Source organism: Clarias gariepinus, chromosome 4 (assembly GCF_024256425.1).
Source record: "Clarias gariepinus isolate MV-2021 ecotype Netherlands chromosome 4, CGAR_prim_01v2, whole genome shotgun sequence".
Classification (NCBI taxonomy): Eukaryota; Metazoa; Chordata; class Actinopteri; order Siluriformes; family Clariidae; genus Clarias; species Clarias gariepinus.
In genome coordinates this window covers 14,450,022-14,590,507 of record NC_071103.1, presented here as the reverse complement: position 1 = coordinate 14,590,507, position 140,486 = coordinate 14,450,022, and the positions used below count along the sequence as shown (strand labels likewise).

The window sequence follows — 140,486 nt, the reverse complement described above, 5'->3', positions numbered from 1 at the left end:
TGACAGGTTCAAGTAACAGCAAACACCTTTCTCATAAACCTGTAAACAATGGCGGTGAAGACGATAATAATTATTTTAAGAGACAGGAAAGATTCCTCCCTCATATTAGAGGATAGGTGGGTAAAGTTAGGAGCCAAAAGGAAAATGCCTCAGCTGGTGATGGGCTGAAAGTTTCATGCCATCTTGCCACTCAAAAGGGGAAGGAAGGAAGGGAGGGAAGATACTGTATAGAGATGAGGAAAGGGATTTTTGTGAATATAAAGAAGGCTTTTGGCACAACACAATGGTCTAAATCATCCAGTTATAAAAATGACTTTATGATCAAGCTAAGCAGGATTGCATCATGTATCAAGCTTTTAGTCATTTAGATAAGATAAGATTCAATTATTTGTCATATAACAAACACCACAGTTAAAAGTTTTTTTTCACATATCCTTCCTAAGAAGCTGAAGGTCAGAAGGCAGGCTTAGCCAGGATACAGCACACCTGAACAGACAGGGTTAAGGGCCTTGCACAAGGGCTTAACAATAGTTCTGGGGCTTGAACCGCTAACTGTTCAATCAGTAACCCATATATTTTGTCATATAATGAGTTGTTAGCATTTTATCATATTTGCCTGTGTTGAACTTTTTTTGCCTGCAAAGCATTGGCGACACATAAGGATCACTATCCACTGTCTTGCGTTGGGGTCATCCCATGTCTGTCATTGTCACACTTTTCTCCTATCTACAAATAATAAAAATATACATAATAATTTGATAAAACCTTAACAGAAACTTTATTTGGAAGCATACTGTATATACTGGACTACCTGTTTTATTTTGTAATATTTCTATTTTATATACAGTATATATATATATATATATATATATATATATATATATATATATATATATATATATATATATATATATCTGATTAGCTACCTCACTGACGTTATTCTCCTTAGGAATGGACTCTACATGGTATTATTGCTATATTCTACAGCTCATGTAAAACTAATGAATGTAGTGTCATAGACAACTCACTTGTAGAGTCGATGTTCACAATAAAAGTGCACAAGCTGTTTCATTGTTTCGTCTGCCTGTCTTCACCTGTCTGGGAATACAATCCGTCATCTAGCGTGAGCTTTCCACTTTATGGTCTATCTGCATCTCCCCATAAACCATCAATTGAACAGAACCTTAAATATAAAGCATAGATGTGCATTAGCTATTTTATTTTTTAGTGACATGTTTAGTGGGCAGGTCGAAACATATCTTTGTTGGAAGACTCAGATTTCTTTCATGTTTTATGTTTTTTTCTTTGTCCACTCAGCGAATACATATGCAACAATCCTGTTGGATGTTGATGACTTTGTGTGACTTTTTATTATTATTGGATTGGAATTTAATTGAATGTTTTATGTGCTGACAGGGACACTGGGATTTAATCAAAGTACCTACCTCATGGAGATGTCACAGATTGGGTTCTCAACACACATTCTAAATGTGAGTATTCTTGTTGTCGTTGTTTTTTTTGTTTTTTTTTTAGTGGTTTAAAAAAAAATTTTGTCAATGGTTCCTGCATACATTTTAGTTTGTTTATCAATCAAAGATATAAAGCACAACTATCCTAAATGGTGTCATTGTCTGGTCATAATTTAATGTTGTCCCAGACATGCAGTCAGATTTATTCAAAGTAGTTTCCAGGGAATTTGCCTTTGTCAGTGGCATACTCCTATATTACATTCACAAATCAATTAAGTTTAATATCTGTAAATGATGTCATCTGTTGGCTCCTGTATTCTTTTATATTTAGTACAGTATAACTATTTGTGAAGGTTACAATACAAATAGATAAATAATATATCAAATATGCCAGGATTAAGTGAACAATGTACTGTACTTGGTTGATTGTGTCAGTACTGATGTCCTTGTTATACAGTACTGAATAATCCGATGTGTTATTTTCTAGGATGGGATCTTGTTTGGCATGGTGGGAGCTTATGATTGGGAAGGAGGGGTGTTGAAGGAGGGTATTGATGGAAGAAACATGCCTCCCCGAGAAGCCTTTGAGGAAGAATTTCCCATCAAGCTAAAGAATCATGCAGCATACCTAGGTAGCTTTTGAACTAAAAAGACAAAATGACAAACCCAATGGCAAAGTAGATACTATTAGCTTCAGTTTCCGCTTTCAATTCTTTTTAGGCTACATTGTGCAAAATAATACAGCTGTATATCAAATTCTGAAAAAAAAAAAAACACTGGAGGCCCAGCTGAAATTACTTATTTTGAAACTGAATGCAGTGCTTTGTAGAAACTACTTATAGCTTAATAATTGGTGGATGTGCAATGTGCATTCTACAGCATTGTTGGGGAGGCTTGACATCAGACGCTAGACTAGCTAAGTGGGATTGGATAGTGACATACCACTCTAAGCACTCTTTCCACTTTTTTTTTATGTTAACATTTCATAAAAGCAAAAAAAAAAAAAACTTTTCCCAGTTTAGTCTTGAGCAAGTGTTAAAGATTGGCTTCATCTAGCGTGCAATATTTGAACACAAAATAGCCTTCACAGAAATTTAACCTGCTTTTTTTCCCGTCTGCCTGCATCTCTTGTTTTCCACCACTGAATAACTTAAATCAGCTCCTTCTAAATGTATTATTAAGCTATATAATCTCTAACATAGATAAAATGTACTTATGTATTTCAATAAGCCTGTTAGTAGCCTGTTAGCATGTTAGTTGGTTCTGTGTGTGTGTGTTCCAGGTTATACTGTGTCCTCGGTGACAGTAGGTGACTGGAGAAGACTCTATGTGGCTGGGGCACCCAGATTCAAACACAAAGGAAAGGTCATTCTCTTTGACCTGAGTCTAGATGGAGATGTCAACATCACACAGGCCATTGAAGGAGAGCAAGTAAAGAATATTAATTAATCAATCCATCGATTAATTTATCTTTAGCCTCACTGGGACATCCCCACTTCGAATACTTATTTTCATCTCTGGTATTCTTTGTTTCCAGATTGGCTCCTATTTTGGCAGTGAGGTTTGTGTGGTGGATGTAGATCATGATGGTATAACCGATATCCTCCTGATTGCTGCTCCCATGTTTCTGGGAGCAGGAAACAAAGAGACAGGGAAAGTCTATGTATACTGTCTAGATGGGGTAAGAAACATAAATGGAACAGGAAGGCATTCACTATTTGAATAGTGAACTCTTAATATTAATTTCTCAGAATGTGCCAATTTTTTAAGGTAATTAAATTCCCTCCCTAGAATGATTTTGCTCCGAACGGGACCCTGCATGCTCAAAAGAAAGCCCAGGATGCACGGTTTGGTTACGCCATGGCCGTGGCTCCAGACCTCAACCATGATGGCTATTCTGACCTTCTAGTGGGAGCACCGCTGGAGGATGATCACCAGGGTGCACTTTACATCTACCATGGCGATGAATTCTATATAAAACCCCATTACAAGCAGGTAAAATAATAAGTGTGTGCCATATACTGTATTGGTGTGCACAGTTAACACATACACTAAATTAGTGATGATGGTGTGAAAAAAATACATTCTGTGAAAAATGTGCCTTTAACATATGTCCACGAGCTCATCACTATTTTCTATTCTGCTTCTGTCATCTATATCTGACATTTCCCTTTCTTACCCTCTTATGCTATCTTGTTTGATATTTCTTCCTGTCTCTTTGCTTCCTCCTGTAGCGTATCTCTGCCTCCTCTTTCTCTGCAGGCCTGCAGTATTTTGGCCGCAGTTTGAGCGCTTTGTTGGATATGGATGGAGACAAGTTACTGGATCTGGCAGTCGGAGCCCATGGCAGTGCCGTTCTCCTGAGGTGATTTACATCACCAGCACATGGCACAGTTTTTTTCATAGTGTTTCCTGCTGCTTATGTTCACTGTTGTGTTCAGGTCTCGCAGCATAGTTCAGATCAACGTAAGCCTGTTCTTTCATCCTCACTCCATCAACGTCATACAGAAGAACTGCCACAAGGGCGGCCGTGATTCAGCATGCCTTACTGCCACCGCCTGCTTCCTGGCTGTGTCCCGTTCCCCAGGCTCAAATGGCACAACCTTTGGTAAAGTTTCATACATTTAGTTTGTTTTACTGATCTTTATGTATTGTTTATTTATTTTATTAACATACTTAAATAACCATGCATTAACTCTCAGTTGTGAATCAATTCTCTCCTTGGTCATTTTTCAGATCTGCAAGTGGGGGCCATGTTGGATGACAGGAAGTTGTCTGCACGTGCTTTGTTTGATGCTAACTCTCAAAGGCAGATACTGACTCGGGTCAGAGCTGAAATAGGAAAGTCTGTGTGCCACACACTCCCCTTCCATGTGTTTGTAAGTCCACACACAACAGGCAGACAGACGGATTATTGTTGTTTCCTTACTGTTTCTGTATCTCTGCTTGTTTAATCAACAGGACACAGCAGATTACATCCGACCCATCAGTTTCTCTCTAAACTTCAAAATCAATGACACAGATAGTGGCCCAGTGCTCGATGAAGGCTGGCCAACCACACTTAAGAAAACTGTAAGTGTCTACAGTCTTTGCTCAAACCAAATAAGAGGACACCATGGAGTTAAAGTATTTGCCCCATTTATTTATTGAAAAATGTATTCATTCATTTTCTGTAACCACTTTATTCTGGTTGCCATCAGGGTGGATCTGAACCAGTAAATGATACTTCTAGTGCTGCTTGTTAGCAGTATCTATATGGAAGGGTGCTTTTGTTGGGCTAATAAAAATATTTTTAAGTTAAAAACTGATTTGTGAATAAATCGGAAGCTTTGCATACATTCTATAGCTGTTGTAAGAGGGGCATTCAAGTCAACCGTGGATTTGTGAATGAAGGCATAAAAACAATCAACATTTACAGAAGACTTTAAGCAAGGTACGGTGATGACCTGCAGTAAAACATCTGAATGGTGCAAACACTTTATAGAAGGCCTTATGTCTGTGTATGACGATCCTGGCCAAGGTGGCTCAAAACCCACCCCACTTTCCATTGACATTCAGGGAGTGGAACACCTGATCAAGGAAATTGATGGATAACTTGACAGATAACATTTATTTTTGCATCATACTCATACTGCCCACTGTACTACATTATGGTAACTCAGCTGGAAGTTATTGGAGCTATCGCTAATAAAGTCCTGCCCTCACTTCAAGTGATTTCCACATTTCCACATTACAGGAGTTCCTGTGAGGCCAGCGTTTCAGATGTGATGCAGACAGTATGATCATGGCTCTAGCATTTTAAGAAAAAATTTATAGCTTGGTGCTATCCAAGCACATAAGTGCATTAGTGTAGCAGGGGATTATATAGAGAAATAAAGGTAGTGTTCATTCTCATAACTGTGTTCTGTTTTTTTACACAAACAAAAAGTCCTGTTTTGACTTGAATGCAACTCATATAATCCAGGGTGCCATTGTGAATGGGGGTAACATAATACTGCAAATAGTAGAGAAGGTCATCGAAATTGTACTCATGTCTGGTAATGTGTATTTGATAGATTTCGTTTTATAAAGACTGTGGCGAAGATGATGTGTGTGTGACAAATCTGGTTTTGCAAGCCCACATGGACATCAAAGGAACAAGGTACTACTAAGAGCATCTTAATGTAGCCTGAGCAAGGCTTAATGAGCAAATATAATTGTTTAAACTGCAAATATAATTGTTTAAACTGTAGAAACTGGTTTTGTAATTTTGTGTCAGTGTTATATTAAGGATAATATTCTGTGTGCTGGCAGGCAGCAGCCTTACGTGATTCAAAGTCCTCGAAGACGCCTGGCTGTTGAGGTTCAGCTCCAGAACCAGTTAGAGAATGCTTATAACACGAGCCTCATCCTTTATTACTCCAAAAACCTACATTTCAGCAGCTTGAGTATACGGGTAATCACACTCCTGTTTCCAAGGACATGTTTGTTTCTTATCCACTGTAATAGCTGACTGCAGTTGACAAAATGAAGCTACAATCAAAATGCTCTCTTTCTTTTAGGAGGATGGCCAATTTAAGATCGAGTGTACTGGACTGAGTGCCAACATTCACTCTTGCAATGTCAGCTATCCAGTGTTTCGCTCAGGGACCAAGGTGCAGTCTCCATTCCCGCTGCTCAATTACTCCTTATTACAGCTGTTAAATACCTTCTCATCTCGTCCCAACCCCAGCCTCTTATCTCTCTCTGTCTGTTATTTTTTCTGTTAGGTGAACTTTATGTTGGAGTTTGAATTTAGTTGCACATCTCTTATCAATAAAGTTCAAATGAAGCTGGTTGCAGCAAGGTAGCAGCACACACACACACACACGCACATATAAGCACACTCGGACAGTAATGTGCAATTGTCTTAGTTAAGAAATGTTATAAAGCAAATATCCAATTAATTAAAATGATAAAAATAGAAAAAGTAATACTTAAGTCAATAGATGTTCTATTAACTATAAACAAATTTGACTGGGGTACATTTAACAAGTATTTGAGTCAATCTGCGACAGGTTGCACTTGCTTTAATTTATTGCATGCAAACAACAGCAGCTTAAACTCTTTTTTTAAAGGGAAAAAAAACAGCAGCTTTTATAAGATTTTCTGGTCTGGTAAATAATATGTTGCATTCTTTACTGAAATACAAACTTTTTGTTGTCGTCATTGTTGGAAAATAAATTGTGTTTGTCCTATTCTCTATTTGGCACCTGATACAGTATGAAATTAATCTATGTATTTAATTAGGAAGAAGTTTGGCAAAACAGTGTTCATCATTTGAGGATTGTACCAGTGTATATAGACAACGAGCTAAAGTTCCCGTCGTTAATGGGAAAGGAGTTTAAAAGAGTCCAATATCGTTAAAAGGTTAAAAGTATTATTGTTAATCAGTGATATTATTGTTTCAGGTTGAAGGTCACGTATATGTCTGCCTGTCTTTCAGTTTGGTAGAACTCTTTGATAAATTTAGTTCTACTCAACATTTTGATGTTGAATTAACCCTTATTGAATTAATGGTGCAGGTTTAACTGCAGGCAAACACATAAGGACTGGTGAAGTTTCATTAAATTCTGTTCAGCCAGTTGTGTCTGATGCTGTAACAAAATCTGAGCGGGCAGACATACAGACATGTAGACAGACAGAAGGAGACTGGTTTCTGGTCCTCCAATATATTAAACTTAAAGATATAATTGAAAGAGCGAGTTCTGAGCAATGTACAGACAAAACCATTATTTTATATACTGTATATAAGTGTAGTTGGGAGCAAATGTCATGTCCTCATATGACAAGAGGTCAATAATACAGAAATAATAAAACCTTTAGCAAAGCCTCTATTAAAATATGGTGCCGAGGACTTTTGCACAATACTGTATACTGTACTGTATATACTCGTGTACAGTTGAGGCTACATAAAATCATCTATACTGAGGTAAATAAAGTAATTAATGTGTTTGTTTGCAGTGACAGTGTTGAGCAAGAAAACACTCTGTCAGACAACACCGTTCATTTACAGAGTATAGTACAGTACGAGCCTGATCTCTTCATCACCAGGTCAGTGACTTCTTCTCCTAACCAGACTCAAACTGGTTGACTTTTTTATGGATTTCATTGTACTGTATATACATTACTTATGATAATACTTGTGTTGCATTAGCTGTTCATATAAGAGTGTGATGTCGGATTTCCTCACTGCTCAGAACACGTGAATTGTGTTATTGTAATTGTATGAACCATTAATAAAACTTTTTGTTTTTGATCCTGTGCAGTGATTCCAATCTAAACCGCTATGAGGTCCATCCCACCAGGACAGTATCAGAAGGAACAGGACCTGAATTCTTCACAAATTTCAGGGTGTGTGTTATTTGTATTTCTTATTTGTATCTGTATTTGTTTTCTATGTTTGATGATGTAATTTTTTACAAACTGATGAATATCAGGGAGGGTGTGCTCATATGAATATTTGTGCATTTGTGTGTTTAGGTACAGAATCTAGGTTGTTATGCGGTCAGCAATCTGGAGCTGAGGGTCAATTTACCCTCTGTAGCTGCCACAGACAAAGCTTTCGCTTCTGCAGTGGATGCTTACTCACGCAATGTAAGTGTGAACCTTGTGTGACTGGTGGCAAGATATTTTGTCTAAATCACCAAGAAAAGAACATTGCATAAATACAGTTTTTGTGTTTGTTTGTAGACCTCTGGTGTGAACTGCAGTATTAGAAGTGAATTAGCCCAGCTGAAAGCTACTCAGAGAGACGTGCGTCCATTGCATCCTGAAGACATGAAGAAAAATGAATTTTTAGTAAGAAAAACATTCCTAAAAGCATTTCACCTAATACCGTCAAAATCACAAATGTGTTGTTTTGACATGGATATTAAAAATGTGCCTGCAGAACTGCAGCTCCTCTTGGTGTGTGGAGGTCGTGTGTCAAATCCAGCAACTACTGAAGGGGCAGACAGCCGTTATTCGCGTTACTAGAAGGGTGCATGACAACTTCTTCAGACAGGTAAGGAACACAACGGCACGCACAAACTTTCCTGTAATATAATAAAGGCTTCCAGTGAAGAGATGTGTCATGTTGTTTATACTAAAGAATATCCAGTTAATTCTTCTTTTTATACTCATCTCACTAGTGTGCAAAGGAACAACCAAAATATGTTACCTACCTAACTCCCTACTGTAAAGGTCATGGTTTTCCACTAGTGGGAAAAGAATACTTTGTAGTTTTTGGTTTCTCTCTCTTTTGCTTTGTTTTATTAACTTCAAAAGAAATTAAAAAGAGACGATGGTGAGGGAACCATTTATAGCTGCTATAACGTAAACAATAAAAGGGATTTGTTTTTTTTAAATGTTCCACAGATTTTCCCAGCTGGAATCTTTGGTTGGCACAGCATTGTGATGATGTTAATTTGGCCAAGTTTATGGATGCTAGGAGAACATTGGTATTAGGTTGTTTTTAAAATCTAGAAAGGCTTGATGAAATGACAAAGGAGCAATGTGGACTATGTGATGATAGGATAATGTTAAATGCATGCCCACAATGTTGCAAACACAATTTTAAAACAATATCAATACAAAAACAACAGCCTGATCAGGACTTGAACTGTGGTTGCTGTGTAGAGAGCCTTGCATGCTTACAACTGGACCACTAGGGAACATGCTGTTTATGCAACTCCAGTAAATGCGTCACAAAAAATACTGAACAACAAAGACTTAAGATTAAGATTAAATTATTTACCAAATGTACCCTCTTTTTTTCACATATACCAGTTAGGGGGCTGGAATCGGACCACCAGGATACCGACCAAATCAGTAACCCAGGACCATTTGAGCCACTGCGTCTGCTTTACTGAAGAATTCAATTGTAAAGCAGCTAAAAGTGTAAAAAAAAAAAAAAAAAAAAAGCTTAACATTTGAGATCTGTTTAGTGCTTGGGTGCTGTGTTTGGGAAGCTGTTGTGTCTGCTCTGATCTCCGATCAAAATTTTAAACCCTGCTAGAAATGTAAGGGACCATGGATGTGGTTGGACGTGGTGAGACTGGGTGTTAATTATCAGTGCTCCAAAAAGGGGAAAAACTGTTTTAAGGTTATATTTGCAACATTGGTTTGGGTCATTCATTTAATGTATCTTAATTTCACAAGTCATTCTAACTTTCAAAAATGTCCTTGTTATAGCTATATTATAACGTTTATCCAACATTAGGGTTCCTGTCGGGTTGCATGTAGCTAAGGTGATTAAAACGTGCCATGTCTTGTCATCCTTTAATTAACAATAAAATGTAATTGCTGGTCTAATGCCAAAATCTTAAAGCAATGAAACAAGTGGTAATGCATAACACCATTCAGATGTTTACAAAATAAAACGTTACAAACCCTATGTAAATTAATGATTTTATTTGTACTTTCTTTGTCTCTGTATTAGGCTAAGTTTAAAGCTGTGATGATAGTTGGCTCCTACCACCTGTCTGCTCAAGAGTCTAATCTGATCACACTGGGTAATGCTGGTCTTTGGAGGGAGGTGAGAAAACTGCAGGAACTCAATCACAACCAATATTACTAATATACACTGATCAATGAGAACCGTGTGGTTTACAGCATTATTGTGTCATACGTGTAGACCGTGCTGGAGGTACTCAAGGGTCGCTCGATTCCTATTTCTTTGTGGATCCTCATCGGCAGCATCATCGGAGGCCTGTTGCTGCTTGCACTTATCATTTTCATCCTTTGGAAGGTACGAGCATCAGACTATTTCTTTTTTTTTTTTTTTTTGAGTTACTGATTTTCTCGTGTGGGGATTATTGCCTAATGTTCAATACTGGTCAGACTTTAAGTCATCTCTAACACACTAAGGTTTTTTTTATCCAAAGCACAGTTTACATACCCCTCAGGCATTGTTGATTCACTCGCACACATAAAAATAAACTTTATACATGAGGAACTTTTTTGGTTCACACCACAGAATCCACACACAATCAGAGGCAAATGTTTCAGTGACCTGGCAACTTTAAACAATGGCTTTTCTTTTTCCGCAGCTCTTGGTTTGCCTTCCAAATTACATATCTATCTCCCAAGCCCAAAAATTTTTTTTTACAGTGGAAGTGTAGGCTAAAACTGGCAAATAAAACAAACAAATGCAGTATTGCAGATTGATCTTGTTTAGTACCATGTAATGTATTAAAGGAAACCTATTATGAAGAAGTTACTTTTTGATCACATGGATCTCTCAAAAAAAAAATATGAGAAAAATCCTATACATCTTAGGCACCATACTATATGCTGTACCAATTGTGTTATATATGTTTATCATGTCTTTATAATTATGTAATAATGACTGAAATCATTCAGTATTTCCATATATAACTTAAAAATTAATAAATAAATAACATTACAGGAGAATATACGCATGGCTGTAAAGAAAGAAATATACTACAAGACAGACCAGTTTTCGGATGGAAACAAAAAACCTAATGTACGCTCCTGGGATTTGCATAAAAATAGAAATAGCGAGTGTGACAAAGTTACAAGAAGAACTCATAATCTCCAGCAATTTCAGGCATGCCAGAAAACATCATCTGAGCTGTGATTTGGCTGGAACAATAACACATTTTGGAGACCCTGTTACTTTTAATAACTTGTAAAGGAGTAGTTTGCCTTTAAATGAAGATTTTATTTCACAGTGGTGTACTGATATATAAGACATCTTAAGGTTACTTACTTTTCCTTTTTTTTTTTTTTTTTTTTTTTTACAGCTGGGCTTTTTCACAAGAAAACAGATAAAAGAGGATGAGGATGACAAGGACTGAGTTCGACCGCCCTCGAAGCACTGAGCTGATATGTCTCCCATGGTGATCTACAAGTGCACATCCATTTTTTTGTTTGTTTTATGTAAAATTGACTCCTTCCCTTCCTCTGGGAGAGGAACACATAGCTATTGTACCTGCTCCACGTCCCCGAGAGAAGTAAGTGCTAGCAACAGTCTTGGGTTATAGAAAGCAGAAATGCCTTTTGAGCGTAAGCACCATGTGAATAAAACAGCAGTGAACTGAGGCTTGGTCTGGACAGAATTTCAGCTCTGTTGAGAAGTGAAATGAAATATCTCTTGCAGGCTTCGCAGGGCGCTGTAATGAATGACCTTAATATAGCTACGGCGAGGCACTGCTAATGTCAGGTTGTATTTGGATTGCAGACTTGAAGAGGGTGGAGAAAAGGACTGAGTGCAAAGAAATGCACCATTCAGGCATAAGGTTAAGAGGTGTAGTTTAAATCAAATTCAGTTTATTTATCTTTATACAAATACCAGTTTTATTCTGTTTCCTTTTGTTTCTCAGGTTTGTATTTCTCATGTTTTGGAAAAAAAAAATTATGGTGAATAAAATTTTGTAAATCATTTAAGCTGGTGTTGTTTGTGAAGTGAGACAGCAAATAGACATCCAGACAGGGATTCATGAACTCAAGATCTTTTATTAATACACAATCCAACAACATGGCAGAAGTTGCTATTTTTCCTTCTTTATACCTTAAATAATCAACTAAACAAGTAGCAAAAATACAAAGCAACCCACCAAATGTTACATATTTGTGAGTCTCCTACTCCACAGACACAAACCCAACAATTTCAGGAACTACATCTAATTAAACACCCACTGTCGTGTCAGCGTGAGGATGCAGCTGAAGTTACATAAGACTCTAGAAGGAATATGGTCTCATCCACCTGGTTTTCACTCGAATCCAACCTGTCAGAAAAAAAAAAGTTTTTTTTAAACTCTGACTTAAACTCAGGATTCACTTTATTAAGAACACCAGATTAATGCAGTTCTATAAATCAGGCAATCATGTAGCAGCAGCTCAATACATCAGCTCACATAGCTACAGGTCAAAAGCTTCTCATATAAAATATCAGAATAAGGAAAAGTGTGATGTCTGTGACTGAATTTCTTTTAAGCTGCTGCAGTATTTAAGCTACTAATCTTCTGGAAAGGAAGTATAAGGGTTTACAGGTGTTCCTAATAAAGGGGACAATGAGGGTTAATACAAATCATATAGAATAAAAATTTTTTATCTAATTTTCTCCCTTATTTAGTCCCGTCTGATCCCATCCATATGCTTAGGGCACTCCCGCATCAGTGACAGATACCAACCAGGGAGGGCGTAGGCTAATATGCTTCCACTGACGTACTGTACGTGAACCCGCTGCCCCTATCTTTTCAGACTGTTGCTGACACAGCATTAGGGAGCGGCATAACACACAAGGAGGAAAGCGCTATCTGATCCCTTACAGTTGTGTAAGCTCACAGACCCTCTTTAATTGGCTTGTGTAGCTATGATTGACGTGGGAGTAAGCGTGTGCCTCCATCTCCTTAAAAGAGCCTCCCATCTGTAGGCTTTCTGCTACGAATGGCTGTAGCATCACCTGGAAATCAAACTTGTGATCTCTGGATGATCGTGCTGAGCTCTTTACTGCTGCTCTACTGCTTTTCTGGATGGATATGTATTATATGTTGTATGTACATACAACACATTTGGCCGATGTGTGTTTAACTCACTGGATAAGAGACGTGGAATAATGATTGCTAAAATGTGATTTAATGAATAATAAAATGTGTACTGCCTGTCAAAAAACAGACTGAATATAAAGAAGTGCTACAGTACTTGTTGATATGATGGCGGAGAGCCTCTAGCTGCTGTCTCTCAGGTGCAGTGATCATCTCTTCCACCTCGGCCAGCTGAGCCGCCTCTGCCCCGGTGGCCTGCAGGGAAGCCAGGATTGCTTCTATACGCTGGGACTTCTCCAAGTGGCGTCTGTCAATCAAGCAAACAGTTGCACATCAAGTCACAGAGGGTCACAGCATTGCACAGTTGATTTCCAACTGTATTTAATATTGAGCAATTAAAGGCAGGGAGAATCTCACTTGTTTTCTTTGGTCTCAAATAGTCTCCTCTCTATCAGGTTCCCCACCGTCTTAGGGCACACACACATGAACACAATCTCATATTAATTCTTTTCACACAAAAGCTCAAATAGCTTGTATTATTTCATTTTTTCATACAAATTCAGTAATTAATTTATACTTGGGCACTTTTATGATAATGATAACACAGGGGGCGTTCAAGTCAAACCAGGACCTTTGATTCCACAGAATAATCGAACACAGTTTTAACCTTCTCTGTATTGTACCAATTTTAGTGTATGCACTTACTATTAGTGCAGAGTAATGGGAGTGAAACCTACCTTTATTTCTCTATATAATTCCCTGCGACATTAATGCACTTTTTCCAGATTTGCACTCGTGCATGGATACCATGAACTTGGATACCAAGAACGTTAATGGCCCCAAACATGTGGCAAGGTCAGGGCTGTACAGGGGGACGTGACAATAACTACCAGCCGAATTCCTGTATTTTACATTTAGGCATTTGGCAGACCCTTATCCAGAGCGACTTACATTTTTATCTTATTATACATCTGAGCAGTTGAGGGTTAAGGGCCTTGCTTAAGGGCCCAACAGAATGATTGTGGGATTTGAACCTGCCACTGTAGTCCAATGCCTTAACCACTGAGCAATGCCTGACATGTAATGTGCAAGCGGTGTTCGTGAATGACTGTGTGCACAGTTGGCGTCAAGAGGGCTCTGATCTGAGATTTACATATGTATGGACTCCTTACAGACATTTCTACAATTTAATTCTTTTTTAGGGTTGACAGTGTCATCATAATACTGTGCCAAAGTCTTTTCTAAATATCAATAAGTTTTACACTTTCATTACAATCTCAGTTTAACTTGAACAGCTATCGTATATTAGACAAGCATAATGCTGTTTTGTGTTTGTGTGGCTCACACCTTGTAGCAGTTCTGCAGAAGGAGCCTGGCGGTGGGCAGCTGGTTAACAGTGTAGAGGTAAAACGTACGGGAAGGAGCGTGGTCTGGGGTCTTTGGGATTTCCTAGTGAAAACAAAATGAAAGATCAGTTGGACTTGATTTGATCTTGTTTACCTTTCTAAACTCCTCAAATTCATCATGTTGCTGAGCATTTGCACTGTTTGACCTGTGTGTCAAGGATAACAAAAAGTTATGGACATATCAGGACCTTTCATAAACTGTAACTTTAACCTTACTGAAAGATTACAGTGAGTATGGGGTGTGGTCAAGCAGTAAATAGAAGGTAGAGTCTTGGAGAACTTTGTGATTAATGATTGATGATTAATGAGGCCCTTTTTATACGCCTCAACTTGAGAGGCTCTCCGAGCACAAAGAGCCATTGTTGCAGAATTAAATAGTTAATATGTATGTAAGAAGTCTTTTTTAGTATTATGTAATGGTTTGTTACCTGGAGTTGGACCAGGTTCTCAGACAGCAGCGTGTACAGCATGTCTTTAGCCTCCTTCGCTGGAATCATGGCGAAATCCTCCACCTGCTTCTGCTCTAAGTGCTTCTTCCGTAACAACAGGCGGAAAATCCGAGCTGATCGTGAACCGAATCTGAGTCCAGCATAAAGGGAACAAGATGCAATTTACTCACCAAAAACAGTAATGTGTGAACTTTAACTAAAGCAGAAGAGAATCAAGCTCACCTCTCCTGGACTACAGACTCCAGGGTAGCTCTGGCCAGGTTAGCCAACGCTCGATGTAGATCTGAACACAAGCTTAGGCTCAACACTTATTTACTCTTGTAAAGCTAATTTTATTAACACAACATCAATGATTAGCCATGACACATTCTTGCATATTCAGTTTAAGCACAGAGGATACTGACGACATACATTCCTCCTCCGCTGTCACCCGCCTTACCCACAAACTCCATCTGAGAGAAACATCAGCGAGACATAGAAACAGAGCGTGACATAGGGATAAGAAATTTTGCTGAGGTTACTTTATGTATATAATCATGCATGTGAAAAAAACAAATTTTTACCGGATCATCCACCAATAGAGTCAGGTACTGGTCCAGGATGGGTCTGCCGATGTTGTAACTGGTAGGGAGCGCTCGGAAAATCTTACAAAAAAAATTTTAAACACGGTTTTAAAAAAACTTTCAAAAGACATTAAAAGGAAAATCAATCTGATCCCAGTAGAGTTTTACCTCGTTAGCTGAAATGGCTTGCGTGTAGGCAGCATTAGCTGGTGTTGTCACTTCACTCATTCTCAGCATTGTCCTAACAATCTCACTGCTGGTCTAAAGTGCAAGAGAGTGAGGAACAAGATTTACTGATGCTGGCACTGAGGCAGGCGTTTAATAAGCTACAAGAGGATGTGGATTATAGTGATTTAGTATTTTATCATTGCTTAGCACAATGAGAGGCAGAGGGCCTAAAACCTCCCTATCCAATATATAGTCCCTGTACTGACCAGCTATTTATGACTTTTCTAAAACAGCGACAACAACAATATGATAAAATCCAGTGGACAATGAATAACTGAATTTATTATAAATAGTACTGCTCTTTTTCTTTTTATCTTTCCTGACACAACATTAATCAAATAATAGTAAGTACCGGTTGCTAAGCAACGTGTCAGGCTTTAGAGAGGGCAACATATGAGGCTTTAGGTTTAAGCAACACCTGAAACAAAGCTGAACATTAATCTAGAATTTAATTAATGTGAATGATTAATCAAGGACTCAAACGTGACTCAGCTGATTAGATTTTATAACAGAAAATATCAGTTCTATAAAATAGTCTTCTTGATTGGACTCTACCTGGTCCAGCTTGGAGGCTACAGCGCCGATGATGGCCTGATGTCTAAAATGTAAGTGAAATCTCTCGAAATTCACCTGCCAGTAAATTCCCTCATCACCCGACACCTGACCAAAAAATAAATTCATTAAAATAAAAAAGCAAAGAGTAAGTCGTTAGGTAGAACTCATTAAGTATACTGATACTGTAATGAATACATTTACACACATGATCTGGTTCTTACCTCTGTGTTGTCCAGTTTGGCTCTCTTCGCTCGTCTATCATTTGCTTCTGCATCTCCACTTGATCGCCTACGTTTCCCCCGACCTGAGAGACACAGAGACACAACAGAGACACATCCATTATACATCCTTACACCTTCATGGACACTACAGGATCTCAGTGATGGCTTAGTGAACTATACTAGTTAGTGTAAGCTTGCGAGACTTAAAATCCCAGAAGCAATACTGCTCTGGGAACACCCGATACGATATTAACACAATACCCAGGTGCAGATTTGATTTGTATTTCTATGATGATTTTATAAATCTTCTGATTTGATATTATAATTATTATTTTAAATTTTGTTACAATTCTGAACAGACTATAATAATTGCGCTGCCCCCATGAGTGAATAGTTTGGAGCTCACAACCTGGAACATTGTAGAGGAACCGCAACATGTTACCATTCCAAATACAAACATATACAGTACTGTGCAAAAGCACCATATTATATGCTGTACCAATTTTGTTATACATGTTTATCATGTCTGCATAATTATGTACAAAATCATTTAGTATTTCCATATATAACTTAAAAATTAATAAATAAATAACATTACATGGGGAATATATGCATGGCTGTAAAGAAAAAAAATACAAGACAACCAGTTTTTAGATGGATACAAAAAAACCTAATGTACGCTCCTGGGATTTGCATAAAAATAGAAAGGAGGGAGTGTGACAAAGTTACCAGAAGAACTCATATTCTCCAGCAAGCTCAGTAAAACCTAACAGCTGAAAACTGGTATGGTGCCTAAGACTTTTGCACAGTACTGTATAAATAAAACAATACGTTTTTTTAATATTTATAATTTATCCATGCTGTGGATTTTACTATGCAGCCTGGTAAAATGGTTTAGAACAACCCACACAGTAGTAGCAACACTACAAAAAATATTTTCATGCTCTACACTGCAGTCCAGTAGGGGGCAGTATTACGCCAATCATGCATATACTGAAGGATGGACACATTACTGTTGCAAAATGCCAAATATAGAAGTGGTCTGTGTTTTACGCAAAAGCTGTGGTGTTTTTCTTACAAATCTTATACATTTTAGAGCATTAAATGTTTACAATTTGACAAAAATAATTTAAAAAATCTTGATTGAATCACATAGTTCTACTGGCTTCCCAAAAAAATTTAAGAGTTCAATTCAGTAAATTTTTACCTGCATCATTCCTGGTCCTTTTTCTCACCATTTTTTTCTATTGTTATTCAATTGTAGCGGATCATTCCACTACCTTCTGCCTTGTTTACTCTCTCATGTGCTCACGTTTACTCTTCCCGACTGGCTGCAGAACATTATGTATGATGTGCACAAACAAGCAACCTGACACAACTCGGACTATAATTTAGGATTAGTGGACTGTCAGAGCAACTCACCTCAGCACAAGAACAGTTTATCATAGGGTATTTTTCCTGTTCTAACTAAATGATGGATTCTAAACCACTAAGACTTAAGACTTAGACTTAAGGATCTGCAGAACACATGTAGTCAATATTTAACTGCAGTTTACTGTGTGTTAGAATTTTCAAAGACAAAAAAAAAAAGTGTATGGACAAGTGGGAGACTCTCACCAGAGAGATGGATCTGGGGAAGTTTATAACAGTCTGGGTGGCTCTCTGGCTGAGCAGACTGAGGTGTTGCATTAGCAGTAGAATCTGAAGTTTCTGAGGATGATGTTCCCGAACTATCCACTGGAGGGCAGCGCTGAAGGAAATGAGTCTCCACCAACCGAGAGAATGCAGTCATCACCTCGTTGTAGTCCATACTCTGGCCATCTGTGTGCACAAAATCATCAACAATACTTTACTTTAAATGATACTTTCAGTATACTATCACTAATGGTAACTCTGACACAGTACACTTTTTACAGCTTTTTTTTCCCTGTACACAAGTGTTTCTCCTACAAAGACATTTCTCATCACTGCAAACGTCTCAGTAACTTTTTAGGTTATTATGTAGGTACTTTTGTCTGAAGAAAGTTTTTACAGTTGAGCCCAGGTTAGGAATTATTGGAACAGGATTTATGAAAACAAACAAAAAAAAAAAAAAAACTGAGACACCTTGCCAAATCGCACCAATAACATTTATAATGCATTTGCAGTAGTCTTCACCTATCTACACCCATGGCATGAAAATGACGCATTCCAACTGACAAGTTTTAGTTTAGTCACCTAGAAAAGTAAGTTAAGAGCAGCATCCTAACCTAAAGGATAAAGCCTCTATTTATTTCATATTTGCATATAACACAATAATTGGATCACCATGTGTGACAAAAACATCTGGATTCACAAGAAAGGAAAGTAGAGCTGTAGAGCATTGGAAAAAGTCATGTGGTCTGATGGTGACCTGAATATACTGAATGAACCAGGTTTTTTCCATCAATGAATTTTTTTTCTTCTGAGATGACACAAGAATATTCCCAAATAACAATAGAAGGATTCATCGGGCTCAGGAGAAGGCTTTAGGCAGCAGACTTTACCATAATCAATACAAGATCTTGGAAAGAAATTAGTGTAAAATAAATGTTTTGACATTGCATAAGATTTTTGAAACTCTGCCATGGTCATAATCAAAGCATAAGGCGGTTCAACGAAATATTAGCGTGACTTTTTTTTGTCTAGGCCATGTATCCCTCAGTACAAATTATTATTACACAGTGTAAATTATATGCAGTAGGGTTCTACGCAAGTCTGCTCTCAGTTTCCTGCTATTTGGACGTCTCTGAAACTATTGGAATTTTTTACTATTTCCTCAAGCAAAAACTTTCAACACTCCTTATTAGCTTACTAGATATACGTAATGTTACATCCTAGCCACACTCCTTTTTATGTTATCAGGATATAATGACAAATTGCTATGTTTTTTATATTTCCCATAACCATAGGTTAATTAAAATGGGCCACAAGTTAAGGTTCTATTTATTTAATTGTGAAACAGTTCTTAACCCATGGAAAAGATTTTGTCCCAAAATGAGTTGCACACACAGTTCGCGTGAATTAAGCCCCTGTGGTGCCAAAACCACAGCATAAAAAGGGCTGATGATACAAAATCACTCACCCTCCATGTTCTGTGTCAATCTATCTGCTACAGTCCTGACCACACTGCTCATGGTCATCTGACCTCGCTGCAGTATCTCCTCTATAACCAGCTCTCCCGTGTCTCCGTACAGACTCTTAGCCGTGTAGATGTAGCGCGGGTACCGGAGCATGTAGAGAACCCGCTCATTATTTAACTGGTACTCCACAGGACCAGCAGGACCCCGGCGGCCTGGACCAAACTTAGCCATACCATGCTGCACCAGAACACACAGACACTTTTTTACCTAGTAAAGAACAAGCACAGAGAGAACAGGATAGATAGATTTGTTTCTGATCATCCATGCTGTGCATGCTTAATCAGTCAAATGTGCAAGCCTATTTCATAGGAAGCCCATGTAAAAAAAAAAAAATAGAGCAAATCCACATTCGCAAACAAAAGAAGCATATCCTAAGGTTACCAGGTCGAGAGAAGTGCTGGTTTCATGAGCCAGAGCACGCAGATTGAGAGTGCCACTGCGCAGGAGGTGAACGCCGACTTTCTCCACCACTTCACCAAAGTGCTCTCTCAAGAGGAGACCGCACAGACGCATCTCCTGAGCGGTCATCTGTAAGTCGCAAAGGGATATGAATAGAACCTCTGTAACACTGTGTGACTGTGTGCAAATGTGTGTAACTGCGTGCAAATGTGTGTTACTGTGTAATACTGTGTTACTGCATGGGGCTGTGTGTGACCCTGTAATGCTAATGTAATTTCTTGTAACCCTGTAATACAGTGCTATTGGGTGCAACTGTGTGTAACACACCTGTTACTGTGTCCAAATTTGTGTTACTGCATAACACACCTGTTACTGTGTACAATGTTCTGCAACCGTGTAACATAGTGTGTAACTCTGAAACTGTTTCCAACTCCTAGTAACACGGTGCGAACGCGTACAGTGGTATAAACATTGTGAAATCGCGCGCAACACTGTAACTCTGTAACTTAGCAACGGTGTAACAAAGTGTAACTGGGTGAAACTTTGTGAATCTGCCGCTGTCATCACAATTAATCAATAAGATACTTGGTGGACTATTTTAACGCAATTTCTTTGCCTAAGTGTAAAATCTGAAATAGTGGAAATACAGAGATTAGGCAGGAAAATATCAAACCGGTAGTTGGCTGTTGTCTAATGATTGTTAGCCACATTTAATGCTAGCTTTCTACTTGGACAGGAAAAAAAGGATACAGTAAATATTACGCACCTTCAGAAGAATACCGACTTCGCTTCCTCCTTTACTAAACGTTACCGTCGTACCTCAGCTCTCACATGGCTTTTCCCATAGACAGCCCATCAAGCAGTCTCGGCACTTCCGGGTAGACAGCGCCGGCCTTCTCCTATAGGCCAGTACTTGGGAACGCATTCTTTTTTCCTTTTATCGTAAGCTAAAGAGGCGTAGGAGGCCTACGTTCTGATTGGCTCGACGTTTAGCAACACAACCAATTCCCTTCAACGCACTGCACGCCATTCCAACTGTTTAGCCAATCCGCATACATGAGGCGGGACTTACCAGAAAACGGGTAGGAAAAGTATAACGCCTGGGGGAACGACGTCAGTGTTTGTGTGCGGTTATTGGAAAGATGGCGGAGGCTGCGGCAGTTCCTCCGCATCGGTTTTTCTGTCACTGTTGTAAAGGCGAAGTGAGACCAAAACTCCCGGTAAGGTTGGATTTTAGATTCTATTTACTGTCGCGGTCTACAACAGACGTGTGTCCGTCTGGTTCAGGCGGTTTGATACGTTTTTTTAGGCTTGCTAAGGAGGCTAGCTTGTCTGCTAACAGTTAACGTCTGCTAGGTGTTATGGTTGCGAGCTAACTTCGCTAGCCTGTTCCTGGGCCTCGACACCAACTGAAACAAACACAAAAACACACGCACACACACAGTTGGGGTTTTTAGTTTTTTCCTTTGCTGTTTGTTTGACTTTATGTCCTGGTGTGTTTTGCTTTTGCTTTGCACTGACACAGGCAGCTGTCTGTAGAAGGTCAGACCCACACCAACAGCTAGTCAGTGTTTCCATTTTGGTTTGATTCTGAAGCCTCCCTGACTGTGAGGGTTTATTTATTTTTAGTATAATAATCACTGTTTTAAACGACGCGCTGAGACAGGATCCAAAAGCTAAGCATAACCTAACTGAGGTAACTTCGACTTAGTTAAACCGAAAGTAAAAATGGTTTTGTTGAGTTGTTTGTAGACTGAGAGTTTAGCTTTATTTAAGCCTGCGATTAAAAGCAGGTAATTTCCTAATAAGGTCACTCTTCTGTCTGTCTGTCTGTCTGTCTTTCTCGCGTGTGTGTATTACATAAATATAATATGTGTATGTATGTCTGTGTTGGGGACTGTCTCATTAAGCTTAGAGGCTGACTCATGACTCGGGTATCTTTTGGGGTAAATTAAGAAGCTTTGCATCATGGTGTCCTGACTTGGTCTGTGATGTGACGGCACTTAAATGCAAACCTTTATATCATGTCCCACCTGCCAGTGTTTAACTCACAGGAATAGGGAAGTATTGTGTACTCTACCAACATCTCACATGATTTGTCTTTATCTCCAATGCAAAAAAAAAAATACTCATATAATTCCTGTCTTTAGGAGTATATCTGCCCCAGATGTGACTCTGGATTTATTGAGGAGGTGACAGAAGACTCCAGGTGAGGATATTTTTATTATTATTATTATTATTATTATTATTATTATTATTTATAAGGAAATTTCTTTTTCTTAAGTTTGTATGTGGTGGCATAGTGGTTAGCACTGGGGTCAAGGGTTCAATTCCCACTGTTAGGACTGTGTGTGTGTGTAGTTTTCATGTTCTCCCCGTGCTTGGTTGGTTTTCTCCCAGATATGCGGGCGAGACTAATTGGAGTTTCTGAATTATTCATATTGTGTGAGTGTGTAAATGTGTCTACTTGTACAGTGCAATGCACTGGCACCCTGTCCAGGGTGTGCCCCGAGTCCCCTGGCATGGGCTCCTAGCCTCCTGTGACCCTGCACAGGATGAACATTATGAAGAGTGAGTTAGAGTGAGTTGTTAACATGTCAAACGAGGCCATGACTGTAACCCTCCTACGTATGCTAGAAAATATAATGTACAATCATCATTTAAGGTATAGTAGCACTCAAATAATACCATTGTGATGATCATGTTTATTGTTTTATTTTAGTCTTTTGGACAGTAGTACCAATGGCCTTGATGACACAGCTTCACAGTTTGCAGAGGTAAGTTGTTGTCTTAATAGGAAAAATATGATGTCACTTTTTAATGGCGATTTAATTATTAGGGCCATTAACTTCTTTCCTTATACAAATGAGAGTTGTTAGTCAAAAATTCTTGCCATTTGAAATTTACAGAAGACTTTTAGCTGGAGTAAAGTATTTCAGTGGTGCAGATTTTATAAAGAAGACCGTATATCAATGAATGACGATCCTGGCCTCACAATCGCTCGAGTGGAATGCCTAAACCTTGAAAATCAACAATAGCTTTTTTGCCAACTTGTAGAGGAGACGCATCTGTCTGAAGGAACTGATCATCATCGTTCACCAATGCCACTTGCATGCTACAGGAATTTGGCTGGAAGTCATCACTACGTCCCCGTACAGTCTTGACCTTGCTTTAAGCCATTTTCACATGTATGGGCCTTAAAGGAATTCCTGTGAGGCCAGAGCTTCAGACCTGAAGCAAGCAGTTCAATCAGGTCTCAGGCTCACTGAGAGAACTTTTTACCATCACAATATGCAAGCACTAGTGAAACGCTGGGATAAGTGAATTAGTGTAGCTGATAATTATATAGAGAAATAAAGTTAGACTTTACTCTCTTACTCTGTTATTCTGCATCAAAAGTCCTGGTTTGACTTGAACACAGTACTTGCACGTCGTGTTTATTGTACTGTATAAGAGAAGATACACTAAAGATACCTACCTCGAGCACATTGATTTAACATTAAATCAGTATGTTGAATAATGTGTGTTGTTGCATAATCAACTGCGTCCCATGTGCAGGCTGGCTGACAATGTTAGCATTTTACCTTGATCTGTGCTTTAGTACTCTGTCTAGCAAATGCTGGACAGCCGAGTTGTAACATTATTAACACAAAATTTTCATTATGTTAATGTGATCCAGATTGCTTTTGTCATCCAGTCTTTATATATATATTTTTAAAACAAGTTTTGCGGGTGACTGTACCTACTCGTTTTAGCATCGCTGCATGCACAGTAGCATACTGCGAAAAATATATGGACACCTGTAAATTCCTAAACTGCCACACATTTTGGAAGCACATAATTGTGTAGAATATCTTTGTACTCTGTAGCAATACAGTGTTCTTTATTGGAACTATTAGGCCGAAACCTGTTCCAGCATGACAATACCACGATGTACAAATTGAGCTACATCATTACATGGTTTGCTGAGGTTTTGTGTAGAAGAACTTAAGTGTCCTGCAAAGCATCAATCCCAATGAGCACTATTGGGATGAACTACAGTGTCAAGGCCTCGTCAGCTGACATCAGTGCCTGACCTCTTTAATGCTCTTTTGGCTGATTGAATGCAAATCCCCGCAGCCACGCACCAAAATCTGGAGCAAATCCTTTCTACATTAGAGGAGGATAATATAGGAGTAAAGTGGGCAGACACGGAGAGGTGATGGTCAGGTGTCCGCATGTTATTGGCCGCATAGAGTAGGCAGCATCTGGCACTAAACACATTTCTGTGGAGTTTGTTTTTTTTATTGCCTTGCTCTCAAAGTGCTAAAAATATATTACTTGATTTGTTATGTAAAACTGGCGATTTTGAAGCTTCAAAGAGATTGTACTTAAATACCTTTTCAGGAGCATCATCCCTAATTCAGTTTCCACCAGTAGTAAATTCCTCTTTTTTCTGTGCTTTTAGTGAAGGAAGGTATATTTTATCCCCATCATCATTTTTACAGTCTTATATAGCATATGTCTCATAGCGCAATGCGTATTTTAAATGTTAAAGCATCATCTTTTGACGCATCTCCTTGCTGTAGCTCTGGCAGCTCCTGTTCGTAGAGCGGCCGTTCACAGTGGACTTGGACAGCCCTGACTCGGAGCCACGGGTTCCAGGAGGTGCAGGAGGACTAGGTCTTGGAGGAGGATCGTTTGGTGGCTCTGTCCCTGGAGGCCTCAGTGGAAACCTTGGTGGCCCTTTAGGAGGAGGGGGAGGAGGAGAGCACTGGGGCCCGAGCCGCCCCCCTCGCCTGCACACTCAGAGAAGATACAGATCCAGAGGGAGCAGTCGGCCCGATCGTTCTCCTGCTGTAGAAGGGTAGGTCCTGTTTTGCTGTGTTTCACACATTTCACCTTTTGGGCTATGTGGGACTATTTTTGTTCATTATTTTTTTTCCACTCTACACCCTAATATGCGTTCAACAGTTTACCAACAAAGCAAGACGATAGACACAGCCTGTTTGTCCTTCATTGCATTACTCTTACTCGGTATTGCCTTAATTCATTTTTATGCATTCCGTAGATGCCTCCTACGTGAATGCTGGCAAGTTTGCCTGCTTAGTTTTCTGTTTCCAAGTAGTTTCACTTTCTCCCATATGGTAAAATTTAATCTGTCTTGCGATTGGATTACTTATTGGCCTTTTAAATTTAAGGGATATTTACTGGAGTCTCTAAGAGGGGGAACACAGTGAACCAGAGCGGAATGTGACATAGTTAGATTCCAGAACTAGACAAAATAAAAAAGTGCAGAGTATCTTGTATTAAGTACGTCACAGAATATTATGAATGTGTGAAGTTATTTGTCACTGTAAACATTTCAAGGTTAAGTTTTTTAGAGAAATATAGGGCATGTATATGGATACTATAATGGATATTTCTAACATAAACAGAGACAAGTGACAGACTAAAAGAAAAGGGTCTCAAGTTATGCAAGTTTCCTGAATACAGTGGCCGAATAGTTTGGTCTCCATATGCAAAAGAATAAACTCTACAGCAAATACACAGATTTAAGGCCCCTGAATTTTACTAGACTATGTAGAAAAACAGTTAACACTTGTTGATATACAGTATCAGGACTGCAGCTTTTTGGCAGCTATTGTTCTGGGCTGATGCCAGTAGACTCCTGTCTGTTGTTGGTTTGGAGTGATTTTCAAATTTCATACAAAGCAAATTGCCTATGAGTTCAGACTTTTGGGACACCCTGTATAATCCCCTTAACTGGTGCTGTGATGGTGGTGTAGAGTGCTTGTCTTATACATTAGTCCAAAAAGTTGGACTTTTAAAGTGGTTGTGGGCACGATGGTGCAGCCCAGGTGTCAAAGATATCACAGCCATGCTGATATTCAGTACTAAAGCACCGTTCCATAAATGGCATTTATTTGGCATAATATTTGTTTATTTTACCAGTTATTTCGTTCCCCACATCCTTCCGTGACTGGCAGAGCTGGTGGCTGACAGTTTTAATTAATTATTTTATAAATTTTATATTATTGAAAAAAAAATTAACTGTTTTGAAAGTTAACTGTTTTGCGATCTCTAAATGATAGGACAAGTACTTTATTACTGCGCCACTTGGAGGCCTGAAAGTAGTTTTAAAATTTTTACGAGTACCGTGTAGCTAACAGGTCAGGAGAATAATCCATGGAGGTGGTGGACAGTACTGAGAAACTTATGAGATTTCCACTTATTCTACTTTAGAATGTCAGCTTACTTTTTACCAGTACCGTGTAGCCAACAGGTCAGGAGAATAATCCATGGAGGTGGTGGCAGTACTGAGAAACTTATGAGATTTCCACTAATTCTACTTTGACTTTATGTCAGCTTTGGGTTTCCAGACTTAAATCCCAACCAGCATAAAATAAATTTAGTTAGTGCGTAACTAGGGTGTAAGTCAGAATCTTTTGTTCCAAACATTAAGTAGTGTTCTTAAGTAAGATTTATAGAGATTTGGGATTCAGCCTAGTTTGCTTTGTACCTCATGTTAGCCATGAACCAAGCAACATGGACAGTTCAGCAGCAATATGAAACAATTCGGAAGGAGTTAACAGTTAATACAAAGTGTTGTTTAATGTAATATACTCACTTATGTGACTTGTTTTAAATATGGGTTTTTCGCTACTCTTCCATCTTTCCAGTACTGTGGACCGCACTGACCTACTTTCACCGATGCTAGTGAACGACAGTTAGTGTAACGCCTGTGACACAGAGTGATGCATAAAGTTAATAGGCCAAGTGCTGTTATGCTGTATCTCGCCACACATGGGATGCATTCCGTCCAATCGAATTACTTTGTTGAAACTGTTATGTAACAGTAATTATAATAATAGTAGTTTGTTACTATTATTGCTATCACAGGTGGTAAAACAACCTGCGCATTTTTTGTTTAACTCGCTTTTCTTTTTACTCAAACACTAATTGTAATAATTCTAATACTTTTTAGTTTTAGGGAGCAGCTGTTTTACTTGGCAAGTGAGCAAGGTGGAAAAACCTTGTGTATCGCAGTGCTTGCAGAACTTTTACAGCTCCATGCTCACAAATGTCTTTGTGTGTGTGTAGTTCATGGCACCTTGCACTTCTTTTTAATGAGCACTCACTGTTAATCCTAAGTGTACTCAGGTTGGCTGTTCTTACTGCCTCTATTAAAGAAACTCCAAGATGAATGCTGCTGTTTTTGTTTGTCTGCGGACCGGCCCATACTGTATGTTAACACAAAGTTAAAAGCTCACAATTGTATAGGATGTCCTTTGTGTGCTGTAGTTGTATATTTTCTTTTAACTGGAATCAAGAGTCCCAAACCTGTTCTAGTATGACCATGCCTCTGTGCACAAAGTGAGCAAGTGGCAAAGAGCCTTGATCTTAACCCCTTGACGTATCAGCACCAGGTTTCAGTACCCAACCTTGTATTGTTGCGTTACCCAATGTATGGATAATTGAAATAATTGTGAGGAAATATTTCTGCAATCATTGCTCTCTTAAAGAAGGTCATTCTTATCAGGATAAAAAAAACTTTTGGATGATATTTTGTTTTGCAATTCAAGTTTCTGACTAATATACATTTTTGTTATTGTAGAAATTTCTCTCTTCTCCAGAGAGCTTGTAACCCACAGTACTTGGATTTTTTATTTTATTAATTTATTTATTTTTATATGTATGTATAATATTTATTTTATATATATATATCCATGTTTTAGTATCATGTATAGAAAAAAACTTGGTGCCTCTTCTCAATAGAAGTAGTTGTCAGGACAAATTGGAAAAGTTTTTTTTTTTTTTTTACCATATATTGATGTTTGTTTTTGTATTTGTGTTTAGGATAGTGCAACAATTTCTTGCTGGCCTTTTTGCCAATTCAGGTGCTCCGGGTTCTCCTCCACTGTCATGGTAAATGCAAACACCTTTTTATAACATCATGTATGTCATTGGCACAGTATCATGTCAGTCTGAGCCTGGTTTATCGTCTTATCTTTTTTCATGGAGGAATTTTGAGATTGTGAGATATGGTGTGTGTATATATGTAGATCTGTAGATGTGTTTGTGTGTAATATTAGGACAGGCATGCTGCATTCAAATCCCGGTGACTATGCCTGGGGGCAGGGGGGTCTGGATGCAGTCATTACACAGGTACTTACAAATAAGGGAATATGATTTACAAACCGGTTAAAGTGTAAGTGGATTTTGAATGATAACTGCTCTCTTTTTCTCATGCACAGTTACTGGGTCAGTTTGAGAACACAGGTCCTCCTCCTGCAGAGAAAGAGAAAATCTCCTCCCTCCCCACAGTCATTGTTTCTCAGGAACAGGCTGGTCAGTCTTTTTTTTTTTTTTTTTCTTTTTCTTTTTTTTTTCTCCCCTCTGTCATATCCTTCCTTTCCTTATACCACATGTAGCTTTTTTAACTTTTTTTTTTTTTTTTTTTTACTAAATCAGAACACATACTATGGACGGGCCCCCCACAACTCCAAATTAACATATCTCCTTCCTCTTGTCCCCACACAGACTGCAGTTTGGAGTGTCCGGTGTGTAAGGAGGACTACACAGTTGGGGAGCCAGTCAGGCAGCTGCCCTGCAACCACTTCTTCCACAGTGACTGCATTGTGCCCTGGCTAGAACTGGTAAGAGTGGGTCAGGATGGGGAGACAGCATGTCTTTAGCAACAAATAACCTTTTATTGCAGTGAAAAATATTGCCATGTGTATATACATAAAAAATATGTTTAGAAAGTACACATTCAAGACATTCTGCTTACTATTTATTAGCAATTTTACATTAATAAGGAAAATGTTAGTGCTGTAAAATGATTCTTGCAGACCAACAAGAGTGGTTGCGAATTTTAAATGTCTCGTAGTGTTCCTGGTGAAAATGTGCCACACAAGACTTATTAATTCCTGAACATATACCTACTGCCACACTATCTGGAATAATCTGCTAATAATAATTTTTAATTATTTAAGTGTATGCACCATTTTATATTTACCTTTTTATAAAGGGACTAGTTTCTTTGTTGTAAAAGATACGTCTGAAGCAGCATTTATCATTTTCATTAGCTCACCACCAAAGATCTAAACAAGTCAGCTCTGAAATTTGATTGAATGTTTTCAAATTATGTAATTTAAATACTGCTCAGTACAACTAAGGAAAGCGATCGGCTAATTCAATGGAACTTGTAGATATATGTCTCTAGAAAATGTTTATTAGCATGAATACCCTGTAATATAAAACAATACTATATACTATTTTTAATTACTTTTGATTAAATTAATGCTGAAAGATGCAAATCAGTCTTAGTGAAGACAAATGAACTTTTTAGTCATTTTAAGTAATTCAGATGGTTGTCCAGTTTGGCAGGGTGTGGCTTAGCAGTAGCTCATTGACAAAGAGTAGGGAAGTTTAAGGTTTAAAAATGCATTATCTGTGGGGTATTTCACCACGAGCATTAACACACACAGGTGTAAACTTGTTAAAGAAAAAACAATATATATAACCTTTTAAAGGGGTCATAAAGGCCTACATGCACTTTTTTAAGCTGTTTGGACTGAACTGTGTGTTAGGAGAGTGTGTACACAACCACTCTACGATGATAAAGAGCCGCCCAGTGGTTTTCTTTTCATTTATTACAATAACATGCCCCTTCTGAAATCAGGCCAATCGCAAATGCCTGTCGATGTGACGCCACACCACAAGAGGCCGCTCCTAAACTAGTTGATTGACACTGGTGTTTTAGCAAAGACCCGCCCTAAGTGAGAAGAAGCTGTCGGCCATTGTTTTTCGCCGCTGGAGCAAAATGGCGCCTAAGCAAGTGGTGTGTACAGTTGTTGGGTGTAATAGCGAACACAGCGGTCGTCATTCACTACCGATATCTGAGCCACTGAGGACGCAGTGGCTGAATTTAGTTTTTGAAGCTAACGTCCCCGCTGATTTACCTAAATGCGTTCATGTTTGCGATAATCATTTTTCACCAGACTGCTTTATAAACGCGGGTCAATATAAAGCAGGTTTTACTAGGAAGCTGCTCCTAAAAAATGGATCTGTACTAACGCTTCGTGTTCCTGCTTCATCTTCACCAGGCTCAGTGAGTAATTAATTTTTCTATGACTCTTTGCAGATCCCCTTTTCTAATAATCACGATGAATGCGGAGTGTAAGTTAACTTATACTCTCATAGAACATAGGTATGGCTTCTTTTCTATGTACATCCGTCTCTATATAATCCCTAATCGCCCGTTTATAATAAACAATGAATTAAGGTGATTGTCTAGTTGCAAACTGTGTACGTAGTCGGAAAACTATATTATGCTTACCTTTGTAATGTTAGATGGTTTATAACGATGTCATGTAAACCATCAGTAAACACATCGTGTCCGTATCTCTCTCGGTAAGTTTCTCCGCTTTATGTTGTTGTTGCTCGCGGCAGCATAACAGCCCGTTAATTCATGCCCATGCAGTGATGAGAGAGACAAATCGAGTCGATGCATGTCCATTCTTTTAATTTCTGCGTTGTCAGGCGATATTACAAACTTCCGCGTAGGTTCCGTACCTAAATCAAACCAAAAACGACTGAAGAAAACAGGCTCAGGCTCTATATTCCAGCGTTTTCCAGTTTGGACTGCATTACCCACAAAGCACTGCGTTGTGGGCAATGCTTTGTGGGTAATGCAGTCCAAAGCATTGCCCGCACTGGACTACACTCCCGTGGCTATACCCCACATGTGTTGTGAAGACACGCCCCACAGAACTGGGGGGGCAGGCTCAGCAGAGGTCATGAGCATTTAAATTAGCATGTACTGAAACAGGTTGCTGAGAACAGAGCTAGTTTTTACCAGGTAAAAGTAGTGTTTTTTTTACACAATCCTTTTGAATTATTAATTAACGTATAATACAAACTTTTCATTAGGACCCTAAAGATCATATTAACATTTAATGAAAAATGGGATGTGTGGGACCTTTAAAGCTTATGATTGAAAACCCCATTGCTGTACCCACAGTACTTGTTTGGCGATTTTTGGTTCCATATGAGTTGCCTATTAGTAGTGTTGCTATATGGTTTGTTATAAATGCTTTTTTTCAGAGATCCTGCAGGTCATTGGCATAACACAAGCTGCCACTTTTTTTGTGAAATACACTTTTCCCCTAATAAAATGTTTTTTGTTGTTGTTTGCTATTTTTACAGCATGACACATGTCCGGTATGCAGGAAGAGTTTGAGTGGAGAGGACAGTGGCAATCAGCCCCCATCAGAGCCCTCCTCCGTCAACACCGAGCCCCGCACACCGGAAAGATGGTCCTACTGAGAGACACACAAACACACACACATGCTTTGTTTCATTTCTGTGCTATCTCTGTCTAACTCTTATAACACACAACGCATGAGGATTTGGCATTCCTTGTCTTAACGCCAGCCTCTCTCTCTCTCCCCCACCTCATTTTTGATCATACACCTATTGTATGGTTTACTATGGCTTGTTTACTGTTTTACTTTTTATCTATCATGCTTCATCTGTCGTGGCCTCTCTAGTCTTGTTTCCATTTCTGCATTGACACTTTTACATTAACTCAGAGTTGTTTGCATTTTATTACGCCTCTTGTCCTGGTGTCTGCTTTCCCAGGCTACTGACTCTGAAGGACGCATACGCTCACCACCATATCTTAAGCATAACACTACATGAGCCATCCTTCTTTTAGAACGTGCAGTGTTATGCACTTCCCATGAAGCTGAACTGCACGTGCTACACAGAACCAGCCCCTGTTCAGTCTAATGGTCATGGGGTTTAATGTGTTCTACTGGGATCAGTTGAGTGTTTAGCTCACCTATTCATTGGGTCACCTCATCCTGTCTTGGTGGTCTATACCAGTCTCAGAGTGCTCCTCTTTTCTCTCCCTTTTCTCCTCATCTGTGCACTTTTCCCAGGTGTATATATCACAGGCACATATGGTGTCCTTCTCATCTTCCCCACTGGCATCACTCCTTTTCTTTTTCTTTTTTTTGTTTTGTAAATAATTTTAGTTTAAAATCTCATTCAAAGAAAAACAAAAGGAAAGGAATACTGCATATAAAATGCTGAATCCCTAAATATTAAAATATATATTATATAAACAATGTGTTGTCAGTTATGTATTAATAATAAAACTGAATAAAATCAGTTAATTGTTGATCTTCATAAGACAGGTTTACATAAATTTTTACATTAATGATATTTACAAGAGCCAAGGACACCATTTGGTTTCATTTTGTTTAATTGAAATGCTTTGTAGGTCAGTTTACAGCATCCAGTTAACATCAGATTTTGTTAAACTTGTTCATCCTATTCTCAACTCATTCATTTAATAGTGATCAGTTTGATACATAAACAACTTTTTTTCCACATTTTCAGGCTGTTAAATTTCCAGTGGTTTCTAGACAAGGCCATGGCGCTTGTGCATAATCGAAAAGCAAGACTGATTAGCTATACTGAAGTCGTTAATGAAATTCATGTAATGAAAGTCAGACGTGGATCACATAGGTTACTGTTGTTTGTTTCTGAACTGTAACCTATTACATTCCTCTGACCGAGCTGTCTGTCACTGCGTATGCATATTAAGAGGCCTCAAAAAAATCAACGCTGTCTTCTCAAGATAATAGCAGCCTTTACTGTCAAAACCTGCTGGAAGTGTTTCCATACAATTATGTACACATTGCTTCAATCTGTCTACCAAATTATCACATTAAAAGCAGGTCAAGCACATGTTGAAGTTTCAAGTCACTGTAAATCATTTGCAGTTTCTCAGTGTTAATTACAAATTATGCTTATTACAGCTTTCTTTTTCACACATATGCACACTTTTTTAGAGTGAAAATATAGTCTCTCAGCTCCAGAATCACTATCTTGAAACAAAACAGACTAAATCAATCACTGCAAACTGTTCCAAACAGTCCAGTGTGTCCAAAGTAAATTATTCTTAATTTAATTATGAATTAAAAAAAAAAAAAAAAAACTGAATTTGGTCAAGACTCATTTTATTTCACTTCAAGTAAACCTTACACTCAGACTACTTGTAATGGTCTGAATTCCTGACAGCTAGCCCACATGCAGTCTGGCTAGATGGTAATTTGATTAGAATTAGAAATGATGTGAATCAGATAGTAGCTTAAGGCTGTATTTGAATCCTGGTGATTAGGATGTTGCCCACAGTAGTGTGATGATGGATTGAGGAGGAGCACTTGCAGGCAGAAAGCCCAGGGTCTGATCCCAGACTTCGAAGCGCACCTCAGCATTAGACCTGTAGGATCACATGTATAAAGCATTTTATTAGGTTAACTAACAGCAGAATACACAAAAATATAAAAGCACGGAAATCACACCCGGACTACCCAGGGTATCACATCACTGGATATTTTTTTATTCTGTGGTGGTACAGGTATGAGTGGTTCTGGGAGCATGAGGAATCATTTTCACACCACAGTCTTGATCACAACCCCCCTGAAAGCTTTCGGTGCAGTAAAGAGTATTTTACAGTGGTTTGAGTCTTCTGTCATTAGTACAAGATTTGTGCCAAAAATAAAAGTTAATCTGAATGGAAATTATATTTTGTGACATTGCATAAGGTTCTTGAAGCAATGCCGTGGCAAATATATGCCATGATTAAAGCTAAAATCAGTAGATCAAATTTATGTTCATTCTTTTTTCCAAAACAGTTCTGTTTTGAAAGTAAAATTTAAAGCATACAGGATGCATAATTTGACTGCATCCTGTCAAATGTGCAAAGTAATAGAAAATGTGTTAAACATTATGTTCATATAGACCGCACATTGTTGCTACTACTGCTTGGAGTCATTCTCTTTTTTTTACACACTTACCTGTTTAAAATAATCAACACTACAGAACCATCAGGTCTGATGAAGGCAGAACTTTCCAGTGAGGTGTGGTCAGAAACAGACACACCTATTCTCTGAGACCCCTCCCACAGGAACTTGCTGTAAAATGTTAAGATAAAGTCCAAATAAAATTTTAAACAGGTCAAATTTAATTACTTTTCTGTAAAAGAAGTCATTGAGTGCCTATTTAGTTAGAACTTAAAGCACTGCAGCTCATGAAATCATCTAAACTTACACAGCTGTGTTTATGAGAACTCTCATGTGACTCTCACCTGAAGTGAGCCATGATGTAGAAAGTCGGCTGCTTGTAGAAGGCGTCTTTGCTGTGGTCTACAATAATAGGACTGTCCACAAAATTCTTGGCCCAGTTTGGTCCACCACTTAAATCTAGTGCTAAGTTCCAGTCTGTCCATCCGGTCACATAGTTATTTAGGTCCTGTAGGCAAGTGTAAAGGGACAGAAGACAAAAGCTTTAAAAAGATAATACTGCCAAATATGAGCAACAGCAGTTACATAAATTTTTACATTAAATTCTGCTTCAACTCATATTTTACAATGTGAATGTACAAGGGGTGTTCAGGTCAAACCAGGACTTTTGATTGTGAAGAATAACTGAACACAGTTATGAGCATAAAAACAACCTTAACTTTCCTATATAGTCACCTGCTACACTATTGCAATTATCCCAGCATTTCACAAATGCTGGATAATATTAAGGTAGAAAGTGTTCTCTCAGAGTGCAGGGGCCACAATGGGGCTGCCTGCTTCACGTCTGAAACACTGGCCTCCCAGGGACTCCTTTAATGGGCTGAACAACTGAAAATGGTTTGGATGAAATGATCATGTGTACAACTTATTTGTCGTTTTTTCAGCATTAGGCGATCCATTTGCTGGCTTTTTTTTAAGGGAACGACTGCAGTGGGTTACAAGCCAAATCAGCCAGGATCATCATTCGCTGACGTACTGCCTTCTTTAAAATGTTTGCACGTTTTGTTTGCGGTCAAGAGTCTAATCACCTTATTTAGCTTGAAGTCTGCAGTAAATGTCAACCGGTTTTATACCGTCAAGTCCCAGCTGAATTTGAACAACCCTTGTACAAGAAAAATGCAGCATTAAAAAAAAAAGCTCAATAATTAATGAAGTTTTGAGACGGTTTTTACACATGATACTTTGGGGTTTTAATAAATTCTACAAATAAGATAACAGAAGAATAGGTAAATGAAGGCATAATTTAAACAATGCTTGAAGAGGAACAATCAACAAATCTAGTTCACAACATAAATAGCTCATAAAGAAAAAAACATGGCAGGAATTGATCAGGGATACCTCTATAATGTCATGGGCATATTCTTCAGCTCTTTCCCAACTGCCTAAACGCACACCACGGTCAATACTGTTCCAACCAGGACATGCCTCTGTGCCCAGAATAAAATACTCTGGGTAGAGGTCGTGCGTGGCCGTCAGTGTGATCTTGGCAGGAAATAATTGATCCAAGTACCAATGAACGCCGATGCCATGGACATACTGAGCAGCATGAATGTCACTTAGAACCTACAGCAGAAAAGAGTCCTTGTAAAGTAAAAATCAATGATTCCCTGTGAACCTCCTAGGTGTTTGAACGAACATGTTTGAACTGACGAGTCGCAGTTATTATCTCAGCCCTCTTACTTTCCTCGCTTACCACTTTGGCCCAGTAAGGAAGCAGGAGTCTGTTGTCATCCAGGATCATAAGGCGGGTTTTGGCATACGGAGATGAACGGAGGGCAGGACCAAGGTCTGTAGCAATCCAATCACGCTGGAGCTTAGGCGTGAATCCCAAAGCCTGAAAGCTGTAATTAGTCATTTCGCCCGCAGTGGGTTCATTTCCTGTGGTCAACCCCCAGAATGAAAGATTGTGCTTCTCATACTCTTCCAGAAATCTGATAAAAGAAAAGCATATATAATAATGCACGAAAATTTATAAAAAAGTATTTAGTATTTGCTTCAAGAAACAGTTAAAATACGTCCATGTCTTTATTGTGTCCAAAACCACTATTTAAACAACACACTGCATACTGGGTACCATAATCTGCTACCTTAAGAACACTACAATATTCACATACAGTCCTGGATACACTTTACTCCTTTATTGGACATAAAAAGGTGAAAGGTTATAATAATCTTGACCAAGTGCTAGTTTGTAGCTAGCATGTACCTGATATAGTACTGTGCCCACGTTTTATGCTCTTTGCCCCCAGGTTTTCCTTTAAGTGAGCCTTTCCCTACGAGTTCACCATTAGTCTTCAGCCAAGCCGGGGCGCTCCAGGCAGAAGCAAATAGGGAGAGAGGACGAGCAGACAGGGTTTGTGCCCGCTGCAGCAGGGGAATCTGTAAAGGACTAAATTATGATTATGACTATATTATAAAAAAGCACAAAGTCAGCATAATTAGATATGCATTGGCAAACTGTAATCATTCGCGCCTGTATAGACCTTCATGCGTGTGTCTTCTTCAGGCAGGCTAAAGTTGAGCAAGCTGTAGTCTTCAGGGGAGTCGGCGTACGTATAGAGACGAGTTGAAAAATCACAACTGGCCATCGGGACCCGGACCACGTTGTACTCTATGCCTGTAAACATAACGAAGGCAGAAGCTGATTGTTTTATGGTGTATAAAATGCATGATTTCTGACTTAAGATTTAAATCAAAGGGGAACTTGGGAACTTTCTGTAGTGGAGGTTTTTTTTCTTTTTAATATTGTCCATGTAAAACACTGTGAGGTTTTTATAAAAAAAAAATTATATATATATATATATATATATATATATATATATATATATAATTATTAGCAAATTATTAAATATATAAACATTATTTAGAGTTCTATATAGTTTTATAATTTAAAAAAATGTTCTACCCAATTTAATCCCCAGATTATTCTGTAAAACTTATATAAAAGTATCTCCCCCTGCTAGCATCATCTCTCACACACTCTCACCCTCTGGGGAGAAGTACTGTCTGAGCAGCTGGTCCTGGGCTCTGGTCGACAGAGAGAGGATGTTCATGGCAGCCGCATCCGTCATGGCTCCTCCAAAGCCCTTAACGTGCTGGTACTTTTCTGTGGGGACCAGAGTGATCCGGAGAGCTGCGGGAGACAAGCAGGCAAGAGAGAAACTGGGTCAGCGCTGGGAATAGTGACTATAGGTTTATTCTTAGCAAGTCTAATGATGCCCTAATAAATGAATAATATTACATTTCACAATCTTTCTGGAGCACAATTACATTATGGAATCATTCACCCTGGATACGTTAATCTTTAGTGCATGTACTATATTTGAAACTGAAAACAGCTAATCTTATTGGTGGCTTACATCAGGTATAAAGAAGAAAGGAAGCTGTACACTAAGGATAAAAAAAAACTGTTCTTGTTTTTTTTTTTTTTTTTTTACCAGAGTTGGTTATGAATCTGCACTCTGAGTGGTTGCAACACTTCCTAGCCACTCTTACATCTAATAAACATGCTATTTTGTTTCGTCACAATGTTGTAGTGCACTTCCTCTCATGCTGGATTGCCTGAATATCGCAATCTCTCCTATTTGTTATCTGAAGCCTGGAAATCAAAGCTAACATTTTTCAAAAGATTTATTCATAAATACCAGGGTGAGTCAAAAATTATTCACACTTGGCTGTAATTTTTTTTTTAAATGTTTTAGGCTGAGGTGCGAGACACGAATGGGCTGCTATATTCAGAGGACCAAACAGCTTAAAAACCATTGCAGCAAGATCAGGCCCACAGGGAGGATGCTTTTATACCTCTAAAAGAAAGTTTTTGCAGAGTATGACAAAGATGTTAAGAAAGTGTAAAGATGTTTGTTTTCATACAAGATGACAGTGCCCTTGAATAGCAGTTATTCGCGTTTAATTCGAAGAGACTTCAGCTCTACAATAAGCATCTTGCTGGAACTTTAACAAGCTTTTTCCTGATATTGTTCCAATACTGGCCTTTGAGATTTTCAGAAAACTGTAAGCATCATTTTTCCGCTGATGGTTGACTTTGTTGGCGATTGAGGATGTTTCCATTCCATACTCTGCTGTTTACTTTCAGGCTCGTAGTGATGAATCCATATCTAATTACCAGTAATAATTCTCTTTAAAAAACTTTCACTTTTCTTAGAGTACAGGTGCAAAATTAGTTTGCAGAAAACCAAACACTTCTGTTTTTGGTCTTCAGTGTGTTGTTTCGGCACCCTTAAAAACAAATCACTGTACATGACATCACTCTTTCATGCAAATTACAAATGGGGCACTGATTTTTGCTCTCACTGCAGTAACTGGGGAGACAGTGGCCTTGAACTTAAATCACTTATGAGACAGGGCCAGCAACACATGTTTTAATATAACCTGAGTGTAGATAATTTTTTAATGAATTTTATTTAATTTTTTTTTTTTTATAAGTTGGAGAAAAACTAGATTATGACACGAATCAATACTCCACTTACTAACAGCTACAGTGCCGTATACCTGCTCCAGTGCTGGTCTTCTGCACTTGATCCTGTTTCCTCTGAAGTCTCGCACCCGCTCTGCTGCTCAGGAATGATAGGAAGTTACCCACAGGAGGCACGATGACATGACCAACTGAGTCACAGTAGGTAGCATTACATTGACACACTACTGAGCTCTGGCCAAAGGACCTCGCCTGACACTCATCACTGCCTCCTGTGACAAATTCAACACACATAAACGCCCAGTTTAACATCATAAGGAAACATTTTGAATTTTTGTTTGTTTGTTTGTTGTCTAAAGCAGCACAGTGGCTTAGTGGTTAGCACTGTTGCTTCTTACTTCCAGGGTCGGGGTTTCGATTCCCACCGTGGGTCCACGTGCTTGGTGGGTTTCCTCCAGGTACTCTGGTTTCCTCCCACAGTTCAAAGACATGAGGATTAGTCTAACTGGCTTTCCCAAATTGTGTGAATGAGCATGTTCTTGTGTGTGCCCTATGATGGATTGGTACCCTGGCTCATGTCTTAAGGCTCCGCGCCCCATGACCCTGTATACATGTTAAAGCGGTGTAGGTGATGAGTGAGTGTGTTTGTCTTCTACGTGGTCAAAACTATCATAAATAGGGATACACATTTTTTATATATATTTTACAGTTACTAGGAAATATTCACAAAGGAATTACATTAAAATTAATTAAGTACATTTAATAGAAGTGTATTAAGGTTTTTTTCAGTGGATGAACCAACCTCTGATGTGTGTGACTGTTCCCATTAACAGAACAGTCATTATAAGCAGAACTTCTCCTCTCATCCTGACTCTGCACCTGCCTGAATAAGAAACACACAAGAAAAAAGTCCTGATTCTGTAGTGACACACAGATAAAACGCAACACGGTGACCAAACAGAAGTGGTTATCACTCACCTGTAGTTAGAGGTACAGTAGTTTTCCACTCTGGGCCATTTGAGGGCTAACCGCTAACCTGAGGGCATCAGCAACATTTTGTAAACAAACCGTTTCACTTCCTGATCATCCGCCTGGCTGCAGTCACATGACAATCACATGACCGTCACGTGACGGATCTCGCGCTTACTGTCGTCCCCTAGGTGTCGCAAGCATTGAGCGTTTAAAGCAATCTGAGTGCTGTAATACTTAACATTATGTGTTTTGAACAGAAAGCTTCAATCCTGTTCTACATATCCAGCCCAGTGGTGTAACAGGATGCTGCCCCACATGTGTCTAATGAGGGCTAGTGACAAATGAGAAGTGTCTCTGTATGTGAATTATAGTCCCCCACTTTTACCCTCTTGCCTTTCAGAATAGAGGACTAAACAAACTAAAGGGTAGGAAAAGTTGAGATGGACTTAAATATCACAGACAGTCTTTGCAATTATTGGAACTTTGAACCATGCATGAAGATAAAATAAAATTTCAAATAAAGAAAGCTTTAACAATTGGTTTTTCTTTATTCTTGATACGATGGAGCCTAACCCAGGAGACTTAGGGCACTATGTGGAATACACCCTGGACAGGGCGCCAATCCATTGTAGAACACACACACTACGGGCAATTTTGGGAACACCCAATCTGCATGTTTTGGACTGTGGGAGGAAACCGCAGTACTCAGAGGAAACCCACCAAGTCAACCCCACCCTCACAGACCCTAGGCGGGAATCAAACCCTCAACAATTGAGGTGAGAGGCCACAGTGCCAACCACTACTCCACCATGCCAACAATTGCAATTTAAAAAACAGTAGCTGTTAGGTTAAGAAGAAGAAGTGTTCAAATAGTTTGGTTTCAAGATTATTTAAAAGAAAAATAATTATTTCTTGTTGTGCCCACCGCACTTTGATACACATAGCCCCAACCAGGAGAGACAGACAAATGCATATGCATGCATGATGTCTGAAGATCTCTGACAGATAATAGAAAATGCATTTTCCGCTTAAACAACTGGGTTCTACAAGCTGTTTGGATGTGTATTTATCTGGATACAGGTTACAAGAAGTGTTTCCACATAAATAGTCAGGAATGGCAATTAGATGGCTCTCATTGTTTTACAAAACCTTTCAATAGCTTTTTACTAATTGGTTAGTATGTATAATGTACATACCAATTTTATTTACACTAAATAATATGTAATTTTAAATATGCCTAATATTGTGTAAGTCCCTTTGTGTTGCCAAAAAAACAGCGCCAACCTGTTGAGGCATAGACTCCACAAGACCTCATCCCAGTGGCATGCTTTCCCCAGGTATGCAATACACATGCATATGCATCTGATCATCTACATAATTAAAATATAGAGAGATCAGGCCAGGGTTTCTTCCACTGCTCCATTGTCTAAATCAGATGCTCACTTGTCCAACATAGGCACTTTGGCCTTTTTTTTTTTTTTTTAGGACACATGCATTATGTGTTTTGACATCTTTCTATCATAGCCAGCCAAAAAAATACATTTCAGCAATTTGTGCTTAAGTAATGCTTCTCTGGAGTCAGAGTGGACGGGCTAGCTTTCACTCCTCATGTGCATCAGAGAGTTCTGGGCACCTCTGACCCTGTAGGCAGTTTGTTTTCCTTCCTTGGCACACTCCAAGATTTTATTTAGTCACATTGAACTTTGATTATAGCACACAATATGGTGACCAGTTCATGTGTGAAAATTATTCCTCAAGCTCCCAGAACCACTCTTTTACAATTTATGCCTGTTTCAACAGAAAGGAAAAACTCCTAGACCTTACTTGAGACTAGTCCTGCTCACCAACTTAAACAACCCAAGATCACAACAGTGCCTCCAGACGGTAGTACAGTTGACACTATGCATGATTGGTGCATCACTTCATGTGCTTCCCTTCTTACCCTGATGCACTCATCGCTCCACATAACCAATTTGCATTGCTTTAAAGTCCACTGTTTATGCTTAACAAATTTCCTTTTTTTATTCTGTCTAACTAGTGTTATTCTTATGGTCACACAGCCATTTAGTTACAATCCTCAGAGTTGTGTGTAGGTAAATGTTCTTACTTTTACTATTGAACAAAGATGTTTTTTCCCCAACATTTTTGACCCAAGTTGACGGTTTTACACTATCCTTCCATGTTGTTTTCGTTCCTTGATGCACCCTAATAACTTGATCCTATTTTTTTTTTTTTTTGCAGATTCCTGAACCATCCATCAACAGGACAGATTAGTCCAAGGATGAAAATATTTATATATCTTCTTGTTTTTGAGGTTTGGATTAAACCCATTTAAGTGACCAGGGTCTTAGATAATGGTGGGGTAGGGTTTCCAACCTTTTTGAGAACCGATCTAGACATTTACATTCCTAAAACTCCAAAGGAAATGCCAATGCAAATGCTTTCAATAGTTTTTCTCAAATTATAATAGTGATGTAAGAAATAAAATTTTAAATATCCAAGAGTATGCTTACCATACACACACAAAAAACCTCCAACCGTTGAATTATAAAGCATCTTTTGTACAACATTTAAACACTGCCTGCTTAATGCTTGGGTGTGAGAAGAGGGAGTCTAATGTGATGAGCCAACTTTTCCTTCAAAGGCTTTTTATTATTAAAGACATCAGTGACATATGCTAAATGTATCATGGATCATTTTACACAGACAGAGGCAGGGAAAGAGAACACGAAAGGAAGGTAACATTTATCACAGGAAGGCGCTCAGTCTTTCAAAGATGGACGGATTCCTGTTGCTGAGAAAAATAAGTTCTTTCTTTCCTTCTTCTGTTCGACCTGCAAGAAGAAAAAAAAAACAAAGTTTTCCATTAACTGCTGCTCATTTGTAATGTGAGAGCATTTTTGCAACCGACAGCCACTTACTGTGTGGATGCTGCAGCCAGTTACGATCCATGTAATACAGATAGCAGCTTTCAAACTCCTGATCATTGTACTTTGAAACTGGGATTGGCACAAATGGGTCCATCTTATCAAATCCCACCTAAAATACAACGTAAAAACATTGTTCATTTGTTCTACAGCATATTACAATAATTTAAACAGTTTCTTATCAGTTGACAAAACCAAAGAAAGTATTTATAGCATGGAGGTATTCTTGGGTCTTCTTAAATAACTGATTATTAATGATTCATTAATTTACAAACCTCTCCCAGGAGCTCTGTTGGAAGGTAAGCTGAGCGAGATGTGTACAGAGACCCTGTCTGAGACAGCGTTGTGAGAATGGCTCCCCCACTCTAAGGAAGAAGAAATAAGCTCAGCATGAATAAACACTGCCATTGATTTTACACAAAATATTGATTTTAATAGTATAATTATGATGAATAATGGTACAGTATATAACATTTACCCAGTCGTTTCTTAGCATTTTCCTCAGGTTGTGAATAAGTGTTAGCTCTTCTGCAGCAACCTGAGATGTGAATGGATGTAGAGAATTAACATTAAATGTTAATGGCTACTTACAGTATTATCATCACTTGAAAGGTCATACATGACAGCATGTGTGGGAAAAGTGCAGCACCTCGCTTTTGTCCTCCTTCTTCAGAGTTGTTCTGCCCCACAGAGCATTGACTCCATCTACAGCCACAGCCATTCTGAAAGCTCCCTTTGTAGCACTTTCAGCCTGCAGCCTCAGCTCACGCAGTAACGCACCTACCACATCACTGCTGCTCTTGACGCGAGTCACACCCTGAAATCCAGAAGACAGACATAGATTTAAAAAAGCCGTATTGTTCTAGAATGTAAAAATAAACCACTAAACAAAAAATAAATCAGTGTGTCCAAAATTAGTTGTATCCAAACTTTTGACTGGTACCTGTAAATTAACCACATCAGATTCAGTATAACTGAAAACTCCTATGCAGTATTTTTTTTTTCCAGTGATTACACAATATCAGACCAGTCAAGCTTAGTTTAGCAGAAAAATTGGATAAGGCAACAAGGACTGATAATTAATAAGACAAATAAAAAGCTGACCTGATTAACTAGTTCTGCTAAAGGCCGTCCTTCCTCTGTGCTCTCTCGCTTGGTCCACATATACCGCTTTGTTGTCTTTATCTGTCAACAGTAGGCAATAAGTCGTTACTAAAATGCATACATTTCACAGCGTGATTAAATTATTGAATCTGATTGGTCGGAAGGAATGTTTAATAACTACACACCTTCCATATATTGTTTCTATAGTAACAGATCATACACAAAATCTAAAACTAATAGATACATTTGAATATCTGTTGCTTAATGAAGGACATTTGATCATTGTTGATGTGGTGCAAATTTCCCCCGGTGAGGGAATGACTATACCATGAACTATAAAAATAATACCATCAAAAGGCATCATTCATTTATAAACAGGACAGTCCAGATGTTGGCAAATCTATGTACTATAAATGCAACAGTATAATCTAGACCATGCAGTTATAAGAAAATACTACATTGTGGATTTTATTACCACATGGATCTAGTCACCACAGATATAGTAACCGCTTACTTCATAAAGTAAAATTGAAACATTTTATTATTGTTATTATTACAAATCAATGACCTTCCTTTAATTACCTAGTTAGCTAGTTAATTACCTTTGACAGAAATTGTTCATTAGTGATTTTAAAATTCTTCAACCATTGGGAGGCCTGGATTGGCTGATCAAAGCGACCTGGGCGGGATGACGAGGGTAGCAGCTCGCTACAGTTTTTAACCCACAAGTGAGCTGTACAAAGAAATTGAAGATAAATGTTAAAATTATTTGCATATATATATAAATATATAGTGTTTGACATGACAACTGTTCCCAAATAAACTTAACCTGCTTAACTACACTATTCAATTCAATTAGAGCTTTTAACAGTGGTTATTGTCACAAAGCTGCTTTAGAACTAAATTTGAAATGTTCAAGAAAAATAATAGACTATTGTATAACTATCGGTTTGTTTTCTGAACAAGCCGAGGGACACGGCGTCAAGTAGAAGTGCCATGGTAGCATCTCCTTGAGATGACAACAGGAAGAAACCTTGAGAAGAACCAGACACAACAGGGAACCATTCCGCATTTAGGAAATATCAGATAGTATGACCATACATCAGCCCCAGGTATATCTGTGTGCTATAAGGCTGAAAATTCACTATAATGGAAAAGGTGTTTAGGTTAATATAGGCCACTTTTATTGTTGAAGACAAAAATGGAGTTTTAGTCCTTAATGACTGAGTGACTCACGCCATTTGCCATCACAGAAAAACTGCCTAATTACCATGTATAAGAGAATCCTTGGAAGCATTCAGCTACTAATACATAAAAGAACACTGGATCGATCTATTTACCTTACACTTTTTTCCCCCATCAGATGACTGATTATATGAGTTCCTTACCATCTGGTATGTGCAGAACCAACCAGCCTTGAGTGAAGCAGAAATGCAGTGCATGGCACAGAGACATTGTTTTTCCACAGCCGGTCTCCCCATCTAATATATCGTCAAGGAGTATGCATAACATATAGGAGAATAAGCAGGAAAGACCAAGACTACACAAGCTTCAACAGCACTGACATATACATCTGCCTAGAAACATTCTGCTTAGAAATGGTGCATGTAAGAGGATACAGAGCAGGTAGCGCAGGGCAGGTTTGCTATAGTCAGCTCGTTTCAAATAAGAGATAAGCTCCAGTGCTGGCTGTCTCACCATAACACCAGCTTCATTGAACGTCTTTATCTGCAAACAGAGCAGACACAAATAAGATTTTGTGTAAATAATGTCAAAATCATCATTAAATCATTGAAACTTTCTAAAGATGAACAAAAAAGCTGGTTACCTGCATCTGGAAGCGAGAGGGCAACCCATGAGGAAACAATGTGCGGCCCTGCGCAGAAGGAAGAGTGTAGTACTGACCAGCATGATGCTCTGTATGGCAGGCCTTTTGGAGTAGATTAGAGTGAGAAACCGGTATAAAGGACAATTCACATCTTCATACACTGCTTGCAAAAAAAAAAACACTATTTCAGAAGGATTAGATTAAATTGCATCAAGCAAAGAAAACAACAAAAGATTTAAAATTAGTGGAACTGGTATAAGAATCCTTCAACACAATCACAACCTAGAAGCATAGTGCATAACCGTCACGTTTATGGAAGAAATGGTCAGTGGTCATGAATGGAAATCAGCAACACTTGAAGTTGCATGATTAAAAATGAAAAAGAAAAATTCAACAGTAAAAATCGATAGAGCATTTCCATATGTATACAATGTGATGAGAATAGCTGGCCATAAGAAAAACAGTGTTAGTGATATTAATTAGAAAAACAAGCAATGGAAAAGGGTCATGTGGTCTGTGAAGCACATGAAGTGATGCATAGTGCACAATGTACAACCATCTGAAGGCAGCATTGTGATCTGGGGTTAATTCAGTTGGTCAGGTGAACTAAATGACCAGGTTATCACATTAGTAGATTTTTTTCTTCTTGACAGCACAAGCATATTCTAGAGCTAAAATTGTGAAAGCTTGGTTCTGAGGAATCATTTTCACACATGAACTGCCCACCACATTGTGTGCTGTAATCAAAGCTAAAGATGACTGAACAAAATCTTAGAGTGTGCGACTTTGTTTTGGCCAGGCAGTGTATTTCATATAAGTGACAAATTAAAGCATGTGTAAGAAACATTGGGTATTTTTCAGGCTGTTTTTACACACCGGATCATTCTCTGAGGTCCTGAATATGGAGAAGTGATGTGACGCATCAGAATCTACAGCCACCGCTGTCTTATCCAGCTGCTGCCCTGCACCACTTATGTGAAGTGGACGTGTCTGAGACACCTAAAAATGACACCATAGGTCAGCATTTAATAAAAGAAGAAGAAAAAGGAAGTGCACACAATTATATTTATATCTATAATTTTTACACTGAGTAAAAAGAATTTCATTGCGTATCATACACTATACATTATATGGACAAATGTATTTGGCCAAACTCGCAATGTCACTGCATCCAAATACGTACACTTGAAGTTATATGGAGTTGGTCCCCCATTTGCAGCCATAACACTGTTCATGGAAGCCTGTCCACAAGATTGGAGTGTAGAGCATTTATGATGTCAGGAACTGATGTTGGACAAGAAGGCCTGGCTCTCCTTCTCTATTCCTGTTCATCAAAAAGGTGCTCGATGGGGTTGAGGTCAGGGTTGCCTTTTTGATCCTTGCTTTGTGCACTGGGCCATAATCAATTTGGAATAAAAAAAGGGCCTTTCCCAAACTGTTGCCACAAAGTTGGAAACATAAGAATTGTCCGAGATGTCTCAGTATGCTGAAGCATTAAGATTGCCCTTCACTGGGGATAATTAAAAATACCTCAATTTAATAATTAACAGGTTTGGCCAAATACTTCTGTCCCCATAGTGCATTTATGCACGTAACAATAATGTAAAAATGATGATGAACAAGGGGGCGCTTTTAAATGAGAACAAAATACAGTGTAAAATAAGAGCAAAAAACAAAAGCACTTACAGTTAGACATAATCTGTTACAGAGTCTTGGGAGATTCAGGTTCTGTATGAAATACACATTCAAGTTTAAGTCAGTGCATTTAACACATTCAGTCTTATCACAATTCTAAAGTAAAAGTAGAACTCTTGCAGTTCAATTGCTCATAGGTTAAAATGCTGGGTATAAACATCAGTCCTAATATTTATTATTTTAGATTAATGTAATCAAACTGACAACATTATTCAATTATCCTAAGCACTAGACCCCTGGGGAACAAGTCAGACTGTCTCTCTGTGTCTCTTTCATATGCAATCTTTATCTCAGCACCCTTACCTCAAATTTGAAACAGGAAAAGTAAACAATTTCTCCGACCTCTATCTGTTTTTGTGCAAAATGCACACTTAACCTTGACTGGGTTCAGGCAGCTCGGTAACTAGCTATCGCATTAATCCCAACGCATGTTAGCTTAGCACGACAAATCCACATATAAATATAATAATGACGTTACAGCTGCTTACCATGTTTCACAAAAAAACTGCTCACATCCACAAAGATACTAATACATCAAATACTGACTGTCAACAACGACCACAAGTGGCTGAACTAAAGCTTCGTCCTGTCACATACACACGCTGATGGGCGCCGCCATGTTTGTTTGACCGCCTATGGAGGAGTGGAGGGGGAGGGAGGGGTGTATGACGTCACGAATCACCAGGCAAGAGAGTGGTTCTGGAGAGCGACCTAAAAATTCAGCTGCGCATTATAACGAGGCGTCGTCATGTGTTCGGATTAAATGAGCCAAATGTATTATTTTCATTTCCTTGAAGTATATATATATATATATATATATATATATATATATATATATATATATATATATATGGAATAATCATAGCAGATAATAACCAATGAGCATGTTATTTTTTGACATGTCTTATCCACTAAATAATATTTGCAAAGTTATACTGTGCATTACTACTGTATACAGTATGTACTATATCTTTATTACCTACTGCACCATCTGTGCATTAATCACTCTCACTTCTTATATACAACATTGCTATTTATTGTAAATAGGCCATCTTTGCACTGTTTTTGGCTTAGTGTTTAGCACCGTCGCCTCGCACCTCCAGGGTGCGATTTCCGCTTCAGGTCTGTGTGCGTGGAGTTTGCATGTTCTCCCCGTGCTTGGTGGGTTTCCTCTGAGTACTCTGGTTTCCTCTCACAGTCCGAAGACATGTACATAGGGTTAATTAGTGTGAATGAGCATGTGAGTGTGTGTGTATGTGTGTGCACTGCGATGGATTGGCACCCCATGCAGAGTGTCCCCTACCACATGCCCTTGGTCTCCTGGCATAGGCTCCATGCTCACCGCAATCTTGCACACAGGTTAGAGCAGTATAGATGATGCGTGAGTGAGTGAGTAAGTCAGGCCACTTATGCACTTCTGGTTAGATGCTAACTACATTTCATTGGCTCTGTACATGTACTTCGTACAATGACAATAAAGTTAAATCTGATCCAATCTAATCTAATCTAATAACATCACATAAATGGGTGGGTCAGACTGTATTCATATATGGATTAAAAATTCTCTCTCACTCTCTCTCTTTCTATTTATTTACTCTTTGACACTGTTGTTAATTTTTCCTCTATAATATAAGTGAGTGTGTGCAAAGCAAATAAAATGTTTTGTTTTTTTAGGTCACTGTTCATTTTATCTTTTTCCCTTAATAGGGATCCTGGCAGTGGAGCTGCAGAAACTCCATTTGTTTGCTTAGATTATTATTATTTCCAGCCTTTAGTGTATATGGGAAGAAAAGACTGTAAAAACTAGAGCTCAAATATTTGGCACACTGATGCCCCCCACCCCAGATGAGTGCGCTGGCAGTGGTTTTAGATCATAACTTGTAAACCTCACTCACTCACTCTCATCCATTGTCTATACCGCTTAATCCTGTATACAGGGTCGCAGGGGGCCTGGAGCCTATCCCAAGAGACTTGGGGTATGAGGGAGGGTCCACCCTGGACAGGGTGCCAATCTATCGAAAGAGAACACACATATAAACACACTGACACAGTCATTCACACACTTATGTCAAATCTGCATGTCTTTGGACTGTGGGAGAAAACTGGAGTACTGAGAGGAAATCCACCATGCATGGGGAGCACATGCAAACTCCATGCACACAGAGGTGGGAATCAAACCTGTCCAGGAATCGAACCCGGATCCTGAAGGTGCAAGGCGACAGTGTCCACCCATGAACCAATTAAAAAATAAATAAAACATTCATCTATAAACATTCCTTGTCTTTAGACAAATGAGTTGGTGTAGGTCCATCCATGTCTACCTAAGTTAATTTCCACCATAATTAGGACTATTTTTTTCCAAATCTACTTTTTCAAATTCCTCCTAGCAGGTTGTTCCAATTCACATGAAATTCAGTCTACATGATCATTAGACCTTCCTTGCAAAAGGTTATCAAAAAATATTTATTATACAAACCATTTGCCTTATATGGTAGATGAACGGAGAGGGGATGCACCATATGCATTACATTAGCTGTATTTTTTTAATGCAAAGTCAAATTTGAACAAAACCTGGTACACATGTTCGTGAGGAAGGTCTAAAGGCACACGCCAAGTCTCATTTAATTTGGACTTTAAGCGGTGCTATAACTAAAAACTGCACATAGATTTAACCCATTTGGGCTAGGAAGTGCGGTCAGAATTAGCAGCTTGACTGTAAACAATTAACATCGGGGAGACTATACGGGCATGGCATCGTCAGGAAAATGTTATCAAGTTTCAGTACAATCGGCCACAAGGGGGTGCTATAAAAGACATTTACGTTTGGGTTCACTATTCATGAACGCTATGGGCAAGAATAAATATATTGTACATACAGAGTCAGCCAACAAATATATACACACTTCAGAAAAAGACAAATAGTATGATGTAAATTATATATATATATATATAAATATATATATATATATATATATATATATTTATATATGAATAATATTATCATAAAATAAATATAATTTTTTTTTCTTTTCCTATAAATCTATAAATTTATAGTGTAAAAAATGTGTATACATTTTTTTACTGTCTCTTTCTCTCTCTCTCTTTCTCTCTCTCTCTCTCTCTCTCATATACACTCAAGAAAAATTACACCTTTGTTTCACCTTTGTATATATATATATATATATATATATATATATATATACTGTATATGTGTGTGTGTGTGTGTGTGTGTGTGTATTTAAATATTTTTTCTTTACATTTTTGAAAGCTTGTGCATCTGCTGATATAATTAGTTGGATGTTTTTTGTTTGTTTGTTGTTGTTTGACAATGAAAATGCTATAACATGCAAGTTTCTAAAAAATCTTCTTTTTTAACTCCTTCTACACTATAAATTTAATCTTTATGAAATTTGGTGGGACAAATGAATGCTATCATTTTAAATTATAATAAATGATTAATTATGACATATACTGTAAGAGTGGAGGCAGAAGCACACAGGTGCACTACATCTTGTGTCGACGTTGTAATCTGAAAGAGATCAGTGACTGCAAAGTGTTGGTAGGGCAGAGTGTAGCCAGACAACACAGAATGGTGGTGTGTAAAATAACCCTGGTGGTGAGGAAGGTGAAGAGGACAAAGGCAGAGCAGAGGACAAAGTGGTGGAAGCTGAGAAAGGAAGAATGTTGTGTAGTCTTTAGGGAGGAGTTGAGACAGGCTATGGGTGGTCAGGAGGTGCTTTCGGTTGACTGGACAACTACAGCCAATGTGATCAGGGAGACAGGTAGGAGGGTACTTGGTGTATCATCAGGTAAGGGGAAAGTGGACAAGGAGACTTGGTGGTGGAAGTACAGAAGTGTATACAGAGGAAGAGGTTAGAAAAGAAGAAGTGGGACACTGAGAGGACTGAAGAGAGTAGACATGAGTACAGGGAGATGTAGAGGTGGCGAAGGCCAAACAAAGAGCATAGGAAAACTTGTATGCTAGGCTAGACAGTAAGGAGCGAGAGGTGGATCTGTACAGGTTGGCGAGGCAGTGAGATAGAGATTGGAAGGATGTGCAGCGGGTTAGAGTGATTAAAGATAGAGATGGAAATGTACTGACAGATGCCAGGAGGGTAATGGGAAGATGGAAGGAGTACTTTAAAGAGTTGAAAAATAAGAAAAATAAAAAAAGAACAAAGAGTAGGAGAGGTGACTGTTGTGGAGCAGGAAGTAGCAAATATTAGTAAAAGTGTAGTGAGAAGGGCGTTGAAGAAGATGAAGAGTGAAAAGGCTGTTGGTCCTGATGACATACCTGTGGAGGTTTGGAAGTGCTTAGGAGAGGTGGCAGTAGAGTTTCTGACTAGTTTGTTTAAGTGAGAGGTTTTCAAAGGAATGGAGGAGAAGTGTATTGGTGCCGATTTTTAAAAACACAGGAGATGTGCAGAGCTGTGGCAATTACAGAGGCATAAAGCTAATGAGCCAGACAATGAAGCTGTGGGAAAGAATAGTGGAAGCTAGGTTAAGGGCAGAGGTGAGCATTTGTGAGCAGCAATATGGTTTCATACCTAGAAAGAGTACATCAGATGCAGTATTTGCTTTGAAGATGCTGATGGAGAAGTACAGAGAAAGTAATAAAGAGTTGCATTGTGTCTTTGTAGATTTAGAGAAGGCGTACGATAGGGTGCTGAGAGAGGAGCTGTGGTGTTGTATGAGGAAGTCTGGAGTGGCAGAGAAGTATGTTAGAGTGGTGCAGGACATTTATGAGAGCTGTAAGACAGTGGTGAGATGTGCTGTAGGTGTGACAGAAGAGTTCAAGGTGGTATTTAAGGGCAACATTCCAGAGCAATGGAGAGTGTGGAAAGAAGGTGAAGAGGTGGGTACAGGCAGGTTGGAATGGGTGGAGAAAAGTGTCAGGTGTGTTGTGCGATAAAAGAGTATCAGAGAGAATGAAAGGAAAGGTGTACAGGACAGTGGTGAGACCAGCAATGCTCTATGGCTTAGAGACAGTGGCACTGAAGAAAAGACAGGAGGCAGAGTTGGAGGTTGCAGAGCTGAAGATGTTGAGGTTCTCTTTGGGAGTGACAAGGATGGATAGGATCAAGGATGAGTTCATCAGAGGGACAACCCATGTTAGATGTTTTGGAGATAAAGTCAGAGAGGCCAGATTGAGGTGGTTTGGAGGAGAGATTGTTAATATATCGGTTGAAGGATGCTGAGGTTGGAACTGCCAGGCAGGAGGTCTAGAGGAAGACCAAAGAGGAGATTTATGGATGTAATGGGACATGAACTTACAGTAGTTGGTGTGAGAGAAGAGGATGCAGAGAATAGGGTTAGATGGAGGCAGATGATTCGCTGTGGCGACCCCTGAAAGGGAACAGCCGAAAGACAAAGAAGAAGTAATAAATGATTAATTTAATTTTATACACATTGTCAAACTTGCACAAAAGTTACTTCTGTTGTTGATAATACTATCTTATGACATATTAAGGATTTAGGATGTTTCATGTATGTCAGTTTTAGGACACAAAAGAAATCTTTACATAAACGATACGTGATCAGTGAATATACGTTTATTTGGATGTATCTTGTCTTCTGTTTCAGCACACATTTAATATTCAATTTGATTTAATTGCTCAGAAAATCCACATGTAATTTACATGTAGAATTTTGCGCCTTCCGATATGATTAAAATTTCTGACACATTCAATACAGTTGAAAATGTATTTATCTGTAAAAAACCTACTAAATTTTACATTTGTACATGGTGATTCTTACTGTTATCCCCATGTGCTTAATGAGCTTTATGTTTGGTGTACAATGATTTAAGCTGTTTAATTTGCAGGCAGTATGTCTCATTAAGTACACTATTCATATTTCAGGAAATTAGTGCATAGGCATTATGATCACCCTTAAAAGTTGTTTTTATGTCTTATAAACTGTGTTCCTAATTTTAAATAAAATGAAGTGTGACATCTCCAAGGCATTCTAAGAAGAAGTTGTCAGCCTGTGAAAAACAACCAAACCTTGCGAAAATATGTGGCAAAGGATGTTACATGCCTTTGCTGTTAGGATCCTGATAATCACAGCCTGCAGCTATGTAAAAATTTTTAACGCTTCAAAAGGAAGTCTCTTGGATAAACATTGATGTAGCAGTTCAAGCCATCAGTCTCTGATAATCACTTACAGTAGCAAGGATTTTTACTAGTCTCTAATGTACATTATTATGCCTACTTTACTTTTTTAATTACATTTTTTATACTTTTATGTGAGGTTTTATTCATTGTAAATTCCAAAGATGGTCAAAATGACATAAGTTTCTATGAAATGATAGAAAAGAGGAACATCTAGCATGGATGTAGTATAAATCAATATTTTTATTATTGAAAATAATAAAAAAAAAAATTGACATTTTGGGTTCATCTATAAAATAAATGTTTTTTTTACATAACACGTTTTGTTTCATTGTGAAGCATTGTGAGGGATAACAAAGCACCTACACTGAAACAGAACAGACATAATGATGTTTACATCATAATAATAGATATTTTAGTCACCACTCCACACTCCAGATCAGTAGCTGGCATAATACTGTACATCTAAAGCTAGTTTGCCTGCTGCCATAACACCCTACCAATAAAGGATTCTTCAATTTGGGATTTAATTTTAACCCTTTGATGTATTATACTCGGATCATCCTGCATTTTTTTTTTTTTTTAAGAATTAGCTCTTTGTTTGAATAATACAGATATGTCCGCACACTTGATGTTTCAAGAATATTGATGGTTTATTGAGTTTTTAGGACCTGTCATTCCTAAAAAAAAAAAAAAAAAGAAAAAAAAAAGACAGTGAGTTGTGAAATTCAGTGAAATTCTAGAGGAATGCTAAGGATACATGAAACCATAAAACATAGAATAAGCACACTTTTAAAATCCTAAAAGAGAAATAGGACATTCTACAGCCTTGAAGGCACATGCAAACAATGACCACAATACCACAAATGGGTTATTTGGGAAATTACATATAATTTAAGGATACATACTCAAGAATAAATGTTTTGTTATAAGCCTGAAAGAATTTTCTGACACATTTTTGTGTAATTTCCTCCTTTACATACACATGATACATTTTATCTTCTCCCGCCTGTTGGGCCCTTGAGCAAGGCCCTCAGATTAGATAAAATGTAAGTCCCTTTGGATAAGGGTGTCTGCCAAATATTTGAAAGTAATAAATTTAACTTAGGCTGATTTGTTTTTCTTAGCAATATTTGTGATAAGATTCCCAGCCATTGCCCTAACCACGGCCACTGCATGCAGTGATCCCAAGCCCGAATAAAATGGGAGGGTTGTGTCAGAAAGGGTATCAGTCATTAAATCCTACGACAATATGTGTGTAAATCTGTTGGACCGCTATGGCAACAACTGGCCGAGATCAGACGAAAGACCAACAACAATACTGTTACTTATTTATTAAAAAGATTTATTGTAACACCATTCTGCATACAATTCCTTTACAGTATGTCTTGTTCTTACAGATAATTTAATGTATCATGACAATTAATGGATTAAATAAACTATTAAAAATTGTGGTGAATTGTATGGTACACTACTGGGAAAATGAAGAAAATCCAGTCCAAAACCCAATTTTTTATTTAATTGCTGTCAATAGGTAATATATTATTCATTATTAAGATCAAATGCTGATATTGTTCTCCACTGGGAATAAGAATGACTTGATGTCCTGAAACTGAACTCACCTCAGAGCACACAGGCTGCATTGATGCAGCGTTCAGACTGTACTATCTCACAGATGTTCCTGTCGATGCTTCCCGACTATCCACTTTCATGCAACAATAGATAGGTTGATAGATTTATAAATATACTCTGGTTAAGATGGTTGACATTTTGGGTTCATCTATAAAATGAAATGCTTGAATGCATGGATCTGCTGACTCAAAAAGCTGATGTCATCAAAAGCCAATTTATATTCATATACACCTTTCACATATTGTTAGAGTAAAACTAAAAAAAGTTGCTTTTACTTCTGACTCAGCAAAAACTCAAAACTTAATTTCTGTAGCAAGATAAGGGGTTTTGCACAGTGCAGTAAGAAAATGTCCATGTGTATGACCCTTTACAAAACTGCCAGTGTGTCGGAGTGATTTCCAGTGCCCATACCCATAATGTTAAAAGCTCTGGTCTGTTGTGCCACACTAACTTTTTCATCAGGCATCACAGGTCAGGTCTAATGGTAGTGTGATTCGAGAGCTCATTAGCTGCATGGTGAAGATGCAGTATCATGATCTGTCTGGCCAGATAAGGTCTTCCACTTTTCTGCTGGTTTTCCATGTTAGCTAAACTACTATCTTGTAAATATGCCAATCCCACAGAACTTCTGCAAAACAGCCTGTCCACAACCTGGGAACACTGGACTCAATAGCCAGGCAGGAGATAAACCATAAAACGTGTATCTGTCCACTTCTAGCATGTGCTTGCCTAAACATCAACATTGCTTGCAATTTTGTGTACAGCTATTAGTCAAGGTGTGCCTCAACGTAAACCTATTTCACATATTTAACAATAACCAGTTGAGCAAGAAAGAATGAACGGATCATTATATTTAACATTTGGGCAAGAACAACTTAATGGAGACTTTTTATAGGCAGTGTATAGGCTTTTACAGATTAGTGCTAATCAATTACCTGAAAACTTTTAATTGATGAAGCAGTAAAGTAAATGAGTAATAATCATATGCTAATTAGTTTACTACTAAACTAAACAATTAGTCAATTATTAGTTGATTTGTGTATCATTATAAGTATGCTAACAAGCTAAGCAATGCTTCTTGATTAGTTCACAAACCTGCTAAAGTCATAAGTTTGTGCAAATTTATTAACCTATAGTTAGCAGACTAGTTGTTAAATAAGCTAATTGTGAACTAATGGAACTAGGTTAGAGAGGGGATATTTAAAGCCTACATTAAAGCAACAGTATGTATTTTTTTTTGCCAATTTGTTTTAGTATAAATATTCCCCAAAACCTAATGTGGAGAGGTGCTGTCAAAGCCTTCTGTGACCCTGACTTATCAAGCAGCCTGGCAGCAGTGCAGCGATACCGCTATAGGTTTGTCCTTCTAGGCAATTAAGGAAGGCCATACTCAGGGGTGAGAGCACACATTTGCTGATCAACACATGAACACACTTCAGCTCGACTGCTCTCTTTGCAGCAAGGTTTCAGATGACACTATGGCTGACTTACAGGCTAGCTCGGTTCTGTATTCTAGTATCACCTGAGTCAGTGCACACAAAAAGAAGTGCGTGATAAGAAACATTTTTAAAGAAAATAAAAATTAAAAATTAACCATAAAAATGTGATTTAGATCAAGAATCTGTGCCACCTTCTGGAGCGAGTTGAGAGAAAATTTCCAAGGGGACGATGATTTGGCATTATTCCTGCTTGAGTGGTAAGTTGTGAATTTATTGTTTATTGTAATTTGATTATGATTCATACCATTATCCTTTGTGATTGTAAGTCATGCCAAACATTTTCAAAACTTTTCTGTTGAAGTGAAGGGCCCACTTGTTATTATTGTGCCAATGCTTACAAACTGTGTTTGCTGTACCAAAAACGTGTAGTGTCTGCCTGTCTTTTAGTGAATTTTTTTATGCGGCTGAGCTGTACTGCTTTTACAATATAAAAAAAAATCAGGATAGTCAGGTCTTGCATGGCCCTATGCATATTCAATATAAGGTGTTTTTTGACATATGAGAAAAAGGCAGTATTGTTATATTATATGTGCATTTAAGATAAGCTTGGAGCATATTGGAGCATGTGGGAGGGTTGAGTGAAGTGGATGTACTTGAGAGTCTCATGCTAATTCTCACAAGTCACATGTTGTAGCTTTAACAAGATAGTTTGGGATCTAGTTTTGTAAAGTGTAATAGATTAGATTAGATTATATTGCTAAGGTAACCTGACTGTGATACAATCAATAAGATGACTTACTGCACTAATAACATTATTCATTCATCTAGTAACCGCTGTAGTCCAAGAACTGTGGAGGCCAATAGGGACCATTGTATTTATTTGCTTTTTTATGACCATTGTAGGACCTCTGGTCAACATCCACACACATTTTCACACACTAGGGCATTGGAAAGGGCACCTAGACTAATTTGCATGTCTTTGGACTGTGGGAAGAATCCGGAGTTCCAGAGGACACCCAACAAGCATGAAGAGAACATGCAAACTCCATGCATACAGACCCGAGGTGAGAATCAAACTCGGACCCTAGAGGTGCAAGGTAGCAATGCTAATCACTAAACCGTCATGCCGCCAATATCATTCACTTATTCCCTTACTCATCATCTATACTGCTTTATCCTGTATACAGGTTCGCAGGAGGGCCTGGAGTCCATCCCAGGAGCTTAGGGCACAAGGCCAGGTACACCCTGGATGGGGTGCCAACCCATCACAGGGCACACACACGCACACACACTCATACACAGGTAATCACATATATACACACTCACACACTAAGGACAATTTGGAAATGTCAATTAGCCTGATCTGCATGCCTTTGGACTATGGGAGCAAACTGGAGTACCTGGAGGAAACACACCAGGCACAAGGAGAAAATGCTAACTCCTTGTACACAGACCCAAGGTGAACCCAAACCCTCATGTTGCAAGGAAACAATATTAACCACTAAGCTGTTGTGTTGCCAATATCATATTAATAATAAAACATATTATTAATCAGTCACCAGAATAAATAAACGAACTGATTGACTTATAATTGAGTAAATTATTTTGAAAACTGGTTAGGTAAATTATCAACTGCGTGGTTTCGTGTATTTGTTTTCTGTTATGGAGTCTTCCCTCCATATAAAGAAGAAGTTGAGGCAGATTTGTAAGTGGGTGTGTTGGATCGAACTCGGGGTGGAATGCCACCTCTGGTGACTTACAGTAGTGCACTTATTTTTGGATGACACCACGTTAAAGTAAACGAAGCAGAAATCAAGCAGCCATGGTGATTTTGTAATCTTCTAGGCTGTGCATTGATCCAGTCCAACTTGGTGCAATATCAACGCATCTGAAGTCTCTACATCAATATATGCATAAATAGATCTCAAAATCAAGCCTTAAACAATTTTGAGGAAGTGCCCGGTGATGGGAAGTAGCTTAACTCTACCGGTCAGGAATTAAATCCATGTTCATTTTCATTTTTTTTTTTTTTAGAGGTTAACGAGTTTGTTTTCTTCCCCAGTCATGGACGCTAGGCTGTGCTCGGTGTCTTTAGTTGAATGGGTCGCAGAGCACTGTAGCGCTCGCTTGAGCCGTTACCTACTAGTAGTGGATATGTGGGTACACAATGTACGAGTGTGCTTTTGATGTAAAACAACTGCGCAAGAGACGGATTAGCGGGCGGGAGAGAAGAGGAGAGAGGGAGAGGAGGGGAGAGCAGAAGAGAGGAGAGAAGAGAAGAGGAGAGGAGGGGGCACAGGAGAAGGGGGAACTTGAGTGTCGTACGCAGTTGCACAATGTTCATCTTTACGGCTCCATCAGTGCACGCGAAGCTCACGCAACATCCCTGCGTTCAGCGTTTCGCCTCACTCGTCAATTAGCTGGAGGATATATACTGGCGTGATAGAAAATATCTCGGTAAGTCCTGCGTCGTTTTATCGTATTTTATAAACCGACTTGGAAATGGTTATTCTAGCTCCTTCTCCGACTTTTTTTTTTTTTTTTTTTTTAAACCACCGCGTTGTTTTATTGAAATAATTTTAATACGTTCACATTTAGGCCAGGGTGAACAGTTACACCGCGGTTAGTTTGGTTTAAAACAATTCGACAGGAAATTCTAAACAGTTTGGCTGTTTCATTTCAGCACAGTGTATCTCCTGGAAGCTGAATAATTACAGTAGAGGCGTCCCATCCGTGCATGCCTAGGTAACTTCGGCATTTTTTTTTTTAATGTTGTGAACACTCACAAGCGTAGTGTTTTGCATGACCTAATGCTAAAGTCAGCAGCACCGTTATGGTCAGATAATATCGCTTATTTACTCACTAACACGAACAAACTGCACACGTTATTATATAGACTATACGCTGAGCCGAGTAGCGCGGCTCGACTCTCGTGCACAAGTAGCTCGCGCTGCGTGTTCTTCTCCACCGAGGTGGCGGAAACGCCATTGTAACGTTTGCTGCTAATTAATTACCCCGCGTTTCTCTGGCCCTTCTTCCTCCTCGCCGTGTTGTGTTCTAGTTTATTCTATTTTCGGAACACCAGTTTATATCTAGGTCAGAGAAATAGTGCAGAAACGCCAGTGGTTTTAAGTTCCTCAGACGAGTCGATGGCAATCTCAGTCCCTTTTCAGGAGCAGTTCATGGAGAACTCAATTCACTCAGAGGGAAAAAAAGCAGACAAGTCTATCACCCTATCTATATATCTGTCCATGTTGCTATTCTTGCATACAGGACGACTCAATTTAAAAATGATGTACACTTATGTCAGCTTTCAGCACTGTGCTCCTTGGCAGAGTGATGGTGCCAGAATGAATGTCTATAATTTAGTATCATTTGATATATATATATATAAATATATATATATATATTGGCCAAGGTATGTATGTGTTCTGAGAAACTATTTCGGGAGTCTAATAAAGCCTGCTTTTTATGGCACTGCTATCCTACTGAGGTAATATCTGAAATGTAGTATCTTGCCAAAGGCTGTATGCACTTGACGAAGGAAGGACATAAGTGTCTCCTTCATGCAAATGAGGACTACTGAAATAGACCTGAAGAGACAAAGTGTGAAAGTGAGTTAAAGAGGACGAGAAAGGCGAAGAGGTGATCGCTTGTTAAGTAAATGCGTGCGCTGGTAGAGATCAGACCAGACGAGAGGGGGAGAAGGGAGGGGAGCGCAACATAGTGGCTTCGAATGACTTCAAGAATGTCTGAGGTCATTTATGTATTTGCCAAAAAACATTAGCAAAGATGTCAGCATCACTGCCATTAAACGAAGGTCTTCTGTCTTTTCTAAAAAAAAGGGATGGGTGTCTGCCAGGGGCCGTACCTTATTCCACTTCTTTAATCAGTTGATCTTGGTCATCAAATGAATATTACATTTGAATCGTATTTATCTGGAAATGAGCCCCTGTGTTTTTCAAATAACTTTGAAAACCCCTTTATTAGCGAGCTTATAAATACTAAATGGTGCAAATAGTGACTTTTACTAAATATTTCAATGTTACTAGTCAGTTTATCATTATTAGGTTTCAGTTTACAGTTTGCAATGAAGGGAACTGTTTTCGCTATTATGGATAGTAATAAAATGGATAGAGAGAGAGAAAGAGAGAGAGAGAGAGAAAGAAAAAAGCATTTGGACTCTTAGAAGGGTTAGCACGCCTGTGGCAAAACCTTGAGAGGAAGGAGGTACAAATAAGATGAACGATTGTGGTAAACTTTGAAAAGCAGGCATAGTTCCCAGTGAGAAAAAAGAAAACCCCTAAAATACCTCTTTTCACTTTGCTCTACAGCGTACGTATGTACACACTGGCTCACGCTGCTCTGTGCTGTCTCTGTTTTCCTCAGGCCATTTTTCTTTTTATCATTCCATTGGGATTATTTTCCTGGCAGAAAAGTATACTCTGATATTCTCAATAAATCAAACACATCTGAATCTTTTCTGCAATGAATTAATATAATGCTCATATATTTTCACTATGGGGAGGTCCTGGATGGGTTAGCTATTAACCAGGTGCTGTTTTATTTATTTAAATGCGCACAGTGTTTGTTGTTATTTAGTGACTGTGCCTCAGAGTGATTCAAAACGTACCATGTCAACTTTGTCGTTCGACACCTCTAGCGCAGATCTAGATTCCATGTCCTGGGTTGTATTAATGTGTTCTTTACCTCAGGCAATAGGCTGAGCTGTGGATTTTATGCTTCCCCTGTGGAAGCTAATGCACTGAGGTCATCATTCAGGATTGTTCTTAGAAATTAGCTCACACAGTGCAGTAAAGCACCTGCCTTTTGGAGAACTAACAACATAGTTTCAGCGGACTTTTCTATGAAGTAGTCAGGGAGAATTTTAGTGATGACTCGGTCGCTGGAATCACTATGGGAATGTAGTTTAATGAGACATAAAGTATAGTGCTATTGTCTAATATGTTTTATACAACCATTAGTTCCCACCGAGCAATCTGATTAGACGAGAGACATTTCATGAGTTGTGAAAATGGACAGTAACACTATTGGCACATTTAACTATATGTATTACTCCACATCACAGAGTGTTCCAATAACCGTTAATTACACCCATTGTCGGTCGCAGCATGGACGAAAGTAAGAGAGAGCATACTGAGGAGAGAGCAGCTGGCTGCCGAAAACCACATTTAAAACCAGTCACAAAACCAGGCACTTTCAGGAAGAAAACATAGCTGATAATGCCATATCATCTTAAACAACACTTTGACTCCTTAATAATTGCTTATAAGGGCGTTTTCACATTGGGGATCTGGGATCGTTTCTAATTACATTTGACCCCAAAGTCTTCTTCATTTTGATCAGGGGGAACACTATCGTGCTAGACTCGGGAACCGTGCCCAAATCCGCTTGAAGAAATGGTGTTGGGCACAGTACAGCGTACTCGGGCACAGATCTATAGTAGTAGATCGCTGTTTAGACACGACATCCTCAGTGCCATCGGTCTCCTCCGAAATCTCAGTGTGCATGTAGCAATGTGATCGCTGGCTAGCGAGGGAATAGAGAGAGGGATAGCAATCATTCATGTGCACGGAATCGCATCTGAAACATCGGTGGTCTTTTATGACAACTACAAAGTTAACTAGCATCTAACACAATGGCAAATTCCAAATTGCTCTTTAAGTGATTGTACTGTACATCTTTTGGAATTCAAGCCCGGAACCCGTAATTTAACGCAATAGATATTTTAAAGCGAAATAAGTGGAAATATAAAGGGAAAGTGACTCAGGCTCCACCCTCATGCCTAGCATGTTTGCTCTTGTGTGATAAAAAAGGTGATAAAGTTTTCTTTAATTCTATAATAGTGATTAGTATTCCTAATAATTTTGTTTTCTTTACTTCTCTATTCCAGTAGGCCAGGAATATAATGAAAGAAGACAGCACTGAGTTGGAGCTTTTACATTTTTGTTTAATAAGCACTTATCTTCATACTTGGACCTGGCATCATCTTAATTAAGTAGCTCAATATCTCTGCCCCCCCCCTGCCAGTTTGTTTCTGCACCGAACATCCAAATGGATAAAAGACGGAAGAATGATTTATCTACGCCAGCACCAGAGAGAGAAAAAGCATGTGAGGAGACAGAGGGTAGAAAAAAAACGAAAAAGACCAAATCAGAAGAACTGGATTTCCTCTCCGAAGGAACTGATGGCCAAGATAAGCAGCTGCAAGATTTAACGATTAGAGAGGCTGACCATTCAGAAGATAGTCTGAAAGCAAAGATCACACCTGGAGCAAAACGAACCAAGAAACCCCCGAAGAGCCTTGAGAACTTCATATGCCGACCTTCTGTTCGGGTGTTTCAGAGGCCTGAATCTATAGGGCAAAGTGTCTGCAAACGAAGAGATGGTATAAGTGCTAAAACTAGACTCTACAGTCAGTTATGTCATCCTGTTCAAAAGAAATGTAACACTGACTCAGTGGTAACAAAAGACAATTCAGTGGTGACAAATACTGATCCATCAGCACTTTCTCCCTCCTCTCACATTCCTTCTAGTATCATGAGTCTTGCTTCAGACACTGCGAGTACAAGGTCATCTAAAAAGGTTGGAGTCATTTTATATTTGATTTATGTCTGAAAAAAACTGGTAAAGACTAGAATGAAACAAAAATTGCTTTTTCAGGGTAGAGTAGGAAATGTAATGTAATGAACAGCACCATGAAAATTATGACATGAAATTATGCACTCGATAGTCTTTTGAAAAAGTGAAATTATCCAGTGTAATCTACATTACAAATGTTTTGTGACTTTGGAACTAAGAGTTAATCTATTTTTGCCTCACCTACTTTCTCTGCCTGTTGTAACTTGACACTGTTTCATTTTTCTTTCCCTGTCTGTAAACTCTCTTTCACTCCCCACCTTCTACTGTACTGTATGTCACATTTAGTCATTTTTTTGTCAGTATTTGATCAATTGATATACTGATACTAATACTCATCCTTCAGTCTTGCCCTGTGGTCAGGCATGTTTGTTTTTTCTTCTATATGCCACACTGAAAATTAGTAATTTAATGGATAATAGAAGAAACCTAGAAAGAAAAAGGAAATTTGGATTTTAGGTATGCGCAAGAGTAGTCGTGTATAGTGATCTTCTACTTATCATGCATCGTCTGTTTTGACAGGTTCTCCCAAAACAAACTAAGAAGACAGATTTAAAATCAGATATAACACTACAGGAAACCCCACAGTCAACCAACAAACTGTCAGTTTCTCACAAGATAACTCATAATACTCAAATAAAGCAGACATACTCCTCCAAAAATTCTTCTGATTCAAATTCCACTTCTCAACAGGACTCTAACCCACAAGAGTGCATTAACGTTTTTAATGAGGACAAGACACAGCAAGGTCAAGCCAGTCCAAACTCCAGTTATGGAAATCCAAGTGGAGCTAGTTTACATACTGTGCCATCCAAACTAACATCCTGCTTTCAGAAAAATGCCACAAAATGCAACGAAAGCAATTCAGAATTGGCTTCACATTGCAGTATCCGTTTGAATCCAAAGAAGGGTGAGAGCTGTGTGGATGATTCCGACAATGCTGATATCAGAGGAGTGACTAATGAAAAGAATAAACACCAAAAATCCTCCATGCAAGAGGCAAGTCCTTGTACAAATGACCTGTCGGAACACCCTATGTCTTTCCAGGTAGCTGATTCCCCATGTTCCAGGAAGTGCATTGACACCACATCAGACCTGTCAGAGGACAGCAGAGGAAGTAATGGACAGAATGAAAATAAAGATCTAAATTGGACTTCAGATACGACCATGAAATCCCCCCAAAATCCTGCTTTTGAGCATAAAACTTATGGCAGTGCAAGTGGATCGGCTAACGATGAGCATGGAAAGCAAGTCAAGTTTGGTACAAGTCAAGAGCAAATTAAAGTACATCGTTTGACTGACACTAACAACTCTGTAGGGTCTACAGTAAATCCCCAAGTATCTCCTGCTCCAGTAAAATCTCTGACAGATGACTTATCCTCAAACAGCAAGCAGGACAAAAAAATGTCAAAGAAACAACCCATAAGAAATCTTCGTAGCAATAGGTTTGCAAACATGACCAGTGAATTTAATCACAGCTCTGTTTCCTGCAGAGTACCACACAGTGCTTTACAAAATGAATCTCAGTTTAATAGTTTTTCAAAATCATTGTCCTCACCTCAGTGTGAACAAAATTCAGATGAACAACCTTCCAAATCAAAACCCTCTCAAAGCTCAAAGAATCGCTATTCAGAGATTTCATCTCTAAATAATCCACCATCTCGGAAAAGGGGTAGACCAAAAACACACAAATCAGCAGTCCCGTTTCAGGCAAACAGTTCTCAAGTGTCAGTTGTTAATCCTCCAAATGATCAAAATACGGAAGATATAGAGCCGGAACATGATACGAAGCAGACAAGGCCTATGGCAAAAAAACGTGGGCGCCCTAAACAGTCTTTTTCTATCCAAACACAGGAAAGTCTGCCAGAATTAATCTCTAAGAAACAGGGCTCTGGGGACCTTAATATTACTCCCAAAGACAAAGCAAGAAACATTCAAAAGTGCAAGAAAAGCAAAAGGGTAATAATGAAGACAATCATTGGAAAGATCAATAAGATGAAAGTGAAAAGGAAAGATCAAGTGCTCACACAGATTCTGCTGGGACAGAAGCAATGTGACGATAAAGAAATGTCTCACGAAGGCACAGAAAGAGATGCATGCAGTTCAGAGTCTACTGCAACACACTCCTTATCTTCTCTTGTATCATCTTTCGGGGGTAAGCTTGGTTCTCAAATTAACGTCAGCAAACGAGGAACTATCTACATGGGAAAGAGGAGAGGTCGCAAACCAAAATGTTACACGACCTCCAATGTTTCTTCCCAGAAATCTCCGCAGGTGTTTTCAGACAATCCACAGTTTTCTCCCACGTCTACTTTTGCACAGCCACCATCAGGTACACAAAACGTTTCTGTATCAGGCTCCTCTAGCACACTTAAAAACATTGCAGCAACTTCATTATCTGGGAGAAGCTCACAGCTACGTTTTAGTACCCCTAAAATCAAAGCAACTTCTTTTAAACAACTCAGTGAAAATTCTCAGGCTCAGTGTGAAATAACATTGACGTGTAACAGTGGGGATGGAGTTAATGATAACGCCATATCAGACAGGGGTGAAAGGAATAACAGGCTGGATGAAGGCATGGGATTTTGCTCAGCACCAGCCACAGGCTCTGTATTCACAATGTCTGGTGTTTCTGGGAGTAATTCCTTTCATAGTAGGCCAAAGCCTTTTTCTTCCTTGCCTTCAGAGCACTTTTTTTCTCCACATTTGCCATTAGGCTCTGGTAGGCCACAAGATTCCAGTCCCTCGTTAGCATTCACAGACCAAGAGGCACACAAGTTTAAATGCCATCGGAAGGGCCATCACTGCCTAAGTCGAGAAAAGCTTAGAAGACATAAATATAAATGCAAGAAGAAGTATATACAACTCAAGGCCAAATGCCAAGACCCTGACTTTCTCGCGGATATTGATGACTTAGTTGTCAGACTGAGCAAGATCCGTATTGTGCAACGCATCCCCCGGACAAAGCTTGGAGATGACGTTAATGCATCAGGAAGAAAGACTGTAAAGGGCAAATGTCAATCCTATGATCTTCAACAGTGCCTACAAGAAAAAGTTCATCCCCCTGCCATGTTTCAAATTAACCTTAGTGGGTACTATTCACCACATTCTGCTCTGTCCTGTGAACCTCTTCATTATGTCAGAATGGCAAATATGAGAAGAAAGCACGGGTGCTCCACTGAACCGAGTGAACAGATTGTTTCACACTTCCCTATGATGCACAAACTTGGATACCCGTACCCAGGTGGTGGATTTATCCACCCATCCTACAAAGTACCATTTACAACCGCCTCGCTTGGGTTCGGCCTCTGTCGAGGATACCCATCCGGTGCAACGTTATATCCACTCCCTTTTCCACCATCATATCTGCATCACTATCCTAAGAACCCCATTATAAGCCCGTCTAAGTTCCACAAGAAGAGGACCAAGTTCCCAAGGCAAGACTCTGCAATTTGGGGACAGAACACATTTGGGGCATATCCTAGGATGTCCCCGCACTCCTCCTGTGACTGCTTCAATCCAGAGGGTGAGCAAAGGCAGAAACAGAAAGAGAAAGGCAAAGGAAGGCGGGATAAACATAGCATGATGACAGAAAGACAGCATGGAAATGATGCATGTTTTCGGCTTAATAATTTCACAAAAGACAATGAAAATTCAGGAAGCTGTTCATTTAACTTGCCTTCCCCCTCTTCGATTTTCTCACAAGTCCAACAGAAAGAAAAAACCTTTCCTTTTACACATTTAACTACATCAAGCCCGGTACAAGGAGGAGAAATGAGATGGTCAGACCATCAGCCAGCGTTTGGCCTTGGCAGCAAAAACCCAAACCAGCCCTCTGAAACACTTGAAACTAATTCCGTGGGCTTTGAGAATACCTCAAAAGGTCCAGAGACTGATGGGAACCCAGTATCAGCTCAGCAGTTACACAGAAGAGTGCAGCCTTTCTTAAAACATCCTATGCTTATTGGTGGGACACAAAGCCACAAAAGGATCACTAAGTCAAGAAGGAGTGAAGAAGTGACTCGGCTCTCAGATGTTCTGAAGGAACAAGCTAAGACATCTGTGCAAGAGTTATCTTTGGGGAATAAGAGAGCACCAGGTAAGAAGGTGGACATATCTGATTGTCATTATTAAAAAAAAAAAAATCTTTGTGAATTAAATATATATTTTTGTTTTTGTCTTTATTACACATTGTTACACAGGAAAGTACTTTGTGCAGTTAAATCAGAGCAGCTTGTATTATATTTAGGTGTCTTTCTGCTCATTTACCACCCACTGTTTAACTGGTGGCATAAGAAATGAGAGCACAGACTGCTTTTTTTCCTGTCTGTGTAGTTACTACTACAGATTTTAGCTGGCAGGCAAAGTGCTTTCAGACGTGTAAGCTCTTACGTATGTTTATCCAAGCTACAGATATGCTATGATATGTGGTGTCCTGGCACTCATTTATATTGTTAACTCTATACAGACCTGCTGAGTGCAGCATTCAATCCTTTTGTTTTTGTAATTATTTTGCAGTGATAGTGCTGTGTAAATGCAGTGCTGGATTGTTATGAATTCCTGCCTTTTGTAGCACTTCAATAAATCAAACAGCTTGCACACAGTAGCATGTAGTCAATTCCAAATCCTCCTCCGAACCCGCCTTAGTACTGGAACTGCGCTTTGGTTCTTTTTATTTTTCAGAAGACTCTTTTACTGCTGTTAATTATTTAATGAGTCCCTCTGAGACACCAGTGGAACGGAAGTACTATTTAGCTCATTGTTGTTTAAAGGTTTGGCAAGAAACAAACCTCAGCATGTGAGTAATGTATCTGAAAGCACTGGGTGGTGGATCATATTTGTGGCATTCTTTGGGTATTTCTGAGTGGAAAAACAGACTTGCCAGCCTTTATTATACACCTATGTTGTACCCACACCCACAGGGCATTTTATCAGGTTCATGCACCATGAACATGCACTGGAAAGCCCCATCTAAGAAACAACCACAAGCCTCCCTGCTGATCTTATTTGGGTGGAAGACCTTCCTCAGTACAGTATTTGTACTAACTATAGCACTGTGGCTTTTTTTAACATGATGTACAATTAATTGGACTTTATATTAAATATTCTCTCCATGTGGGTGTACTTTACTTTGTGTGTTACTTGCCCATGCTTAGTAGCTACAATTATATGAACAATATTTCTTCAATCTGATTGTAATTATTCTGCTCCAAGGATTCAATCAGACTACTGTATAACTTATTTGACACGCGCAAAGTGGTTCTGCCCATGGTAAACTGTTAACTGTACCAAAAATAATCAAAATAAGATTTTTTTTCTAACTTAAAGGTTAGAGTAGGCTTCCCATATATATATTTTTTATACCTTCTGTGTTATGATTGGTTGCAAGAATTCAGGCTCATTATGATTGGTTTGATGTTTTATTACGTATGAAGTGCAAGCCAATCAGTGCCGTTCCTAAGCCAGAGACCCAGTAGATAAAAATCTGAAACTAAGACATGTAGATGTTCTAATGGTGTTTACTAATTAAATAATGGAAGTAGATTTTCCTTTTTTGAAACTTATATTCAATTCACCTAATATTCCCCTTACGTTGGGCAAAGATACACAAAAAAAAAAAAATAAAAAAAAAAAAAAATATATATATATATATATATATATATATATATTCCAACAAGCAAGAAATTGTAAGTTATTTACATGATTAATTTTTGCCTGTTGGACGGGTTATCAAAGGCCTACACCACCCCTCTCATTCTGATCAGGTCAGTCTGTTCCTATTATTATGATTATTAATGGAATATTAGGGTCATTGTAAATGAACCTAGCATCAGTTTCCGATCATTGGACTGCTGTTGACTGAGTATTTTGCAGTGACATAAAGGTGATACCAGGGCCATTGCTGCTCTGAGAAAAAGTCTCCCACTTGACTCTGCACAGCGGTGGTCCTGTTGTGGTCTCTTTCCACTGAAAGATAGGCTAAAGAAAAGCTGAATGAAAAATTGACCTATATGATGACTTTCCCATATAAAATGACAACTCATAGAAAAATATGCCCATAGAGATAGAGGCCATATAGGAGATAGAAAGTATAGGAGTGGTGCCAGATTTTATACAGCCCGTTCTTCATGAGTGAGTTACTGTAGGTGACTCTTTTTTACTTTATGAGATACTTGAGGCCAGCCCTGCTGTGCCTTTTAAATGCTGCAACCTATAACTTACATTGAGTAAGATTTTTTTTGCTGAGCTCAAAATATCGTCAAACTATATAGATATATTTCAAAAGAATTCCTCTGCAAAAAAATATGAATGTTTTGTTTTTATAGTTCCAAAAATACTGGTTTTCCTATTAATATTTGATGAAGCTTTCCTTTGGAGACTATAAAAGCACTGAAACTTTGACATTAATGTCAAAAAAGCTAGAACATCTATAGGTAAATGTACTACTTAGAACCATTTGAACTTTTTTGTATATTGGCTTTAGGTTTGTGTAAAGGATAGATTTGGAAGTACCTTTGGGGCTGTTATCATGATAAAAGACCCTCCTATGAACAAGACTTGTGGCAGAGGTAATGTAGCAGTACATGCTTGTGACCTCTTTTTGAGAAATTTAGTTGTTTCAGAAACAACTAAATAAATAAATGTATAGATTATAAAAATAAAAGTATTAGGTAAATACTCTTGGTTGGTTTAAATAGTAGACCAAGTCTGTTTAAAAAGTCTGTAACGAAAGTAATGCAAATAAGATCGTAACTTTTTTATTAACTGACACAGGGTGTTCGATTTGCACGTTGGTAGAGTAACACTTCCTCTATATGAAGGCAATACCCAACATAATTTTAAGCAAGCAATTCATTTGCACCATCGCTGAACCCAAATCACGAATCCTCTGTGGCAATGTTTGCACTACAAACCACATTGCTCAGTTCAGATTTTTTGGGCAGGTCGATTTACATGCCATGATGGTTCACATTCAAAATTATAAGGGACTTTTATTTGGCTCTAATATGGACTCATCAGTCCTCTGTAACAGCCTGCATGTGCACATCAATACGTCTTTGCTTACACCATCTGTGCTAAAACCTGTCATGAGTTTGTGAAAACACTCATTCAAAAAATGAATGCAATTTCAGCAAAAAATGTGATTGAGATTTGAGTTCGTTGGCTATATTTGTTGAGGTTCTGATGATGGGAGAAAGCCAGATGCATCGTTTTAGCGGTGCTAACTGACATCAATGAGCGCCACATGTATGCGCAGAGGGAAAATTTCAATCTGCCCGTTCTCAATCAAGTCGCATGACAGTGTATCGGAAATGTATCAGATCCAATCTAAAAAAAAAAAAACCTTAGATACAGTATGTCCTAAAATTAGCTGTGTCACATTAGGGTAAAAAAACTGGAATTGAGTCACTTTAGGCTGGTATTGTGAATGTAGCCTTTGAAATGTCACATTTGATGGTCTTTCATTGTTTGTTTTCAATGCCAACTTCATAACATTTTTTAATCCATTTGTACACAATGCTGTTGTCAGTGGTGTCACCTCTGAAAACATTTTGTAGTGTAGTGGGATCATCAGCTATGACAGAGGGGATTTTTAAAGAGGATGCAAGAGTTGAGTTCAATGATGACGCAAATGGTGATAGAGATTATGTTGATTAATACCTTCGCATAGAAGAAGAGTTACTCCAACATGCACGGTTTTAACGACCTGTGTCAGTTACTAAAAAAAAACGTTATGCCCATAAAAAAGATACTTTATTTGAATGTCATTGGCTTAATTTGCTCTTCTTCTGTGATTGGTCCTTGGATGGTAACTGTAAATTGCTTGGATGGGCCTTTGCCAAAAGGCAAAGTATGTGCAAAAAGAGGACACTTGTGAGAACTTTTTAAAGCCTTGAAAGAAAAATGGGACACTAGCAGCATGCACACACAAGGACTGCAAATGCACTAGTTGGGGTAGAGCCAAAGGGAATTTATGAGGGTGTGCCAGTGGGAAATAGGAAATGGCCATATATTTTGCCCTAAAAGTTGCAATAACTCTGAATTTGACTGTATTTGGTTAATCAAGTGGCAGTGCACTTGATTATGATTTATTATTCTTTTTAATGATTTTGTTCATGATCTGAGTTACTCTGGGACGGTACTCTAAGTTGTCTTCTTTTAATTTTAGAAGGACCTTTTAATGAACGTAACTGATATTTGATTAAATGTTAAAACCAGAGTATTGAGTTGCATATCGGCTACTCATGCATTTTACTGGGAAGGAACGAGCTTGGGGTTATTTGCGGTCAACTCTATTCATGCACACAACCATTCTGACATTTATTTATTTGTAGACTTAGACATGACAGAGACGTAACAAGTCCCTCAGAACCGCTCGGAGTCGTGCTATACAATTCATCATTATAAATTATGTGCTTACTCTGTTATCTGCCTGCCAAGGAATGTCCATTTAGAGTCCTGCTATAGAGCTCCTGTCTGCCAGTGGCCAATATACACCATTCTGTTTGCCTTGGAAAGGTAGAAAGAGAAAAGTGCAGGCATTCAGCAGTGGTAAGGAAATGTGGTTGTGTGGGTGGGGGTTAGCCTGGAAATCTCCAAGTGAACTTTTACAAATGGCTGAGAGGGAAGAGCGAAGGGAAGCTTTTTTTTTGTGGAAGCCAAAGAATATATATGGCCAGAGTACATCTTCTAACTAGTTTCATATGTGCCTTAACACTTTCCACCCCGACATCTTTGGTCAGACCTCATTCTCTTTATCTCATCCCTTGTTGCTTACTTAACCTACTGCTGCATGCTTGTTTGTCCAGTCTAAAAATATACCTTTGCTATGATGCCTTGGCTGTTGATGTATTTACACGTACATGATGATGTGACAGAGGTAGATTTAAAGTGATCTCGGTTTGGCTTTTATCCAACCTAGGAATAGCTCCACCATAGATGTACAAAGAAACAACACGCAAGTCACATTACAGCACTATTGCCAGGTTGTTTTTCCTCACCATCTCATATGTTGTCTGTCTGTCTGTCTTTATTTGTCTTAGAAGCTTATCCTTCTGTCTTCTTGGAATGCTCTTAAGCAGAACTGAAATGTTACTCCCCACTATATTCCCTGATGTACGATTGTTTTGTGCTGTAAAAGAGGTATTTGATGGTGTGATTTCACAATTCTGAATCCTGATTTCACAATCCTTGTCCTAAAGATACAGGGTTTGCTGTGGAATGCATTTTAGTGCTGCTCTGTGAAATTGATTATGATTGTATCTAACCAGTAGCAAAGCCTAACTGGAGTGCATTAAATGCTTGTTAAAAATATAACTCTGGTCGCAATAACTTCACATATTACTTAAAAGCTGCATGTTGTGCAACTTTATTTTAGCGCTCATTTCTACCTAACACATTTGTGTGTTAAAGTATACAGAAAAGTATAGCACTTTTAAATGTAAATCTGTGTAAAATTTACAAGTTAATTCTGCAATTTTAAAAGTATAAATATGGTGATGCCAACCAATACCATAATGTGTTTGAACTGTTTTTAAATCAGGATCTCAAGATTCATTATTGCCAAGCAACCATGTTGTTTAAGACCAGCTTCAGACCAGCTTTGACTGTGCAAAATTGGCAATAAGTACAAAAAAAATAAGGACAGTAAGTTGCAGGAAGGACTCTAAATATCAAAAATGTTTTAGTTATATCTTGATGTATAAAGCTTAAGAGAGATGAGTTAGTGTAACATTGCAGAAGTTGCTCATATGGTTAAAACTCTGGGTTACTGATCGGATGGTTTGGGGTTCTATGCCCAGCACCATCATGGTGTCACTGTTAGAAACTTAACCCTGTTTGTCCCAGGGGTGCTGTAACATGGCTGACCCTATACCCTAAACCAGAAATATGTGGGGGAAAAAACAGGAAAATGTGGAAAAAAGAATTTAACTCTGCTGTAATGAGACTACGACAGAATATGACAGGGAATAGGACAGTTAAGCATTCCAGTGGCTGAGGGAAAGAAATTTTTCTAAAGCAGCATGTTTTAGTAATTGTTTTCCAGAAGGAAATGGTTGAAATATGATGTATGCCCTGTGGGAGTTGTTACTTGTGATTTCTGCAGGTCTTTTCCTGGTATGCCTGATATTCAGAGAAACAGCAGAAGAGGATTTTTTTTTTTAATATGGAAAATGTGAAATGTTGTGGGAATATGAAGGTTTTTATAAAACAGTTATAATAGTTGTTGGATATTGTTCGTTACTTAATCTCAATATATACTTGATACTTGATGTTTAGGAACAATCACTAAGTTTAACTAGGGCTTTTGCTGTCTGTTTTTTAGGTATTAACCAAGCAGGTGGTTTATCAAAAAAGCATCGCTGCAGTGATTCTTCGTCATCCAGAGAACGGGAAAAAGTTGTTTCAAAGGAGCCAAGGGGTTTTAAAGCCAAAAGGAGGCCCCTGATTAAGAATAAGTCAAACCATGTTCCCCAATCCTCATCACCTTTAAGAGATGAGCATGCACAGCCGGCAGCCAGAAATGTTCCTTCTACAAGTGCTAAGGTACTACAACAATTCAAGTCAGTAAAGCATCAGAATTCAGAGGGACTGGATGTCACAGATGTCAGCGGAGTAAAGAGAAGAGGACCGGGACGACCAAGGAAGAGTCCTAAACCCTCTTCTCCACCATCTTTGCTTTCTGGTCCTGAACTAGCTTCATCTTTGACTATAGAAAAGGCAGGAGAAGACGACAAAGATAACAGTGACACAGTGTTGGAGGTCATTGAGCTTGTCATTCACGGAGAGCAGAGGAGTGGGAAAAAAAGAAAAATTTCTGAAAGTGTGGAAAATGGAGTTCAGAATCAGAATGAAGAAACAGATGAGACAGAGACATCTTCCACTCACTGCCACATGTGCTCAGCACCCATTGGCCTGTCACCTAACCAAGTTGAAGACAGTCAACCGGAGCAGGCCACTGCCTTCTTACCAAATAAGAAGTATTTATGGGCAGGGCTTTATTCAGATGATTTTAAAACCGAAGAGTAAGTTCCCACACACATGTGCTCACCAGCCACTTTATTAGGAACACCTGTACACTTGCTCATTCAAGCAGTCACCCAAATACCTTTCATGTGGCAGCAATTCAGTGCATAGAGCCATGCACTTAAAGGTCAAGAATTAAATAACCGCTCTTTATAATGATGGAAACTATATTTTTCTAATCCTGGCTTTAGTGAGTCTGTGACACTATATAGCGTTACATTCCTGTTTTTGGCTGACAGGAGTGAAAATTGGTTTGGTGTTCTGATGTATGATCTAAGAAGCTTTTCTGTAAAGCGTGGTTATTTAAGTTACTCTGGACTAGTCTGTCCATTCGTCTCTGACCAGTTTATTTAGCAAGGCATTCGTGCATACTTAGTAGTCAATATTTTTTTTTTGGATGTTTAAATCATTCTGTGTTGTGAACTGGTGCAAGAAGGTGGTTTATGAAATATTTAAACCAGCGTTATGGCACCAAAACACCCATGCCATTGTTAGGGTCACTGAGATCACTTCGCCCCGCTCCCCCCATTGTGATGTGTTTGATGTAAACATTGAAGCTCTTGGCCTGTACCTGCATGATTTTATGTATTGTGCGTTTGCCATGTAATTTCCTCCCATAATAATTTCTTAAGTGTATGCAAGCATTCCTAATAAAGTGGTCAGTGAGGCAACATAAATTATCTAACACTTCAATCGCTCATCTTGCCTCACAGTAATTCACCTTAAACAATATATTTCAATAACTACTATGAATTATTTAGCTTCACAAGGTCCGCCAGCAGGTCTTAGATGTTTTTGTAGGGTTAGATAATATTTACACTGCATACAATTGTATCTAGTTTTGAGATAAAATTGGTTAAGATCATTATCAGTGAGACATTTATATTTTTTCTGTGGTTTTCTGGCTTTGTCAGCATTCCTGATCAGCCTCATCAGCTAAACATAGAGAATCTAGAGTACAATCCAGAGGACCATGAATATGGCCTCCTTCCTGCACCTTTACACGTGGGTGAGTCTTAGTGTATGTTTTCAGTATCAGAGTCATAATGAATCGCAAATGATTGGTTTTGTATAAATAGTATAAGTTCATAAGAACTTGAAAATAAAGTTTTTGTAATATGTTTTTTAGAACTTATTCATATGGGTAAAACCTTTCATTTAGACTTGTGCTTCCCTATATGTATGTTTGCTTATGTGTATCTGTGACAGGAAAGTACCTAAGAGTGAAACGGATCAACTTTCAGTTGCCCTATGACATCCACTGGCAATGTGCACGCAACAAGGTGCTTTGAGAAAAAAAAAAAACATTTCCAGGAACTTGACCCCTGCTGTATAGCATTCATAATATGTACATTTCCCCCCTCTCCAGGTATTTGAAAAACCTGTTACTCTACCAGAGGCATCACCATCAAGTAAGTGCGTGTGTGTGTGTGTGTGTGTCTAAAAATAACTCTGAGTAATATGGAGGACAAAGACACCGTTGTTCTTTGGCTGTAATGCAACAGTAAATCTGTGTTCTCTGTCATTATGGCTGCTTGATTACTTCTAGTGTGTGCATTTATTTATCCTGCCGTATCACAAGTGTGTTCTTAAATTTTTTTTTTTTTTTGAGCAACAGGCTTCATGAAGATTTTATTTTATTATTATTTCTTTTTTTAGAACCAATGACCGTGTCTCTGACTTCAGACAGTTCCTGTAACCCCCCAAACAGCAGTGTACCTCAGTCATGCTCTGATGATTGCCTCGACACGACGTAAGAACGTACATGCACTTTTACATAGTGTTTAAGACTTGCATGAACTCAGTTTTCAGGTCCTCCTTATCCACAGGTATTAGGAAACGTCTTGTGAAGAAAAAAAACAAGAAGCGGTGCACTTAAAAAAGGGGTGTTTTTTTCATTCCTGAATGAAGGGAGCGGAGGAAGTCAGCAGAGCCTTGTTTTTTCTTTTGACTGGAACAAGGCCGTTAGTACACTCTCACAGAGGAACACGCTGACTGTGCCAGATATTGATGAAACTTTTTTTGCTTTCACTTATATTTGTAAAAATGTAGAGTAATTGGAAAGTAGTTACTTCAAGAGCAGCTATCAAAGGGCGCAAGATCCACTTTTTGTTTTTTTGCATTTTTGGACATTCACATGGGTCCCCTGTGTTTGTTTACACTGAAAAAATACAAGGATCTTCTTTTTTTTCCTATTTTTATTTCATAAACATGCTAAATTTCCCAGGCATATCAAGATGATAAAGAGTAGTGGATCAAATTGTATACAGTAGCCCCTCCTTTGGCTTGACTCCTGGGCACGATTTTCAGGGAAATTTGGTTTCCTGTATTTTGTTTGGCTAGAAAAATGCACTTTCACAAAGAAGAAGTAGCTAATTTACATTTTAAGCTAAAAAGAGGGAAGAAGTACATTTAAACATTTTAAACATAAGTGAAATTGAATGAATTTTAGCGAGGCCAGAATGCATGGTTTTAGTTGGAGTTCAGTTAGAACATTAACAAACACACTTTGCAGACCTTTGAGGCTCATGTTAAAGTGTTAAAAAAATAAATATAAAATGGCATCTTCAAGTGATGGCTTTATTGCTTTAGTTCTACTTCTAACACTTTTATTGCTATTATATAATCTAAATCAAAGCATGATTTTTAGGCTCAGTGATGATGAGACTGAGTCCTGTGATATGGGCAGTCACATACATGTGTGTGAGGAACACCATCAGTGCCATCATCACCTCAAACATCAGGTGACATATCACCACATCACATTGTACATACTGTATTGTCAATGTTAAAATTATACTTATTCTGCTATTTATCCTTTTTTTTCAGTTACAGGACGAATCCAGTGACAATGAGAATTTTCCCTCAACCTTATCTAATGAAGAGAGGTACCAGACGAATAGATTTTCGCAGACTCATAGTTCATGTGTATTTCCGCAGTTTAAACTAAAAACCAAATCGCTTTCAAGAGCAGAGGACTCAAGACATGTTTTGACTCAAGACCACCAAATACTATACCAACACTGAATGTGTACTGTAATTTGGTGACACGTCTACAAGAAATATATGACAGCTTCAGAGTGCTTACGTATGTGGCACAGTATATAGAGTGCTCACGGTTAGGAAAGTCCCATTCAGTGTCTGCTATATACAGTACAGTATGTACAACCACTACCGTTAACTTTCTGTAGCGAAAATAGATTCAGGTTGTAATCAGAACTTTAACGATATGTTTGGCTGATATCCCTGTTATAGTATAAAACTGTAGTTAAAAATGTAGTGTATAAACAAATTTTATACTTCATTTGGGGGCCTGGGGTGATTTTTTGAGATTAAAAATGACTTTCGTTTTTATAAAATGAAAGCCAAATACTTTAAGGAACAGGATATTTTCAGTAAATGAATTATGGGTTAATAGATGCATTTCATTAAATGTTTTATACTAAAAGAGTTAAAGCTCTATTTTCTCATTCTGTGTCTCTTGTCCCTGCTGTATTGTCATTTCAGGACCTTTGTAATGAAACACGGCATCTTCCTGGTGAGAAATTACGAGAAGATGAAGGCAAGACAGGCGTATCTTCTGAGAGAGGGCGCAAGGCAGCAGGAAAATGAAAAGGAGGAGGACAAAGTGAGCAGCCAGAGTGAGGGTAGAGACCTTGGAGAGGATCCAACCATCAAGTCAGGTCTAGGAGTGTGTGTAGTTGTTGGCGACGTGTGCATGTGTGTATGTATTTGTTATTTATTTGGCTTGCATCATATTCATCATGCTGTAAAACATTTCTGTGTTACAATAAGCAAGCATCCTTAGTTACCCACATGCTGAGAATGCTTATCAGGAGTGGAAAAATCCAGGAATACAGTGTTTGTTTAGCTTGTTTGCGTTCTTGTATGTTGATTTTGATACTCATGGTGGTCACAGCTTCTCAATACAGATGTGGTTGCATAGTGTGATTACACTCCTCTCGGCTGTACCTGCCATTTTGTATGTCCCTCATCTGTCTTTTGCATGTTGTAGGTCATAGCATTGGATGTTGTGTATGTAGACATTGGACATTGATTGTCTTGCATGTTCAGTCAGTTTTAGTGGAGTGTATTTTGGCCATACACTACAGGTCACAAGTTTGGACACAACTTCTAATTTCATGATCTTTCCTGAGTTTTATTTCTTTCTACATTGTAAAACAATACTGAAGGCATGCAAAATGCAATATGCAATAATCTCTTTTAAACAGTTGATATTAAGATGTGTCTGCTGCTTATGCTCTGTAAAACCTTAACGGCTCTAATCTGAGGTTTTGTTGTTAATTAATAATTTTTGAGGTTGTTAACTCTAAATGAACTTCTCCCATGCAGCAGAGGTAAGTTTAGGTCTTGCTTTCCTGTGACGGTCTTGTTGACAGTTAGTTTCATTATTGTGCTTGATGGGTTTTGCAAATGCACTTGACAATACTATTCTTGTAAGAACAATTCCGAAAGATCTTAAAATAATGATTGACTGTTGTTGTTATTACTTAATTTCCTAATGGTATGTGTTTTATTTCACAGTTTTTGAAAAAACTGAAAAAAAGAAAAAAAAACAGTATTGTTCTAGAATGTAGAATATATGCTTGACTGGTGTGTCCAAAGTTTTGACTGGTTTTGTTTACCTTTTTCAAATTGTGTGTGTTGTTCTACATGCCGCAGACAGGTGCCCTATCGAGCGGAGGTCATGTTCTGAAGAAGGGGTGCGCGTAACATTCCAAAGCAGAAATCTCTCACAGACACTCCAAGAAATCTGGGACGGGATTGTTAGTTGCAAGGGTATGTTTGCTGACTGAAATGAGCTAAGAACTTGGATAATAACATTGATAATAAGTGAAAGAAATTTAAAAAGATCTTTAACCCTTTCCTTTTCTTTGCCTATATCTGGCATTGTCTTCTGCATTTTTTCTACCTGTCTCTCTGTTTTCCTCTTTGTCTTTTTCTCCTTCTCTATCTGTCTTCCTAACTCTCTCTCTGTCTCTTTGTGCTTCTCTCTGGCTTTGTCTGTCTCTGACCACCAGGATCATCTGGACAAAACCTCAGTGATCCTCTGCTAAACCTCTGCTCTAGAAAAAGGTGTGCTTGTAAACACACTATTGTTACGCTCCACTAGATGGAGTAGTTTCGACCTTTCTTTTTTGGCATGACAACATCTGTGTGCGTGTGTGTGTGTGCATGTGTGTGTTAATACTTTAGGTCCGACTCTGCTCTAGTGGACCTCAGCATGGTACAAAAGCAGCTCCAGTCAGGACACTATGAGAGCCTGGCGGCCTTCCACTCGGACATGCTGACTGTGTTTCACTGCGCAGAGGTCAGTGTGTCCTGTGCCTTTCTCCTCCTGCATTTATCCTCTACACAGAAATGTGCCATTTTAGGGTCCTGAGAACTCACTGACTCTTTTAGGGCTGCCTCTATGTTGTGGGTGTTGATAGTTTATAATTTTTAGGAACACATATTTCTCTCTTTTTTTGACTCTCGCTCTTTGATGTTGTGATAGCTTTGAGAAGAACTAAATTTAATATGCAACATTAGGTTTATATATAGGTTTATATATAGGGCTGTGATTATATACCAGGCTATACCCGTACACTGTGATAAAGGCTAAGATATTGTAGATACTGTACACAGATACTTTTATATACACCATTCGGCCGTAACACTAACATCACTGCAAGGTCAATTGAATAACAATGTGTGTCATTTAAACCGACCGTTTATTAGATTGGCAATAAACCGGTGACATTGGCACCCAAGGACCATCCGCGCCCACAGAAACCAAGGGCCAGCCTGTTTGGTCCGATCCTACAGAAAAGCCAATGCGGTGCATACCACGGATAAAAGTCACGCTGATCACGATAGAAAGGCACCAGAACTGTCAGCGCACCACAACCTGGGGCTTAGCAGGCAAAAAGTTAAATTTTATTTATTTTTTTTTTCACTGATTTTCTCCATATTTTTAGTCATGTCCAATTCCTCCCCGTCAATAGGAGGCTCCCACATCAAGCTACTACTACCACGCAGTCGGGAGGGCCGAAGACTATCACGTGTTTTCACCGAACCACGTGACTTTACTGACCCCTTTTTATTTCGAACCCATCTCTCACGGTTGGGAGCGCCGTAACTCTTGCTGGACAGTGCTATCCGCTCCGTTCGCTTGCATGAGCTCACAGACGCCCCTGGTTGGTCTCGCGCACTAATGCTAACAGAGTTCGGCGCCTCATAGACAGAGTGAAGCAAAATTTTTTTTTTTTTTTAAATGAGGGGAGGTAGAGGAAAGATACATGGCGGAGGCAGAGAAATCCGTAATCGGGTAATCAGCTCCCCTGCTGTGTCACAGTGTGCGTCTCTTACTGGTATAATCAACATCCGTGCACGTGTGTACTATTTACTATAACACTGTGTCCACGTGTGTGTGCGTGAGACATATTTTATTTTGTGTCGGTATGCATGTGTGTACAGCGCGCATGTAAAGCAAAAACAAGTCTTATTAGAGAGGTTAAAGATCTATTTTCTCTCTCTACTCAAGGCTTAGTCTGCTCTTTGCCTGCTGTGTGTGTGTGCGAGTGTCTGTGTGCGCGTGTCATTGCCACATGCCACACACACACACACACAGACACACAAACCCCTTCCTCTTTACCTTCACAGACACACACACTTTCTCTCTGTTCTACACAGAAACACTGCTTTGTCACAATTCTTTTTAAAGGTAAAGTGCAGGTTAATTTTATTATTTTATAATTTTATTTTTTATTTATTTACTTTACAGCAGTGATTCCATTAGTGTGTTTTTAAAAATTTTATTTGGTTTACGAGTGTTTTGGAATACAAGCTCGCTTATAATCCAGGGTTCGCTGTATATATTTGGCAGATGTAAAGCATACATGTCTATGTTTTTTGTGTTAGACCATTTTAATTTTATTATTTTTATAACAGCTTAAGGAGCAACATGTTTGTGCACTGTTTTTATTCGATTCATTGATTAATAAGGCGATTAATAAAATAATCGTTAGTTGCAGCCCTACTTTACAGCAGTGATTCCGTTGGTATGTGCTATTCATTATATTCATATATCATTAGCAATGTTCTTTGCTAATTTTTTTTTAAATAAGAAAGAGAGAAGAAAGGTTTATTATATAAGATGAGAAGGAGCAGATGGGAGTAGCTGATTTTTCCTGTTCTCTTACTTTAGATTCATACACACACATATACCAGTGGCGGCTGGTGAAAATTTTTCCTGGTGGGGCTGATGTGACAAAATATTTCTTTGCTTATTCCAATATAAGAATTAAAATCAACAGTCAGACGATGATTACAATTAACAGTAATGATTTAATCTCCTCCTCAAAATCACCAGTTTCACAGATAAAGTAAATGAACAAATTTCCATTGTATAATACGCCATGCATGCTTAAGAGTGTATCAAATACAATAATCAACATCAAAAGGTATGATCAGCTGGATCACCTTTCAAGCAAAGTTGCATCTCAAAGTGGTTCACACAAAGAAAAACAGTTTTAAAAATGCAGTTTAACACAACAGTCTAAAACGGGTATATTAATAAGGATCTCACCGAATTTGGTGGAAACTGCTCTTCGTTCGTTAAGTTCGCCATCATTACTCTGATTGACCGCGCCTCTCTCTGATTAGCCGCGCCTCAAAAGAAAAAAAACTTAAATCTCGCGGTATTTTCTGCGGCTTGGGGCAGAATTTCCAGCGCCCCAAGACCATAAAATTCTGAGAACCTGATTGGCCGCATATTTATTAATTTACCCTAGCAACAGCTACATGACTAGCTATTTGGCTGCACTCAGGGGCGCTTTTTCTCAGCGCCCCATGACAGAAACGATACAAGTCTGTCTGTGGAAATTCACTGGTGAATGAATGTCACTAGGTGGGAAATGTTGTATATGTTATTCATATCGCATGTAGGCACATACTGGTGGGTAAACCGAATTTAAAAACTTAATTTTTAAAAATATATTTTACATTTTTAGCCCCTCTTATCAGGGAGGGCGGTGCCCCAGCGCCCCCTATGGGCCGGCCGCCACTGACATACACACACAGCGCCTGCACGCATAAACCGAAACACTTATCTGTCTGGATTTATTTAGACTTTTTTTAAAGGTAAAGTGCATGTTAATTTGGTTTATTTTTACTTTTTATAATTATTAATAATAATGAATTTGAGTTTACGTTATTTCTTATGGAAAAATTTGCTTTGGTTTTGGAATACAAGCCCACCTCTGGAATGAATTATGCCCATAATTTAGTGGAATCCGTAAGGTTCCACTGTATTTTCTATTTACACTAACTTCTAAGTGATACCAAAAGTGATCCCAAACTTTTGTGTGGTAGTGTGTGTGTGTGTGTGTGTGTATATATATATATATATATATATATATATAAATATACAAACAGACAATTGAAGTATATTTAATCAGTTTAAAAAATATATATATATATTTTGCCCATTATGTAATAGTCAGTCTACCCTACTACAGTACTATGTGCTGCTTAATGTCGTCAGTTTTGAAAAAGTCCTTTGGTAAATTTGAGTTAAATAATGGCCAGTGCAAAGACATTATTATTTTGGTTTGTTACTTTACATTTAAAGATATGAGAATCAAAGAGATGATAGCCGGTCACATACTATTTATCTGTTTGTGTGTTTAAAGAAGCAAAAGAACTCAACAGCTTCTAGTCAAAATGTTGGCTAGTTGAATTTTTTTAAAGGACAAAACTCCTTGTGTGAAGAAGATAATGACTACAGCTAATTTAAGTCATGCTCTGAAGTTGGGTGCCCCATCTAGCCTTACATGAAACAGTGTGCACTTAATGAATAGTACAGTTGCGTCTGTTTATCAAAAGGTTTGATCAATCTTATCTTGCATTGTCAGAAATACTACGGCTCCGAGTCTGCAGTCGGGCGTGATGTGAGTCAGCTGAGGGCCATATACCACAGAGCTCACCAGGAAGCTTCAGCCCACATCAGCAGCTTCCTGTAAGAGATTAGAAGCCACGCCCACACACCTACCTTCCAGGGCATATTGTGGTTGTGGTTGTGACCATGGTAACACAAAGGCATGATGGGGCCTTCAAGAACAGGCAGACTATGCCCTTCAATACCAAAGACCCGTTGTGTGGTGCGCTTACACAGGCACTGAGCGTTAAACAGGTAAGAGCCACAAATAAAGGGAAATGCACAGTCCCAAGTATTTGTGAGGAATACAAAGTATATTTACTGCATGTGTAAGCAAACTTTTTTCAAGGGTTTGTTTGTACCTGTTAGGATATTTAGCGCGGTTATGTGAAGCATGAACTGATCTGCTGTGGTGCAAACAGTAAAAAGGACATACATACAACAGTACAAAGGACACTTCATGGATCAGAGACTTTTATTTCGCTTGCTAATAGAGGCTCACGATGGAACCATTACTCAAGCTTTCTTAAAGTCCTTCATACCTGAGCTGTTGAGTTTCGGAAATATGTGGTGTGATGGCAATATGTGTAAGCATTTCATTAATGTTTATGAAGACATTGTGCGATGATAGCTCTCACATTTCTTTTTTTTTTTTTTTTAACAGAGCCCTGCTGGATGGGATGCTTGCTGAGAAAACAATTAAGACTCACAGATCCATAATAATTCAAAAAGGGTGGACATTTCACAGAGGAGGAACAGACTGCTGATCTAAAAAAAAAAAAAAAAAGACAAACACTTCTCCATTCCATTTTTCTTCCACTTTTATATCCTGTCTGTTGCCTTGTTCAGATACGTCTTCAGTATTAAATCACAAAAATAAAAGAGCATGGGGTGCATGAAGCTGTGGGAAGGGGAAATGCTGAGGTTGTTAGTTCACCCTTGGCCAAGGACATGAACAATCATTATATATATATTTTAAAAATTGTATATAATTTTTAGTTTTATTATTTATAATGTGTTTTCTTTACATTTGTATTTACATCATTTGCCTTGCCAATGACTGCACATAGTACCAGTGATATAATTTAATGTGAGATGTGCCTAGTAATAAGCAATAATTAGAAAGCAATAAGCTAATTCTTTTGATTGTCACTATAGTACTTTTTAAACTCCTTTTATGCTGCCCTCTAATTTTACACACCAGCCTGAGAGGTGTTGTTGGGCATTTTCCTACGTACATCAAACTTGAATGAGGTGGAATTCTTTAGTAGGGAGAAATAAAGTATGCATTGGCAGGGGTTGGGACCCTTATCACCCTGAGAGCCAAACAAAAACAAAGAAGCATACAGTCCTGGAATAACATACAGTTTCAAACACACTCCCAAGAAAACATTTCCCTTTTTTGTACAGTCTTCACAGTACTGGCAGAGCAAAAGAATTTCTATTCCCAGCTTTGTTCATCCATGCTAGCACTTATTGCTGGCTGGCTTCCAGTTTCCACCAGGACTTGGCGCAAGCTACAGTATTTTTCCCCCTGCTGTGGCAAAATCATTGCTTCTCAAAACGTGTCTTTACATTTGATATTTTCAGTGAAGCATTTTCAGTCGTTAGAACAGAGACACTGCAGACACAAAGTTCTCACCAGATATATACTTGTTCAATTTTCTTTTTCCAGGTTTGCTGTGTTAGACAAATGTGAACCTGTCCCATAAAAATAAAGCTTTTAAAATGTGAAAGCCTTAAGGTACAGATGAAAACGGATCAGTATTTGAGTTTAGCTATATATATATATCAATTAAATAGGAGTGGAGGTTAAAGGGGAGTGAGATAGAAATAATGCACAGCTCTTTAGCTTCCTCGGCTAAATGAATATTTTTCTCAAATGTACAAATGCATCTTTTAATTAAGAGCTTTCAGTCTTTATTTCGTGTACAGTGCCGTTTAAAAAGATTTTACCTTAATGTAAATCTATGCTCAACAAGTAAAATGGTTGCGATTAGGGTCCAAATCTGTGTAATAAAATAAGTCAGCAACCAGTTTATGTATAAAATTTGGTTCCTGCACAAGTGGCCCATTGTGACTTTCAACTCAGAACAACAAAAAGTGTCATAAATGTGTAGTGGTTCGGTGAAAAAAACTGCTGAAGCTGAATTTTGGCAAAGAGCCAAAACAATTAACTGTTGAGTTTCAGTTAAACTTTTTTCAATGTTTTTCTCTGCCTATAATCAACATTCCTCATATTTAAGCATTCATAAATATACATTACTGTGCAATAGTCTTGAACCCCCATTTTGCATATTTTGCTTTTGGAAAGTTAGACTTTCTCATATTTTTAAGCAGTCTTGAGGAATAGTTCTCCAGGCTTCCTAAAGCACTTTTTAAATTTTTGTCCAGTCCCTGTACCTGACTAGTTGTGGAGGGATGTTTTTTGTTTGTTAAGCCACACGGTGACCTACAGTATGAATCATTTAAGCATAAAAAAAACATCTAACATTAGGCGTGACTGTGATAAACAGGTGATTAGAACAGTTATACTGGTGATGCCGGAATTTAAGGGTTGGAACAGACGAGAGGGGAAATGAGGGCTGCTGCTGAGGTGGTTACATAAACAACCAATTTTTAAATTGTATCTTTAGGCATTTTGCAGTCTGCTGCGGTGAAACATTGTTCCAATTTCTTTAATCTGTATCACTTAATATGACTAAATATGGGGTGGCTTTTGCACAGTACTGTATATCACCAAAACAGGTAATGTTAAAATGTGGTTTGTATTGTATCTTCCTGCCAAATCAATTTGTGTAGGCAGCCAATTTAACAAATGCTAGTAGTGTACCTAAAGACGTTTAAAACCTTGTGAATGTCAGGCTTTAATCTATTTTTTGAGCTATGTCCCACAGTGAAATGAACCTAAACCTAATCAATTCAGTTTCTTATCAGCTACTGGTAAAAAATGTTTACTGTTGCTATTAAAACGTAAAGGTTGTTTTTTTTTTTTCATTCATAGAAGTAAAATAAGAAATTCACTTGTGGTTGGGGGAAAGGTTAAAGTTTCACCATGTGTTTGGTTTTCTTAAGCCACCACATATACAGTACATGGCTCAAGCTCTTGGGTTCCCTACCCCTGATCTATGATATAGTGGCTGCTCAGAAGCTTTTTATTGAACTGTTTAGGGTTTGTGTTTGGTCTTAATAAATGCCTCATTTATTCCTGTGTCCTGTGTGTGTCTTTGACTGATTTTACCCACCTTACTACCCCAATCCAATCAATGATGAAGAACACAGTGAGACTGCTTAGCTGTCGATCAGGTTTCTTGTAGAATAGCAAAACATTTTTAGGAGAATTTTTTTTCATGTTATTTTGCTCAATTCGACTAATATGACACTTAGAAAAAATCCATATATACAGTCTAAGTGGACTCAGAACCCTGGATATTGTATCCAACAAATTTCCATTGCAGCAAAAAAAAGGAAAAAATGTTTGTGTTTCACTACTGGTGCAGAGGACTAAACTAATACGTCACCTTTCATTTCTGGGGGTCTGAATAATAGAAGCGTGGGCATGGACTACAGTTTCTTTAGTTGAGTTTGAAAAAGAGGGTGGCATGGTGGTGTAGTGGTTAGCACTGTCGCCTTGCACCTCCAGGGTCTGGGTTTGATTCCTGGCCAGGCTTGAATCCCGTCTCTGTGTGCATGGAGTTTGCATGTTCTCCTCGTGCTTGATGGGTTTCCTCCGGGTACTCTGGTTTTCTCCACAGTCCAAAGATATGCAGGTTAAGCCAATTGGCGTTCCCTAATTTCCCGTAGTGTGTGTATGTGTGTGTCCTGTCCAGGGTGTACCCTGCCTTGTGCCCTGAGCCTACTGGGATAGGCTTCAGGTACCCGCGACCCTGAATACAGAATAAAGGGGTATAGAAGGTGAGTGAGATGAGAGTGTGTTTGAGAAAGACCTGTGACTCATTGGTGCAAAAGCAATACTTTTCTCAGAATTCTTCAAGAAACAAGCTCCTTATCAGTGCTATAAATACTTCAAGTGTACATAAAGCATAATTCATTAATTTCTTTGTTAAAGCACCAAGTAGTATAATGCTGAACATCAGGTTTTATTGTCATAACTTGTTAGAATAGAACAGATTATACAGTAATAGTAGTTTATTTAAAAGCCAAAACAACCATGCCAAGTCAACCACCACCCAGTAAGTCTCAGCACATGATCGCAACATCGCTTTTGTTCCTTTTCCATTTTACACCTTGGTTCCTCATTCCAACAAAATTCCTTATGTTGGCCCAATATGCACAGGCTGACCTGCTTAACAACTTGTGTAACTGTTTCTACAGAAGGAAATGTATAACGCCTAACACATGCATGTGCCTGCAATGGACTGTAAGGTGAAACAATCAATCTGTCACACATCTTATTTTCCTGTCAGAAGCCTACTATGTGTTATATTAGGCCTTTAAATAGCCAGGGCTGTGCTGTGAGCTGGGAAACTGTCTTGGTAAAAAGGTTCACATTAGCCTAAATCTGGCTCTGTATGCTCTTAATAAAGATATTAGAGATCAGGATAAAGATATATAAAACGGCAGTAGATACATTAAGTAGTTTTTCAGAGTCTCTGCATAAAAACAAATTCCCCAATATAATGACATAAATGCACTGTACCTATACTTAAATATGCAATACAGAAGCACTGATATAAAGTGAGTCAACCAGCACCTCATGCCTCCCATTGTATTGTACTGTGCTGGTCATTATTATTGGCACCCCTGGTTAAGATGTGTGAAGATTTTTTTTAATTGCAGAAGCATTATCTCAAACTGAAAATTTAAGATAAATCTAACCTTTACCTTAAAAATATTTTTTTTTTTATATAAAATCACCTAAACACAATAATTGGCACCCCTAACAATTTGAAAAAATAATACAGTAATTGGAGCATTTTTTTATAAAGTTGATCAGAGTATCTAGAAATTTTAAATTAATAATTCATGACTTCCTGTTTGCCTGTGGTATAAATATGACATGACAAATTGGCCTATTTCTCTTATCCACTCTTTAAATAGGACAGATAGGAGATCCCTCGTATAAGTAAGGCAGATGTGTGCCGACCTTCATAAGTCATGCAATGGCTACACGAAAATAGCCACTCGTTGCCCATATCTGCAGTCAGAGGAATCATTAAGAAGTTTAAAACAACTGGAACAGCGACAAACAAGGCTGGACGAGGAGCCGAGTTTATCTTGCAAATGCCAACAATCTGTTTGGGAGCCATGAAAGGAAAAAGACTTTTCTCTGGAGTTCAACAGAGACTGTGTGCTTTGTCAGATGAGACTAAGATAGAGCTTTTTGGCAACAAACACTGTCTGGTCAGGTATAAAACAAAAGATAAGTGTGCGGAAAACCACCCCATGCCCACTGTGAAGTATAGTGGGGGATCTGTGATGCTGTGGGCCTGTTTCACAAGGCCCTGGGAATCTTGTGCGGGTGCATGGCAGCATGAACATTCTGAAATACAGTACCAGGACATATAAACCAAAACCTGATGGCCTTTGTCAGAAAGATACAGATGGGATGTCACTGGGTCTTTCAGCAGGATAATGACCCAAAACGTGAGGCCAAATCTACACAAAAATGACACAAAATCATGCTCCTCTCATGCCCATCTACTGTAGGTCCCCAGACCTCAACCCAATTGAAAACCTGTGGGGTCAGCTGAAGAGGAGAGTGCATAAGAGAGAACCCAGGACCCAGGATGATCTAGAAAGATTGTGCAAAGAGAAATTATCAAATATCCGTCTATGTGTATTCTCCAATCTCGTGAAATGTTATAGAAGGAGATTAAGTGCTGTCTTGGAGTTGTACGAAGTATTAACAGCAGGGATGGCAATAATTGTGGCAACCATGATTTCATGTAAAAAAGAAATTATTTAATGTGTTTTTTTTTTGTTTTTGTTTTTTTGGTCCACTGAATAATTGTACTTGAGTTAAAGGTTGGATTTCTCTCTCTTTTTGTATCTATAATAAAAAATAATTTATTAAAAGCCTAAGAACACATTTTAACTAGGGGGTGCCAATAATAGTGACGAGCACTGTATATCTTGTATATCATTATGGTACACACCCTTTTTTAAGCTATGCAAGGAAACAATGAAGGAAATGCAATAGAGCAAAACAAAACAAAAAATCTAGTAATGCAGGAACAAAATTAATTATTCCACTATGCGCTTTGAGGAACATACTGTAGAGCCAAGCAATACTGTAGAGTCATTGGTGTCTAAGGCTCATTAGTCTGCCTAGGAAGCAATGGCTAGACTGTTTTGGCCAATCCTACAAAAGATGAACAAGGTGAACATCTGACCTGAACCATGCATCAGGGGAAGAAGGTCCCTTGGTTTGATGGATCAAATTTTTTTTTACATCATGGGGATGGCTGGGTGCGTGTGTGTTACACGTACCTGGGCAATAAGTGGCACCAGGATGCACTTTGGGAAAAAGGCATGCTGACAAAGACAGTGTGATGCCCTTTCATGTTTTGATGAAATAACCTAGGTGTGTTTAAGGTGTTGACTTGGCCTCCAAATTCCCCAGATCCCAATCTGATTGAGCGTAAATACTCACATTGCAACTTACAGTACAATATGATCTTCCATGTGCCAGTTACCACAGCACATCTTCATCTTTCGAGGTCTTGTGTAGTCCAATTCTTTGTGATTCAGAGTTGTTTTTGTCACACAAGAGAGACCAACACACTATTATCCAGGTCATCCAGATTTTAATGTTATGGCCTATCAATGTATGTTCTATACATTTATTAATTTGTGTCCATAGAAACTGCAACATTCCTTACATAGCACACATTCTGAAACACATGACATTAAATTGACTCAAGGAAGTTCTCTGTTGGTGTTTCCAGTAAGTCAAGTTTAAATAATTTAAGACCAGGTCTACCGTTTTCAATTTCAGTTGCTTCTGCTGTTTTGTGCCGAGAGGAAACCTGTCTTCAAAGTTCATCAACAACTTTTGAATAAAAGGGATTTGAGTCGAGGAACCAAAGAATCAGCTCAACAATGGCTTCTGGTTTGTCTCAGGAGATCCGCTGTCCTGTGTGTTTGAATGATTTAAGAGATCCAGTATGTCTTCCATGTGAGCACTTCTACTGTAGAGTATGTATTACTGAGCATATGAACAAAACTTCTGATGATGCAAGATGTCCAGAATGCCGAACGCCTTTTTTTTGGAATGATATAAGAGTAAGTCGTGTTTTAAAAAACTTGGTGAATGCGGCCAAAGATCACCTGAGGGAACATCAAGCCCTGAGAGAGCGAGTGTTGTCTGCCTCCAGAGGGACCACGAGACAAAACTGGGACTTTACAGAGCAATGTTTGCACCATAATGAGCAATTTAAGCTTCTCTGTGTAACAGATCGAGAACTCATTTGTGTTATCTGCAAAGAAGAAGCGAAACACCGGGGACACATTTTTAAAACTCTAAATGATTCATTCCATAGCAAGAAGGTAAACTAAATGAATTTAGTTGAAAAAACTACAAGTGATGTTTAATAACATTATTTTAAACTGTTGTCTGATAAACTTTTTAGAAGAGGACATGTGAGGCTCTGGAAACTTTCCTTGGCAGAGAAGACACACTGATTGGTTTGATTGAAGAGCAGGCGGAAGAAGTTCTGAAAACAATGGTAGGTGACATAGTGTAACACAATCCAGAGTGAGATGTTGCACCCAGTGAGAGCTGTTTTTGGATTTTATCTCTTTCTAGCAGGAAAAGCATTTATAAAGAGGACAATTAAAATTATTAACCGGTTCTATTGATGAAAAAAGAACTATTTTAAAGAACAAATCTAATAGATAACTTTTTTTCCTTAAGGAGAAATCCAGATCTCTATCAGTTCAGATCTCTGCCCAGTTTGAGAAGTTGCACCAGTTTCTGAACGACAAAGAAATGGAGTTGAAAAGACACCTAGAGGAAGAGGAAAAGCAAACTCTGAACATAATGGGAGTAAACATGTTTACAATGGAAGAAATGTTGTCAGATGGGAGAGAAAAAATAGGCGTGTTTAAGTCAGCTTTGGAGATTAACCGCCCTATTAAGTTCTTACAGGTTAGGAATGTATTTTTCTTCTCAATAAAACGTTCAAGTTGAAGCATTAAGACATATAGTACATCAAAATATGCTTGTATGCCTACAGTGGTGGAATGAGAGTGGACACTTTATAACTAGGGAGATACTCTTGCACGAATCAACGTGAGTATTTTATGGAGAGAAAAAATGCAGCGCCCAATTTCAGCAATAGCTCTCTAATCATAATAATGTGTTATGATTTTAGGTCTCTGAACATAGAAGATCTTAGGGTTACACCGGACACTTTGTCTCTTGGTCCCCTTGAGACTTACCTGCAGTTTTTTGTGTGGAAAGAGATGTTGAGAATCATCCAGATGGGTGAGTGGACAGTCGAGCTGACTGCCTATGTGTATGGCATACCTTATGTAATGCAGTATTTGTGCTCACAAGGTAATCATAACCACTTCTATTTTTCTCCCCTTAAGTCCCTCATCACCATACTGTGGAGGACCAAGATTATCCAAGCATAAGCATTTCTCCCAGTAAACTCTGTATCCAGCCTAAGAAGCCTTTAAAAAGGGAAAAAAACCTCAAATCACAGTGGCTTAAGACAGTGTCATCATGTAACACAGGAAAACACTTCTGGGAGATGGATGTGGGGAAAAAAATGGACTGGGGTGTTGGAGTTTGTAGCCTCGAATCAGGTAAAGTTGTCAATGACACGGTGCTTTGTTTCAACTCAGAATCTGGCTACGACATCCAACAGACTCATAATATGGACCAAAGCACAGTGGATGTTACACCAAGGCCTAGGAAGATAGGCGTGTACCTGGACTGTGAAAAAAAACAGGTCTCATTCTATAACTCTGACAAAATGACTCTTATTGATACCAGAGTTTTGTCAAAATCACCACCATATTCCCTCTGTCTCTCCCCTGGGCTTTACTTAGACGGAAGGAACAGCGATCCGCTCACCCTTTGTTGGTATTAAAACAACATAACGCGTACTTGCAATTTTTGCTAATAATTCAAATCCATGTTTTAAATAAAGGTAATAGCTATTCAACCTACTTCATTACAATGCTCCTGAATGTTTAAATCTGATTGGTTAAGCATTTAAATTATTCCACTATTAGATTCTAATACATGATTGTTTATATACTAACAACTCTTTAACTGGGACATACAGTCTGGAAATTACTCATATGGTTAAGTACAATACAAAATTAACAATATCTTAAATACTCGCAAATATATCTAATATTTCCTTTTATGACTTTGGCATAAGTCAAATACTTATACTTAATATAATATAATAATAGAATAATATAATATAATACTTTATAACTTATATATTTTTTTAGATTCTTCTATTAATTTTAAGCTTTCTTTTTTTCTCCTTCACTAAAATAAATTCTAATAAATTCATCAAATATAACTTTAATAAATTTAATGTAAGATGTTATCATTTCTATATAAAAAAATAAAAAGTTGCAATAACATATGCACATTTTCCTCATTTTAAAAGTATATTATTATGTAGACTATGTATTTAAATGTATTATATTATATTATATTATATTATATTATATTATATTATATTATATTATATTTAAAATGTCCTAGTATAAAATATTGTACAGTAAAGTTCATTAAAACATACCATTTTAGAATTTCTATCCATAGTAGATTCAGCTAAACCTGAAAGAGACACTTGCTAATTATAGACTACAGACAGGACAACAGAGCTTTAGACAGACCAGTGGCTCATCAGTGTTAACATTTTATGCTCACATGACAGTCCAATCCCCTGTTGAATTTCTGGATCATGGATAAAACTTAAATCAGTTTTTCTTATTAATATTAGACATTAAGGCAATACCAGGGTGGATTTATAAATATATTTTCTTGGACATTATACATATCAATATACAACGTACATGTCTTAGTAGTTATTAGGAATTTGAGTTTGTATTTATTGATTTTTTTGTAATTGTAATAACAAAGAAAGCTATAATGTAACACACTATGTGCAAGTCAATAGTACAGTAATTTGACTACTGTCCCAGATTTATTACTGCTCAGAGTGTATAATGAGTGGATGCAGGTCGATGTCTGAAACATGTGCTTCCACCCAAATATAGAATCCTGGGGAAAGCATGTAGGGGTGGAAAGGTGCCAAGTACATGCCCAGAAAATCCCCCCAGTCTCTGCTGAAGTCCAGTGTGGTGGACATATGCTGTCAGACATCTGATAGTCAGCAGCTGCTATTAGGACTTTTGAGTCTGTTTGAAAAAGGCTTGTGGCTTTTAGAGGACACAAAAGCTAATGTTTTGGTCAATACTTTGCTGAAGAGTTAGCCAGAGATCGATAAACCATAAACGGAAGTCACAATGGATTCTCGGCTCTTCAAGCAGATTCAGTGTTCTGTGTGTTTGGGGGAATTTACAGACCCGGTGAGTCTGCTGTGTGACCACACGTTCTGCAGGCAGTGTATCAACAACCACTCGCAGACAAGCAGCCGTTTACGCTTATGTCCCGAATGCCGTCGACCGTATACTATGTGGGATCTACGATCCAATCGTGTCCTGAGGAACATGGTGGATGCTGTGAGGGAGCACCTCACAGAACAACAAGCCATCAAGGACAGGACGGGCGACGGAGCCATTGGCCCTAGAGCAGGGCTGTTCATGGAGCCAGAGAAGCTAGTGTGCCCCGACCATGATGAGAGGCTAAAACTGTTCTGTGAGACGGATCAAAAATTGCTGTGCTTAATTTGTAGAGATGGCGATAAACACCAAGGGCACAAGTTCAAACCAGTGGATGATGCAGCACCACCAAAAAAGGTCAGCGAAAGACAATTGTGATCAATATGTAAACAATTGAAGCTACTGTGACACATTATGTCAGAATATAATATATATATAAAAAATATATATAAAAAACAAGACAAAATGCATGCAATTTTTTTTGCAAAGAGCATCTAAGAAACCCTTCTGCATTATGACTGAGGAAATGCATTAGTTTCGACAGCTTTATCAAAACTATTAATCACTGTATGTACTGTATTAATCTGTATTATCTGCACTTTAGGGGATGCTAAAGGAACCACTAGATTTCATATCAAAGGAGAACAAAGAGCTGGAAGAGCTGATTAAGAACCAGACCAATGAAATCACAAAAACTCAGGTGAAATAAGCAACCACTTGAGACGTCTAGCTGACATGCACCATCTGGCCAGTATTTGATATTTAGCAGGCATTAATGTCACTGAAGACACTCATTAATGGATCTTTCTTAGGTTGTGGAGTCTGTAGTAAACAAAAATGATGCAACATGCTTTAACATCATGAAATAGTAACATTTTGCTTTCTCTAAAGGAGCGGTCTAAACAGCTTTCAGCCCAAATCGCAGCTCAGTTCCAGGAGATGTACCAGTTCCTGAGAGAGAAGGAGCAGGAGGTGAAGGAACTGCTTGAAAAAGAAGAAAAGGTTGTAGTGGAAAAGATGCAGAAGAACAGACATGACATAGAGGAGAAACTAAACACTGGAAAAGAGCATGAAGAATTACTAAAGTCAGTCATTGAAACTGATCGGCCTGATGCTTTTCTGCAGGTTCTACGAATATGTATTAGTTTTAGTTTTCCTTTTTGTGTCTTTTATTACATCTGCTGAAGTAGATCTACAACACATGCATCTTCTATTCTGTGTCTTGTGCAGTGGTGGACTGAGCATGGCCTGGGATTTGTTGAAGGAATGAGGGAAGTTGATGGTTGGTTTAAAAGGAATGAACATGCTACTCAGTCACCACAGTGAGTACTGGAAGTGATATGCATGAGAACATGCTTTGGACATTGATTCTGATTACTGTATTCATTTAAGGTATAAGTCAAGTGTGAAGGGCCTCAGTGTGACCTCTGACACCCTATTTCTTGGACCCTATGAAACTCATCTGAAGTTCTTTGTGTGGAAGAAGATGCTTGGCTCCATTAAACCAGGTAAGTTTTTAAACACCTCATTCCAGATTAAGTCCACCTTTACTGTCATAGTAATGTCCACACCTAATGAAAAGGATCTCAGCTAGATTTTCATGCATGGCTGGGGATTTTTTTGTATTGGGCCACAGGAGCATTAGTGAGTGACAAGGCCTGGGGTGCAGCCTGCATTCCAGTTCAAAGGGAAAAAAAAAAACTTTGAGACATTGTCATGTGGGGGAAAATTGTAATCATACATCATTCAAAGGCAGCCTACACAAGCGTGTGCTTTTAAATTTGTGGCAACCACATGTGGGTGTGATGGCTAGGTGTTAAAAAGCTTTTGACCATATAGTATATAAGTAGACATAACAGATTTCCTGCAGCTTTACAGTGTATAGTGTACTGTGGTGGCCAAAAAGTATTACGACAATATATGCCATGCATTAGTTATGCCTGTGCACAAAAAAAAGATCATTTCACTTATTAGTTCTAACGTACAGTTTCTGACTGAAGAGTTGTGCAAATTAACCAATAATCTAGTGAAGAACTTGGTATGTGACAAATTCAGCTTCCGGAGCCATGGCCTGGGTCAGTGTCACAGTCCGGAATTAAATCGAATAGAAACCTGTTGGACAATGGTGAAGAAGGCAGTAACAGTCCACGAACCGTCTTATGTACTTAATATTTAGGAAGCAATCAATTAGTCACGGACTGAGCAAGTAACACCAGAATACTCCAGACATTGTTTTCACTTTTGTCTTAATACTTTTGGTCACCAGTGTATATTAACTCAAAACATTGTGTAGAGAAGATTATGTTCACAGCACAACCCCAGGCTGTAATTTATTCCACAGTTCCGGATCGTAATGCAATATCTGACTGCCATGACCCATATTTGAGGGTTTCCTCCGATGGCCGCAGTGTGACTCGCGCAGACAAGAAGGGAATTTTTTATCGCCAGAAAGACTACAGACCACTGGCCAGAACTCACAAGTCTTTTCAGTCTGGGCAGCATTACTGGGAAGTGGACGTGGGGGAAAAGACTGACTGGAGTGTTGGCATCGATGGCGGATGTATAAGCAGCTTAAACAAGAGCATCAGGCTTCAGCTGAAACATAACCAAGGTTACTCAGTAAATGAGAATAGCACGGAGACTGAGAAGGAGCTGGCTGTGAAGCCACAGAGAATAGGGCTGTACTTGGATTGTGACCGGCATCAGGTTTGCTTTTACAATGCTGATGATATGACTCTCCTCCATACCTCATCTTATTTGTCATTCACTCCTTGTTGTCTGAGTCTATCACCTGGGGCCTACCTACAGGGCAGGAACATGGACCCATTGACAGTATGCTGGAACTAATCTATCTAATCTACAGAGTGGGTGAAAAGTAACTAGGTATTAAGATTTGTTAATAAAGTCCATATTTTTAATACATATTAATTGGAACAAATTGTACATATACTTTATTACATAGGAAAATGAAAGCAAATATTGGAATTTTAACGTAGGCACCGATGGCGTCAACTAATTTCCTAAAACGGCCGGGATGGAATGCAGAGTCTTCTGAAAAAAAGTGGATTGGTATATTCCTGAGAACCTCCCGAATCTCCGTGCCTCCAGGTCCTCCAGTGTTCTTGGCTTTGTCCAGTTCACCCCCTCTTTTGCATAGCCCCTCAAGAAAAAATCACATGGCGTGAGATCTGGACTTCTTGGAGGACAACGGCCTGGAAAATACTGGTCTAACGAGGCACGCACAGTAAGAGCAAAATGGGGAGAGACTGTTTTTATCATGACTCTACAAGTCTCCGATACTAAAAGTCCTACAACCATTAAATATTGCCAAGTTAATTTTCATCCACTCTGTACAATACATGGTATACAGTATGCTTCTAGCAATGGCATTTATGGAGGCTGTTATAAAGAACCATTAAGATGCTCGCTATCCAAATTCAGTTTACTGATTTCTATCTTTATATTATGGAAGAAACAGAATGCCATATAATGCTTAAAAGTATCTGGACCTTAATAAAGTGAAGTATTTTTAGGTGAGGCTTAAAAATGACTTGCTAAGATTACAGTAGTATAAGCTTTGTGTATGACAAACCTTATCCTGTAAGCTTGATATCCTATATGCTAAAATCTAAACCAACAATGCTGTTTTGTAACCCTTTGATTGCTTGTACCCTCTTCTAATAATTAAAGAAAGTAAAAAACTGTGCCTCATGTGCATAAGTCTGATACATTTCACAGAGTAAATGTGAGGCAACGCGGCGGGATGGTTTTGATGCGTCACTGAGCTCCAGGGTTTAAAGTTCAATCCCGACCTCAGGTCTGTGCACAATGTGTACGTCAGATGGGTTTCCATCTGAATCTGGATTTTCCTTCCAATTCCCTAAAACATGTTCGTACGTAGACTTCTCTAAATTGTTCCCAGGTGTGTATGAAGCGTCAATTTCACTTTCTTGCAACATATTGTCTTCCACAGACATCTTTAGACAGCCCATACTTTCACACTCTACCAGCTCCCAAGACACCTGCAGCAGCCATTTAGTGTTTATGGTTTCATGATTCTACCATCTTGGCAACTGGAGCACATAAAACACGAGAAAAAATACTGACTATCCAGGAGACCCTTTTTATGGGCTGTGCTGTCTTGTTTTGTGTTACTATACAACAAATGGTGATATCATAATGATATCTATTGAAAAGATGTGAAATATAATTTAAATGTTGGATTACACAGCACTGCATCAAATTTAATTCCCTGTTTTTTTTAAGGTCATGATCCGTGATTGAGTATTTCCACAGCCACTCCTGAGTAAAAGCTTTCAGAGGTGGGAAGAAAGCCAAGAACATGTGGAGCTTTAAAGTGACCTTAACTCATAATACTCAGCAGGGCTCCAGCAGTAAAGAATGGAAGATCTGCAAACACACTGCCCTCTCATGGTTAGAACTGAATAGAGCAGAAACAAAAAGAGAATTGCAGGCAAACATGGTCATGAGCTAAATTTATCATATATAGTGGTGAATAAATTTGCATTTACAGAGTGCAGTTACTTATATCTGCATTAGAAAAGCAATACTCACATGTATTATATACAGTACAAAAAATTGCATCTTCATAAGAGAAAATATCGTGAATATAGACAGATCTATCCATCCATTTTCTGTAGTTCTTATCCTGTTTAAGGCAGTGGGCATGGGACATCCTATGTAGGATGCCAACCAGGGCACAAATGCACACAAACACATCTAATGACACATTATGGTTGATTTGGTACAATTGGCCAATCAGCCTACAATATATGTCCTTCAACTGGGGGAGAACAAAGTTTGCTTACATGCAAACTGTAAGTACAGAGACTGCATCAAGATTTGACCCCCCTACCCAATCCTGGAGTTTTGATGGTGATGGTGCTAGCTACTAGGCCTATTTATCTCAAGTATTTCCTTATGTAAAATTTACAATATGGCAAATTTAAAATAATTAAACCTATTTCTAGATAATTTTAAGCTTCACATTTTCTTGTACAGTAGTATGATGTAGTATGGTGCCTGTGATGGTGCCCATAATTGCTAGTGTATAGTTGGCAATCAGTGCTGTGTACCTGCCAGTGGTGTTAAAGATATGGCTGATCAGTATAAATGGTTGGTTTAGCTTATTATAGGAAATACTAAATACTAGTTATTTTGACTATATTTAAGATATATTTTTATTTGCAGTGCATATTCATTTTTAGTGCAGTATGGTGGTTGGTAGCCCAATGTTCCTCCGTCAGTTCCCTCTCTTTGATCACTAATCAATTTGAGATTTATGTTTTAGCCTTGTCTGGCTGTCTGGCTATCTAAGCTGTGCTGCTTTCTCATTATTTACTGCATGAATTGCACCTGGTTTACCTTGAAGTGTTTGTGTCCTCATTTATACTTGTAGAATATAAAAAGTGTGATTCATTGTTCCTTTCCCATCATGGTCACTTTGTCATGAGGAATGACTCATTTCTGCTCCCATAAAACTCCAAAATGCTCCAAAGGACTACCTTAATAACAAATCACAACTTGAGGCACAATTATTGGTTTTTTAATCATTTATTTGGGTATATTTACAAACACCCACATGCAAGCAGTTGGTTGACTACTGAATGACATTATTCGAACAGGGTACAGGGTACAGGCTACTATGTATCTGAAGTATGCTACCAGCGGCGGGCTATACCACACACAGCTATGCAACCCACTGCCACACTAAGGCATACACACGCATACAGTATATACGCACTTACACACCACGGTAGATAGATAGATAGATAGATAGATAGACAAAAAAAAAGATACAGCAGCCAAATCATCAAGAATAAAAACAATACCACAATACTATCCAGTACATCTAGTTTTTCCACCAAACCAAGGTGTCATCACATAATGTTAAATATACTACTTAAAAAAAAAATTAAATAAGTTAAAAAACAACAATTCCTGAAATTCCTGAAACGTTCCATACATCACTGAAAGCTTGCCTTTGAGGTAAGAATGAAATAAAATATGGATTTTCACTAAACAAAATCTAGGCTTGAATTGATTGATCATAAGCGGTAACAACACAACATCAATGATACTCACGTCTAAGCTGTTATTCTGTATAGCTTAACCTATTAAACTGCATATTTAACCCTAAGACGTTAAATGTAATCAAGTGCAGAAATGCAAAGGGACCTTTTCTGAAATAAATCAATCATATTTTGTTGATGAGATGAGCTGGTCTGCTGAAAAGCGTACATAATGGAGGCTTGGCAAAAGGTGGAACAAGTTTACGTTACACATTCACACAGGTGTCTGGCGGTGGTGTAAATACTCTGCGGTTTTCTATGAGGTTGGTGATGCGTGTAGCCCATGGCTTTGCTGCTTTAAACTGGCACAGTGATAGTGAGCATTTGTTGGTGTGGGTTAAAGAGATGAAGCTGCGATCCATGCAAACTGGCATGTCAGTGCAGGCACAGATGGCGAGGGAACGCCATCAATCAGCAGTGCTCAATGCATCAGCCAGTGTGGAAGCAACTCATTTTCACTGGGGTCCCTCTGCTCGCCTCATCACCATGCTTGCTGTACTCAGCTCATCTGATATGCTTACCTTTACACTTAATCTCTACTTACAGGTAAGCAGTTTATCTCAGACTCTAACGCAGAACACTCTAATACCTAAGAGCCGCCAACTTACGTACAACAACGCCATCTTGCTTCTGAGACTGATAAATATGCTATTTACTTCGATATATGTTCATGCAACTCCATTCAAGGCATTCGCACATGGATTACCAATTTGAAATAATCAGCAATGCTATCAAACATATACTGCAGAATTAACTTCAGTGATGGGTTTCGTGAATAGTACAGTACGATATATGCATAGTCTGTGATAAAACTTTCTAATCACACTAGTTAGCAAATTGTAGGAATATAAATAAGAACTTAAAATGATCAGTGTACTACCACGCTAAAGTACTTGACAGTCACTAGTGAGGGCGGCGACATCAATTGTAGTAGTAGTAGTTTTATATTGTCAGGCTTTTATATAGTGACAGGTTGATAAGACATCATTGCAAAAATATGAATACATACATCTGTTTTCCAGGCACAGATTAAAATCTAGCCTATTAAATAGTGTGATTACTGACTAAAAATCTATTTTGGTCTAGACTTAACCCATGTCTGAAAATCCGTACAGTAACCACTTTTAGCCTGTTTGGTATTCAATGATGAATTGCCTGAAGAACTTGAAATCTACATGATTAACAGTGGTGCAAAAACAAATACTCAGGTAGCGTGCAAGGAGATCATTTACTGATATACATCTGAAATGCAAAAGCAGCTGTAATTCTGGTTAACCACACAAATTGATACATATACAGTATAGATGCTTTCTTCTCTGTTGAAATGGATTAGCAAGCTTGTTATTTGAAATAAGCTGTATACTATGGATATGAAATTTCATAACTTAAGATGAAGATCTATTTTATCATGGACATGGATGACATGTTCATGTCTATCTGCCTATCTATCATGGTTAAATTTATGATTTGAATTTGATTAATTAGATATTTGTGTAAATGTAGCATTTATACAATATTATATATGTTTAGATGAATGCTAGAGAAAAACACGAAACAAGTAACACATCCAGGCAACAGAGCTGAGCATTTCTGCACAGCCCCTTATAAATATATTATAGGACTTAGGATATGAACTAAATATCAATGTTTACACCTTTCTATTTTTAACATTATAATCCATGATACATATTCACTTCACTTCAACTCACACGATCATCCAAGGAGGAATCACATGATAAGTGATGCATAACCAATAGGAACAAGGCCTTCCTTGTCTCCTTGGCGACAACGGATCCAGTCTTGGTCCACTCCTCCAAGGAGAAAGAGCTCCTCCCCCTTCCGGAAGCTCAGCTCTGCTCCAGTCCCTTTGTGATCACACAGAGTTCGGACCGCCCTGCAGACACAGTCATAAGTCACTTTTTTTTTTTGATCTTGAGCTTCAAGTGGCTTTTAACAGAAACTAATTAGGAAGGAGTCATTCCTAAATGCCACCCAGCATTTAAATCCCATTACCTACAGTATAGCACTATCTAGTACAATTCTCCTTGAATGATCAAAATGGCTTAGGTGTTCATGTAACATTATAGACAATATTCTTTACATTTTATTGCTAATAAATGCATGTTTTTTCAGTTAAATATCAGAAGACTGAAGGTGCGAATGACAAAAAGCATAAAGATTACCAAGAAAAGACATTATAATTATGATGCAGTGTCAGGTTTGCTTTAATCTGAGGGATATCATCTGTCCAGTGAGATTCTGAGTTGAAGTACCACAAGGCAAGTTCTATCCTTAAAAGATCTCTACTTGAATGAGGGGATTATGACACTCTAAGGCACTTGACATAAAAATAGTTCAAAGGTTAAAGCTAAAAAAAAAAGGCCTGATTAGCTTTAATGTAGTCAGTGATACCATTATTATTTCAGGTTGAATCCCACCTACATGTCTGTCTTTCGGCACAACAGAATTCTCTGCATTATTATTTAGATTTTATTGAGATTTTAGTCAGTAACACTGGATGCTCAGTTTGGGTATTTTACATGCCCTCAAGAGAAAAAGTGCTATATTCGTCCCAAAAAACTATAACGTATTCTTGCACATTACTGTTCATACCTTCCCTTTTACTCAACATTTTAATTTCATTTATGGCGCAGGGTTAAATTCAGGCCAATACCAGCAGTTTTGTGTGATGCTGTGACAAAATCTGGCTGGACAGACAGACAGAAATTTTTCTGAGATTTTTCCTTCTCCAATGTATGAAACGTAAAGATATTACTGAAAGAGCGAGTTCTGACCAATGTACAGATAAAACCTTTCTTTTATTTATACAGATGATGAAACATCATCTTAAAACTTTACCTTAAAGGTTTAGGCTGATCACCACTTCCTTTACTTTCATCATTTTTGCTGTTCTCCCTCTCTCCAGTCCTTTCAGGCTCAATCTTCTCAGGCAAAAAGGCCTGGCCTGTGCTTGATATGCGGGAAAGAACTGTTATACCAGGGTGCAGCCAGTGAGACGGACGACTGAAATATAAAGAAAAAGAAATGGATAAAAAAAAAAGATTTCATATTTACTTTATAAACAGTACACCAATCAGCCAAATATGACAATGTAAAAGATTATGCCCGGGATTGTGTAGGTTCCTCTCGTGCCGCATGGGCAGCTCTGGTCCCTTGTGGGTCCACAAGACCTCTGGGGGTGTAAATTATCAATTTATAGTTATACTTTATATTGCATAAACAATAAACATGATAGTTCCCATTATCACTTGTATTCTAGCAGCTATGATGAAAAGAGAAACTATTGACATTAAATGTAACTACATATAAGGAAAAAAAGGAACTGTTTGAGTTTATTTATCTTCTACCAAGTTACCCAGTTTATCATTCAGTTGATGAATACAGTTGCACAACGATTTGTCATACATGTAATTTTTATATTAATATATATGGACTCTAGATTATTAGTCTAATATTCCCAAGCAGGCATTGGTGGCTCGGTAGTTTTTTTGCCTTCATGTGGTTTGTCTCCGAGCCAATAGCCCAAACCTACCCACCAGGGTTGTAGGGCACCCCAAGAGCCAGACCCAAGCCTGGATAAAAATGTGTGAGTTCTGACTGGAGACAACAATTCTGCATTCCTTTAACTGCTCTAACTTACTGTTTGGTTGGTGGGTTGTTGGGGCTTTTAGATGCTCCAAAGAGTCTGCCTAAACCCCAAGAAACTGTTCCACCATCAGGTGTCAGAAGCTCCTGGCCCGGGCTTCTTGGACAATCAGAACTGGAGTGTGCATTCAGATCTGATATGGGTTGACCTTTTGCCTCCTCTGACAAACCTGTGGAGGTCAAACCACTCAGGTTCTGCCCTAAACGCTCACCCCAACGTATTACAGCTCCCCAGCCTTGCTGAAGAGCCTGACCTGCCTGCTGGCTGAAGCCATTCCCACTCCAGATACTGGGTGGTGCTATTATCTCCTTCTCCTGCAGCCATTGCAGTTGTGGACTTGTCTGTCCTTTACCGAGCCCTGATATTGGCCTGCAGTAAGTGGGGCCCGAATCCAATGTGCTTGTGGGACTTGAACTGTGGCTTGCTGCTTTGGGTTCAGTAACACCTTGTTTGGAAACATTTCTCAGTTGTTGGTCATTGCTCTGAGGCTGGTCTGGACTGGATGACTGGGAGCTACGACTGGGAGGGCTGAGTGCAGGGGACAATGGGTCAAAGTGGTGGTGCTGGAACAGCAGGTCGAGGTTGAAGGTCAGGAGTGAGAGCGGCTGCAGCATTAGGAGAAGCTCTTCAAAGAGATGCTGGCAAAATGTGCCTGAAAGGCGCATAAAGGATGTTGGCCAGTAATATGTTTCCAGGACATCTGAAAGCACAAGAGAAATTAAGGATGCATGCCAGAATATGAACTCAATACAGACAATACAAAAGACAGGAGCAGGAGACTAGTGTGACTAATGGCTAGTTGGTTACCAATCACACTCACCGTGGCAGGTTTGTAAGTGGGAAAGCCAGTAATCAAGGCGCTTGATACTGCAAGAGGGAGACGAGAATAGATATAATGAAAGAAGATACAAAGCAGCCTGTATGCTGACAACAAAAATAGCAACATAGAGAAAGCAGCTAAAAATAACTGGAAGCGTTCTGGTGCTTACTTGAGAAGGCCGAGCAGAAAGGCATTAAACCTGTGCCGGCTTTGCTTGAGCTGTGGAAGGGCAGCTACTTTAGCCTGTAAGCTGTACAAAGCCTGGGTGTTTGGGCCTGGAGGACCACCAGGGAAACAAGACAGTTAACTCTAGGAGTTGTGAAAGCATTTAACATCTGTCTTATATAACTGTGGCTAAATAAACTCAGTTTACTTTATTATTCCTGAATACGCCTGCTTAAGAGTAACATAACACAACAAGATATTATACGAAAGAAGAAATGTGAGCAGAACAGGGAGGGGATACTGGATGATGCAGGATGAAAAATAAGGGGGGATGACAGATGGGTGATTCAACACTGCAGGGAGTCTGAATGCCAGGAAAACAACGATGTGTGCTCAGGGAAACAGAGAAATAGAGCAGCGCAGAAATAAAATCTTATTCATACCTGGTTTGGTGGAGGCCTGAACTAATCCCCAGGGTGAATTTGGCCTCCTGCCTGTGATGAGATCACTCTGATGGGGCTTGAGTCCGTCACAGAGGAGGCTGTGCAAGGCCGGGCAAAGGCACTGCAACACCAGCCGGCCTAGAGCAGGGTTTACACTGCTGTCTCCAGACAGGGCCTGGTTAGAAAGAAAAGGAGAAAACAAAAGCAGGCGAGGCAGTAGTGGAGAGTCAAAGAGAAAGTAAAAACATAGGGAAGGAGGCAGATAGAATGAAAATGAGGAGGAAATGGGGAAAAGAAGCAGGGACGAGAGAACAAAGGAATGGTGCGTGGAGTTAGTGAAATCACCCATAAGCTAAGATGAACATTTAAAAACCTTGTCTACTGAGTGAGTCTGGATAAAGAAAAAGAATTGATATTGAGCATGTGCAAGCCATATGGAAAGAAAGAGCAAAAGGAATAAAGGAAGGTATAAAAGCATAATTTATAAAAGAGACCATATGTTTTGTAATTTTACCCTTCGTATACGTGTTACAGGTACAGGGTGCAACCAACCTTCTGCACAAGAGTCCTAGAAGAGCTGAACTGGGCCAGAATGGCCTCCACCGCCACATTGACTGCACTGATGAGAGCTGGGAGACAAAAACACCCAATATTTTTGAGTTCACCCATAGGCACTGAATTATCATTTGTCATAGATGACAAATAACTTGTATGGGAATGTTCATTTTTGGATAGAGGTATGTTTTATATACCTCGTTTTTCCTGCAGGCAAAGAGGGGACAGTCCACCACCTATAAGTGGGGGCTTCTCATCGTCGCCCATCCAGGCTTCTGCTTTTGTAGCAGAACCAGCATAGGACAGGCTGCGCGGAGCTAGAACGTTTAGAGACAAAATAATGAAGTCGTCTCTTGAAATAGTACACTTTAATCCACAGTTTATGGAGGTATATACACAGGTACTGTAGTTAACTGTTAATATTTCTGTCAAATTTAGCTTTATACAGAAATTAGTGTTGTCATGGATTTAAGATGTAGAAGAAAGGTATTTGTTTTACCTGAACACACACTGATTTAAATGCATGCATTCAAAGTTAAGAGCGTTATCATCATCATGCTTAAAAATGACAAAAAGAAATCTGGATTTTTTTTTGGAACAAAGAGAAATGATGGGTATGTTCAAGATAAAAAACAAAACGAAAATAATATATTCAAAATATTAGAGAAGTTACATAATTATGACAGTTTTAAAAATAAAGGAGTAATAGTGAAATAATGGAGCAGACATTAAGAAAGTCCATGCATGCTATCCATGCAATTAATACGTCACATAAAGACAGTGACAGCACTGACAAGACACACACACACACACACATCCAAAGATACAAAAACACAGCAAAGTGCTGAGAGGAGAAATACATTTTGAGAAATGCAAAATAAAAAAAATAGGCGATAAAGAAAAGAGAGGAATGAGAAAGATGTAGTGATCTCTTACTCAGCGAGAGCGATGATGCATTCAGCTTAGATTGGAGTTTTGGGGCCAGTGGCTCCCTGAGAGGAGCCGGAGCTTGGGGGGCGTACAGGTAGGGGTAATAGAGCGGGGCAGCAAGAGCAGGTAGCGTGTGACTGCGAGGGAATAGGGGCGAACAGAGACGTGACATGCTGGCGCCTGGAGACGGAGGCCCAGCCCTATAAGGGGGAGAAATTGCTCCTACAGGGGACAAGCGTGGGGGAGCCCCTTTATGCATAGGACAATTTTTGGGATGATAGAGGTACAGGGTAGGGAAGTGCGAGACATGGGATTTGTCTTCCAAGATTTTCTGTTCATTAAATGTATTTACTGAACCTGGGACACTGCTCTCCTCCTCAAACTTGAACATGGAATCAACATCTTTCTCGGTGTCTTTGGTACCATCATTCAGTTTGTTGAGCTTTTGAGCATTAACATAGTGTATCATTTCAATATTTTTGTATGGTGTTGTATTGCCTTCAGCGTATGAGTTTGTAGAAGGCTTGTCAGTCAAGTTTTTTATCCTGTATTTGTCACCGTAGTAGAGTGAATCTACATTACTGCTTGAATCCAAATGGTTATCATACAATGACCCATAGTTGCTAACAGACTCTCTTTGATAGTAGGACCTCTTGTTTTCCTTGGTATCAGAATTCTGATATAAAGAATCCATAAGGCTATCTGAGTTGCTATAACCAAAGCCCCTGGAAGAATTTTCATGATTACAGAAATGATCTGAATGTTTTTTTGATTCGGGGCAAAAGAGAGAGTCAATGCAATCCTTAACAGAGACAGAAGTTGGATTTAAATGACACAAACGGTCTCTGGGATGCTCCTGATGAGGCTGAACTTTTGACTGATTCCTATAAAAGTCTGAACGATAAAACAGAGGTGCTTGGGATGGAGAGCTGGAGTGCAGATAATAGGGTGAGGCCAAAGTGCTAGGCAAGGCTAAAGACAAGGGAGGTGAGGATACTTTTTAGGAAAAGCATTCAGCAAAAAGCAATTATAAATATATATATTAAAAAAAACAGCAGGACAAGCAATGACGGAATGGTCCAGGAATTTTAGAAGCAAAGATGTTAACAAAGGAGGGTGAAGTAGTAAAAGAATGATGATTACATAGGCAAATAGCAAAGAAACAGGGAGAAAGAGAGAGAATGGAGAGAATGTTAATAAAGTCATTCCTGAAGAACAATAAATGCTAATGTCAAATATGAAAGCAGCCTGGAGAAGATTTACACAGTTACAGCATGCTCACATTATACGTGAGAAGTTCATATTCATTACATGAAACAAAGATTAGAGCACTGCAAATCAGATCACACACCACTGACCATGGAGAAAGAGACAGAAATAGCTAGATGTGAAAGACTGTAACATGTGAACATTTTAAAAGATCTTCATGTACTGTACCAAATGCATATAGAAAACCCGGAATGTCTTTTAGTGGTAATTACCAATTTACCTGGCATAGCTCTAAAAAGAAAGTCATACATCATTTTAACCAAATGATCAAAGTGTCAATTTTCCATTTAAGGAAACTTTCCTGTAAAAATACAGTAAGTGTCCTAAATGTCTAGGTCAACTCACTTATTTTTTCTTTCTTATTATCTACTGCTGCAATATAATGGCACAGTTACTGTATGAGGGCTGATAAGTAGATGTTCTGTCTGTAAGTGCTAACGGTACTGCGCTGCTTAAGTCTTCTAATGTAGCATGTGTGTGAGGGGGAAAATGTCTTTAATATCAGATTTCACCAGCTTTAGAAGCACTTACTTAAATTGGTGGAAACCATAACTGATCATAGATAAGCATTTTCAAAAATATACTAGTAGTATGTACTATACATACAGTATCATACAGGTAAATTAGCGCTAATCATTCAGGAAACTTGAATAATTTAACTTGCTGCTGGTCACCAAAGAAATGTTTACTATGATGAAGTTTACTATGATGAATAACAGTACATGGAGGGTATGTAGTGTGTATTAATGCCTGAAATTGTGTCTCATGGACAGAGCAAAAACCTACCCTGAATCGTTGCCAGTTTCACTTCTTACTTCCTGTTTTGCTTTATTCTACTCTGTCATTGGTGGAGAAATCTGAGGCCTGCCCTCCTACCTCTTAAAGGTACATAACCAAATATCTCTCTCTTACATTACCTATAACACAAATGAACTGTACTCTTTTACTTATTAATTAATTGGCATACATTATTAAAAACAGATCTAGAGTAGTTACCAAGTACTCCATTGTGGTCTCTGTATTAAATCCCATATAATATGCAATATTCCTTAAATCACATTCTAGATGTTACCCGCGGCTCCGCTCTGCGTTCATCCGCCTAATGATGATCAGGTAATCAAATGAAGACATATTATTACCTCACAGTATGACATAAAATTTGATGATGACGTTGCCTACTGTTACATTCATGGGGGAACGTCTGAGAAAAACCCCTGTGACACACACACACATCGGCCACAAAAATTGGCGACGGGCGAAATTAAATTTCTGTTCTATATTTTAAAAATCAGCCAACTGAACACATTCGTATATAAAATGTAAAATGAAAAAGCAAGAACCATGGCAGATTGCCTTATAATATTCACTTTTTTATAAGCCATCTTCTGTGTAGCAATGTTCAATGCGTCAGCCATCTTGAAACTGTGGTGGCTTGGTATGTAATTTTCAGTTCCTCTATTTTACTACACAATTCATATCAATGTTTCAAAGAACAGTGAAGAAACTATTCATGTATAACATACAGTAGGTGCAGAAGCTACAATTAAAGAGAGAGAGGGAAGAGAGAGAGAGAGAGAGAGAGAGAGAGGACATTAGCTTACGACCTGCAGAGCGAATTAATAATTTAATCACCTGAAATGACATCATAAGAAGCAACAGATCACAGTGGAGATTTCTGCAGAGATGTTATCATCTATCCTTTATAGCTAGATTTAACTGACCTGTCCATCATGTTGTGACTCAGTGATTTATTCTTATCCTGACTCATCATCTTCCTTGCTATAAGATCATGTTCCTGTATACAATTAATCATTAAATAAGAACGCTGATGATTTTTGTCAATTGTGGCAGTAAGAAAGAAGCTGTATGAAAGTAAATTGATATCTAAACTTGTGTATGGCTGCTCATGTATAAGTGTTATACTCTTTGCACCACACAAAAAAACTAAAGCTAAAAGTGTAAAAACTCACGTCTTGTTCTTGCTTCCCATGTTTGTCCTCCATCTGCCAGTCCTCTGACCTCTGTCTTCACCATGTCTCCATCCTTTGTCTTGTAATGCTCTTTGTGTCTATCATCAATAAATTTATACTGATCGCTTTTATTGACTAAGCCACTATTTGGTTGCATGGGGTCAGACTCCAGAGTGGTGTCTGCCTGAACATTCACGTGGCGCATCTCCCTAAATAGAGACAATGAGGCAGGTGTGGGTGGCGGCTGGAGAAAGGTGGCCTGTGCTTGGGACGTGTACTCCCACTGGGTGCCATCCCCATCAGCCTTCTCTCTCCTCCACTTAAGATTATACAAGATATCAGGATCGGGAGTAATGACACTTGGTTCAGGTTCAGCTTGGATTTGAGTTAGTAAGGAAGCCTGCTTGCCTCTGTTACGCAGTTCTTTAAATGTAGTGACTCTTGAAACAGAGCTGGACTTTTGGGTCGCTGCATTTATAGATGCTTTTCTCATTTCTAGGGGTGGCGTCTCTGTGTCTGGTGTAAAGGCAATCAACCAATCAAATCTATCTGGACGAGATGAATTGGCAGGTATAGCACATGGCTTTACAGGAGGAAGTTCTGGTGGTTTAGGCAATATTTTTGGACGTGGAGGTAAAGGTCGTGGAGGTGGAGGGGGAGGAGGGGAATCAGGAATCACTGAGGCATAATCAAAATTGCCAAAACTAGAATTAGTGTACTGTTTGTTGCTAAAGGATGTGCTGTAATATGAGTCAGTCGTCACGGAGGCATTATCGCTGAAACCACAACTGCAGCTAGAGTTACTATTAACTTCATTCTGCTTGCGCCGCCTGGCCATCTCTGTGAATGATGTTGTCCTAAAAGTGTCCTTGCATTCTTCTTTCTGTTCATCTATGAATGGTTCTTCGTTGCCAGGCATACTGTCCTCTCTCAGGTCCCTCCAAGTACATTTTCCAGCCCTTTTCACATCCTCTCCTTTTTCTTTGCATGTCTCACCAACACTAGCATCTTTGCTGGTCAAAGTGTCAGGTGCCTGTTCTTCTTCCAATACCCCATCAACACAAACCCCCAACTCAGGGCTAAGCCTTAGTAACTCAGCCTGGGTGATCCCTGCCAGTGCCAGCAGCTTACGTATCTCCACATCCAGGGCATGAAATGATGGAGGAGGTGGAAGTAACGGAGGTGGTGGAATGGCAGGAGGAGATGGCAAAGCTGGTGGAGGTGGGAGAGGTGGAGGTCTGGAGGTTGGAGCAGGAAGAGACTGAGGTGTTTTCTGCCTCTCAAGCTCAGCTAGCCTTAGAGCTTCTAGACGGGCTTTATGTCGCCTTCTGGGCGGTGGAATGGGTGGAGTGGGTGAAGAGAGTGAAGGTGAATCAGTATAAAGTGTGAAATATGGTACTGGCTGTGATGGTGGTGGAGGCAACACTGGGGGTTTTGACAGTGAAGATGAAATCTGTGATGAAGATTGGGAAACTGAGAGACTGAAGGTTTTAACTGGGGAGGAGGCAGAGGAAACTGAAGGTGTACTCCCACTGATGTTCATGTATGTGTGCATTTCTGGTCGGGCACTGACATGTCTTGCTGGAGGCTTGGGTGGACGGGGAGGAGGATTCACAGGTGATGGTGCAAGGGAATCTGGTATTGGAGGTTCATCCAGGTCAGATGGGGCTGTCATGTCTACTCCTGCATCACTGTATTCATGGGAATCACACGATCTATCACTTTTATAAAGTTTCCAAGAAATATCAATATTTCCCATTTCATCAAGAACACCAGAAATATCCTCATCAGAAAAGTCTAATCCACCTTCCTGCAGTCTTTCCAGGTGCAGAAGTCTCACCTGCTTGTTGACTTTTTCAAGCCTTTCCTGGTGCACAAGTCTAAATCTTAAATCCAAGTCATCCTTGAGCTCCCATTGTGCGATCTGAACAATTCGATAAAAATGATCAACTTTGCCTAATTCATCAACAGAGTCCAAAAAGTTCAAAACATCTACTTTAACGCCTTTTTCCTTTTTAGATGACTTGGCCTCTGTCAATCCTGAAGAAGGGGATGGTGGAGCTGAAGGATATCCCTCATCAGGGGAGCATGGAGATGGTGATCTTACGGAGGTGCTGAGGTCCAGTGAAGCAGGTAGAGAACAGTAAGGAAAAACAGTAGAGTGGGATGCTGGGGGATGAGAAGAAGAATAATGCTCACTGGGTTCTTCTTCTTCTTCATCTTCCTGCAGAGACACTGAAAATGTATCAGGGCAATCAGAATCCAAATCTGAGCAGCTGCTGTTAGAGGTGGATGAAGATGAGGTAGAAGATGTGAGAGAGAAGTCCAACATTGATGCTGGGCAATCGCAGCAAGTAGGTACAAGTGTGTTGTCATCTTCTTCATCATCATCATCGTCGTCATCATCATCATTGTCATCATCATTATCGACATTTACATCTTGATGATTCCCATTTCCATTCTCATCTACTTTTACACCCACATTAGCCACAATGTCATCATCCTTGTGAACAGCTTCTTTAATTTCATCCATATTTCCATTTTCCTCTTCCTTTTTCTCCTCTATGTGTTTATCTACAGGACTAGCCACAGGCTGCACCTCTTCTGGCTTACATTCAGCTTTCTCAATATCTGGTTTCTCAGATTCCTTGTTCTCCAGAGGTGGTGGAAGAAGCTTGAGCTGCTGCCTGATATTCACAGTGTTATTATTGTTATGGTTGTGATTAAATAAGCTGTTGCTGTCCTGAGTTGGGTGGTCATCACAACACAGGCAAGGCAGGCTTGGTTCATTGCAGTTTGGATCCACAATAGCAGGGCCCAATTTTGATGCCACATGTCCACCCTTAGATCCACCCTTAAAGTTTCTTTGTACGGTGGGGGTAGACGTCTTCTGCTGTCGAAGTGTTTTGTTCTGAGTCACTGTGGATCGTGCACTCAGACCTATGCTCTTTAACCTAGAAGACTCAGGGGGCGGTCTTGTGGTACGACGAGGGGATGCAGAAATGCTTCTCACATTTTTGTCATCCTTCCTGACTGGATGGCTGGGTGGTTTCACTTCTGGACGTCTTCCACTGTCAAATCGACGTGTCCGTGGGGGAATGGAGGGCCGTGAGGAGTGCATTCTGGGTCTGTATTCTAGTACAAAAATGATGTACAAATTTTGCAATTTTTAGAAACAGATATTTGGGAAGATTTTCTGAGATCCCACTCAAGTTTGAGCCACATATTGATCACATCTTGCCTCAGTGTACGTCCTGAAATATCAAGGAAGACATTGTTAAATAACCCAACCATGCTTGTCAAGCATAGCTAAAATCGCTGCCAAATGAATGTAATAAAATGAATGTAACATATTATTATTATTATTATTATTATTATCCATTCATTTATTAATTTTTTATAGCACTTATTATGTACAAGGTCACAGGGACCTGGAGCCCATCTCAGAAGACTTGGGGCACAAGGCACAGTACACTTTGAACAGGGTGCCAACCAATCACAGGGCACACTCACTCTTTCACACACACTTATTCACAGGCAATTTGGCTAATTTGAGAACGTCAATTAGACTAAGGTGCATGACTGAGGTGCAATATTCAGAGAAAGGATGGGGAGATCATGCACACTCCACGAGACCCCAGCACTAACCACTATGCCACTGTGCCACCCTATTCTTCTTCCTTTTCTTCTTCTTCTTATTATTATACGGGACATATAATTAAAAAAGTCTTAGGGACATGCAAATAAATGCTGTAAAACAAGGGTGTGTTCCAAATAAATGAAAAAAAAAACAAAAAAAACTACTGTATAAATCCCAGGAAACAGTAATGAATTAAACAAAGTCAGTACTTCGTGTAATGATGCTTTGAGGACCCTTTATGGGTTTTTATAAGGACTTTAGCTACTAAGTTTTACTAAGCATCCTGCAGAATCACCCACAGTTCTTCAAATCCCAGCAGCTTCCATTTTGCTTTATTACCGTAGTTTATATTATTTTCTGTAACTTCCAGTTTTGTTGTGGAATAGTGATATTTAAAAATTAGAAATGTATTGTTTTTTTCAATAATAAAATAAAAATCTATAACAGAGTTGGTACTAAAAACAGAGGGTGCCTAAGACATAGTCCTGGACTTTTGCATAGTACTGGACATATTTTGCTGATTCTAACACAATTTAAGTATATTGACCAATATCCAATATGATTATATACATGATACAATATATATTTGTTGAAATATTCCCAAATATTTGAATGATTTAAATGAATAGTGATTAAATAACACAATACTATAAGCAGCATTGGTGAGCAATTAAAGACATAAATGTAGGCCTAAAGAGTAGACATTCAGTATGCTGTATTTACAAAATATAAGCATGATCCACTTAATATCCCACATCACAACAGACTTGATATGGGACGTAAAAACAATGATGGAAAAAAAGATGATCTGCTTTGCACACTGGTGCACACAAACAGCAGGCTGTGCGCTGCTCGCATCCACCCAGTGTCCTTGGATCCTGTAAAGCTCCTCATCAGGCCTCAGGCACTGAATCAGATGCAGATATGAGAATAGAAAAGATGCGATGAATGTGTGTGACAAAATGAGATCACAAAACCTCAGTCTATTTATGTATACATCTCGAAATCATTCAACAAAATTATTCTATAAAAATATGAAGAAGAAGAAGAATGGTGGAGGTGGGGGGGGGTCGGGGGTGTAGCGGTTACATCCTCCGCTGTGAAGATGCTGACACAGATGCTGCGCTCATGTCACTTTTTTAATATTACTGATCAACATAGACTATTAGAGGCACTCTACAGATCAAACACTTTTACATTAACATTCGAAACAAACAAACAGATGAAGAAAAATGAGATTAATCACGAAACCATATATCCCTGCAACGTACGGTTATGGGCTTGCGGGAAATAACAATGTATCTAAACGAGCTACTTTACCTTAATTCTGCAAGAAACAGAGTTTCAAAATCGTACTCCACAGGATGTACACGGGGTGGTAAATACCAGCAAAATTCTTGCTTCTTCCGACCTTCCTGCCTATTCCTCCGTCATCCCAGCCCTCCCCGCTGTCCTCCATGTAACCACACCCCTCAGCATCTCCATCATGTGTCTCTGTAGGCGCACGACTGCTTGAGATGCGAGGTTGCCAGGTGTTTCCACTGCAAGCCTGAAGAAGATTAAACCAGTTACTGAATGAACATTTTGATCTATCCATCCATCCATCCATCTATCTATCTATCTATCTATCTATCTATCTATCTATCTATCTATCTATCTATCTAATTGAAAAATAAATGATATTGACAATAGGCCATGGGCTCTTAAAACATTTGGTTCCAAGGACCTTTTAACTCCAAACTAAAAAGTCCATTAACCTGCACAGTACCAAGTAACTCGTTATTTGAACATAGTGTGTATGTTTATTAAGGCTATATAGCATTTCTGTGCTTTTTGGGACTTTTCATTAGGTGTGTGTGTGTGTGAGAGAGAGAGAGAGAGAGAGAGAGAGAGAGTGATTGAGATTGAGCAGCATGGTGGCTTGGTGGTTAGCCCTGTCATTTTGCACCTCCAGGGTCCAGGTTTGATTCCTGCTTTAGGTATGTGTGCACTTAGTTTACATGTTCTCCTTGTGCTTAGTGGGCTTCCTCTGAGTACTCCGATCTCCTCCTACCAAAGACTACCAAAGTCCAAAGACATGCAAAGTAGGTTAATTACTGTTCTCAAATTGCCTGTAGTGTGTCACTGTGATGGATTGTCACCTTGTCCAGGGTGTACCCTGCCTTGGGCAATAAGCCTCCTGCTAAAATGGCCGGGCCCACTGCGACGCTGTATACAGGATAAAGTGGTATAGACGTTGAGTCAATGAGTAAGATTTACATTTGAATTAATCCCACTCATTGTATGTGACCTGTCAATCACTATAAGAAGTCATAATACTGATGATAAGGTTTATAACAATAAATTTATTATTATTATTATTATTATTATTATTACAGAAAAAGGCCCAGTTCTGTTCCTGAACTACCTATTGTCATGTATAATTTGTTTTCTGCTGTAACACACACAGTTTTCAGGAAGGGGGTACTCCAGGACCAGTGTTGGAACTAAGTAAATGTACATGGCCATAAAACCATTGATCAAAAATAAAAGTAAAAAACACATCGTATGATAATGGTACAGCCACACGATTTGAAAGAATTTACATTATGAGTATATTCTAATCGCATTTTAAAAAGCAATTGGATTGCTTTTGTTATGCAGACCTGGCAACCCTGATCTTAACGTACTTATTGCAGCATCCGAAAGCGGGTGCTGGAGGAGAGGAAGGAAAATCCAAACGGGATGATGAAACTTATTTACTGCTACTCGAAATGTTTTAAGTGACTCTGGTTACGACTGGACTGTGCAACTGTAACTGCAATGTAACTGCAAGGTTTTCAATTATTAGTGATATTTATTATATTAAATACTTTTTGAACGATGTTTATAAGCAACAGCCACTGGAGCAATGCGGAAGTTGGCCGGACCAATCAGATTGCACTATTATATCCGGGCCTCAGGCTAACATGCAGTGAATTTAGGAGTATTTATGTAATAATACACAGGATACTGACATGTATTTCTCAGGGGGGTAAAAAAAAAAAAAAAAATCCAGAGACGTGTCTTGTAATACAGAACTAGACTCATATTCTCAATATCTTTTAATATCCACTTCTCAATAACTTGTACAGTTTTCAGTTCAATATTGCACATTCTTTAATATTCAAACACTGCTTTGGCTATAAAAGCACATTGCACCTATAGGCCTAACTCATTATAGGTTATTAGAAGTAATTACAGAACCAGGAGTTACAAGGCCACAGTGTTAAATAATATGCCACGTGCTGCCTTTTTTATTTAAAGGGAGACACAATCTATGAATATCATGTAATGTTTTTTTTTTTACAGCACTCAGGCTGACAGGAAGTGACTGGTATTTAAAACAGCATCAATTCATTTTTACACACACACACACACACACACACACACAAACATCACTGCTTTTAAATGGCTTTCATCATTATTCATTTCTGCTTCACTTAGTTTCAGCAGTTCCCAACAGAAAGATCTATTTATCCTATCACTGACATTTCCTTTGGCAGAAAAACAGGTTGGTAAACAGATGAAAAGTTTGAATGTTAGATTTCTAGTTTCGAGTTTCAGAAAGTGAACAACAGTTGTTTAGTCTTTAAACAATGCACACAGCCAAATAATGAACCCATTGAGGAGAAGAGACTGACGGATACGATTGGTACCGCTCACCGCCTGATGACCAGCAATTTGTTGCCCTCTGTGGTAAAGTGAAATTTAATGCCTATATTTCATTAACTCTATTAGCACAGGACTACTGATCTTCCAACTTTATCAATATAAAAATACAATTAAATAAAATTGGTTTGGACAATGTACCAAAATTCAGAGTATTCAACAGTCAGAGTTGGCTCGAAAATTTATTATTAGAGAATATTAGAATATGGAGAAATCTCTCAAAAAAAGAAGCTTATTTTGGTCAGTCAAAAAGTCCAAGACATGTGTAAAAAAATAACATATTTTCAAAGTTCTTACAATTTATTTGTCTATATTCTTGAGAAGATATATTTACACCACTGTTCAAATGCATTGCTTTTCTTTTTTTGTGTTATATTGCAATAAACATTCACATACTTTTCCATTCTCATGTAAAAATAAAATCATTTCTCATTTGTTTCTTTTATAGATTTTCTTTGCAAAGTTTAGAAAAACTGCATGGGGAAGGTTTTGAGCATAACACTGGATGAGGTTTTGCAGTCGCAGGTAGCTTTCTTCCTCGTACTGGTGGTATCGGACAGGCATTTCCAAAGTGTCGTACAGTGCCTTCACTCGCTCTACACTCTCCACATCACTCCGCCCATAACATGTCTGAGAGAGACAGAAAAAACACAGTTAGGCAATGTTAAATCAAACAAGGCTTATGTTTCCCATTATTACTGAATCTCTTTAGTAAAGTGTAGCAGTTTAAGGTCCTGCACTCAGATATCAGCCTAACACCAGAAGTGATAATCACCTGACTTAGTGAACTGTGAACACGAGATTTTTATAGTACCTGTTTGTCAATGATGAATGTATTTTGAAACAAATGCTGAATTTATTGATAAAACCTTTATAAGGAACATTCAGTTTATTTCTTACCTCTAGCTCCACTCTCTGCTCAGGGGTCATCACCTTTAGTGCTGTCACCACAAGCCAGCTGCACTTATTGTCCTGGATATCAGTGCCAATCTTTCCTGTTACTGCAGGGTCTCCATAGCAATCCAAATAATCATCCTAACAACAGTAAATAAGCATACAATGCTAGATTAAAGACAAGTTAATAAACTGCCAATATATTCTATTAAATTTGCAGATATGAGGACAATGTATTTTGGTACTGTACCTGTATCTGAAAGAACTCCCCCATTTCGAGCAAAATGTGTTTAGCATTGAGATGTTCCACTTCGCTGTCGATTCCTGCCTGTGGTAAAGATAAAGGATAAAATCAACAACCAGCTTTCTAATAAAAGTTGTCAACTTAATTACACTGCATTCCAAGTAACTGATCCAGGAGGAAATACTAACTCAACATAGTTTAAATATATGATTTTTTTTTTTTTAAAGAATCTCAGAATGCACAACAAATAGAAGGACATTAAACTGGATGGGCTACAAAAGCAAAAGATCACATTGGGTTGTGATCCAACAACAGAAATGTAAGCCTAGCAATGGGCACGGGCTCACTCAAATTGGAAGACTACAAAAAAATAGCCTGGTTTAAATAATCTCAATTTTTCTATTTGGCACCAACAGCATGCATCCATGGACCCAACCTGCCTTGTGTCAACAGTACAGGCTGGTGGAGGTATTGTTACTAATCATGTGCATCCCTTCATGATTAAAATGTATCATTCTGTAATAGTGGCTACTTTCAGCATAATAATGCACCGTCACAAAGCAAACGTGGCCTTTCACTGGTTTCGTAAACATTACAATTAGTTGTTGTTCTTTGGTGGCCAGTCAGCGGACTTGGGATGTGGTAGAATGGAAGATTCACAGACTTAAAGATAGTCCATGATGTAATATAGCAAGAAAAGACAAATTGTGACAAAAAACATAAAAAAATCCTTTTTTTAAATAAAGTGTTAAATGAAGCTCAGACTCACCATGTACATGGCTGCAGCCACTGGAAGATAAAAAGAGTAGAATGCAGTTTTGTATTTCACTATGGCTTTATACCTGGCAAAAAAAAACAACAAAAAAAAAACAAACAAAAAACAATCCATTATGCCTACTATATTAATTATTATGCATGATGCCACATTTCTCCCTTCTCAGTTACATTTTCCCTTCTACCAAGCATACACAATATACCATTCTGTCTCGCTGTCTCACCTGTCCATGGAAAAGCGGTTTAAGTCGATCTTGTGTGGGGGGGCAGTCATCAGATCGAGAGCTTGCCCCAGCTCTGTCTGGAATGATGTCTGCAGCAAATAAAATACTGCAATTGAGAACAAGACTAAGCATATCATATCATACACATTGTCTTATTAATCTTTTTTTTTTTACCTCAGTAAAAAGCTCCAACAAATGGACGTAGTAAGGCTGCTGTCTGCAATGCCTGCGCAGAAGGCGATAGATGGAACCCTCCAGCAGAAAAGCATCATTAATAGCATCCAGGCCAATGCCTTCCTGACAGACAGAAATTGACATACATCAGTAATCTAATATTGCACTCTGCATTAAGAGCACTTAGTAACCTGATCCCAGAATCCCTAACCAGGTAATCTCCTGAAGTTCTGTTACACAGCATCAAAGAAATAATTTTTTGAAAGGAAAATGTGTTTAATGACAGCAGTAAATCAGAAACTACTTTAAAAAAGCTGTTGTAGATATCCCTCCATATTAGCCATGTAGTTAGTGTTCAGTGCTCAGCTCTACTCTTTACCTCAGGGCAAAATTAGAACGGCCTTAATTTTCACATGCTAAGCTAACTCATCCAAAAAACGAAAGAAAAAAAAAAACACACTGAGCACTTTATTAGAAACACCATATCAATCCTGGGTAGACCCTCCTTTAGCTCTCAAAACAGCCTCCACTCTTCACGGCATAAATTCCATAAAATTCTTCATGGAGATTCATGTTGACACGATTTCATCAAACAATTCCTAAATTACTAATTCCGAAAGCAATTTTTCAGGTGTACTTTCATGGTTTTCTATTTTTACCACATCCAAAAGGTCCTTCACCAGCCTGGACTGTTCACACCAGGCAGGTTGCGTTCATTGATTCATCCTGTTGGCACCAAATGCTGACACTACCATCTGTGAGCTTCAGCAGAAATTAAAATTCATCAGACAAGGCTATGTTCTTCCAGTCTTTGTCAGTCCAGTTTTGGTAAGCATGTGAGTACTGCAGCCTCTGTTTTCTGTTCTTGGCTGACAGAAGTGGAATATGATACGTTCTGCTGTCGTACTGTAGCTTATCTGCATCAAGGTTCAACGAGTTGTACATTTGGAGATGCTTTTCTGCCCTAACTTAATGTATCCTTTCTGTCAGCGAGAACTAGTTTGATCATTCTCCATTGACATTTCTAATCAACAAAGCTTTTCTATTTCCATAACTGTGGCTCACTGGATAGTTTTTTCTTTATTGCATCATTCTGAGTAAACATTAGAGACTTCTTGTTGTTGGTCTTTCGGCTGCTCCTGGCAAGGGGTCGCCACATCGGAATATCCGGTTCGCACAACAACTTGGCACAGGTTTTACGCCGGATGCCCTTCCTGACGCAACCCTCCCATCCAGTGGCTGGGGGGTTTAGGAACTGGCTGGGAATCGAACCCAGACCTTCCGCATGGCAGACAAAACACATACAACTGAGCCACCAGTGCCCCTAGTAAACATTAGAGACTGCTGTGCAAAAATCTCAGGGGATTATCAGTTATAGAAAACCTCAAACCGGCTGGTTTGAGGTTTTCTATAACTCGTATGATGCCATCTGGCATCAACAATCATGTCATGGTCAAAATCACTGAGATCACATTTTCACCATTCCATTCTAATGATTGATGTACACATTACCTAGCTGTATAAAGAGCTCAGTATGTGTTCATTACGCAAAAAATATATAATACGAAAAAAAAAAGAAAAATTATATACACATATCTATCTATCTCTCTCTCTCTCTCTCTCTCTATATATATATATATATATATATATATATATATATATGACTTTTTTCATTATATTAGAATAGCATTAATTAAAAGGGTATTGCAGTGTGTACAGTAATGCAGTGGGTAGTTCCATGGGTTCTTGTTTTCATCCTAAGTTTGGGGTACTGTCTATACAATTTTGTGTGTTCTTGCGTGTTTTCACTGAGTTCATCCTGGGTTCAATCGTGTTGCATTTAATTTGTCATTTCTTTAGTTAAAACGTACACCCCAATTACATAAAACACCATGCTGGAAAAAAATATGTAAATCTTTATACATCAATCAGCCATAACAATAAAACTGTCAAACATTAAGCCCAATATTGTGCCACAAAAACAGCTCTAACACCTCAATAAAAGATCTCTGAAAGTGTGCTATGGTGTCTGGCAGCAGGATGTTACTGTAGTATTAGATCCTTTTAAGTGCTGTAAGAAGGGGCTTTTACAGACTGCACTTGTTTGTCAAACAGAGCTCATGAGTGCTTGATCGGATTGAAATCAGGAGAATTTTGAGGCCAGATCAACAACCTTTAACTCTTGAGCAGTACGGTACCTACATTATTTTGAATTCAGAATACTGCCAGTTGTCACATATTCTAATTAAAAGTAATGCTTGCTTACCTTTTTATACCAGCATGGCTGACCTCTCCGTGTTACTGATGCATCCATTATATCATCGGCTACCAAGAAGAAAGCTTGCAGCTAAAGAAGGAAAAGAAATAAAAGACAAAAGGAAATTGATGTTCGGAACATGTACATCACAGTTCAACACAAAATTAAAACATCTGGGAGGGAAATATCCAAATTCACCAAATTACCAATTCAATGCACCATCCGACCAACAAGGCACGCTCCACTTCTTCAGGTGCCAGCTTGGAGGGCGGGACCAACTCTCGTAATGAGCCAATCACAGACAAGCCACGGTTCCTCTTGCCTCCTGTGGCATTGTACTGCAGCACCTGAAGGCCAGAGCGTGTGATAAACAACAAAGTGTCAAAAACTCCCCAGATTCAAAAGTAAGAATGTGACAATGACTTACATCTATTAAACATTGCATGGATTAACAAATTCTAGTTCAACTCCTATTCTGAGTCTGATATTGATTTGTTTAATAGTCAGGTCCTTGAATCTGAACTTTGACTCGTCTTTATTGACTCATCAGAGGACACGTTACTATATTTTTTGGTATATAATCATTGCCAGATTAAAAAAATAATTATTCTTTAAAGACAACAGGCTTAAAAACACTGTGGTACTTTGAAAGTGGAATATTTATACTGTTTCCATAAAATTTTCTGAATGTTCATATTTTTCAGTGCAAGAAATGTGTGCCTTAAAAATTAAAGCTTGGTACAGAGTTCATATTTTGAAAGCTAGGGTAACCAAATTTGACCCCAGTATTAGGTTTAATACGAGTATATGGCAGGATCCATATACAGGCCTCATTTCCACCTTTTTCCATAATTGCCCATTTTACTGCATATACAGAAAATGAATGGGGGGCCAGGGGTAGCACTACGCATTAAGGCATTGCACTACGGTTCGGAAGATCCCAGGTTCAAACCCCACAACCACCAAGTTGCCACTGTTGGGCCCTTGAGCAAGGCCCTTAAACCTCAACTGCTTAGATGTGTAATGAGATAAAAATGTAAGTCGCTCTAGATAAGAGCGTCTGCCAAATGACTAAATGTAAATTAACAAATCAATGGGTTATAGGATTTAAAATGAAATTCGATTGCAATTTGACTAAATCTCAGTGACCGGCTCTACAACCTGGTGCACAACTGGAAGAAAGCAACAGATCGGCCGTTCAGAATGCCAGAAAATATAAGAAGGAGAAGAAACAGCGTTGGTCAAGACATCACTCAATGGATGAATAAGTCAACTGTAGAACTTACCTCTCTCAGTCTTTTGAGAGCATCAGCAAGCACCGGGTCTGTGAAGTCCTGCTCTGTCAACTCACACAGCAGCTTCTCAAAGTATCTGTCAAAATGCTGTGGGTCTGACAAGTGGGCAGCTTTACCGCAACTGATGTCTCCCTAAACACAGAGCATGCAGAACACAGTGAGGTGAGGATTTCTGCCATACATCCATCATCATAGCCAGTTGCTTTATTTAATGAGACAGTCATAAATGTGAACTTTATAATACAGTATGTTTAGTGTAAATTAAATAACTAGCTGAATAGGAAGACTATTACAAGGAATTAAAGTTAAATCTTAGGTTACTTTACATGTTGACAGCAATGGCTAATCAAGGATTATCTCCTGAAGCAAAACCTGACTTGGAGAGAAATTAAGCAAGTTAAAGTATACTTTCCAATCTTACCATGGTGTCCTCGTCCTTGTCTGGAGCTAATGACAGTGCCAAAACATTACTCTGCCAGTTGCGGGTGCAGTTTTATTTTACCTTCCGAGTGCCATAAGAAAAGCCCAAACAGCCCACATTCAGGAGAGGCTTTTGGGTATTGTAGTTTTTAATTTCTTTGACGCCGGTTTAATACGAATATCTGTAAACATCAAATCCCGAAAGCCTTTGCGACTTCTCGGTCGAGCAGCGTATGTCAGAAAGCTTCATATGACGTAGGAGAATTTCATTGGCTGGGGGTATCGGACGAGGATGGGCTTCAGAGCAAAGAGCCACTGGGAACATTGGATGGGCGGGGCGAATATCAGCGGATCCCACACTGTCCATCTGATGTTAGCAAATGATTCATTTCAGTGATTTGAATGAATTAGTTCAAATAATTCGATTCTTCAACTCATTGATTCAATATGATCAATATGATTTATTTTACTGTTATTTAATATAATGTAATTTATTTAGCATCTTTATAAAAAGGTTTACTTTAGAGCGACACACATGAAATACATCCCTGATTAATTAATTATGGTTTATTATTTAAAACAGAGCATATTGTTTGGATTATTATTTTATTAGAATAATATAATAATGGGCAGCATGGTGGCTTAGTTTTCAGCACTGTTGCCTTGCTCCTCTACGATCCGAGTTTGATTCCCGCCTATGTGCATGGAGTTTGCATGTTCTTCCCATGCTTGGTGGGATTACTCCGGGTACTCCGGTTTTCTCCCACAGTCCAAAGACATGTTTAGACTAATTGTCATTTCCAATTTGTCCGTAGTGTGTGAATGAGTTTGTGAGTGTGTGTGTGTGTGTGTGTGTGTTTGTGTGTGCCCTGCAATGGATTAGCGCACTGTCCAGGGTGTACCCCATCTCGTGACCTAAGTCTCCCTCTGCGACCCTATACTGTATACAATACAAGATAAAGTGGCATAGGCGATGAATGAGTAAGAATATTATATTATAATATTTCATCATGAGGTGGCATGGTAGCTTAATGGTTAGCACTGTGGCCTTGCACCTCCAGGATCAAGGGTTTGATTTCTGTCTTGGGTCTATGCATGTGGAGTTTGCATGTTTTCCCTGTGCTGGTGGGTTTCCTTTTATTGATCTTTGATTCTAACAGAATATGCAACCAAGTCCATATCACAAAGATAAACAGATAAAGAATAAGAGCTTTACTGCACTCATAGGACACCTGTACACAGTCATATTTATATTATTACCCAATCATCGAGAACTTCAGTTAATTTTTGTGTTAAAAATCAGAATAGGGAAGTATGCTCATGTATTTATGCTTAGTCATTTTGACCACAGGTACTTTTATGACTTTGGATTATGTGAACTGCAAGTTAAGATAAGCTACAGAGACATCATTTAATGGAAATGGAAATGGCATAATGACACAATAATATTAATAATAGTAACATAACACATTGTTTTAAAGATTTGTTAATTGCAATATTATTGCTTTCGAATAATTGGATATTGTCTTAGCATTTGTATGCTGCCAGATGATTGCAATACTGAAAATGTTAATTGCAATTAGTGTAAATAAGTTGTAGAGAGAAAGTGAAAATAAAACAATATTAATGTTGAAAATTTAATTTGCTCACAGCTGAACCCTACTGTTAAGTGGGCCTCCTCACTTCCTAAAATTTATTATAAGAATTTTAGTAGGGGACGATTAAAGATGTAATGTTAAGGGTCATAAATAAATATTCCCTTATTCATCAAACTGTATGGGAAACAAAATGGGAAGCAAAATATCCAAGACTTTAGTAGATGCCTATGATCCACAAGAGGGAGACATCATAACTCAGTGGCTTCTTGCAGGATACAATAGGCATTCAAGGCAAAACGGGGCTTTTGATTTCTCTATATAATCCCCTAATACTGGAACACACTTTTCCCAGTGTTTCATTAGAGCTTGTATATCATAAAGGTAGAAAGTTTTCACAGTATGCCGGAGGCATGATCAGACTACCTGCTTCATGTCTGAAACACTGGCCTGACACGAACTCCTTTAATAGCCCAAGTGTGTGGAAATTGCATGTTGCATGAGTGGGGTCAGGAGTGTACAGGGAATGCGGCAATAACTCCCAACTGAGTTCAGGTGTTCATGGTTGTATGTACAGTTCCAACAGACAAAAGGTCAGGTGTTCCGCATGCTGAGTGTTTCACTTGCTGAATGGCCTTCTTTAAAACATTTGCATTACTTAACTGTTATATTTATGCGATATTTACATTTACATTTACATTTAGGCATTTGGCAGACGCTCTTATCCAGAGCGACTTACAAAAAGTGCTTTAATGTTTACAACATTGGATACATACTTACACTGGGTTAACTAGGTTAATAACTAAGTACCATTTTTTTTTTTTTTTTTTTTTTCGGGGGGAGGGGGTTAGTCCAAGTACTGGAGAAACAGATGCGTCTTGAGTCGTCGTTTAAAGATAGTCAAAGTCTCTGATGTACGGACATCTAGAGGAAGTTCATTCCACCATCTAGGTGCCAGAACAGAAAAGAGCCTGGATGAATGCCGCCCTCGATCCCTGAGAGATGGTGGGATGAGGCGAGCAGTGCTGGAGGATCGGAGGCAACGTGGTGCAGTGCGTGGTGTAATAAGCGCAGAGAGATAAGTGGGTGCTGGGCCATTTTTGGCTTTGTAGGCAAGCATCAGTGTTTTGAATTTGATGCGGGCAGCTACAGGAAGCCAGTGCAGGGAGTGGAGGAGTGGGGTGGTGTGGGAGAACTTGGGAAGGTTAAAAACGAGTCGTGCTGCTGCATTCTGGATCAGTTGCAGAGGACGAATCGTGGACAGAGGCAGGCCTGCCAGGAGTGAGTTGCAGTAGTCCAGTCTTGAAATAACAAGGGACTGAACAAGCACCTGAGTAGCCTGTGAAGAAAGAAATGGGCGAATTCTTCTGATATTGTAAAGAAGAAATCGACAAGAGCGAGTAAGGTTAGCGATGTGTGGGGAAAATGACAGATGATTGTCCACGGTTACCCCAAGATTGCGGGCGGTGGTTGAGGGAGTGATTTGGTTGTTGTCCATGGATATCACAAGGTCTTGACCTGGAGATGAGTCACAAGGGATAAACAACAGTTCGGTTTTACTGAGATTGAGCTTCAGCTGATGAGCAGCCATCCAAAATGAGATGTCTGCCAGACATGCTGAGATCCGGGTGGAAACCTGAGTGTCAGAGGGAGGAAAGGAGAGGACAAGTTGGGTGTCGTCTGCATAACAGTGGTATGAGAATCCATGCGATGATATGACCTTACCAAGAGACCGGGTATAGAGGGAGAACAGAAGAGGACCAAGTACTGAGCCCTGCGGGACACCAGTAGAGAGTCTACGTGGGGCAGATGTAGATCCCCTCCATGTTACCTCATATGACCTATCTTTAAGGTAAGAAGCAAACCATTGCCACGCTGTTCCACAAATTCCAAGGCTTGTAAGAATAGATAATAGAATCTTGTGGTTCACGGTGTCAAATGCAGCTGACAGGTCCAGGAGGATGAGGACAGATGAAAGTTTAGCAGATCTAGCAGCATGGAGCTTCTCAGTGACTGACAGAAGGGCAGTCTCTGTGGAATGTGCCACTTTGAATCCAGATTGGTTTGGGTCATTAAGGTTGTTCTGTGAGAGATAAAGAGACATTTGATTATAAACCGTTCTTTCAAGAATTTTGGAAATAAAAGAGAGCAGTGATACCGGGCGATAGTTGTTAACTTCTGATGGGTCCAGGCAGGGTTTCTTGAGGATGGGAATAACCCTCGCCTTCTTAAAAGCGGCAGGAACATGACCAGATGATATGGATTGGTTGATGATGGCTGTGGTGAAGGGAAGGAGGTCTCGTGAGATGGCCTGGAGCATTGTGGAAGGGATTGGGTCTAATGAACAGGTGGTGGGGTTAGATGACGAGATGATCTGTTGAATCTCGTCAGATGACAAGTTGGAAAATTCTGCTAAAGGAGGGAAGGAAAGGTCCTGAGGTTCTGCCGTAGGACTTTGGTCGATATGATGTGCAAAATGTACAAAATATAATAAAATATGAGAAATATATTTTTATTGTTACATATAATGAAAATATTAATATATATTAAAATATTTTTTTGATTACACAAATGTAGTTATGCAAATCAGAAAGTTACAGTATGGGTTGCAAAATGTTCCCTGTCCTGGTAGCACTACTGTCTTTTAGGATATACAGCATCTGTCCTGGCTTTGCACCTCTGGGTTCTTATATGTTTTCCTTCTTTCTTCATGTCAGAATTGCTCAGGTTTTTTGAGATTGTATGGGGACTGTTCAGATTGGTGTGTGTGTGTGTTTTTTTTTTTTTTTTTTTGGATCATTGTAAAGCATTCATGTTTATCATCTTGGTTTGAACCACATGAATGTAACGTTGGCAGTAAACTCTGGGTCATCTTGTTGAAATCCTCCTTGTTGGTGTCCTCTGGTCAATGAGTAAAAAGTTTCATTTGATTTCATGAGAATATAGAGAACCCTGTTTATCATTTGATCCAACATCCTCCCTTTTATTTAATTTTGTATTTTTCTATATTCTTTCTATATTCTTTTTAAATAGATTTCATGGTGTTCTGGTGGTTAAAGTATGGATTTTTTTATAACCATAATGAATACTTTTAAAGAGCTTTTCTTTTCTTTTACTATCTTAATTTCTTAGTTAGAAAGACTGGCGCATACTATCAAAAGAGGAAACTACCAAACTCATACATAAAATGTTAAAAAGTATTAACATTCCACGAAACTAAGGAAAAAAATCTTTCCAGCTCAAAACAAGCTTAATTATTTAATTCTTTTAATACAGTAGCAGAGCAACCACAGTCATGTTTTATGACATATTTTATTATTTTACTGGAGATTTATTACACAGTCATGTGTCCGGAAAGCTTTGAATTGTTCCTGTAAACTCAACCCATTTTTGCTGTTATCAGTGCTGTTGTCAAGATAGTCTTTTCTCTACCAGTCATAGTAGATCACTTACCAGCATACTGCGATATAATATACAGTGTGAGAATCCATGTCCAAAGGTTACTAAGATAGATACACATCACTAAAGCTATAACCTCAGCTCTGACTCACCATGCATCTCTTAATGAAGAGAATAGGAAAGCCCTAAGCCGCATATAACATGCAAAAAAAAAAAAAGTTTAAAGCTTTACAGTATATTCACTGATCAGCCATAACATTATCATCACTGCTAGATGAGCTGAACAACACTGAACAAAACTGATCATTAACTTCTAGTAAACTGGTGACAGGATCATGGACAACCAATGCTTACTCGGGCTTACAGGGACCAAAGGCTAACCCATCTGATCTGATCAAACAGAAAAAAACAATACAGCAGAATTAAACAAATACAGCATTGCTGACCATGAGTGTCAGAACACCCAGTGCATGGGGCTCAGCACACAAAGAGGCTAAACTTGCAGATCCCAATCCAATTGAGCACCCATGGGATGTCCCATTCTGCAACCCACAGTACTCAAAGGATCAGCTGCTATGTCAAGGTACCAGACAACACAGCACACCCCCAGTGGCACTGTGGCGTTAAACCTAGAGGGGCCAGAACCCCTCTGGTGGCACAAGTGAAACAAAAAATCAGGGGTGGTGTCAATGCTTTTAATGTTATGGATGATTGGTACAGTATAATCTTTACTGTTGCCAACATAAGAAGTGTGGGATTATAAAAATACAATAACAGTATTACCCTTTTTGTTGTTTTTTTGCAAGATATACATGAGATGAGATACAAGATAACTGTAATGGTTGTTACAGTGAAAATATGTTAAAAGTTGGTACAGTGAAAATATGTTAAAAGTTATTTTAATACTGCATGTACACAGATTATACAAACAAAGGGCATTTTATAATCTTAGGGGAAAAAAAGGATAACTGTCAAGAAGGACACATTTGAGTTTATGTAATCTGACAAAATGTATAAGTCCCCCCTGAAAAAAAAAAAAAAACTTCCACATGCTCAAAAATGGGCAGTGAGTTCTTAAATATGAATGATAGAAGCTTCCTTTGTTGTTAGAAATGATCATATTTCATGGCAATGCGTGTTTGAATCCTGCAAGGATAAATTACAATTAGAACATTATAAAAAAAAAATTAAAAAAACATTGATTATAGGACTACAGCTACAGTACATGTAGAATTCTATTTCTATAACAGCCAGGGGTGGTGTGAAACATCTGGGTAATTTATGCCAAATATGTCATAAGGGCATTGCCCAGACCCAAACCTGGTTATGATGCCCAGGTATCAGCAGCAGACACATCCTTGAGTACTAGGTGAAATGTTTTTTAGTGAAGACTTTCTGAAAATAAGGCCTGTCACGATGAGGGCTGCTGCTCCGCTTCTCCTAATGGACAAGGTGAAAACATCAGTGGGGCAGCTTCTGTTTAGACAAGAGAGCTTCCATACAGTATATGTCCACTATGGTCTAAGAAAATAATATCATAGAATTTCTCTAAATAATATCGCATTAAAAATAATTTTTGGGGTTGAAGAAATGTTCTTGCTTGAAAAAATGTAGCTTACATTTTTACACTCTGAACTAAACTGCATTTGAATGCACATAATAGCGATGAAAAGAATGGATAATGAAATTGTAAATTAAATGTACATGAAACATAAAAAAAGGCTACATATTTTAGAATGTAAAGAACCCCTAATTATCCAAAGAACCCCTGAGCAACCTGTACAGTATGTATAAACTGCATATGTGTAACAGTGGTTCCTAAGGGAATCATTTCAATGCTCACACAAATATTGTATTAGGATTCAGGCAATAAATGAGATTATTAAAAAAGGATTAGTTACATTTGGTTTGTCTTTTGGTGGTAGTGGTGGTCGTCTCTGAAGTAAGAGAAAATGAAAATGTACAAAATATTTAGCTAAAATCCATATTATTAAATGAATACTTAATCACAGCATTTTGAAGAAATGTTTACTTTAATGATGAAAATGATAAGTGTTTATGATATATTCTGAACTCACCGTAGGGGGTGGACTGTTTTCATAGATATTTCGACTTGGGTCTAAATAAACAAAAAAGCAAGTGAAAATTAACAATTTACTCCTTGGACAAATATTTTATTCTTCACTGTATTAAAGTTCTGCTTACTTCTAATTTGACCATGAAAGTTGTCCTGTGCCACCCCACTGTTATGATTAAATGCTGGATTTATTTGTGGAGCTGCCATCAAACACACACACACACACACACACACACACACACACAATAAATAAATAAAATAAAATGGTAATTTCTTGTCTTATTATTATCATAAAAAGGAAACATGACAAAAGCTGAAGAGTTTTTAATTTTAAGAGAATAGCACTTTTTAAGAGAAAAACACATCCTAACACATTTAAATAAATTGTTTAATTATATTAATTGTTTAAACCTTTCTTTGACATTTTATATTCACTTGTGTTTTTGTGCAAATGTTCTTACCTGATATAGGCCTTCTTACACGCTCAGCAGGTTTTCTAAAATATATTTATAATTCAAATCAACATGGATAAAACATTTTTTCTTTTTCCTGTATTTTATTTAAACAACTAATTATTAATAATGATTATCTGTGTTCAGGTGTGTTTAGTGATCCGCAAGGTGATTTCAAACTTACTTAAGGTGGCGTACGAGGAAAAAAATGCTCACACCCAATATAACTAAAGCACAAATAACACCCAATGTAATACCCGCTTCTGCACCTGGAGCAAGCCTAGAGGATGCAACTTACACACACACAAACACACACACACATGAATAGATTATATTTATAAACATGACAAATTAATAACTAGCAGACATTTTTTCTACAGGAGAATTCATAAAGTCTGTTACATGTTACATTTTACATTATTCAATTAATTAAATTAATCAACAACTAGTAAATAAAGTCAAATAAATTGAATTTTAATTGGCAATTACCGTTAATCAATTCAAATTGTTGCCACAACAGCACTTGATGTTTTTCAGTTGATCAGACTGGTTTAAGATTTTATTCTATGTGTACTGGAATTTTATGGTTGTCTAAACAATTTCTCAAAAAAAATCTACATGACATTAACCTTTTAAAAAGTTCCTAAAAATACTAATGAGATATGAATTCACACATGATTCACTCACTCATTGTCTATACCGCTGTATTCTGTATTTGGGTTGCGGAGGGCATGGAGCCTCTCCCAGGGGACTTAGGGCACACACACACACACACACACACACACACACACATATAATTTGGAAATGCCAATTACTGTAGCTTAACCTGCATATCTTTGTAATGTGGGAGAAAACCGAAGTACCTGGAGGAAACCCACCAAGCACGGGGAAAAAATACGAACTCCATGCACACAGAGATGGGAATCATCCCTGGCTGGGAATTAAACTCGGACCCTGGAGGTGCAAAGCTAGCACTACACCACCATGCCACCCAATTCATGCTACATTTTTCCATATTAAACTTTACATATTACCATATTACAAAACTGTGATTTGTTTTATTTCTATTTAAAACAAATCCATAAATAGGTATAGAATGATGTATTGATTATGTCATTATGTTTTAATATTTGTGTTATTACATTGGGTAAGTATAAGATAATAAAAGCACACTTACTTTTTACAGTCACAGCTTTAACTGCAGAGGCTGTGATCCCAGTGACATTGTTCCAGCAAGTACAGTTATAATCTCCACTATCACTTGGACTGCTGTTCTCTTTGACAAACAGGGAGTCGTTTCCAGCAGACATGCCTTTCACTGTCCATATAACAGTGGCAGGAGGAAAAGAGTCAGGGGAGCAGAGGAGGAGGATATCTGAGCCTTCGTTTAAAGTGTCTACACCTAATATCTTTACATCTGGTCCATCTGCCACAAACATGCAATACAGAGCATACACAAATCAGAGATACATAGCCTGGAAAGAACAAAGTAGCACATTGATCGCTTTTAGCTTTGATTATGGTGCACATTGTGGTGGGCACATTCATGTGCTAGAATGATTCTTCATGTTCATTTTATTGCCACATAACGTTGCTGATTAGTCTCAGTAACAAGTGGTTTTCTAAAGTGGTTTCCTCCCCTAGTCCAAAGACAAGCAGATTTGGCATTCCCAAAATGCCCATACCAATTACTGTAGACCCTACCATGGTCATAAAATGGGAATAAATACAGTGGTAAATCACTAGTTGCCTCCATGGTCCCTAGTTGGACTACAGAGGTTCCTAGATGGATGGATGAATGGATGGATGAATGGACACAGCTGTTTAGTCCAAATCCTGTGAGTTCTCGTCACATTGTGCAGGTAAAAAATGCTCTTTCATCATTAAACATCATGTAAAAACCTGTAATTTCTACTGCATTGATCTCTGTTCATCATATTTTTTCTGACCACATTTCTTCCACGACATTGAAGGCTCAGCACAGTCCTTACACTTTAAAATAACATGTTGGACAGTTTTTAACCCAATTTCAGTCATTTTAAATCATTTTAATTTGACACTTCCAAAGTGGTGACTTTCGGTCACAAAAAAACATAAATATAAATCAAAATATATTTCCAGTTCAAGATTGTTAATTTATTTTATGAACTGAATTAGGAAATGAGTCTAAAATTATTAAAAACAAGCAAAATAGAAATACTAAATCAAGTATCAAATGAATATTTATTGAAATACTTACAGTTAACAGTGATCCTGTTACTGACAGCGAAGCTAGAGCTGATAGGGTTACTCATTACACAACAGTAAATACCACTGTCTGTTCTCTTCACCGGGTTAATCACCATTGTTCTGTTGTCATTGAAGAATGTGATGCTGTTGCTAGGATATAAAATATTAGTCTCCTTCATCCACACTGTAGTAATGATGGTGCCACTTCCGGAACAGGTGAAGTTGGCGCTGCTATATTCGATGAGAATGCCCTGAGGGCCGGTCATTGTTAAACTATACACTGAGTCTGAGAAAGAGTGCAAAACACAAGACAGAAGGGGGATGATTGAAATCACAAGAGTTTATAGTCATACATTAGTTATAATTAATCGTTAATCAATCTATTAATTATTCTGCGATATACATGGGGCATATTCAAACTGCGTCCTTTCATAAGCAGAAAAAGAGATCTTAGCACATTGTGTTAGTATTGCTGGTAAGTGACACGTGTCTCCTGTTACTGCATGGTGGTGCTAAAAGCAGGTAGTGTTAAGCAAATGGTGTGCAACCGAGGTGCAACATAGGTGACATGGCCATGTTTACGGTTAAGTAATGAGTATCTATCCAATGAGAGAAACCTCAAGTCACTCTGGATAAGACCGCTTAATAAGTGCCTAAATGTACATGTCAGGACCATTAAAGGAGTTCTTGGGAGGCCATTGTTTAAGACGTAAAGTGGGAAGTCCAATAATGGCTCCGGCATACTGAGGAAACTACCTTAATGGTATCCAACCACTAGTGAAATACTGGGACATTTATTAGTGTAGCAGGAGATTACATAGTGAAATAAAGAAAATTTTTATGCTCATAACTGTTATTCTGCACAATTAAAAGTCTTGGTTTGACTTGAATGTCCCTTATACAATACTATATCTATTGCAATTTATTATTATTATTACTATTATTATTATTTTTTTTCTCTCCTTTCTAAATAGCACATATTCTCATTCAGTAATCATTAGACTGGTTTAGGATATACAGATGTTTTTTCATGCAGTGCATTGAGACAAGAATTACTTACCAAACACCTGCAGGAAAACATGGTCTTGACTCCATGAACCACTTTCAAATGTTATGTTCAAGGTGTACCGTCCAGAGTCCGCCAAGGTCAGACGACTTAGTTGCAGTTCTCCTAAATTAGTTTTCAAAGAGAGTCTACTATCGTATATTGGGTTCACTATCGTAGATTCTAGAAGGCTGTATCTGACCATCTCATTGCCATTGAACTCCCATCTGATAGCTGTTATAGGTTGAAAGACATTGACGGTGGAAAAATACACATTTGTTCCTAAGACCTTATTGATTGCTCCTTGTGGAAACAGGTTTAACTGTTGACTGAATCCTGAGAAAGTAAAAGTTTACAATTAAAATAATTCTTTATATCAGGAAATAGGACAATATCCAACAATATGCCTGAATAGTTGATGTGTTGGAAATTAGCATGTCTATTTTTGAAAGTATATTTCAAGTTACGTGTGCCTTGTTTTCAGAGGTACAGTATGACATGAAACTTGCTGAAAGAAATTGCTTAATTTATTTATTTTATTTATGTTTTATCTATTTTTGTTATTTAAATCATTTATATGATTGATATATGAAATAAGATGACATCAAAAGGATTGAGGTCTGCTAAAGCTGCTATAACATATAACACATTTAGACCTAACACGTGATTTTATCATTAGAGTAATTATCACATCCTTGTGATAACAAGAAAAGTGTTATTTAACTGCCTGTTAAAAGTGTGAAGTAGAGTATACAAAAAATATTCAACACACATTCCGCACATGAGTTTCTTACACTTTAGTTTCAACTAGCGGTGTTTTTCATTAAAAAGAAAAAACATGTTCTCACCTGGTAGGAAGCTTATGATTAGACTAAACACCACAGCTTGCTCCATTATTTCAGGACTATTTTGTAGTCTGATTTCACATTTACGCTCTGAAATGTATTCAGCACTGGAAGGAGCTTACACTGTTTTTACACTGTGTACTTCCTTATGCTGCAGTGCCCTTTGGTTTAGGGCTGCTCTTATATGTGTATACAACATATTTGGTTGTGTAGGAAACGAGGGCGCCTTTGAGGGGCGGACCAAGTTTATGATAATGTATTTTTGCAATATACTTTAGCTTCTAACATAAACATAGTATGAATGTCCAATAAACAAAACACATTCATAGTAACCACCATAGTTTATAGCAGTGTATGCAGAGCTTATTCTGACAGGACACCTTGTATGGGATGCCACACATATTCATATGATTTAAAGCAGTCAATCAATCTGCTAACATGTTTTGGGGAGGCGAAGGAAAGCCATAAAAAAACACTACACAGCCTGAGTTTACTCTCACTTACACTTACTATGTAAAACAAGGTGTCTTAAAAATGTAATCATTCATTCGAGTAAGAATAATACTTTTTGCATTTTTATTACTCTGCTAAAGTGGAAAAGGCACTCAGTCAAGCTTTTAAATTGTAAGGTATCATGAAGAATCCCTAAACCTGATAAAGCTTTTGCACACTTTAAAAATTATTCTGTGGCCTTGTAAATTTCACAATAATAAAAAGGTTATGTAATCTTAATGAGATCTCTGAATCATATACATGGTTGTTTGAGTTGGACATATTAAAATAAATGCCTAAAAAATATATATATATATATTATTTTGTCTTAAATTTACACTATAATTTAAGTTTATTTTACAAATAGAAATTTGCATTTTAATACCTAAATTATATTTTTAACACGTACATTTTATTTTTGATACATTTCAATCAAAATATTTAAAAGTGGAGTAATTACACTGATTAGTTTTAAGAACAACTATCATTCCAAATCCATTCCTAACCCTAACCCTTTCTATGTCCAATCGTCTTGCGAAGGGGTATTTTAGCAAAGAAATTACAGAATTTCCTCTTATATTTAGCTAGCTTCCAAGTCGATAACTATTCAATACATTAACTAACAATCTGCTGAGCGTTAATAAGACTTGTTGAGGATGGTCCAATCACATGAGCCAAAATATTTAAAAACAATATTGATTCGCTAAGAACAAAAGTGGGAGGGTTCAGGGCTCACAGTGCTGCGCCCCAAGGATGATTTGAAAAAAATCCAATTAGAGCTCAGCCTTAAGTCACATGCTTTTCAGAAATTTACGTGCCTACATTTGTCCGGCGCCTCGCGTACACGAACACAAATAAACGTAATACAAGTTTAAATGTTTTAAAATTGTAAATAAATTATATTAAGAAATACAACAGAATATTGCGATTAAATTACTTTATTTCATTATTAAAATAAATAATTATTATGTTAAATAATGACATGTTAAAGTAGCATTCTTCTCTGCCTAACGCCCCAGCGCCTCTTATTGAGCGGCCGCCACTGCTAATGGTCCTGATGCACATCTCATTAATCAGGCTATGTACAGTGCATCTCGAAAAATTAGAATGTCGTGGGAAAAGTTAATTTTCTTTCAGAATTTATTTTAAAAGACAATTGATATAGTTGATTTTAACATGTAAATAAAGTTTGGTGTCATTTTTATACAAGGGGCATTTAAGTCAAAGTGGAACTGCTGATTGTAAAGAGAGAAGAAAAAGCTTCCTTCTCTCTCAGTGTATATTTCTCTTTATATATGCATTGTTCTGCATTAACAGAATGCCTTCGGTGATCAAATCTCCAGATATTCCACTGGAATGTTCACTGGAATGACTGCAGTGGGATCTGAGCTACATCTGCTAGGATCGTCATTTACAGATAGGCTTCTTTAAATGAATAATATGTTTTACTGTGTACTGTGCTTAAAGTCCTCTGTAATTGTCAGAATTAAATCGTTTTTACGCTATCATTCCAGATAATTAAAATCACAAGTCCTGCTTTGACTTGAACGCCAGTCATAGAACAATATAATGATGTATATTAGTCTCAAAAATATGTATTTGAATGGAAATACTATTTTACCAGCCTGCTAACCTTTATAGTAACAGTCACATTTGTATAAATCACATATATTTGTGTAGATCCCACAGTTTTCAGGAAACTGAAGAGTGTGAAGATGCGCAATCTTTCAGATATAAAATTTGTGACTTACATTTTGTATTAGATTCTAATACAAAATACTACTTTCCATATAATAAGTGTACAGTATAATGTATCATGTTTGTGGCAGATGCATTGTTTGAGAGACTGTTTACTAATAAGATCAATTCAGTTCACTGTTTTTATGATCTTGTTACATGACATTTGCAAAGTAAACCAGGTTGAGTTTAGACTTCATGTCTTGTCAAATCTGGCAAATAAATGTTTAATTAAAATGTAATGTGTGTATTGTTTCTTTGTTTATAATTTGGTGTCATTAGATACATTGACTTGACCTAAAATTCTCTTTGAGTGAAGGTGTAGCGTATTAATTCTTTGATAAAGCAGTATGAATTAAATTCAGTTAAAATATTTAGCAAATGTATCACATTTGTTTGTTAAATAATAGTTGAGTTTTCAGTTTCTTCTACCTTGCATTTTAATTATTAAATAATCTTGTTTATTCATTTTTACTCATTACTTAGAGTAACTAGTGCATTAACCTGTGATTTTTATTACATTTACTCAGTTTTATGTATCATTGTACTAGATTCAGTTATTCAGGTCTACTTTTTTACTGACTTTTACTCAATTCATTAAGTATATTTCTATGATTTTGAAATTTTTACATTACTCAATATTTTTAAGTATAAAAATGTTTCACCAAAAAAAAACTGAGTACAGCACAGTTTTACTTTTTAAAGAGTGCAGCAGTTTATGCAGTCACATAATCTGGAATTTCTACAAACATAGGCCTACTACAATAATTACAGGAAATGCAGCAAAGATTGTGACGATTAAAATGAAGTTGTTACAGTGCATTTTTCCATATTATTTAAATTTTTTTTAAATCAAAACCTACAAAACAACAGTTCTACTGTGACATTTTTGTTTATAATCCCACTTAGTATCAGTATTAATCCCTTAATCCAGTTTCTAATCATGATGTTTCCCGTTTACACAGGGAATGCATCCACTTTGCCTGCAGGAAATATAGGCATTATTTCCTGTGTTCCTTGTTTGAAAAAGAAAGAGAAAGAGAGGGAGAGAGTGAGAGAGGGAATCATTGTGGTAAAAGTTTTTTATTTACAACCAAGCAATATATTGTAGGTCAAATGATCAGTGAAAGTCTGAAGTCTATCAAAATATCAGTTCTATTAATACCTAATTACCATGTAGCATAATCTGAAATACAGCATATTATGATAAAATATATACCCCCTTGAATTAGAAGAGTCTTAAATTAGGATCACAGTTAAGTCAATTTATCAATATACAGTTATTTGTAGTATACAAATGTATTGTCCACCCGAAACATGACATCAGTTGTTGAACAATGCTGATAGCCTTTGCTTTCTTTATTTTTAGACGGTTATTGTTTTTTTGATGCTCCTCTTTCCCTCACCAACCAGCACAACTTTTCCTTCTTCTCTCTCTCTTCTCAGCACTCTTGTCTTCTTCTTGATGAAACGAAACCCAATCACTCCAAAGATAATGCCTAGACTTATTATTAGGGTAGTCAAACCCAAAGCCAGCAGGTTTGAAATATTGCCCTCATTTAGCATTAAGTACTCCCTCAGTCCCACACACAGTGCACTCAGGCCGACCAAAGTGCCCCAAAACCCAAACGCCAGCATGCAGGAGCCGCAGGACAACTCAGTGCCACCCGTTATCACTGTGACACCTGCAACAGAGACCACCCCACTCGGGAAAGTCACAGTTTCAGACTCAGGGTCATATGTCACTGTGGGGGTTGGGTGAGGAAGGGATGAGATGTCAAGGATTGGTTCCATGGTAAACGTGACTCACAATGGGTTTCACAAACTTTATATGAGTATGTACCAGCCGAGCAGGTTTTACTTTTCTTCAGTCAGCAACAGCAAGACTTTTAATGCATACTCAAGCACATGATCATCAGGATGTTATTAGCTAAACATCAGGGAATTGGAGATCATGGAAATTTTCAGTCCACTGTGATACCAGGGGCTACTGTACTAGCTGATCTCGGTCTTCTTTCAGCTGCTTCCAGAAGTCCTTTTAGTTTACCAGACATATGCCAGATGTCTTAGAGCCTGTCATTTAGACAAAGGGAAATGGCGATTAGTGTGTATTTGTGTCAAAGACTTTCAAAATGGTTTCAGATGGTTCTATCATAAAAATGTGGAGCACTATTTTTTATGTTCACTGATACTATTAATCTATCCAGATAGGCATATATTAACAGGCATTATATAAATGGTTTTCTTTATCAGTTTATGCCAATGCAAATTATAATAGCTGGGAAAACTTTTCAGGATTTACTATACAGTGAATAATATTCTCAGACTTACAGTACAAGTAAGTACAAGGTTTGTACACTCATTCAAGTGCTGAATTTCAAAACTATGAAATAACATATGGAATGTTATGAAAAAAAGTTTTTTGTAATATATATATATATTTATTATATTTATAAACATACATATATAATGCACATATAATATACATGCACTCTGTTCTAGCCCCAACTTTTGCAAAAAAAAGACTTGCTTCTAGAATGCTATACATTTACAGGCATTGCAGTACAGTACAGTATTCATGACTATCACCAGTATGCTTTAAAAATCTATTTAATTTTCTGATTTTAAAAATGATTTAAACAGAATCTATAAAGAAAAAATTAATTAATTCTGAGCATTTAATGACTGTAATTATTTAAACACATAAATATACATAAAAACACAAAAATCTATAACAGGAATGAAATGATAACTAAAAGTAAATACTTCTGCTTACCTTTTAACCCAATTACAAATGTCCCACCAGTCAAGCAAACACATCCAAAGATGAAAGATTTATTATTTTCTCAATTTCAGCAGATCTGTTCCTGATATGCACTAAATAAAACCATCCTCTGGACTAAAGAACACTAAAACCAAAAGCACGAGCCGTCTTCCACCCAATCTGATTACTTTAATTAAGGCGACCAAATAAGCAGACTTGAATTGTAAATTGCAAATATTGTATGACCTCGCTGGAGGAGTTGTGTCTCAAATGGTAGATCGTGTACTATGAATGTAAAAGGTCAGAGACCAGGGCTTTTATTTTACCCATTGTTATTATTTGCTTATCATTTGTTTGTTTTTGTTGGTCTTTGTGTTCTGAAGGAATGCCATGTCTGTCATTAAGCATCATTATGATCCATTACCTCCTATTTATCTAAGATCCACTCCCTTCCTTTTCTCCATCACATGTTCTCACTAAAGACTTGGTCAGACTTGGTTGAGCAAAGGCATTGTTTACTAGACAGAAAGTTCGTTTTTCCTCCAAAGGAAATTTCCCCTTTCTGTTCACTTTGTTAGTCTTTGCCTCTGGTCTTTATCCTGTCTTTATGCAACAGTCTGGGAAGGACCAGTAAGCAGTAAATGCTAAAACATTCCCTGAAATTACTTCACGTAAAAACCATTAGAGGAGTTTAAAGTCCTCTCTGGTAGCAACTCATAGAAGAACATTTTATAACATCACTTATAATGTAGCCTCCTCCTCTCTATTCCAGGACTTGGGTTACATGATAACAGTATTTTTGTAGCAAATTTAAGTCATAGTCATTTTAGGTTTACTTAAGTTTTAATATAAAATATTAAAATTAATTACATCTATTTATCACTGTTACGGAGCAAAAATAGCATTTTATTCCAAAAGATTTTAAACAAGTCAAGATGCAGTCAGCTTGAGCTTCCTGATGGAGGTCTACACTTCAAAATAATTTGTTAGCAGCAACAATGTCTGAGAAAGTGGAGACAGATGTGCATTCCTGGCTTAATTCATCAGTTATCGTCGTAGTTTTTGATGCATCAATGGAAAGTGCATTAGAAAGCTGCAACTCCTGTGATCCATTCTGAGGAGAGCTTAATGTTGCTGCTTAATGATACAAACATGCCAAGAATCTCATGCA

The 140,486-nt window shown here is 38.3% G+C and overlaps 12 protein-coding genes and 1 long non-coding RNA gene across 24 annotated transcripts in view; 5 read left to right on the top strand and 8 right to left on the bottom strand.

Moving 5' to 3' along the window:
• Nucleotides 1-11,841, top strand: part of itga10 (integrin, alpha 10) — a 32,132-nt gene extending 20,291 nt beyond the window's left edge. Inside the window, exons 11-31 of the mRNA XM_053495490.1 lie at nt 1,417-1,490; nt 1,957-2,101; nt 2,752-2,900; nt 3,007-3,150; nt 3,261-3,464; nt 3,704-3,834; nt 3,911-4,077; nt 4,206-4,348; nt 4,431-4,541; nt 5,525-5,610; nt 5,763-5,904; nt 6,011-6,103; nt 6,218-6,294; nt 7,452-7,541; nt 7,757-7,841; nt 7,971-8,084; nt 8,181-8,288; nt 8,380-8,493; nt 9,910-10,005; nt 10,105-10,218; nt 11,237-11,841. Of these exons, the coding sequence (XP_053351465.1) occupies nt 1,417-1,490; nt 1,957-2,101; nt 2,752-2,900; nt 3,007-3,150; nt 3,261-3,464; nt 3,704-3,834; nt 3,911-4,077; nt 4,206-4,348; nt 4,431-4,541; nt 5,525-5,610; nt 5,763-5,904; nt 6,011-6,103; nt 6,218-6,294; nt 7,452-7,541; nt 7,757-7,841; nt 7,971-8,084; nt 8,181-8,288; nt 8,380-8,493; nt 9,910-10,005; nt 10,105-10,218; nt 11,237-11,290 (2,441 nt within the window). The 3' untranslated portion in view covers nt 11,291-11,841. The remainder of the gene's footprint in view (nt 1-1,416; nt 1,491-1,956; nt 2,102-2,751; nt 2,901-3,006; nt 3,151-3,260; nt 3,465-3,703; nt 3,835-3,910; nt 4,078-4,205; nt 4,349-4,430; nt 4,542-5,524; nt 5,611-5,762; nt 5,905-6,010; nt 6,104-6,217; nt 6,295-7,451; nt 7,542-7,756; nt 7,842-7,970; nt 8,085-8,180; nt 8,289-8,379; nt 8,494-9,909; nt 10,006-10,104; nt 10,219-11,236) is intronic.
• Nucleotides 11,842-11,928: 87 nt separating this feature from the next.
• On the bottom strand, nt 11,929-20,860 carry polr3c (polymerase (RNA) III (DNA directed) polypeptide C). The gene is made up of 15 exons (XM_053493761.1): nt 20,728-20,860; nt 19,944-20,090; nt 19,505-19,769; nt 18,019-18,222; nt 16,402-16,484; nt 16,181-16,285; nt 15,566-15,658; nt 15,398-15,478; nt 15,235-15,286; nt 15,057-15,117; nt 14,814-14,964; nt 14,327-14,428; nt 13,397-13,446; nt 13,137-13,286; nt 11,929-12,220 (listed from the first exon to the last, which is right to left on the bottom strand). Exons 2-15 carry the CDS (start codon nt 20,088-20,090, stop codon nt 12,139-12,141), a joined length of 1,626 nt encoding a protein of 541 aa, XP_053349736.1. The 5' UTR covers nt 20,728-20,860; the 3' UTR covers nt 11,929-12,138.
• A 179-nt stretch (nt 20,861-21,039) lies between these two features.
• Nucleotides 21,040-32,478, top strand: rnf115a (ring finger protein 115a). The gene is made up of 9 exons (XM_053494079.1): nt 21,040-21,181; nt 22,112-22,170; nt 22,684-22,738; nt 24,530-24,807; nt 27,801-27,869; nt 28,037-28,109; nt 28,199-28,292; nt 28,485-28,600; nt 31,155-32,478. The coding sequence occupies exons 1-9, from the start codon at nt 21,104-21,106 to the stop codon at nt 31,272-31,274; spliced, it is 942 nt and encodes a 313-aa protein (XP_053350054.1). The 5' UTR covers nt 21,040-21,103; the 3' UTR covers nt 31,275-32,478.
• A 482-nt stretch (nt 32,479-32,960) lies between these two features.
• gba (glucosidase, beta, acid) lies at nt 32,961-39,362 on the bottom strand. Its single transcript, XM_053494077.1, has 11 exons — nt 39,234-39,362; nt 39,058-39,138; nt 38,333-38,527; nt 36,810-36,956; nt 36,307-36,440; nt 36,030-36,202; nt 35,517-35,754; nt 35,162-35,386; nt 34,108-34,271; nt 33,818-33,934; nt 32,961-33,240 (listed from the first exon to the last, which is right to left on the bottom strand). The coding sequence occupies exons 2-11, from the start codon at nt 39,119-39,121 to the stop codon at nt 33,135-33,137; spliced, it is 1,563 nt and encodes a 520-aa protein (XP_053350052.1). The 5' UTR covers nt 39,122-39,138; nt 39,234-39,362; the 3' UTR covers nt 32,961-33,134.
• Nucleotides 39,363-41,858: 2,496 nt separating this feature from the next.
• On the bottom strand, nt 41,859-47,409 carry dap3 (death associated protein 3). Its single transcript, XM_053494078.1, has 13 exons — nt 47,270-47,409; nt 46,773-46,814; nt 45,963-46,085; nt 45,087-45,188; nt 44,878-44,986; nt 44,647-44,739; nt 43,861-43,991; nt 43,259-43,339; nt 42,804-42,971; nt 42,633-42,692; nt 42,430-42,519; nt 42,149-42,266; nt 41,859-42,061 (listed from the first exon to the last, which is right to left on the bottom strand). Exons 1-13 carry the CDS (start codon nt 47,270-47,272, stop codon nt 41,976-41,978), a joined length of 1,206 nt encoding a protein of 401 aa, XP_053350053.1. The 5' UTR covers nt 47,273-47,409; the 3' UTR covers nt 41,859-41,975.
• Nucleotides 47,410-58,250: 10,841 nt separating this feature from the next.
• Nucleotides 58,251-85,799, top strand: LOC128519891 (histone-lysine N-methyltransferase ASH1L-like). 9 transcript variants are annotated; one of them, XM_053493841.1, is made up of 16 exons: nt 58,251-58,422; nt 61,883-62,571; nt 63,148-66,724; nt 72,953-73,652; nt 74,568-74,662; nt 74,863-74,936; nt 75,023-75,065; nt 75,313-75,406; nt 76,304-76,397; nt 76,483-76,541; nt 77,161-77,336; nt 78,337-78,453; nt 78,696-78,750; nt 78,871-78,985; nt 82,572-82,849; nt 83,259-85,799. In XM_053493841.1, the coding sequence occupies exons 2-15, from the start codon at nt 62,041-62,043 to the stop codon at nt 82,677-82,679; spliced, it is 5,838 nt and encodes a 1,945-aa protein (XP_053349816.1). In that variant the 5' UTR covers nt 58,251-58,422; nt 61,883-62,040; the 3' UTR covers nt 82,680-82,849; nt 83,259-85,799. The 9 variants fall into 9 exon arrangements, with proteins under 9 accessions (XP_053349816.1, XP_053349815.1, XP_053349817.1 ...); XM_053493840.1 differs by having other exon boundaries at nt 61,880-62,571; XM_053493842.1 differs by lacking the exon at nt 78,696-78,750 and having other exon boundaries at nt 61,880-62,571.
• Nucleotides 85,800-89,580: 3,781 nt separating this feature from the next.
• On the top strand, nt 89,581-91,911 carry LOC128520845 (zinc-binding protein A33-like). Its single transcript, XM_053495262.1, has 6 exons — nt 89,581-90,106; nt 90,190-90,285; nt 90,474-90,707; nt 90,796-90,851; nt 90,934-91,046; nt 91,154-91,911. Exons 1-6 carry the CDS (start codon nt 89,660-89,662, stop codon nt 91,657-91,659), a joined length of 1,452 nt encoding a protein of 483 aa, XP_053351237.1. The 5' UTR covers nt 89,581-89,659; the 3' UTR covers nt 91,660-91,911.
• A 785-nt stretch (nt 91,912-92,696) lies between these two features.
• Nucleotides 92,697-96,842, top strand: LOC128520617 (nuclear factor 7, brain-like). Of its 2 annotated transcripts, none has more exons than XM_053494937.1 (6): nt 92,697-93,514; nt 93,762-93,857; nt 94,049-94,129; nt 94,388-94,479; nt 94,550-94,665; nt 95,499-96,842. In XM_053494937.1, the coding sequence occupies exons 1-6, from the start codon at nt 93,062-93,064 to the stop codon at nt 96,002-96,004; spliced, it is 1,344 nt and encodes a 447-aa protein (XP_053350912.1). In that variant the 5' UTR covers nt 92,697-93,061; the 3' UTR covers nt 96,005-96,842. The 2 variants fall into 2 exon arrangements, with proteins under 2 accessions (XP_053350912.1, XP_053350911.1); XM_053494936.1 differs by having other exon boundaries at nt 94,049-94,282.
• Nucleotides 96,843-98,719: 1,877 nt separating this feature from the next.
• On the bottom strand, nt 98,720-114,141 carry rusc1 (RUN and SH3 domain containing 1). 3 transcript variants are annotated; one of them, XM_053494394.1, is made up of 12 exons: nt 114,029-114,141; nt 109,069-112,322; nt 105,836-106,825; nt 105,097-105,216; nt 104,897-104,973; nt 104,718-104,735; nt 104,345-104,519; nt 103,906-104,011; nt 103,737-103,783; nt 102,911-103,616; nt 102,109-102,273; nt 98,720-101,143 (listed from the first exon to the last, which is right to left on the bottom strand). In XM_053494394.1, exons 2-12 carry the CDS (start codon nt 112,187-112,189, stop codon nt 100,978-100,980), a joined length of 5,691 nt encoding a protein of 1,896 aa, XP_053350369.1. In that variant the 5' UTR covers nt 112,190-112,322; nt 114,029-114,141; the 3' UTR covers nt 98,720-100,977. The 3 variants fall into 3 exon arrangements, with proteins under 3 accessions (XP_053350369.1, XP_053350370.1, XP_053350371.1); XM_053494395.1 differs by lacking the exon at nt 104,718-104,735; XM_053494396.1 differs by lacking the exon at nt 105,836-106,825.
• A 1,968-nt stretch (nt 114,142-116,109) lies between these two features.
• Nucleotides 116,110-122,804, bottom strand: fdps (farnesyl diphosphate synthase (farnesyl pyrophosphate synthetase, dimethylallyltranstransferase, geranyltranstransferase)). The gene is made up of 10 exons (XM_053493861.1): nt 122,682-122,804; nt 122,252-122,392; nt 121,172-121,312; nt 120,975-121,055; nt 118,709-118,831; nt 118,535-118,623; nt 118,306-118,378; nt 117,543-117,620; nt 117,299-117,433; nt 116,110-117,028 (listed from the first exon to the last, which is right to left on the bottom strand). Exons 1-10 carry the CDS (start codon nt 122,682-122,684, stop codon nt 116,828-116,830), a joined length of 1,065 nt encoding a protein of 354 aa, XP_053349836.1. The 5' UTR covers nt 122,685-122,804; the 3' UTR covers nt 116,110-116,827.
• A 4,767-nt stretch (nt 122,805-127,571) lies between these two features.
• Nucleotides 127,572-129,793, bottom strand: LOC128520869 (uncharacterized). The gene is made up of 4 exons (XR_008357963.1): nt 129,753-129,793; nt 129,576-129,611; nt 128,995-129,114; nt 127,572-128,820 (listed from the first exon to the last, which is right to left on the bottom strand). It is a non-coding gene; the product is annotated as an uncharacterized LOC128520869 (long non-coding RNA).
• A 27-nt stretch (nt 129,794-129,820) lies between these two features.
• Nucleotides 129,821-134,465, bottom strand: LOC128520058 (carcinoembryonic antigen-related cell adhesion molecule 1-like). The gene is made up of 7 exons (XM_053494075.1): nt 134,326-134,465; nt 133,493-133,813; nt 132,443-132,718; nt 131,381-131,629; nt 130,388-130,496; nt 130,213-130,247; nt 129,821-129,951 (listed from the first exon to the last, which is right to left on the bottom strand). Exons 1-7 carry the CDS (start codon nt 134,369-134,371, stop codon nt 129,821-129,823), a joined length of 1,167 nt encoding a protein of 388 aa, XP_053350050.1. The 5' UTR covers nt 134,372-134,465.
• A 3,150-nt stretch (nt 134,466-137,615) lies between these two features.
• LOC128520837 (transmembrane protein 100-like) lies at nt 137,616-139,591 on the bottom strand. Its single transcript, XM_053495255.1, has 2 exons — nt 139,328-139,591; nt 137,616-138,624 (listed from the first exon to the last, which is right to left on the bottom strand). Exon 2 carries the CDS (start codon nt 138,343-138,345, stop codon nt 137,917-137,919), a length of 429 nt encoding a protein of 142 aa, XP_053351230.1. The 5' UTR covers nt 138,346-138,624; nt 139,328-139,591; the 3' UTR covers nt 137,616-137,916.
• Between the last annotated feature and the right edge of the window lie 895 nt (nt 139,592-140,486).

What these genes read in the sequence shown, in the direction of transcription:
- LOC128520058 (XM_053494075.1), bottom strand. Translation starts at nt 134,371, where the DNA reads ATGGAGCAAGCTGTGGTGTTTAGTCTAATCATAAGCTTCCTACCAG. An exon ending in TAAAGCTGTGACTGTAAAAA is followed by an intron (nt 130,497 to 131,380) that starts GTAAGTGTGCTT and finishes TGTGTGTGTAAG; the next exon opens with TTGCATCCTCTAGGCTTGCT. An exon ending in TTCCTCGTACGCCACCTTAA is followed by an intron (nt 130,248 to 130,387) that starts GTAAGTTTGAAA and finishes AATATATTTTAG; the next exon opens with AAAACCTGCTGAGCGTGTAA.
- gba (XM_053494077.1), bottom strand. Translation starts at nt 39,121, where the DNA reads ATGAGAGGAGAAGTTCTGCTTATAATGACTGTTCTGTTAATGGGAACA. An exon ending in AACAGTCACACACATCAGAG is followed by an intron (nt 38,528 to 39,057) that starts GTTGGTTCATCC and finishes AATTTGTCACAG; the next exon opens with GAGGCAGTGATGAGTGTCAG. An exon ending in TTCCTTACTGGGCCAAAGTG is followed by an intron (nt 35,387 to 35,516) that starts GTAAGCGAGGAA and finishes TTTCTGCTGTAG; the next exon opens with GTTCTAAGTGACATTCATGC.
- rnf115a (XM_053494079.1), top strand. Translation starts at nt 21,104, where the DNA reads ATGGCGGAGGCTGCGGCAGTTCCTCCGCATCGGTTTTTCTGTCACTGT. An exon ending in AAGTGAGACCAAAACTCCCG is followed by an intron (nt 21,182 to 22,111) that starts GTAAGGTTGGAT and finishes TCCTGTCTTTAG; the next exon opens with GAGTATATCTGCCCCAGATG. An exon ending in GGTTCTCCTCCACTGTCATG is followed by an intron (nt 27,870 to 28,036) that starts GTAAATGCAAAC and finishes GTGTAATATTAG; the next exon opens with GACAGGCATGCTGCATTCAA.
- LOC128520617 (XM_053494936.1), top strand. Translation starts at nt 93,062, where the DNA reads ATGGATTCTCGGCTCTTCAAGCAGATTCAGTGTTCTGTGTGTTTGGGG. An exon ending in GGCCTGATGCTTTTCTGCAG is followed by an intron (nt 94,283 to 94,387) that starts GTTCTACGAATA and finishes TGTCTTGTGCAG; the next exon opens with TGGTGGACTGAGCATGGCCT. An exon ending in CATGCTACTCAGTCACCACA is followed by an intron (nt 94,480 to 94,549) that starts GTGAGTACTGGA and finishes TATTCATTTAAG; the next exon opens with GTATAAGTCAAGTGTGAAGG.
- LOC128519891 (XM_053493841.1), top strand. Translation starts at nt 62,041, where the DNA reads ATGGATAAAAGACGGAAGAATGATTTATCTACGCCAGCACCAGAGAGA. An exon ending in CGGGATTGTTAGTTGCAAGG is followed by an intron (nt 78,454 to 78,695) that starts GTATGTTTGCTG and finishes TCTGACCACCAG; the next exon opens with GATCATCTGGACAAAACCTC. An exon ending in AACCTCTGCTCTAGAAAAAG is followed by an intron (nt 78,751 to 78,870) that starts GTGTGCTTGTAA and finishes TTAATACTTTAG; the next exon opens with GTCCGACTCTGCTCTAGTGG.
- fdps (XM_053493861.1), bottom strand. An exon ending in AGCCATGCTGGTATAAAAAG is followed by an intron (nt 118,832 to 120,974) that starts GTAAGCAAGCAT and finishes TCTGTCTGTCAG; the next exon opens with GAAGGCATTGGCCTGGATGC. An exon ending in TGTTGGAGCTTTTTACTGAG is followed by an intron (nt 118,624 to 118,708) that starts GTAAAAAAAAAA and finishes TATTTGCTGCAG; the next exon opens with ACATCATTCCAGACAGAGCT.
- dap3 (XM_053494078.1), bottom strand. An exon ending in TGCCCTGCGCTACCTGCTCT is followed by an intron (nt 44,740 to 44,877) that starts GTATCCTCTTAC and finishes ACGATATATTAG; the next exon opens with ATGGGGAGACCGGCTGTGGA. An exon ending in GGTTCTGCACATACCAGATG is followed by an intron (nt 43,992 to 44,646) that starts GTAAGGAACTCA and finishes TTCTTTGTACAG; the next exon opens with CTCACTTGTGGGTTAAAAAC.
- rusc1 (XM_053494394.1), bottom strand. Translation starts at nt 112,189, where the DNA reads ATGCACTCCTCACGGCCCTCCATTCCCCCACGGACACGTCGATTTGAC. An exon ending in TTGCCTGCAGGAAAAACGAG is followed by an intron (nt 104,974 to 105,096) that starts GTATATAAAACA and finishes TTTGTCTCCCAG; the next exon opens with CTCTCATCAGTGCAGTCAAT. An exon ending in AACAACCCACCAACCAAACA is followed by an intron (nt 102,274 to 102,910) that starts GTAAGTTAGAGC and finishes TTTATATTTCAG; the next exon opens with TCGTCCGTCTCACTGGCTGC.
- LOC128520845 (XM_053495262.1), top strand. Translation starts at nt 89,660, where the DNA reads ATGGCTTCTGGTTTGTCTCAGGAGATCCGCTGTCCTGTGTGTTTGAAT. An exon ending in ATTCATTCCATAGCAAGAAG is followed by an intron (nt 90,107 to 90,189) that starts GTAAACTAAATG and finishes TAAACTTTTTAG; the next exon opens with AAGAGGACATGTGAGGCTCT. An exon ending in GCCCTATTAAGTTCTTACAG is followed by an intron (nt 90,708 to 90,795) that starts GTTAGGAATGTA and finishes GTATGCCTACAG; the next exon opens with TGGTGGAATGAGAGTGGACA.
- LOC128520837 (XM_053495255.1), bottom strand. Translation starts at nt 138,345, where the DNA reads ATGGAACCAATCCTTGACATCTCATCCCTTCCTCACCCAACCCCCACA.
- polr3c (XM_053493761.1), bottom strand. Translation starts at nt 20,090, where the DNA reads ATGACCGCTCAGGAGATGCGTCTGTGCGGTCTCCTCTTGAGAGAGCAC. An exon ending in ATTGACACAGAACATGGAGG is followed by an intron (nt 18,223 to 19,504) that starts GTGAGTGATTTT and finishes TTGTGCACACAG; the next exon opens with ATGGCCAGAGTATGGACTAC. An exon ending in TTTGAGACCAAAGAAAACAA is followed by an intron (nt 13,287 to 13,396) that starts GTGAGATTCTCC and finishes CTTGATTGACAG; the next exon opens with ACGCCACTTGGAGAAGTCCC.